The sequence below is a fragment of the Hevea brasiliensis genome, chromosome 5 (assembly GCF_030052815.1).
Source record: "Hevea brasiliensis isolate MT/VB/25A 57/8 chromosome 5, ASM3005281v1, whole genome shotgun sequence".
NCBI lineage: Eukaryota > Viridiplantae > Streptophyta > Magnoliopsida > Malpighiales > Euphorbiaceae > Hevea > Hevea brasiliensis.
The window spans coordinates 106,611,044-106,735,667 of NC_079497.1; the positions used below are offsets into that span (position 1 = coordinate 106,611,044).

Here is a 124,624-nt window from a genome sequence, read left to right on the forward strand (position 1 = left end):
AAATTTACATGGTTGAGTTTTCCAAAAAAAAAAAAAAAACGAAACTTGTGTAAAAATTTCAAAGTTTATTTTCAACAAATTTAGGCATTATAATTATTATGAATAAAAAAAATAATAAATTATTATTTTATGGAATAAGTTTTTTTTTTGAAATTTATAGAATAAATTAAACTATACTCTTTGTACTTTTTTTTTACGATGCCTAAATTATTAACTAATTTAATTTTTTAGTTCCACCTGATCTCTTTTCTTGGATGGTCGCTGATGAGTTTTTCACCAATAACTACTCTTATATTAATTTTTTTATTTTTTTATTTTTTTAATAAACTCTTAGATATGTGTCTTTTAAAATAGATCTGAATTTCTTTTTATAGATTTGTGTCCATTAAGAATAAATATGATATTCTCTTTTCAATATTGCGGTTTTATTTTCTTACTTAGTGAAGTTTTATTTATTTTTTGCAATATTTAGATGGTCTATTTTACAATTCCAAATACAACATGTATCATTGATTTTTTTTAGTTAGCAATTTTGAATCTTCAGATATGGGTAATGATCTTCTATCATTGGAACCTGGTAATGCGATCTATTCTTTCATTGACGTTTAGTGATTTAACATTTTCTATGGGCAACAAGGATAATAAGTTCTTGAAAGGACAATGTTATAAGAAGTTTCTTTGGTTGTCCAAATTAAAAGGATCAGTTATTACTGATAAGATTATTTTGCTCTACCCAAATTATCTCTTAATAGAAGATTTTAATAATATATGTTTGTATTTTTTTTTTCCTTTATAAGAAAATTATGTTGTACGGTCCTTCGGGATCCTACATCGGATATGAAGTGTGCATGTATGGGTTATATAGAAACAAAGACTTTGTTAAAATTATCATGATTTTAATAGTGGTCCATTTTTATCACTAACCTATGTTTGCGTGTATTCTATCTATTGACAAAAAAAAAAAGATGCCTGCGTGAAAATAAGGGAAAGCTGAGAGTTCCAGTGTAACCCTGGTTGAGGTCCACGAGTGAGTTAAGCGTGTCTAGGGAGCTGATATTTCAGGATCCTACATCGGATGCAGAATGCGCGTGTGTATGGGTTATATAAGAATAAAGATTCTGTTAAAATTATCATAGTTTTAATAGCAGTCTATTCATGTCATTAATCTATATGTGCGTATGTTTCATCTATTGACAAAATGAAAAATTTCTGTTATACTTATCTTATGATTTTTATTATATTAATAAATTGTCAAATGTCATCAAAACTAAATCTTTTCATACCGATGGCCTTTCTCCAAAATGATACAATTTGAAAAAGAATAGAATTCCAATAGATTTCTCTCTTACTAAATTTGCCTTGAAAACCTTTACAAATTTTTTTTTTAAAATATAAATTCAAATTTACATTCATTTCACCCCTTGATTTGTGACACCCCTTACCCATCTACAGTATAGCCGAGTAAGATATGTTACACAGTGTACTGAAACACCCTATTTTATTTTAATCCTTTTTATCCTTCCTTATTTATTTTTATCATAGCTATAAAGTACAATTAGTGAAGTATAATTTATTTAAGTCATTTATGGAAAACATTAATTTATTTGAGGTTCCGCAAATTTTCTAGAAAATCCGACAAAGTACCGGCTAAAAATGGAAAAAAACAATTCTTCGGAACCTATGAAAACACTTCTAAAATTTTCAATCAATCAATCCCAAACTCCATTTCATCAATAAAATCTCAATATTTTTCAACAACATTTCCATTTCTCAATCATTCATTTCATATGATATTTATGTAAAAGTCATTAATAAATATTCACTTTTTCATTCAGAAGCACAATTTCCATACCAAAATACATTACATAAGTCTTAATTATACATGAAAAAATAAAAGTTAATTACAAAATACCCAAAATAAAACCTAGTATCCTACCAATGCACTGATGTCGGTGAGGTGACACGGACACTATGCAGAGCTGCAGAAGGTCTCATCCAGTCTGTGGTCTACTGGGCTCTCGGTCTGTTTCTCTAGAACCTACGCGTGGCAAAAGCAACGCGCTAAGCAATAATGCTTAGTGGTGCCAATAATAAAATGAAAAAAGAAATAATAGAAAATAAATATGCAATGCATGTTCTGATGTCTTATGCAGACAATTTTTCAAATATTATTGGTAATCTTATTTATTTTGTACTTGTTATATTCATAATTTCATTAAATTTATCCACTTCCATTTTTAGTTGCCCAAGTAACCTATACTGGATGACTAGACTGGATAAATGGGTAAACTGGCACTGGGTATCAAGTACCTCGGGCCGTCACACCATTGGTCACATATGTATCTCCTGGTGTGCAACTGAACAGCTAATGAGCTGTAATAAATATTAGGTACAAGGCCAAGTATCATCACAATGTCAAAATGGTTAAAAGCCATAAAATCACAGAATGACATAATGCCATGTGCAATACTGCTAACTGAACCCTATTGGCATGCCAACCTATCCAAACCAACCTTGCTACGTGTACTAGGGCATTTTATACTTTTAAATTGTACAATTCTTGAAATTTAAGTTTAGGTGTTACTATTCATTTCATTAGTCAACATTGGTTCTAATACTCCCAACATACCACATTTTACATTCTAAAGTTGTTGGTATTGGTTGCCAATACCATTTCTAAGCTTAGTGCTAGTTGTTCAAAATTTTCAGATTTCAAGTCTTGTGTTTACTGTTCTATTGGTCATTTTTACAGTAGGAATTTGGCAAAGTTGTCAATATGAAAGTTGTTTCTTATTGTGTCTAGTTACATTTCTTTTTTTGAATCACTCTATTTGAAGTTTTGTAGCTCAAGTTATGGCCTAAACACCATAACTGGCCGGATTGTAAACTTGGTCACATCTGAATCTAATATAGAAGTGGTAATTGTTGTTGTGCCAATGACTACAAAACCTTGTAGCACATATAACCTACTAATTCGTTTGCCTTTCATTACAATAAGAGCACCTTTCAAAACCTTCAAAACTCCACCTTCACTAGAAAATTTGCAACTGTTGGCTTCTAGAGTAGATAAAGAGATGAGGTTCTTTTTCATATCTAAAACATGTCGTACCTCAGTCAAAGTTCTAACCACTCCATCATGCATTTTGAGTTTGACAATACTAATACCAGTAACTTTATAAGGATGATCATTACCCATCAATACAACTCCGTTGTCTATAGGTTCATAAGAGGAAAAACAATCTCTGTAGAGACGTATATGATATGAGCAAGCAGAATATAAGATCCACCCTTGTCTAAAACTGATACCATTATCAGTCACGGCATAGACATGACACTCTTCCTCATCATTTGTAACACTGGCTTCAATAAGATTCTCATCTTTCTGATTTGTTTCTTTATTCTTATTTTAAAGCTTGAAGTAATCAGCCTTGATGTTCCCTTTCTTCTTTCGATAATTACAAGTCAGATTATTGTGTCTAGATTTTGATTTCAGTCTAGATCGACCACCACTACTAGAACCTTTTGAAGTGAACCTTCCTTTGACAATTAGGCTCTCAACTAGACTATTTTTATCACCAGAAAGCTCTTTGTCAATCTGGTCTTTCGAAAATAATGATTCTTTAACCTCCTCTACAGATAGAATTTTTCTACTATAGATTAAAGTCTCTTTGAAATTCTTAAAAGATGGAGGTAAAGACCGTAACAACATAAAAGCTTTATTTTCTTCTTCATACTTAATATCCAAAATTTTCAAATCCATAAGAATGGAATTAAATTCATCAAGGTGTGATTTTAGGGATGTACCTTTTGCCATATTAAGCATGTGTAGGCGATGCTTCACAACCAATTTGCTAGTGAGATTTTTTTATCATATACAAAGGCTCGAGTTTCACCCATAAGTCTTTAACAGTTTTCTCATGGATGACTTCACGCAAAACCTCATTCGACAAGCATAACTGAATGGCAGCTAATGACTTTTCTTCTAATTTTTACTTCTGTTCCTCTATCTTTGTGGTAGGTAATTTATCCTTTTCCAATAATGCTTTTTGTAACCCGTTCTATGTCAAAATCACTTTCACCTTGACTTGCCAAAGGGCAAAACCAACATTGCGATCATACTTCTCAATATCAAATTTTGTAGTTGCCATAATTGATCCAAAAATAAATATCAAACCAACTCTGATACTAGTTTATTAGGATAAATCACAGCGAAATAAATATTTATTTGGGCTAATGGGTGCGACAACAAAATTATAAAAGGAAATAAAAATTTAGAAACACAAAATTTATGTAGTTCGGCGCAATGCCTACGTTTATGGGCGAATGAAGCAGAAAATCCATTAATAAACTGAAAGTGGCACAAAACAAGAAAATTAATTACTCAAATCCCTGAACCCAATTACAATCAATAACCTCACAAATACATAAACATTTTCTCTCAAAATTTTCTATTTTTGAAAGTTTAAGCATTAGTCCTATATAGTGCTATTCAAAGTTGGCTTAAATCAAAAGAATAATTTTGCCGACCCATAGTTCACAGCTAGCATTTTGCTAGCTTCTAATCATAGCCAAGAAAATGTTAAATTCTTAATGAAGAAGAAGTAGTAAAGTCTAATGGAGTGTGGGACCAACACTTATTTGCTAAAGATAAGAAATTGACAGCTATTGGGTCAAATTGCCTTGTTTCCAATATTTTGTCAAGCAATTACATTTCTTCAAAATTAAGAATTCTTAACCATTAAGAATTCAAGGCACTGCACCAAACAGACATTGTGATCCTAAGAAAGCAAATGGACTCCCAAAAAGAAGTCTTTTCAGTGCTTTATAGAGTCAAACAACCCACAAGGATTCTCCCATGTTCTAGATAACTAAAGTTAGAAACTCCCGAGACATTTTATAAGAAAAGAAAATTTTAAAAACAAACTATAGGAGTCATGTTACAAAGAAGACAGATTTTTTTAATACTGAAATAATGGTAACCGCATTAGAAAAAAGAGACATATGACAAAAATTATGTGCCTTAAAATTAGCTCTTTTTATTGGCTCTTTGAAAAGAAGTGGAAAAAGTTGTAAACCACACTCTAACTGCTTGAGAAAAAGGACAAGAGCTTTAATGTCCTTCCTTACTTCTGAACAACCAAAGAAATGAATATTTATCTTTAACCTCTAAAAGTTAGAGGTAGATGAAAAGGCATACTTGGCGACTTTTTCATCTAGTTTATCAAAATGAACCTTCGAGATATCTTAGAAAGGTGTTCTGAAGGCACTATTATGAAGGCTCCATAAAAGAAGAAAAAAAGAAGCTTGAATCTTTAACTATATGAAAGAAGAAAGGAGAAAGGAAGTGTACCTTAAAAGGGGAAAAAAATGGCAAAAGAAGAGATCCCACGAAAGTAAAATAATTCATAAAGAAAACAAATGAAAAGAAGAGAACAATAGAGAAAAGAGGAACAAAGAGGCAAACAAAGCCTTTATATAACATCTACCATAACAATAATAAGCTTGAAATGGACGAACGTGCATTCAATACAAAATCTTTTTAGCCATGCACCTCAACAATGAATCAACACCAGAATCTCGTAGTCCTCTTGAGAGGAGAATTGATGGTCCAAAGCAAATCTCCTTTTGATAGAAATCCATTGCTCTAACACTTGTCACACATGACTAAACTCTGATTAAAGAAATATGATTATAATTCTTCTAAAAGTTGACCTCTCAAATTGAACATTAAAAGGGACAAATGATATGTGTCACGACCCAACCTATGGGCCGGACTGGCACTAGGACCTGGGCCAGCCTAAAGCCCCCGAGGCCCGTAGTAAGCCTAACTATTCCTTAACCCAACTCTAAGGCCCATTTGGGCCCAATTTCAAGAAACCAACCGGACAGAGTCCGGCCATAAAGTGGACCTTTCAACGGGGAGTTTTTGACTCACCCGACCTGTAAACAAAATATATCATCAATTGGGGAGCTCAGCTCACTCTCCACATACTCATATCAGCATCAAAAAATAAATGGGAGCTCAGCTCCCTCATCCAATCCATCAAACATGCATATAATAATTTTACAGGTCCACATGACAATTTATATTACAGACCCGAATCATTTAAATATCTCTAACACATGCGAAAATTCTAGGAGTAAATAAAATTACACAAATATTGATAAAACAACCTGCGAAGGAGAAAAGCAGGTTAACCACAATAAAATCCTCCTGTAGCCTGAAAAAAATGTTGAATAGGAGTAAGCGTTCGACTCAGAGAGTAAAATATCAATTTAAACCATAATCTCTATAACTATCTAAAACTAATGCACCCTGTAGAGTGAAATGCAACATCAACAACATTTTCACATCATAACATCAAAATGGTAATTTGAAGCACTCACACACCCTGTAATATCAATCATAATATATGGGAGCTGATCCCCTATACAGCTCTCTTAAATCCAACCTGGTGCCAGCGAAGAACTCAGCTCGGACTTCCACTTAATAACCAAATCGGGTCCCATAAGAACTCAAGCCGTGTCTACCCCGAAGGACCGGGTCCCAGCGAAGATCTCAAGCCGTGTCTACCCGTCCTATCCATAGTCCACACCACATCACACGCACGCCAACGCACGCACACTGCTCCAAATTACCACAATAACATCCATGGCACGTTAACAGTTATGAATGCAACATAAATCGTGCCTAGAGTTTAACTACATAAATATATGCATATAAGTGATGCATGGGCATTCTTGAACATATAATAATATCGAAATTACAATTAAAATTAATATTTTACTCACAGACTTGACAACGGTCACTGTGGCGGCTGGGCGGAGGAAGAAGGTCATCGGCTCACGACAATTACATTACAATTATTTAATATAATTGACTCAATACAAATCAAGAAAAGACCAAATACGTCCTAAGTCGTGCCGAAAATCCGACAGAGTCTCCCCTATACCTAGGACCTACCCAAACTGCAAAAGGGCTCAAAACACACTTCTATATCCACAACTCAATTACATCACACAGCCCCTCCTGGGCCCATCAAATCAATCATCCATCACAATATGTAAAATTTCAATTTAGTCCTTATAATTGATCATTTTTGCAAAAACTTACCAAACAAGCTCTAAAAATTCTAAAAATCTGCCCCGCGGTCCCTAGCAATATTACTAGGCTATTGCAAAAAGAATCATAATTTTCTGAGCTACCACGAATATTTTATGGATTTTTAATCCTATTTAAACACTAAAAAATTACGAAAAAGCAAGGTTCGGGTTTACCTTTGCCGATTCCGACTTCGGGAACACGCTCAGGATGTCTGACAATGGTGGGGTAGCCAAACCTCGATCCAATTCGGAGACTTTTCCGGTAACGGGTCTGTCTGGCCGGAAATTCACAGATCCGGACAACTGTCAAATTTTCGCGAATTGAAGATACCTACACGAAGCCCACAACACGCGAGTTAGTACATAAATTTTTCAGAATTTTCTAAGCTCATTTAATGCTCAGAAAACACTGCGAAGTTCCGTGGGACCCACCGAAAAACGGTGTCGGAAAAATTTGAAATTTATGTCGTCGCGAAGCTCTCGACGAGTGGAACGCTCTGGTACTCTCGGTTTTCTCGTGGGGTTTACGATTTGTGAGAAAATCTAGCCCAAAAGTCAAAATGGGCTAAAAACTTCCCGGGCAAAAATCGGACAAACCGCTCGACAGATTGCGGTGTTCTTGGTGTCTATGGAAAGCTCTCGACGAGTAGATGAGTTTAGACACAAGACCTGGTCCGATTGGTGGCCGGATCGATCGGATTTCGGCCGGGAAGACAAACGGTCGCCCGCGCGCGTCGCTCCACTTCGGGCGCCGTTTTCCGGCGTTCCAGGCGGCGGCCGGTGGACTGTGACGGCTGGGGGTGGGCGCCGGCGAGCTGGGGTGGCAGGGGAGGCGGCGGCGTGGCAAGGGGAGGAGGGAGGAGAGAGAAAAAGGGAGAGAAGGGGAGGAAGGTCAAGACGCGCGGAAGAAAAGAGAAGAAGAAAAAGGAGTCGGTCCGATCCGGTCCAGTTCGATTCGAAATACAAAATTTTGAATTTTTACTCTGCCTTGGGACCGAAAATGAGGTCCAAAAATTTCAAAAAAAATCCAGAAAACTCAGAAAAATTCGTAGACTCTAAATATATTTTTAGTTTTGCCATGTGGTCTTTAAATTAATTTTTAAAAATCATCAAAGTTTATATTTTAGGAAAATCGAATCCGATTTTTAAAATCCGAAAAATCTCAAATAATTTCTTAAAATTTAAATAAAATTAAAATATCAATAATACTCATAAAATAATAAAATTTAAAATTTTGGGGTGTTACATTCTTCCCCCCTTATAAAAAAATTCGTCCTCGAATTTTACACAAGGCAGAATAAAGTACATGATTACACATTGAACAAATAAGGGTACTTGCTACGCATGTCCCGTTCTGACTCCCAGGTGCACTCTTCCACTGACTGGCTCCTCCACAAAACCTTAACCATAGGGATCTGTTTTGATCTTAGCTGTCTCACTTGGTAGTCCACTATGGCTACAGGTTGCTCATCAAATGTCAGATTCTCTTTTAGTTCTATTACATCCGGCTGTAGTACATGAGAAGGATCTGGAATGTATTTCCTGAGCATGGAGATGTGAAACACAGGATGAACGTGAGAAAGGTTGGGTGGTAGTTCCAACCGGTAGGCAACTGCTCCAACTCTATCAGAAACCTCAAAAGGTCCAATATACCGAGGTGCCAACTTGCCCTTCTTTCCAAATCTCGTGACTCCCTTTATTGGAGAAACCTTCAAGAATACATAGTCGCCTACTGCAAACTCCACATCCCTCCGTCTGGTGTCTGCATAACTCTTCTGCCTACTGAAAGCTGTTTTCAATCGTTCCCTGATTAAGGGAACAATTTCTAAAGTGTACTGCACTAGGTCTACATCATGCACCTTCGCTTCCCCCATTTCTGTCCAACACAGAGGAGACCTACACTTTCTTCCATATAGTGCCTCATAGGGTGCCATCCCTATGCTGGAATGGTAACTGTTGTTGTAGGCAAACTCCACCAAAGCTAGCTGATCATCCCATTGACCTCCAAAATCCAAGACACTCATGCGAAGCATGTCTTCCAATATTTCGATTGTCCTTTCGGACTGTCCGTCTGTCTGAGGGTGGAAAGCCGTACTAAAGTTCAACTGTGTGCCAAGTGCCTCCTGCAACTTTCTCCAAAATCGAGAAGTGAACTGGGGCCCTTTGTCAGATATTATGGAAGCAGGAACTCCATGCAATCTGACTATTTCTCGAATGTAGAGTCGGGCATACTGTGCAACAGAATATGTGATCTTCACTGGCAAGAAGTGAGCTGATTTAGTTAAGCGGTCTACAATTACCCATATGGAATCATATCCTCGCGTGGTACGAGGCAACCCAGTCACAAAATCCATAGTAATCATTTCCCACTTCCATTCTGGGATAGGGAGCTCTTGCAGCTTCCCTGACGGTCTCTGGTGTTCAAATTTCACCTTCTGACAAGTCAAGCACTTGGACACAAAATCTGCTATGTCTCTCTTCATGCCATTCTACCAATAGTTATCTTTCACATCATGGTACATCTTGGTGGAACCTGGGTGGACACTGTACAGTGTGTAGTGTGCCTCTCGCATGATTTCATTCCTGAGGTTGTCCACATCGGGCACACATATCCTAGAACCTTGCACTAGGGCGCCATCATTGGCAAATCCAAACTCACCACCTTCACCCTGCTGTACTCTTTCTATGATCTTCATCAATTGTTGGTCTCTGTGCTGGGAAACTCTAACTCTGTCTCTCAAGTCTGGCCTCACTGAAAAATGAGCCAGCAATACCCCCTCATCTGAAAGATCTAGGATTAAACCTTGATCCATCAACTCATGTACCTCCTGAATCAACGTTCTCTTCTCTGCTGACATGTTGCCAAACTGCCAGAAGATTTTCTGCTCAAAGCATCTGCTACTACATTGGCTTTCCTAGGGTGGTACTGGATGGTGCAATCATAGTCTTTCAGAAGCTCCATCCATCTCCTCTGTCTCAAGTTTAAATCCCTCTGTTGGAAGATGTACTTCAAACTCTTATGGTCGGTGTATATCTCGCACACTTCACCATACAGGTAGTGTCTCCAGATTTTTAGTGCAAAGACTACAGCCGCCATTTCCAAATCATGGGTGGGGTAGTTCTGCTCATGCCTCTTCAGTTGTCTTGAAGCATAAGCCACTACATTCCCATTTTGCATCAAAACACACCCTAAGCCAACTTTGGAGGCGTCACAATACACGGTGTATCCTTCATCACTCATAGGTAGTGTCAACACAGGGGCAGTGGTTAGACACTCCTTAAGCTTCTGGAAACTCTCCTCACAGTCATCTGTCCAAATGAATGGAACATTCTTCCGGGTTAACTTAGTTAGGGGAGCTGCTATCCTGGAAAAATCCTGTACAAAACGCCTATAGTAGCTAGACCCGAAAACTTCGCACCTCGATGTTGTTGTAGGCCTAAGCCAATCGATTCTGACTTCAATTTTCTTGGGATCCACTTGAATACCTTCACTAGAAACCACGTGTCCCAAGAATGAGATGCTTTCTAGCCAAAATTCACATTTTGAAAATTTGGCATATAGCTGGTGCTCCCTCAAAGTCTGCAACACCATCCTCAAGTGCCACACATGTTCTTCCTCGGTCCGAGAGTATACCAAAATGTCATCTATGAATACGATGACAAAACGGTCTAAAAATGGCTTGAACACCCTGTTCATCAAGTCCATGAAGGCTGCTGGTGCATTAGTGATTCCAAAAGACATCACCAAGAACTCATAATGACCATATCTTGTCCTGAATGCCGTTTTGGACACGTCCTCATTCCTGATTCTCAACTGATGGTAGCCTGATCGCAGGTCTATCTTGGAAAAGAATCTAGCTCCTTGGAGCTGATCAAACAGATCATCGATCCGAGGAAGTGGATACTTGTTCTTCACAGTCACCTTGTTCAGCTGTCTGTAGTCAATACACAACCTCAATGACCCATCTTTCTTTCTTACAAATAGCACAGGAGCGCCCCAGGGTGAAGTGCTCGGACGTATGCAACCCTTGTCCAAAAGCTCCTATAATTGCTCCTTTAACTCCTTCAATTCTGCTGGTGCCATCTTGTAAGGCGGCATTGATATGGGGTTTGTACCCGGCACAATATCAATGCAAAACTCTATTTCCCTTCCTGGTGGCAACCCTGGAAGCTCCTCTGGGAAGACATCCATAAATTCTCTGACAACAGGAACATTTTCCATGCTGACACCTTCTACAGATGTATCTCTCACCAATGCCAAATACCCTTGACATCCACGCCTCAACATTTTTCTAGCACTAATTGCTGACACCAAATTATATGGAGCCACGCTCCTGTCACCATCAAAGCTAAACTCTTCCACACCAGGTATGTGGAAATACACCTTTTTGTTCCTGCAGTCTAAAGTGGCATAGTGAGTTGACAACCAATCCATCCCCAAGATTACATCAAAATCCATTACTGGTAGAGGAACCAAGTCTGCTGGGAGGATCTTTCCATCCACTACTGCTGGGCTACCCGAAAAAATCATATCTACATCTATGTTGTCACTAAGTGGGGTAGCTACCGACAAAGGGCACTCTAAAGTTGTAGGGTTTCTACCCAACCTCATGGCAAACACAGGGGAGACAAATGAGTGCGTAGCACCTGGATCTATTAAAACACGAGCTTCATAGGAACAGACCAGAAGAATACCTGCCACAATTGCATTCGAAGCCTGAGCATCCTGGTGGGTCGGTGAAAACCCGAGCTTGACCCTACCCCGAGTGGCGTAACCACGACATCGACTTCTACCTCCCGACCGCCTCCAAATCCACTTCCCCTTGTCCTCGGCCATCGAATCGATCGCCGCCATGCTGGAAGCACCAGGATACAACTGTCGAGGAACATTTGCAATAGAACCTTGTGACCCCATCTGTGGCTCGCTGAACACGGGGCATTCCCTAGCAAAGTGACCTGGTTGGCCACACCTGAAGCATACTCCTGAACCCATCAAATAAGGTCCTGAATGTCCCCTTCCACACTGTGCACAAGGTGCCAAGGAGGATCTGAACTGCACCAGAATCATTGCACTCGAATCGTGACCACTGCTGGATCCATACCCTGGTCTGAACCCTCGGGATTTGTGTCTAAAACCACTCCTCTTATTCCTACTTCTTCCTCTGTAATTAGTTTGGCCACCACTATCTGTAGTAGCCATGTGGGGAACACCTGAAGAAACCTCTGCTCTATTTTTCTTTGCCCTTCCGCTGTCATCCACAGCATAGCTGATCTCTATCTGTCTGGCTCGATCAACTACCACGTCAAAAGACTGATCAGACATCATGGCCAGGTTTGCATACCTCCTGTCAAGCCCCTTTAGGAATCTCTTCACCTTCATAGTTTCTGTAGCTACTGCTGTAGGGGCATACCTGCTCAGTTCCAGAAATTCTGTAGCATATTCATCTACAGACCTGCCATTCTGTCTTAAGGCCTCAAAGGCCCACTGTTTTTAATCTCTGAAGCTTTCTGGCACAAACCGATTGATGAAAAGTTTCACAAACTGAGTCCACGACAAACCTTCCATCCGAGGTAACACGTAGTCATTCATCCATTGCCTAGGCATAGGCCCCATGACATGCTATATACACTATATTAGTCTTCTATCACCAATCGCAACTCGCTTCTCGCTGTCAGGAATCCAAAAACCGATATACATCGTCTGACACATCATAAGTACCAGGCACCAACTTCTTAAAATTGATTATCTGTTTGTAAGATTTCCCTCTTGGTGCGGTGGACTGCTGCTGCTGTGGAGGGTGGACCATATACTGCGCCATTATATCGATGGTCCTCTGCAACCCAGCTAGAGTAGCTGCCATGGGGTCCATGGGACCCTGTGCCATAAAAGACTGATCCTGTACTGGTGGCAACTGCTCTTCTACTTGAGCAGCTCTAGGCCTCTTACCCCGCCTCCTCGGGGCAGGCGCCTCATCCTGTGCTGACACCTCGTCAGGCACATCCGTCTCGTGCAAGGCAGCTCTCCTGCTTCTACGCATTTTCCTGAAATTCAGCAGCATTAGCCTATAAAATTCAAAACAGCATGTTACACAGCTCTATAGACTCATATTTATACACAATATATGAGGCAGAGACTAGAAGCAAAGATGACAATGCAAGACGAATGTGGACCCTATTTTCCGCATGTGACTCCTAGTAGACTCTTTCCAACACTTTAAATAAACATTCCCTAAGAATCTGGAGCCTAAGCTCTGATACCACATTTGTCACGACCCAACCTATGGGCCGGACCGGCACTAGGACCTGGGCCAGCCTAAAGCCCCCGAGGCCTGTAATAAGCGTAACTATTCATTAACCCAACTCTAAGGCCCATTTGGGCCCAATTTCAAGAAACCAACCGGACAGAGTCCGGCCATAAAGTGGACCTTTCAACGGAGAGTTTTTGACTCACCCGACCTGTAAACAAAATATATCATCAATTGGGGAGCTCAGCTCACCCTCCACATACTCATATCAGCATCAAAAAATAAATGGGAGCTCAGCTCCCTCATCCAATCCATCAAACATGCAAATAATAATTTTACAGGTCCACATGACAATTTATATTACAGACCCGAATCATTTAAATATCTCTAACACATGTGAAAATTCTAGGAGTAAATAAAATTATACAAATATTGATAAAACAACCTGCGAAGGAGAAAAGCAGGTTAACCACAATAAAATCCTCCTGTAGCCTGAAAAAAATGTTGAACAGGAGTGAGCGTTCGACTCAGAGAGTAAAATATCAATTTTAACCATAATCTCTATAACTATCTAAAACTAATGCACCCTGTAGAGTGAAATGCAACATCAACAACATTTTCACGTCATAACATCAAAAAGGTAATTTGGAGCACTCACACACCCTGTAATATCAATCATAATATATGGGAGCTGATCCCCTATACAGCTCTCTTAAATCCAACCTGGTGCCAAAAAGAACTCACTTTCGGACTTCCACTTAATAACCAAATCGGGTCCCAAATAAGAACTCAAGCCGTGTCTACCCCGGCGACCGGGTCCCAGTGAAGATCTCAAGCCGTGTCTACCCGTCCTATCCATAGTCCACACCACATCACACGCACGCCAACGCACGCACACTGCTCCAAATTACCACAACAACATCCATGGCACGCTAACAGTTATGAATGCAACATAAATCGTGCCTAGAGTTTAACTACATAAATATATGCATATAAGTGATGCATGGGCATGCTTGAACATATAATAATATCGAAATTACAATTAAAATTAATATTTTACTCACAGACTTGACAACGGTCACTGTGGTGGCTGGGAGGAGGAAGAAGGCTGTCCCGACTCACCTGACAATTACATTACAATTATTTAATATAATTGACTCAATACAAATCAAGAAAAGACCAAATACGTCCTAAGTCGTGCCGAAAATCCGGCAGAGTCTCCCCTATACCTAGGACCTACCCAACCTGCAAAAGGGCTCAAAACACACTTCTAAATCCATAACTCAATCACATCACACAGCCCCTCTTGGGCCCATCAAATCAATCATCCATCACAATATGTAAAATTTCAATTTAGTCCTTATAATTGATCATTTTTGCAAAAACTACCCAAACAAGCTCTAAAAATTCTAAAAATCTGCCCCGTGGTCCCTAGCAATATTACTAGGCTATTGCAAAAAGAATCATAATTTTCTGAGCTACCACGAATATTTTATGGATTTTTAATCCTATTTAAACACTAGAAAATTACGAAAAAGTAAGGTTCGGGTTTACCTTTGCCAATTCCGACTTCGAGAACGCGCTCAGGATGTCTGACAATGGTGGGGTAGCCAAAACCTTGATCCAATTCGGAGACTTTTTCGGTAACGGGTTTGTCTGGCCGGAAATTCACAGACCCGGACAACTGTCGAATTTCCGCGAATTGAAGATACCTACACGAAGCCCACAACACGGGGGTTAGTACATAAATTTTTCAGAATTTTCAAAGCTCATTTAATGCTCGAAAAAACACTGCGAAGTTTCGTGGGACCCACCGAAAAACGGTGTCGAAAAATTTCAAAATTTATGTTGCCGCGAAGCTCTCGACGAGTGGAACACTCTGGTACTCTCGGTTTTCTCGTGGGGTTTACGGTTTGTGAGAAAATCTAGCCCAAAAGTCAAAATGGGTTAAAAACTTCCCAGGCAAAAATCGGACAAACCGCTATACGGATTTCGGTGTTCTTGGTGTCTATGGAAAGCTTTCGACGAGTAGATGAGTTTAGACACAAGACCCGATCCGATTGGTGGCCGGATCGGCCGGATTTCGGTCGGGAAGATGAACGGTCGCGCTGCCGCTTCCACTTCGGCGCGCTGCTTTCCAGCGTTCAGTGCGGTGGACTGGGACGGCTGGGGGTGGGCGCCTGCGAGCTGGGGTGGCAGGGGAGGCAGCGGCGCGGCAAGGGGAGAAGGGAGGAGAGAGAAAAAGGGAGAGAAGGGGAGGAAGGTCGGGACACGCGGAAGAAAAGAGAAGAAGAAAAGGAGCCGGTCCGATTCGACCGGTCAGATCCGGTCCCGTTCGATTCGGCAGGTTCGATTGGGAATACAAAATTTTAAATTTTTACTCTGTCTTGGGACCGAAAACGATGTCCAAAAATTCCAAAAAAATTCCAGAAAACTCAGAAAAATTCGTAGACTCCAAATATATTTTTAGTTTTACCACGTGGTCTTTAAATTAATTTTTAAAAATCATCAAAGTTTATATTTTCGGAAAATCGAACCCTATTTTTAAAATCCGAAAAATCTCAAATAATTTCTTAAAATTTAAATAAAATTAAAATATCAATAATACTCATAAAATAATAAAATTTAAAATTTTGGGGTGTTACAATATGGTCCACAATAAGTTAACCATTGAGATATTGACAAGTTTTATCACCCGTCAGTCTAAATGGATGCATAAATAGTCGATTTAGATCTTATTAGGTCACTTCATCATACTAACCATGACCTATGAAAGGTTATAGGGAGTGAGGCCTAACCAACAAAATCCAAACAGCCAAGCATTAATTCAACTACTATTAGGATTTGATTTCGATAAGAAATTAGCCTCTAGTGTAACAAAAAACTAATAAGAAAATTTCTTAAGAATCCTTCTATAGCTTAAGAATCCTTCTATAGATGAAGCATACATGAAAAAGCATCATCATTACTTCTGTTAGATAGCAAATTAACTAACCACTAGAGAGCTATTCAATAGATTGAAATGCCTTCTCAAACAACTTATAGCATAAACCACTTGCAACCTCATAATTATGCCTACTCTGATCATTGTACCCATTTAATCACTATATTGCCTTGTCAACATTAATAGAAGAAACAATAACTCTAACAATGAGGCCATTATAGTTATCAAGAGCATAACTCTCTTCTTCTCATTTTTTTAGTATAAAGACTAACTTAAGTATCGAAGGTTCATCAATAGGAAACCCTCGTCCCTGCCATGACCTTTCTTCATTTTACGAGTTTCTTGAGTCGAATTATTAAGATCCACATATTTCCATCCACATCAAATACAATATAATTTAAGTTCAAAGAAGAAATAGTTTTGATAAATTTTATACGTAGTAATTTAATAGATGCAATTCTCACACACACACACACATATTTATATTTGTTGTTTAAGTGGCAACTAAATAACCAACTATATGTGCAGTAATAAATAAATTTTGTCTTATAATTTTAATTAAAATTTACATAAATTACTAGAAAGGGAAATTCTAAATAGAAATGCACTTATAAATATAATATTTTTAGATATTATTAATGATTATAATTGGTCCCCTCAAAATAAACCTCTTAGCTCTGCCACTACCAAAGATGAAATTAATTTATTTGATTTTGATTCTTTCCAGTAATCAAACCCAACTATATCTGCCCTGGTCATATAAAATCTACAACAATAATTTAGACCACTTTAATTTCATTGGTTATACTAATCAAGAAGATGCCTTTTCTTCTACTCCATAATTTGGTTGATTATATAAACAAGTGAAAAATTATGAAATAAAATAGTGATTTCATATAAGATATTCGTGTAAAAGGCATACCAATAAAATATGGTCAACTGTATCGAAACGTGGATAATTCATCCTTTGAAATTGAAGAATTGGATGCGAGAGGATTGATAGCTACATGCTTTTATTAAATTTAATTTAATGTCCATACACAACTAACGCGACCAATATATAAAATTTCTTGCTAACATTTCTCCATCAGTACGTCAATATAATATATTTCAGGCAAAATACTTAATTTAGCTTCTGTATTTATTGAGAAAATTCAACTTAGTCCATTTTTAATTTTTTTATTCAATTTAACTTAAAAATTTCAATTTAAGATCAATTTAGCTCAAAATTTAAAATTTATGAACTAAATTTTTCGATTTTTTATTTAAATCAAAAATTAAAAAGTTCAGTTTTTTAATTTTGGGACTGAATTTTTTAATTTCCTGATTTAAATTTAAAAATTAAGAAACTCAATTTGTTTATTTTTTTTATTATTGAAATAAATTAAGCTTAAATTGAAATTTCTGAATGAAATGAGACAAAAAAATTAAAAATAAACTAAATTGAACTCTCCCAATAAATATAGGAGTGAAATTAAGCTTTAATCCATATTTCTAAGCTCCCACTATTAAAATGTCATTACCAATTATACATATATGGAATAAAATTATAAATTTATCATAATTTTTTTTTTATTTCTAATCCCTTTCAAATAATAAAAAATAATTTTATTTTTATTTTTATCTCTTTTATTTTTCTTTCATCTAAATAAAAGAAAATAAAATAATAAAAAATATTCTTTTTTTTAATTTTCCTTTCTCTCTAAAATGTTTTCCAAAATAGTGTAAGATTATACCCTTGGGATAGAATTGTAAACGAATACTTCTTGTTCATAATACCAGAAGTGAATTAGGCTAAAATCTCTGCATTTCCCGTTCTTCCACCAATCTTCCTCTTTCCTAGTTAATTGGCAAGCTTCCTCCTCATTTCCTTCATCATTTAGACTTGACTGTTCTTGCAGGTTGTACGGATAGTTAACACAACTCGAATCTGAGATGAAAAGTCCTTCATTAATTAGACCTGACTATTCACTATTCAGCTTAGAAAATTACGGGAATGTTAATCGGACTAGCCAGGGTGACATCCCTCTCCATATTAAGATCGAGGTCCAGGTGAAAACTTTTTTATTGAATAAAGTGAGACAGATTTTTTCATGTTAATTTATCATTATATAATATAAATTTATTTATTAAAAATAAAAATTTTAAACTTAATTTTAATAATATATTTTTTTTATTAAATTTATAATATTTAAATAAATAAAATAAATTACTTTTTAATGAATAATATTATATTATTTTATAAGCAGGTTATGGAATTCGGGTAAGGAGACTTTTTTTTTTTTTTTTTTTTGGTCCTCACTTCTCACAATATAAGAATAGGGATGAAGTCGGGGAAAATTAATTATGTATGAGACAAGTCGGATCAAGTTTAAAAATAATTATTATTTCTAAAAAAGTGAATTTCATGTTATTTCATTAAAATTATTAAAATCATTAACCTAATTAATAATAATAATAGAATCGTGAAATTTATTTATCAATTAAAATTTAATATTCTTATTAATAAAATTAACAGCAAAAATAATAATACTTTCATTTATTTTTATCTGTTACATTTAAATTTTTTTTCTAAATTATCTGTTGCGTTTAACAAATTAGGGAGCATTGATTTTTTTGTTTTTACTAATTTTATCCTGTATTAAATATAATAAAGATTTATATAATTTTTTAAATAAAATAAAAATTATTCAATTATTTCTTTAATTGTGATACAAAATTTAAATATAAATAAAAATGAAAGCTGATAATAATTTTTTTAAGCAATCTAATTTAAATACAAAAAGGAATATTTGACAAATTTCGGATGAAGAACGGTTGAACATATATATATATATATATATATATATATAACAACAGCAAGAACAAGGCCAAATACAAGCTTTCTTATTCCCTGTCACCGTCACTGAAACCCACCAAGAAATGTCCCAATTCACCTTCCAAGCCCCCTTTCTTTTTCAGTTTTTCTAGAGGACTAGACATATATGTGTAATAAATGACCCTTCATAATTATTAAAAAAATATATATACTCTTCATCTCATTATAGTAGATAATTTAAAAAAAAAAATCTCATTTTATTTATTATTTTAAAAAAATAAAAAAATATTAATTATTTTTTTCTCAATTTTACTCTTATTTATTATTAATTTCAATATATTTATCTTTTCTTAACAGTTTTTTATAATCCAATGATACTATAAATATATTTTAATTAATTATTAATATTTTTTTATAAAAATAATATTATCTAATCATTTCCATGATTCTTATGTGAAACCCTTAAAAGGCTATTACAATGAAACTGAGGGAGTATTCATAATAAATAATACAATTAAATCAGGAAGACTTTGATCCTTTCAAATTCATTAGAAAAGGTCTAAAGTTCAAAGATAAGAATTAATTATGTTATTTTAAACTGAGGGAGTATTCATAATAAATAATACAATTAAATCAGGAAGACTTTGATCCTTTCAAATTCATTAGAAAACGTCTAAAGTTCAAAGATAAGAATTAATTATGCTATTTTAGAATAAAATAAATTCTTCACTATTTATAACTACCCTGCTTTTGTCTTTCTAAAATTGTTGATTAGTCAAATGATGACAACGATATCATTTTGTAAATATATATGAAGTTTCCTTGCAGATACTGTCAGGAAGGAAACTACGAACGGATAAAAGGAAAGTGAGAAACATATTAATTATTTCTGATATTCATTTTCATTGACTATGTATAGGTTTATTTGTATTTCAATATTGGAGTCTTTAAAAAACAATAAAATTAATATTGCAAGCTTTCAATTCAAGAAGTCAGGAAGAAAATAAAATAAAAGAATGGGGAAAATGCAAGGAAAATTACTCCCTTGACCTAACTTATTTAAGTTTTGCCCATCAGCAATGCGCTGTACAAACTTTGAAACCTCTCACCTTCTCATTCCTAGTGCCAGAAATAGCACGAGCAAAACCATTGATTTCTGAATTCTGAGTGCTTGACAGATATGGTCTTCTGTGTTGCTGTCAAGATTTTAATAGTAGCAACCCTTCTGGGGGTTGGTCCTCGAGTTGAGTGCTTGAATTTTAACTTCACAGAATTCGACGATTCAACTAGAGATCAACTCATTCTGAGTGGAGATTCTAATATGTTTAGTGGAGCCATCCAAATTACACCAGATGTTAATGGAGAATCTATAAAATACAAATCGGGACGGGTACTGTACAGAAAGCCATACAGGCTCTGGAGCAAAGGCTACAACGCATCTTTTAATTCCACCTTTGTGCTCAATATTCAAGCCCAGACACATCCAGGAGGAGAAGGTTTGGGTTTTATATTAACAGGATCTTCCGTTGTTGATATTAACGCCGAGGGACAATGGCTTGGTATAGTAGAACCGCAGATGAACGGTTCCTCTCAAGCCAACACAGTGGCGATAGAGTTTGACACTAGGAAAAGCTACGTAGAAGATCTTAATGACAACCATGTTGGCTTGGATGTAAACTCTGTCTACTCTCTTGTACAATTTTCATTATCTGAACTTGGTGTTAATCTCTCCAGTGGTTTGAATATCAGCGTACATGTCCAATATGATGGTGAATTAAAAAATTTGACCCTCTTCGTGGAGGACATGAAGATTCCAGTGTTCTCTGAGATTATCGATCTCTCAGCCTATCTTCCAGAAAATGTTTACCTGGGATTTTCAGGCTCAACAAGCGATTTCACCCAGCTAAACTGCTTAAGATCATGGGCATTCAATGGTGCTGAGGAAGATGACGATAACTTATGGATTTGGATTGTGGTTCCAATTCTAGGAGTGGCATTGTTGGTTGGCGTTGCTTTTGCCGTGTACTGGAAAAGGAAATTAGATAGAGAGAAACTGGAGGATGCTTATCCGAGCATTGAAGAGGCGATCCAAGGCTCCTCCACTGCTCCACGGAAGTTCAAACTGAAAGAGCTTGGGAAAGCAACAGGCAACTTCAGCCCCAAGAACAAACTCGGGAAAGGCGGCTTTGGAACTGTCTACAAAGGGGTCATGGAAAACAAGGAGGTCGCTGTCAAGAAGGTTTCCAACAAATCAACTCAAGGAAAGACAGAATTCATAGCAGAAGTCACCACAATCGGCAAGCTCCATCACAGAAATCTCGTCAAGTTAATCGGATGGTGTTATGAAAAGCGTGAATTCCTCCTCGTCTACGAGTACTTGCCTAATGGAAGTCTGGACAAATTCATATTCTGTGAGAAGTCCAGCATGGAGGAATCTACCATAAGCTGGGAAACAAGGCTCAGTGTAGTAACTGGGACAGCGCAGGCGTTGGAATATCTGCACAACGGCTGCGAGGAGACGATACTTCACCGAGACATCAAGTCCAGCAACATACTGTTAGATTCTGAGTTCAACGCCAAGCTGGGAGATTTTGGACTTGCTCGTTCCATTAAACTTGGTGATCAAACTCACCACTCGACAAAAGAACTTGCAGGAACACCTGGGTACATGGCTCCAGAGAGTATTCTCACCGGAAGGTTTACCAGGGAGACGGATGTTTATGCCTTTGGTATACTCATCCTGGAAGTTGCTTGTGGAAGGAAGCCTGGAAGTCAAAGCCAGCAGGATGACTACAACAGTAACATCGTGCATTGGGTATGGGACCTCTATAGCAAGGGAAGGATACTCAGTGCTGCAGATTCCAGATTGAATGGGGACTTCGCAACAGAAGATATGGAGTGTGTGCTTATTCTGGGATTGGCATGTTGCCACCCAAACCCACACAAGAGGCCCTCCATGAAAATAGTTTTGCAGGTTCTGAAAGGGGAAGCAGCACCACCACCAGTGCCCAATGAAAGGCCTGTTTTTATGTGGCCACCATTGCCTCCATCTTTTAAAGAATTGGATATCTCTCATGGCCAAATCACTCCATTTACAGAACTAAGTGGGAGATAGGAAATAGCAATTAGAAGTATAATTAAGTTTTTTTAATTTTTTTTTCCTTTTTGCATTAAAATGCCACTGACAGATTCAGTAGCATTCCTGGAATTCTTTTAAAAAAAAAAAATTATGTTCCTCGACCTTTATTTAACTTCAATTGTTAGAAGACAGTGGTCGGCCAACTACGTACTGCATGGCCTATGAGCGATTTCCCTCAATGTTTGCAAATACCATGATCTTATCATAAGACTATCTACATGTTATAGTTGCATCTGGACAAAGAGAAGCTTTTCCTTTGAATGTCGAAGGCTGTCTGTCCTTAACGCAATTAGTGCAGAAATATTAGTACCCTTTCCACCCTAGCAAATACAAAATTTTTAAATTCTCCACAAATTAAATATAAATTAATTAAATCGTTTGCTTGGAAAAATAAAAGACACGGATGGAATCCAAGACTTTCCAATTTCATGGCACTTGGTCAAGATTGACTGTTTAAATTAAGCAAAAAAAATTATTTATAAAAGAATATAACACACGCAAAAAGAAAAATAAAAATAAGGGGTAGTTCAGCAGATATTGATGATTGTAAACCTGGAATATAGATTCAAAATTTCCCTTATACTCTGATATATAAAAAAAATTCCCCTTATACTAATTTTACTTTTCTAATGAGCGATAAAATAAAAAGGCAAAATATTTAATTTAGCCTTTGTATTTATTAAGGAAATTCAATTTAGCACATTTTTTACTTTTTGTCTAATTTAGCAAAAAAAATTTCAATTTAAGCTCAATTTAGTCTAAAAATTAAAATTAACGCAATAAATTTCTTTATTTTTTGATTTAAATAAAAAAATCAAGAAATTCAATTTATTGATTTTAAAATTAAATTTCTTGATTTAAGCGCAAAAATTAAGAAGTTTAATTTCTTTATTTTCTTTATTTTTTGGTTAAATTAAACTTAAATTAAAATTTCTGATTAAATTAGACAAAACGTTGAAAATTGGTTAAATTAAACTTTTTCAATAAGTATATGGACTAAATTAAACTTTAAGCCAAATAAAAACTATAAATGGCAGACTTCAATCTGAAGCTGTTCTTATTGACTCTCATCCAAAAATGTGGGCCTTAATAATAATCAGTCTGCACTGTAAGATCCTGTATGCCCATATCATGATACAAACCATGCAAAAACTGTAATGTTGGTCGATCATCCATCCCCTTCTTCACCTGTTAGTGTCCATCCACCAAAATAAAGCTGTAAATTACAAGTCTCTCACGGTTTCACCATGTAGATCAAAAGCTAAAAGCAAAAGTTCCTTTTTTATAGTTATAGGAATAAAAAGCATTGCAAGTCCATCAAGAAAAACAATGATGGTGTACCTGAACTGAAGGTGAACCAACAACATGACCGGGCACTAATTCCCAAAATCGAGCTTGAGAAATTTTACTAATATCAATTTGACCTCAATATACTCAATCAATAGGTAATATTTATGAACCCATTCTTCAGAATGTTTGTAGAATTCCCTAGATTACATCATCACAAATCACAAAGTATTAATGTGCCTGGCATTACCATCCACAAACAGTCAACAGTTACCACAACTTCCCAAAAAGGGAAAAGGGAAGAGAGGGAGAGGAGAAAGATATGGTCAGTGGCAATACAAACAAAGTAAATCAGATAGAATGCTTTAAGATCACTGCAATTGAAAATGGTACAAGAGGTGAAAAGATAAAAAAGACAGAAAAAGGATCATTCGATACTAACCGCTATCATATGTGAGATTAGGGTTGTGCACGGTTCTTGGGGGAACCGAACCCAATCGAAGAATCGTACCGAATTGAATTTATTTTGATACTTTGGTTTGATTTTGGTTCTTCACTAAGAACCGAATCGGAATTGCATCGAAACCAAACCGGAACCGTACCGAATCGAAAACCAAATTTATACATATGTTTTTCTATTTTTTTAGATGTATTATATACTTTCAATATATATATATATATATATATACTCAACTCAACTCAACTCAACTCAACTAAACATTTATATATACTCAACTCAACTTAACTAAATCTTTATCCCAAAAATTTGGAGTCGACTATATGGATTCGTTTTCTCCACTCTAAACGATTTTGGGTTAACTCCTCAGAAATTTGTAATGCTTCTAGGTCATGTTGTACTACTCTCCTCCAAGTCAATTTAGGTCTACCCTTTTTTTTCTTTCTATACTCTAATTTAATGTGCTCTATCTGTCTAACTGGAGTCTCCGTATGTGATGCGTCCCAACCGCAAGTGCACGGGTCGTACAAGTAGTATAGAAAAATATCGATCCCACGAGGAGTTGTGTTAATGATTGAATTTTTGATATAAAAGTTGACTAAATTGAAGTATTTATGAAATTAAAATAATGAATTAATGGGTAATGGAGTATGAAATCTAAATGTGCAAATTTAATATTCTATTCAACAATGTATTAATTAAACTAAGATTTGCATCAAATTGAAATAAGCAAGTTCAAATATGGCAATATTTAAAATGGCAAATGATTAAATTCGATTAGAAATTAACAATGGTAAAAAGGCGATTCCGGAGTTCGGGATTTCATATTCAAGCTATTTTGGGATTTTCCCTAGCTAGCCCAATCCATGAAATTTATGGGTTTAAAGGAGATTAATTCTAAAATCCTTTGAAAACTCTTTCGAGTGAGACAAAGAGTGCCTTAATTAACTTAATCCTACTTTCGTGGAGTTAAAATTAACCAAGACCCATTAGGTTCTTTAATCAATCTATTAAAACCCTCTTAACCCTTAGTCTATTTCTAGATCTAAGTTAATTAAGTCCAATTTCTTGATTAACTATCACTTGGTTTTCTCCTTTCGGTGCTTCAACCAAGGATTAAGAACATAACTTAATGGGGCCCTTCATTAAGCATGTGAATAAGCACACAAGAAATGGATTAAACCTCATAAATTCATTAAATTGGGACTAACCTATTCAAATCCACAAAAATAACTAAAATATTACATCCCTTACTCCAGAATCAAAAGTAAACTACTCACTATCCATAATGCTTACAAGATATGATGAGTTTAAATGGAAATAAAGCTTTAATCTAAGCTAAGAAGTAAGAAATTAAACACTAGAAATGTAGAAAAATGTAAAGGAAGGAAGAAATCTGCAAATCTTGGTTAAAAATGGTGTGGAAGGTGAAAATGACTCCTCAAATTCTGCCTCTCTTCTCCTCTTCTTCTTTTCTCCTTTTCTCCCTCTAAAATGAGAAAATGGGACTATTTATAGCATTTTTCTGACATGGAGCCCTAAAATGGTATGTTCTAGGAGGAATTATTTGAGGGAATCTCTGCACTCATTAATGAACTCTTCATGGGATCGCATAAGTGGATGCATAAGTTATGCGGTCCCTTATGCGATTTACTGGTTCTGGGCCACTTATGCAAAACTGCATGACTTGGTGCATAGGTTATGCACAATTCTGTGAAGGTGCATAAGGGAGGCGGGAATGTGCATAAGCTATGCTGTCTCCTTATGCACACTTCGGCTGGTTCTGGAACAGTGATCTTTCTCCTTATGCAAATCTGCATAGCTTATGCGGCAAGTTATGCACAATTTGGTCAATGCATATTTCAGCTTGAAAACTTGTTTTTGACATCTTTGGCTGTAGAAGACACTCCTCAATGGCAAAATTCTCTTCAGTCCTTCAAAAACACCATTTTTCCTACAAAACAAAGTAAAAATTACAAATTAATCCAAAATCGACAATTATGAAAAACTAACTAATTAACTAATGAAATTAGCTAAAAATGACTAATAATCAAATAAAATGGCTATGAAATTAAACCTCAATGATTATGCAAAATGTATGCATCAAATACCCCCAAACTCAAGCTTTTGCTTGTCCTCAAGCAAACTTTAAAATGTAATGCAAAATTTTTAGGGGTGCCTTATCCAAAGAGCTATGAAAATTACCTATTAAAGTAACTAAACACACCTTTAGCCATACTAACAATCCATATACCCATCCTTCAAAATGCAAAGAATCTAATGCTTATCCAAGCTTTCACCGCTTAGCCATCAAGTCAATTATCATTCAAAATCCCCAAACCAACCAATCAAAAGAGATAGTCATGCTCAAAAAGAATTCTAGGACAATTGATAACCAAAGTATCTCAACATGGAATGATAGAATTGAATGAATAGATGAATAGTTTTCCAATCCCATAGGCAAATTCCCTACTCCTATCTCCACTAATGTAGCAAGTACTATCAAGAGATCAAAGGTCTTTTTAGGGATGTAATGAGGCCATGGGGTTTAAAATGAGGCTAAGAAGAAAGATGGGTAAAAAGTATTCAAAGCATGAGAATATTTTCAATTTTTAAACATAAGGTACACTTCTTATTTTATTATAATTTTTTTCTTTTTCTTCTTTTTTTCTTTTTTTTTTTTGTATATATGGAGGAGAGAAGTACACAATGAGAATTGTCAAGTGCTAGCATAGTTTACAAAACACATAAAAATGGAGGGACATTTTGATACTTTAGACTTGTATTTTGCATTTTCTTTTGATGATTGTCCCTAAAAATGCCACCCCCAAACTCATTTCTTTTAATACTTTGGGTGGATTTCTTTCATTTTGAATGGCAATAGTGAAAAGCACATATACTAGCACTTTTACAAGATGACAAGCACTTCTTCTCCTTTTTTTTTTTGTATATTTTTTCTTTTTTTTTTTATTTTTATTTTTTAGAAAGTGTACCTAATATTCAATATTATTCTCATGAAAAGGGTTGGAGTGTTTGGTTCATTGGCTAGGTAGCAATAAGGATTTCAAGAAAAATTAGGGATAAAAAGGCTCAAAGGGGTTTTCAAAGGTCAATTTTAATTAGGAAAAAGGGCCAAAGGTTTAAAATGAGAAGGTTTAAATCAAAGAATGCCTAATCATCTCTCTTTTCAAGTATAAGCTGATATTTCGCCTTGAAAGGTTTAGAAAATTTGTTCTAGGATTGGTGAGACATCATTTGACTACCTTATATCCAATAACTCCCTCTAAACACTCCAATCTCTAAAGGACTAGTTGGGTGGCTTTTTGGCTAAGAAGATATAGGCAAGGGATAACACTTCAAAACTTTGCACCTCTTAGGAAACTTTCAATCCACAAACCCAACTAAAGGTAAGTCAAATCACTCTCATAGGCAACTTTTCAATACTCAAGGGATTTGGCAAAAGAATTTAATGCATGATGCATGATTCCTAAAAATGAGCAATGCATTAACTAAATGGAAGAAGTCTATTTGTGTGCAAAGTGTATAATTTCTAAGTGATGTATAATGTGTGTGTAAATGTGTTATGTATATGTATGTATGGATGTATATGTAAAATATTTACAATATATGTAAATGAAATGGGATGAGATGTTCCTATACTCAAAATGTAAAAAAAATGAAGCAAAAATCAAAATGAATGTGCACCCCCAAACTCAAAATTAGACATTGTCCTCAATGTCTCAAGTAGTGCATTATCAAAATTCAAAGTAAAGAGAAATTACCAGAATTGTGAAATTTAAGAGCAAAAGGAAAGAGTTACAGTGTAGAGCAGATGAGAATTCAAGGAATAATGGTGATGCATAAGAGGCTGTACAGGTTATGCAGAGTAAAGTGCTGTCCAAAACATGTGCATAAGTAGGGTGCATAAGCCGTGCGGTTCTGCATGAGTGGCAATAAGGGTTGCATAGGCTATGTAAAATATTTGCAAAAATTTTTTTTTTTTTTTTTTTTTTGGTCATGCGGAAGTGCATAAGTTATGCACTCTCCTTATGCAAGTCTCAGCAGGTTTTAACTTTTCCAGAACATGTGCATAAGTAGGGTGCATAAGCCGTGCGGTTCTGCATGAGTGGCAATAAGGGTTGCATAGGCTATGTAAAATATTTGCAAAAATTTTTTTTTTTTTTTTTTTTGTTATGCGGAAGTGCATAAGTTATGCACTCTCCTTATGCAAGTCTCAGCAGGTTTTAACTTTTCCAGAACATGTGCATAAGTAGGGTGCATAAGCTGTGCAGTTCTGCATGAGTGGCAATAAGGGTTGCATTTTTTTTTTTTTTTTTTTTTTTTTTTGGTCATGCGGAAGTGCATAAGTTATGCACTCTCCTTATGCACTCTTCGGTGGGTTTTGAAATTTAGAGTCTTTGGTTATGCAGAAGTGCATAACTTATGCACCTTCCTTATGCACCCCTCGGCAGAATTGGAAATTCAGAGTTTTTGGTTATGCAGAAGTGCATAACTTATGCACCTTCCTTATGCACCCCTCGGCAGGTTTGAATTTTTGGAGTTCTTGGTTATGCGGAAGTGCATAACTTATGCACCTTCCTTATGCACCCCTCGGCAAGTTTGATTTTTCCGGTTTCGGTCATGCGTAGTGCATAAGTTATGCACTCTGCTTATGCACCCCTCGGCAGAATTGGAAATTCAGAGTTTTTGGTTATGCGTATGCATAGGTTATGCACTCGCTTATGCATTTTCAGAGAGAGAAAATGAAGAATTTGATGTTATGCAAATTTGCATAAGTCATGCACTTACCTTATGCAAGTTTTGACAGATATGAAATTTGACAAAATGAGGTTATGCGTATGCATAAGCTATGCACTCTCCTTATGCACTTGCAATAAAGGTGGAAAATGGCAAGAATTGTGGTTATGCAGGATTGCATAAGCTATGCAGTTGCTTATGCACAAGTTAGCAAGATCAAGAATGCAATAGAACATGGATTGCAAGTGTGAAAAATACCCTAGAATGAGGAAATATAATTCCATGAAGCATAAACCATGAGAAGTTTCACCAAAAACACATCAATATATACAAAGTATATCAAAAAGGCATCACACAAGCATGTAAAAATGGATCCTACATAAAAGACCTTTGAGAACTATGCCATTTTAAGACAAATTCTACAAATCAACATTTAGCACATAAAACTCCATAAAATTTGCATGAAGTTGCATCTAACCACAAATGATGAAATGAAGTCTCCAAGTTTTGCCAAGAAAATGCAGCATTTTTACCTTGAATCCTACAACCCAAAGAAGCTCAAACTGCAAAAATGACTCACTTACCACCATATTAAGATTAAAATCACACATACTTAAAAGTCTCACACCCAACCTCACTAAAAACACAAGCCATCTCACTGCAAACACCCTCTTTGCTGCAGAATTTCTTCTTCCTCTCGCATAAACCAGATTGCGGCTCAAGGATGAATCTATCTGCTGCAGACTTTTCCTTTTCTGCAGATTGCATTTTTCCTCTGCAATAACCAGATTGCAGCTCCCAATAGTTCACCAGCCTTTCTTCATTGATATACATCTACAAGGGACAAGATTTAATAATGTCAAAAATTGAATTTGAGGAAATTTAAGATAAAAACAAAATTAATGAAAATGAAAGTAAATCAACAAAAGCAAAATAAAAGGACTTGGGATGCCTCCCAAGAGCGCTAATTTATAGTCCTTAGCTAGACTCTTTTCATGTTTCATGGTGGCTGAAATTGGAATTTGTTGCCTCTGTTTCCAATAGGTGCTTCAATGAATCTATACTTCATTTTCTTTCCATCACATGAGAAGATCCTTGTTGCTTTGTCTAAAAATCCGACCATTTCTTTCTTGACAACCTTTGGTGCATCTTTTCTTTGAGAGATGGTTGCTTTACTTCACTTTTCTCCATTTGCTCAACTTGAAAGATTGGTGCCATAGGACAAGGTGGATTACTATTCAAATCTTGTGCAAATGCAGCCTCTTTTGGATTTTCATCATTGATACTCCCTTCATGGATAAGACAACTTTCAAGAGAAGCCTTCGGATAGCTCTTTCTAAAGTGCTCTTTTACTAACTCATCAACTATATCAATTCTCAAACAAGAGTCTACATCTTCATGTTGCTTCTTCTTATCATTGCCAATATTGAAGACTAACTGATCCTCTCCGATTCTAAGAGTAAGCTTTTCACCTTTCACGTCAATCAAAGCACCACCGTAGCCGTGAAAGGCCTCCCAAAATGATTGGCATATGAGAATCCTCTTCCATGTCCAAAATGACAAAGTCAATGGGATGTAAAATTTTCCAACCTTCAGTGGTATATTTTCCAAGATCCCTTCTGGATATTTAATTGATCTGTCTGCCAACTGAAGAGAAATGTGGGTTGGCTTAAGATCTCCCATGTTAAGCTTCTCATAGATGGAGAGGGGCATAAGGCTTACACTAGCCCCTAAATCACATAAAGCTTTTATAGAACATGATTCCCCAATATGGCATGGAATTGAAAAACTCCCTGGATCCTTGAGCTTTGGAGGAAGTTTCCTTTGGAGGATAGCACTGCATTCCTCGATTAAGGCTCTGATCTCATAATCTTCAAGTCTTCTTTTGTTTGAGAGAATTTCTTTCAAAACTTAGCATAAGAAGGCATTTGGGAAAGAGCATCGATAAAAGGCACATTTATATATAGCTTCTTCAAAACCTCTAAGAACTTCCCAAATTGCTTATCAAGCTTGGCTTTTTGAAATCTCTGTGGAAAGGGAAGCTGTGGCTTGTAAGGCTCTGGAGGTATATATTTCTCTTCTTTCTCCAACCTCCTCTTTACCTTTTCTTGCACTCCCTTTTTCATCTCCCTTGACATCTTTCTCATTTTCTCTCTTCTCAGCTTTTTCACTCTTCTCAAGATGCACTATTTTACCACTCCTCGGGTGATGGCATGACATTGCTCCCTTGGATTTTCTGTTTGACTAGGAAGTTTCCCCATAGAATTGGTACTTGATGAGCATGCTTGTTGTGCAATCTGATTTTCCAAAGATCCTATTGTGTGTTTGCATTTGTTTCACCTTGCTTTCATCTCTCTCAACTCTTCATCACGCTTAATTTGATTAGCAAGAATTTGTTGTAATAAAGCCTCTGTGGTGGAACTTTGTTCTTGCTGTCTTGGTAAAGGTGCAGTATTTGCATTCTTTTGCTGAAAACTAGGTGGTGGTTGCCTAGGTTGTTGGTATTGATGCTCTTGTTGTTGTGATGGAAAGTTCTGAGTTGAAGCTTGATTTTGCTGATTCTCCCATGAAAAATTGGGATGATTCCTCCAAGCATATGAAGGATAATCTACTCCACAGCTCATTGTTCCTTCTGCATAAGTAACTTGTTGAGAACTTCCAGAGCATGATGATGAACTGACTAGCATACTTAAATCCTCCATTTTCTTAGCAAGGACATTAGTGAGTGCATCAAATTTGGCATTGATCATGTTGAATGGATCAAGCTCATACATTCCAAAAACTTGCCTTTTTGAGTTGGAGTTGACCCTCTTGGACTACTCCATAGATGACTTCTTTGCTATTTTCTCTAATAACTCATAAGCTTCATCTTCATGCTTAATGATGAATTCCCCTCCAGTTTGAGCATCAATGATTCCTCTGATAGCAGGAGTGACATTTGTGTAAAAATTCTGGTTTATCATCCATTTAGGAATGGCATGATGTGGACATTGTCTCTCCAACTCCTTCCATCTCATCCATGACTCATAAAGAGTCTCATCTTCTCTTGGTCTAAAAGCAATCATTTGATTCCTCAACTCTTGAGTTTTTCCAGGTGGAAAGTATTGGGCAAGAAATACATCAGTGAGCTGCTCCCAATTTGTAATTGAGTTGTGAGGTAAAGAATCAAGCCAATCCAATGCTCTATCTTTCAAAGAGAATGGAAACAATTTTAGCCTTGCTGCATCATCAGATACTCCAGGTTGTTTTTGCATGTCACAAATCATAGCAAACTTCTTCAGATGTGTGTGTGGATTTTCAGAAGGATGACCCCCAAATTGAGAATTCTGAATCATTTGAAGGACTCCAAAATCCATCTTGTAACTATTTACATCAATTCTTGGTCTTGCTATGCTCTCTCTCAAGTCATCAAAACGAGGAAAAGCATGATCCATCATACTTCCCCTAGGCAGATTAGCATTTACTACCTCTTCACCATGGGCTGCATTTTCATTATTTTGACCATTTCCAGCATTACCAACACCAATTCTAATTCTTTCATCAGCCATGTCTGCTTCTAATTCAGTTTCTATCAAGGCTTCTTTTCTTTTTCTGGTTTCTTTCTTGTTGGCCTTACAAAATTTCTCAATTTGTGGTTGAATAATAAGGATGTATCACTTGTGCTTCTAGCTCTTCTCATAAAAGATTAAGAGTACCTGAAAAAGAACAAACAAACACAAAATGAAAAGATAACAGAGATAAAACTAAAAAACAACTAAAATAATCAAGAATTCAATCTTAAACAAACAACTCCCCGGCAACGGCGCCAAAAACTTGATGCGTCCCAACCGCAAGTGCACGGGTCGTACAAGTAGTATAGAAAAATATCGATCCCACGAGGAGTTGTGTTAATGATTGAATTTTTAATATAAAAGTTGACTAAATTGAAGTATTTATGAAATTAAAATAATGAATTAATGGGTAATGGAGTATGAAATCTAAATGTGCAAATTTAATATTCTATTCAACAATGTATTAATTAAACTAAGATTTGCATCAAATTGAAATAAGCAAGTTCAAATATGGCAATATTTAAAATGGCAAATGATTAAATTCGATTAGAAATTAACAATGGTAAAAAGGCGATTCCGGAGTTCGGGATTTCATATTCAAGCTATTTTGGGATTTTCCCTAGCTAGCCCAATCCATGAAATTTATGGGTTTAAAGGAGATTAATTCTAAAATCCTTTGAAAACTCTTTCGAGTGAGACAAAGAGTGCCTTAATTAACTTAATCCTACTTTCGTGGAGTTAAAATTAACCAAGACCCATTAGGTTCTTTAATCAATCTATTAAAACCCTATTAACCCTTAGTCTATTTCTAGATCTAAGTTAATTAAGTCCAATTTCTTGATTAACTATCACTTGGTTTTCTCCTTTCGGTGCTTCAACCAAGGATTAAGAACATAACTTAATGGGGCCCTTCATTAAGCATGTGAATAAGCACACAAGAAATGGATTAAACCTCATAAATTCATTAAATTGGGACTAACCTTCAAATCCACAAAAATAACTAAAATATTACATCCCTTACTCCAGAATCAAAAGTAAACTACTCACTATCCATAATGCTTACAAGATATGATGAGTTTAAATGGAAATAAAGCTTTAATCTAAGCTAAGAAGTAAGAAATTAAACACTAGAAATGTAGAAAAATGTAAAGGAAGGAAGAAATCTGCAAATCTTGGTTAAAAATGGTGTGGAAGGTGAAAATGACTCCTCAAATTCTGCCTCTCTTCTCCTCTTCTTCTTTTCTCCTTTTCTCCCTCTAAAATGAGAAAATGGGACTATTTATAGCATTTTTCGACATGGAGCCCTAAAATGGTATGTTCTAGGAGGAATTATTTGAGGAATCTCCTGCCACTCATTAATGAACTCTTCATGGGATGCATAAGTGGATCGCATAAGTTATGCATCCCTTATGCGCTTTCAGCTGGTTATGGGCCACTTATGCAAAACTGCATGACTTGGTGCATAGGTTATGCACAATTCTGTGAAGGTGCATAAGGGAGGCGGGAATGTGCATAAGCTATGCTGTCTCCTTATGCACACTTCGGCTGGTTCTGGAACAATGATCTTTCTCCTTATGCAAATCTGCATAGCTTATGCGGCAAGTTATGCACAATTTGGTCAATGCATATTTCAGCTTGAAAACTTGTTTTTGACATCTTTGGCTGTAGAAGACACTCCTCAATGGCAAAATTCTCTTCAGTCCTTCAAAAACACCATTTTTCCTACAAAACAAAGTAAAAATTATAAATTAATCCAAAATCGACAATTATGAAAAACTAACTAATTAACTAATGAAATTAGCTAAAAATGACTAATAATCAAATAAAATGGCTATGAAATTAAACCTCAATGATTATGCAAAATGTATGCATCAGTATGTCTACGATTCAAATGACCAAACCACCTCAATCTCCCTTCTCTCAACTTATCCTCAATTGGCACCACTTCTACATTTTCTCTAATACTCTCATTACGGAATTTATCTAGTCTAGTATGGCCACTCATCCACCTTAACATTTTCATCCATGTAACTCTTATCTTAGAAGCATACGACTCCTTTAGTGCCCAACACTCACTACCATATAACATAGCCAGTCGTATGGCTGTACGGTAAAATTTTCCTTTCAACTTATTGGGAATCTTGCGATCACATAAAACTCTCGTGGCACGTCTTCACTTCAACCATCCGGCTTTAATCCTATGACTAACATCCTCCTCAAATCCCCCATCTTCTTGAAGGATTGAGCCGAGATATCTAAAGTGATTACTTTGGGACAGTACCACTCCATCCAAACTAACTCCTTCCCTATCACCAGTTTGGCCTTCACTGAACTTGCAATGCATGTATTCTGTCTTCATTCTACTTAATTTAAAACCCTTTGACTCTAGAGTACTTCTCCAAAGCTCTAGCTTTCTATTGACTCCTTCTCGCGTCTCATCTATCAAAACAATATCATCCGCAAACATCATGCACCAAGGAATACTCTCTTGTATATGTTTCATCAATTCATCTAAACTAATGTAAAAAAGTAAGTGCTTATAGCTGATCCTTGGTGTAATCCAATTGAGATCAGAAAATCTCTTGTGTCCCCTCCCACTGTGCTCACAATAGTAGTTGCTCCTTCATACATATCTTTCAACACTTGTATGTACCTAATAGATACCCTCTTTTGTTCTAACACACTCCATAAGACATCTCTTGGAACACTATCATAAGTCTTCTCCAAATCAATAAAACCATGTGTAGATCTTTCTTCACATCTCTATATTTCTCCATCAAGCTTCTAATGAGAAAGATCACTTTCATAGTTGAACGACCGGGCATGAAGCCAAATTAATTGAGAGAGATAGAAGTATCATGACGTAGTCAATGCTCCACAACTCTCTACCATAACTTCATAATATGGCTCATGAGTTTAATTCTCCTATAGTTCGAGCAACTCTGTATATCTCCCTTATTTTTAAAAATAGGTACTAAAATACTCATCCTCCATTCATCAGGTATTTTCTTTGAGTTTAGAATCTTATTAAATAATTTAGTTAACTATGTCACTCCCATATCTCCCAAACACTTCCACATTTTAATTGGTATTTCATCGGGTCCACAGAATTTACCCACTTTCATTCTCTTAAGTGCTTCCTTTACTTCTAAAGATCTAATCCTTCTAGTATAATTCACATTCTTTTCTATCATTCTATAGTTTATATTCACGCTATTACCATTTTGACTATTATTAAAGAGATCATTAAAATAATTTCTCCATCTTTCTTTAATGTCCTCATCTTTCACCAACACTTTTCCTTCTGTATCCTTAATGCACCTAACTTGATTGAGATCTTGATATTTCCTTTCTCTCCTCCATGCTAATCTATAAATATCTTTCTCCCCTTCTTTAGTTCCAAGTTTCTCATATAACTTTTCAAAGGCCTATGCTCTTGCTTGACTAACTGCCTTTTTTGCCTCTTTCTTTGCTATCTTGTATTGTTCATATGCCTCATTATTATCACATTTAGGTAATTTCTTATACCATTCCCTTTTTCTCTTTACTGCCTTTTGTATTTCCTCATTCCACCACCATCTCTCTTTTGAGGGTGGTCCATGTCCTTTAGACTCTCCAAGTACTTTTCTAACTACTTCTCTAATCTTTGATGCCATCTGTATCCACATATCATTGGCCTCCATATTCGACTTCCATGGTTCGGACTCAAGAAGCTCATTTTTGAACTTTACTTGCTTTACTCCTTTGAACTCCCACCTTTTTGTTCGAGCTACACTATTTTTTCTGACCTTACTTGAATTGTTCCTAAACTTGACATCCAAGACTACTAATCGATGTTGACTTGTTAAAGCCTCTCCTGGAATGACCTTGCAATCCTTGCATAGAGCTCTATCTGTCTTCCTGGTTAAGAGGAAGTCGATTTGGCTTCTATATTGCTCACTTTTGAAAGTCACTAAATGTGACTCTCTTTTTATAAAGTAGGTATTTGCTAATATTAGGTCGTATGCCATAGCAAAATCCATGATGCTTTTTTCCTCCTCATTTTGACGGCCCAAAACCAAAACCTCCATGAACATTCTCATAACGTTGCCTATCACTTCTTACATATCCATTCAAAACTCCACCAATGAAAATATTATCTTCATTCGGTATGCTTTGCATTAAATCATCCATACCTTCTCAAAACCTTTGTTTACTCTCACTATCTAGTCCTATTTATGGGGCATAGCACTAACTATGTTTATTGTTTTTCCTTCTAGTACTAGCTTTACTAGTATAATTCTATCTCCTACTCTTTTCACAGCTATTACAGAGTTTTTTAATTTCCTGTCTATGATTATGCCCACTCCATTCTTATTTCTCTCCTTTCCGGTAAATCACAGTTTGTACCATAAATTACCCACTTCCTTGCTTTTCTCTCCTACCCATTTAGTCTCCTGAATGCAAGCAAAATTCACCATTCTCCTTTCCAAGGTATCCACAAGCTCCATTAATTTTTCTGTAAGTGATCCAATATTTCAAGTACCAACTCTGATCCTCCTCCTATCATGTTCCTTTCGAATTAGTCTCCTTTTATGATATCTTCTATTGTTTTCTATGACTATCTTGTGTTATGTTCTATATCATAAGGTGTGATGAAATTTTTACGCTGGTTGTCACCTACCGCAATCCTCTTCCTCTATCTGGGCTTGGGACAGGCTAAATGTAAACTACTTAGGCGGAGTTACACACACACACACACACACACACACACACACACACATATATATAAGTAAAAGATAATAGTATATTTATAATTAAGAATTATAAAGTAATTTAATATATTTATAACTAAAATTATTAAAAATATATAGAAAAATGAAATATAATATTAGGTTGCATTTAGTTCATATATATATATATATATATATATATTAATTCTTAATTATATTTATATATCATAGTTAAATATTATATAATTAATAAATAATTAAAATGTATATTATATGATATACTTATACTATTATATTATATAATATATTTAACTTAAATTATATATACACTTTGTAGTTAAAGATTATGCAATTCAGGTATAGCTAAAAGATATATTATATGATATATTATGTATTAATAATCCAATTTAAAACTTAAATGTTAATTCATGAATAATTTTTTAAGGAAATAATTACATAAAATTGTTTTAAGAACATGAACCATACCAAACCCAACCGGAACCGTACCGAACCCAGCCGGAACCGAACCGAAATCGAAACAATAAAAAATCGAACCGAAACCATACCGAAATTTCAGTTCGATTCTGGTTCCTAGCCAAACCCCGAACCAAACTGAAACCAAACACCCCTATGTGAGATTACTAAGGTTATCTTTTCGTTTGGCACTTACTAGCAACAATGTCACAACCATGAGACAGTAGAACAAGAAATGGAAGAGTGATAAAGCTGTGGTGAGAAAAGAGAGATTCAGTTGAGGAAGAGAATCCCAATAAAATATAGAAGTGTAGGGAAACAAGTTTGAATTACCAGAACACCCTTGATTTTTAAATTGAAAATTTAAATTTTCTTAAATTAGATGATGTTAAATTGCTAATGCACTCAAAGAGCAGTTGTGTTAGTAGAAACCTTTCTGGACCTTACCTGTCTTAGGCATTTGCTTAATGCTGAAGAAGGAATACTTGGTGGTGCCATTTGAAGCAAGATGCTAGCAGTAGATTTAAACAGTGGCATAACAAGCATAAAACCTGCAACTGAAACTAGCCCCAAACATAAGACTTCAGCATTGTCAACCCTGCAATTAAAGGGTCAAAAAAAAAAAAAGAAACAATCAGAAAAGATTAGGGAGAATGAAAAAGGCCCAGAGGTGTTGCAGAACTGAGGTAGAAAATGAAAGATAAAGCAACATACCCGAGGGACAAAAACCAGGATGCCAATATCAAACCTGCACTGAGAAATAAAGAGTATACCAGTTTAATATTAATACATAAAGAAGAAAACAAATACTTGGAAAATAAAATTCAAAATTGCAAGGTTCATTCACCAAATTTCAATTTATATCAATAAAATCATTCATCATTAAGGTTTTTTTTTTTTTTCAATAAGGTCAATATTTAAAGTGATTACTTTGGGACAGTACCACTCCATCCAAACTAACTCCTTCCCTATCACCAGTTTGGCCTTCAGTGAACTTGCAATGCATGTATTCTGTCTTCGTTCTACTTAACTTAAAACCCTTTGACTCTAGAGTACTTCTCCAAAGCTCTAGCTTTCTATTGACTCATTCTCGCGTCTCATCTATCAGAACAATATCATCCACAAACATCATGTACCAAGGAATACTCTCTTGCATATGTTTCGTCAATTTTATCGTACAGCCATACGACCGGCTATGTTATATGGTAGTGAGTGTTGGGCACTGAAGGAGTCGTATGCGTCTAAGATAAGAGTTGCAGAGATGAGAATGTTAAGGTGGATGAGTGGCCATACTAGACTAGATAAAGTCCGTAATGAGAATATTAGAGAAAATGTAGGAGTAGTGCTAATTGAGGATAAGTTGAGAGAAGGGAGATTGAGGTGGTTTGGTCATGTGAAGCGTAAACATAAGGAGGCTCTAACTAGACAAGTAGAGCACATTAGGTTAGAGGATAGAAAGAAAAAAAGAGGTAGACATAAATTAACTTGGAGGAAAGTAGTACAACATGACCTAGAAACATTATACATTTATGAGGATTTAACCCAAAATCGTTTAGAGTGGAGAAAGCGAATCCATATAGGCGACTTCAAATTTTTGGGATAAAGGTTTAGTTGAGTTGAGTTGAGTTGAGTTAAGGTCAATATTACTAAATTTTTCTAGGAATTTAGCCTTTTTTATGACTACCTATAGCCTAAAGAATATATTTAAAAAACTTTGACTTGGTTATCATATAAACATTCTGCTGAAATTTTATCAAAATCAGCAATATTAACTTTGTTGAAATAAAACAAAAATCGAGTATTTTAATGATACAAATATAGTGACCATGTTGAAATTTATTATAAGTTCAATTACCACAAATGAAATTAATCCAAAAAATGAATGTGCAAAGGGAAATCTGTATGCCATTTTGTTCATAGTGATAGAGTGATAGAGAGCAAACCTACGAATGGAATCAGCAAGAACATGCAAGCAAACTGAGTGGTAATTCATGTCTTCTGCTTTTCTGTAGACTGCAACAAAACATGCTTATCTAGATTAAGTACAAATGGAAGGAGAACTAAGACTAACACAAATGGTGAAAACAATATTACACCAGCTTGCACAAGCAACATATACATCCTACTCAAAATCAAGTGCGTAAATCACCATCTTTTAGAGTTTGTCACTCCATATAATCAACAATGCATGAATATTTACACAAGCATTTGCAGACATTAGCCTTTTTATATTGCTTAAACTTAATCTAGGAAGATTTCTGGAGACACCAAAAGCTGCAGTAGAATACTTACCAAGACTAATGCGAGCATAGTTCCTAAAGAACCAAACACCAATAAGATTAATCAGTAAATTTGTCACCGCTGAAACAATCAAATAATGCCTACAAGCAGCGGCAAAGTTACCAAGAAATTATCTTCATATAAAAGAACCATAAATTTCTTGACAATAATAATGTATCCATTACATAATTGTCATTTCAAATGCAGGGATTGAGTTTACCTATAAAGAATGTATACTGGTAATAAAGTCTGCATAAGATTGATTTTTTTAGACATTTTCTACATGCAGAAGAAAAAAACTTACATTTAAAAAAAAATCAACACAAGGTTACCTTACCCCTTTTTAGTTTTCATAATAGATTGACTAAATTAAGAAAAAATGAAATTTTACTTGTGCTCGGACTCTTCTTGTATGAATGCATGAAGTGCCTCCACTGCTATGGAAAATGACATGAACAAAAGAAACAGCTGTCTACACATGCAGCAAAAGACAGAATATCCAGATGTTAGCCCAAAAAATATGACACTGAATATGGACCTGGAATGGAAACGTTAAATAAGCGAAGGCCACTCCCCCCGCCAAAAAAAAGGTAGAGAAATGTTTGTCCCAGGTAAATGTTTCATTACCATAAATCAGCATCTTAGGGTACGCTAGGAACATTGTGGTTTCTGGTTTTTAGTTTTCTTTTAAAATAAAAAAATATATGTGTTTGGCTGGCACACTTGGTTTTTGTTTTCGTAACTCATCTGGAATCATTTGCAAAACCAAAAACAAGGAACAAGGAAACAATAAAAAGTGGATTCTTATTATTTTTTTAAAGTTGCTCACTCGTGCTTCCCTCTCCCTCACTTTATTCTCATTATTTGCATGCCCTCTATCTGTCCTCATACAATTGAATTAATTATTAAAATAATATGAAAAAAAAACTATTTACAAATCTAACGTGAATCTGAAATTATTTACAAAAATAATATTTTCCAAAAAAAATGCCCATCAGAAAAGAAGTTTTTTAAGATGACATTTAAACAAGAAAACGCCATTTGGGAAAAACAGTTTCAATTAACCATGCGCGTTAGAGCATCTGTAGCAAGAGGAATATTGCTCTGAAAAATAATATTCAAGATGGCATTTTCTATGACATGTCACATCACGAAGATGTTGCTGCAAAACCAATAAAAAACACCAGCTTTGTTGGTGCTTTTAGTGGAACCCATATAATCAATGTAACCCTCTCACCATCTAATAATGTGTTCACTTATTTTAAACTTTTGTTTTAATTTGTCATCTTTAAGTGTATCTACGTAACATTTGTGATGAGATTGAAAGACTCTACTCAATAGTGAAAATATCCAAAATATGATAAAAAAATGTCTGAAATACAGCTCAAAATTTCTTTTTACAAATTGTCATATAATTATTATACATGTATCATATTTATAATAATTTTTTATATTATTAAATTTTAATATAAAAAAATATATTAGATTTGGATTTAAATAAAAAAAAATCTAACCAATACAAATTTAACGCATTTAAATATATTTTGAATTAAATATCAAAACAAATTTTTTTAACTTCAATATAACAAATTATTTTTCAAATATGGTCCGCAACTTTTTTTTTTACAATTTGTGATATAATTATAATGCATATATTACATTTATAAATAAATTTTTATATTATTAAATAGAAAAATAATAGAATTTATATTTAAAAAGAAAATCAATCTAACCAATCAAATTAGAAATCTTAAATAATGATAAAATTTCTATTTTTTTTTTTATCCAATCAAAAGATAATGCAATTTTTCATTATCAAATTCATCTATATTCTTTTTTGTTCATTCTAGTATCTCTTCCTTACCACTTTTATAGATATTATAGATTTATTATTAAAAACTTAAGATTTATCTATTTCCAAATAAAAGATGGAACTTTTCAATTAACCCCCTTACTAGTCACCATTATATCACCAACTACATTAGCATTTGATAATTTTTTTTTTTTACTTTTTTTAATTATAATTGGTGATATCATGTGAAAATTTATTGAATAGCCAATGAACTTATTTATTAATTGAAAAGTTCCATAAACTTGTTTTTATAAAGATAAATCTTTAATTTTTTATAATAAATCTATAATATATATAAAAGTGGAAAGAAGAGAATAATGAGATGAACAAAAAAGGACATGATTAAATTTGATAATGATAAATTGCATTCTGTTTGATTGGATAAAAGACAATATATAAATTTATTATTATTTAAAATTTTTAATTTGATTGGTTAGATTGATTTTCTATTTAAATATAAATTCTATTATATTTTCAACTGAAATTTAATAATATAAAAATTTATTTATAAATGTAATACATTATTATAATTATATTACAAATTGTAAGAACATAAAAAATAAAATAAGTTTCAGACCATAAAATAATTTATTATACTAGAGTTCAATAAATTTATTTTGGTATTTTATTCAAAATAAATATAATAAAATTTAAAATGTGTTAAATTTGTATTGGTTAGATTGTTTTCTGTTTTTTTTAATCCAAACCTATTATATTTTTCTGCATTAAAATTTAATAATATAAAATTTTACTTATAAATATAATAAACGTATAATAATTATAAGAAAAATTGTAAAAAAAAAAATGAACTATATTTCAGAAATTTTTAGCTATATTATTGAAATTTTCACTATTCCGTAGAGTCTACTAACCTAACTATAAACACTACTTAGACACACTTAAATATGACAAATTGAAACAAAAGTATAAAGTGGATATGTTACTGGATAATGGAAGGTTTATATTGGTTATATGAGTTCCACTAAAAATGCCATTAAGGCTAGTGTTTTTTATTGGTTTGGCAGCAGCAAATGTATGATTTGGTTCAAAGCTCCCTCTTTTTTGTCTTCATTTTTTTATCTTTCTCCATCAGAGTTTCTTCGATTGATCTTGTTTCAAAGCTCCCTCTTCTCTTTTTGACTGGAAATGCTTTCTCTCCCTCACACCATCTCCATCTCCCATCTGTGCCACATAGTAATGCAACCAAACAAACAGCAAAGAGTAACAACAAACTTTCATGGCAGCTATAGATATTGAATGGTTTTCTTGAAATAATTAATATTTACCTTGATGAGAAGAAGTTGATTTTTGAAAAGCCATAGTTGATGTTTTTGCACCCAAGAAACTTGCTTTCCTAAAAACAAAACCAGACCCAGAAGAAGATCGATCCACAACAAAAATTTATAGCGATTGAAAAATAGATATAGAGGCAAGTAAATAAAACGAGCACACAAAAAATAGAGCAAGATGTGTATGGTGGATGGGGACCAGAGCTCCATGCTAACGTGTACCGCATGGGCATATTAGTTAGCCAAAATAGAGAAAAACAGACGAATAGATTAGACTAGATGCGAAGGCATGGTGGGTAACCAAAGTTCATATAAAAACACCTGAACAGTATTTTCCACTAACAGTAGTTATCCTTTTGTTGGTAAAATTAATTTATGGGTCTCTCTCTTTTCACCCTTTTCACTACAAGATTTCATGAAAGAAGAGAAGAAACATGGATTTAACTTTATGCCTTCTTTCTTACCTGGTATCATTACTCTTCTCTCCTTCTCCCCCTTTAACCTCCTCATCTTGCATCAAAACCTGTAACAAAAATCGCAACAAATACAGGATCCACCCAATCATAACGCAACCTTAGTGGGTGCAAAATTAATCGCAAAACTAGATCCATGAAAATTGCCTCTTTAAGTCGCATTGAACCCAAGTGCACCCACAAAAATTTGTTAAAAAACTAGAAATGATAAAAGGGTATCAGTTGGTTTATCCTACATCAACACCAACATTCACTGCTCACCTTCTTATCCTCTTGATTCCAAGAACCATCAGAACAATCTTGGGCGTTGGGCGGACCTCCGATCGGGTAATTGGGTTGATCAGACGACTAGGAAGTAAAGTAAGAAGCTTTTGCATCTTGTGACGAGAAATTCTGATGTGGGTTGCTGCGAAGTAGTTGAAGTTGGTCGGAGGAAGAGCGGCTCAAGTGGGGATCTGAAAGAGGGACTGGAGAAAGAGACGAGAGAGGAAACGGAACCTTTCTTTTCCTGATCCTCATCGGTGCAAGAAAAAATTGCTCTCTCTTCCTCAAAAAATACAAAGAACACAAGATTAGACTGAAAATCCCAGAGCAACACAAGTAGTTTGTGAAGGTGAGATTTGCCAAAGGAGAAGGGTAGACAGAGAAAGAGAGAGAGTGCAAGAACACAAAATACTACTACGAAGAACAAGAGCTACCAAAGAAAATTTAAAAGCCTTCTCTCTCTCTCTCTCTCTCTCTCTCTCTAATTTTTATTCGTTGCACCACAGAAGGTTGGGATAGGAATAGTAAAATTGTAATTTGTATTGGAGCTGCGATGTGTATGAGCAGTGAAGGTGGGTGTCACGTGCGGGGAGACAGATGCAGGGGAGCACGTGTGGGGAACCGGTTGAAGTGGTAGACGGTAAGAGAGGAATATTAGAGAGGATAAGTAGAAAAGGTAGTGACGAGGATTGCCAGAGTGGATAGAAAGAGAGAGAAGAAGAAAAGAGGGGCACAAAATGATGGGAGTGGACATTTAGGGGGTGTTTGGTTTATTTGTTGGGTGCAGTTGATAGTTGATGGATACTTAAATAGGTAAATTATAGTATTTGACAAGTTTAAAAAAATAGAGCTGATAGCTGATGGGCAACTGATATGATACTCATCAGCTGCAGTTTGTATCAATTCTATTTTTAGAGCTATTTCTCATCAGCTGATAACTGATTTGATTTTATTTTTTATTTTGATCATATTATTTTTTTTTATTTAACTTGAAAATTAATATTATTAATATTTTTATTTTTTATTTATAATTTTAATATTTTAATTAACATATTTTAACTTTGTTAAAATATTTTTTATTAATAACATAAAATATAAAATATTTATTTATATCTAAAAACTTAAAATTAATTATAAATTTTTCTATTAACAATAATAATTATTTTATTATTTTATCTATATTTTTAAAATTATTTAATTATCTTAAAAAATAATTATTTTCTTATTTCAATAATAAAATAAATAATATAATATAATAGATTAATAATTATATATTTATTTAAATAATAAAATAAATAATATAATGTAATAAATTTATAATTTTATATTTATTTAAAAATTAAATAAATTATATGATATATAACATTATCGGTCATTTCACATATCAACAGCAATAGCTAAATATAATTTTATCAAACACTTAATATAAAACAGCTATCATCAGCTATCAGTTATCAGTTATCAGCTAACAGTAACAGCTATCAGCTAACAGCTATCAGTTGTATTCAACAGTTAAACCAAACATGCCCTTAATATAAAACAGCTATCAATTATCAGCTATCAGCTAACAATAACAGCTATCAACTAATAATTATCAGTTGTATTCAACAGTTAATCCAAACAGGCCCTTAGTTTTTATCCGTCTCTCTACACCTTTTTAAGAAGCTGAGGTAGGGGCCTCTCTCTCTCCTCTATGACTAGGTCTCTCCACAGCCCTTTTGACATGGAAAAAATAGACTCAGCCCAATAATAATCGAAAGTTTCATGTAAATTATTTTATATAAAATAATTGATATAATATATAATTTTGAAGTAGCTTTCGCTAGTACAACAGTACACGTAAGCCAATCTGTGGAGGCAATTTTGCACCATTATACCCTACAAATAAAGGAGAACCAACCCAGATTCGGATCTTTGCTTAAGGGCGAAGACTATTTGATTTAAATTAAATAAATTATGTTTATAATTTAATTTGATTTTTAAGATAATTTAGTTTGATTTAATTTTATATTTAAAAATTTTAATTATTTTAGTTCAGTTCAATTTTAAAGAAAAAAAATAATTGAACTAATTCAAATCGAATTAGTTTATTGATTTTTAAATTGATTTATTTTTATAGGAAATTTATGAATTATATATAATTTTATATATATAAATTATTTAATTTCATTGATTAATAATTATTAAGTTCAAATTAAGATCAAAATCAGATTAAATAACTTGAAAATCAAGTCTAAATTAAAAAATTTATCCAAACTCAAAAATCAATAGGTTCAAACCAAACCGAACAGAAATATGATGGATTGATTTGGCTCGATTTATCATTCATTTAGTTCGATTCAATTTTTAAAATACAATAATTTAATTAATTTAATTTTAATAATTTAATTTAATTTAGTTTAATTTAAACCAAATACTCAGCCCTATGCTATGCCTCTCCACCTATAACAGAGGTACCCTGCTTATTTCCAAAACGACATCACAATGTTATTCAATTCGCAATAATATGAAATGAAAATGGGAAGATATTTAGAGACATATTTTTCTTAACTCGATTTAATTTTGTAGTTAAAAATATATTATTCATTCATTATCAGATTCGAGTTTCGTTCCATCATCCCTTATAAAGAAGAAAAAAAAATTAGGAGCGCTGATAATTAAAAAGAGTTAGTGTGTTTTAATAAAATTCAGTTATTAGTAAACCCAAGAAAAGGAGGAAAGCCCATGGGTCGTCCCTGGCAACCCATGACCCAGTGCACATTTCAAGGCTACATTCTTTGCTGGTCATATGATCTGGTGGATGGAGTTAAAATTTATTTATTTGTTTGTTTGTTTATTTATTTATTCAAGTTTCCACATTTTTCAATGGTTATACGGAACGGTTTGGTTAGGAGACGAAGTGGAAAGTCGTTGTTCATGGGGTGAAGTGAAGGTGCTTGGAAGGAAAACTGGACAGTGAACAGTGCTTATGGTTATGTACTTTCTGATTATTAATTAATTATTGTTGGAGAATCTTGCATCTGATGGCTTATATTCACTGGACAATCTTCATTCATTCATAGTCCTACTTTTGGAGAATCTTTGCATCTGTAACTCTTGTACAGCCCACATTCTGAGACTGGACTTGACTACGGTGGGTTACCTACAGGAAGAGTAGTTTTCAATTTAAATCGAAAAATCAAATTGAATCGATTGAATTTGATTTAATCGATTTGATTTTAAAATTTAATCAATTCGATTTGATTTATAATTTTAATAATTTTAATTAATCGATTTGGTTTGATTATTTTCATAAAAAAAATCAAAAAAATCGAACCGAATCGAAATTATTAATATATATAGGAAATCAAAAAAATCGAATCGAACCGAACTGAAATCAAAGAACACCGAACCGAACCTTAAGATTTTTTAATTTTGATTTCTAATTTTTTTTGTTTTTATGTTTTTATTATTTAGATTTAATGTTAAAAATATGAAATTTTATAAATTTCGGTTTGATCGGTTTAAAACCGAACCGATATTTATCGGTTTGATTCGGTTTGATTTTCTCTTATTAATCGATTTAGTTCGGTTTTTAAAATTTTTTATTTTTTATTTTCAATTTTATAGATTCGGTTCGATTCGAAACAGAACCGACCATTTGCACACCCCTAATTACGCATTGCTACTAAAAGGAAATACTTTTTTTTTAATTACATTGGTTAAACACGAAGAAAAATTAATCAGATAATAAATAATTTCACTTGAAGGAATATTTTATAATTTAATTTATAAGATTTAATGAAGTAAAAAAAAACCTGTATTTTTAACATCTTATAATCGCATTTACAAAGTTTAATGAAACATGTTCTTGGGCTCCGGCTTGGACCCAACTCGCTTGGCTAGATCCTTTCGAAAGGTTTTATAACTGCAAAAATTAATTTTCCTATACCTTTTTTTTTAATAAACTATACGTATCTCCTAATTTACAAAGTTAGGTCTAATATTACTCATATCGGGAAGACTCATTATAGGGGGTAAAGCACTCTCAGTGAAAATTTCCTCCATTTATAAGAATCAAACACTCAACTTTACTTAAAAATATAAAGTCTTTTATTACTTATATCAAGCTACTGGTACTACTTTTTCATTTTTAATAATAAATAGGAAAATATGACATTTTCGTAATTTATAAATAAAAGACAATTAACCCTTTTCATATATAATTCCCAACTGTTTTTCAATATTTTAGGCAAACAACCGAAATTAAATTATTTTCTAATAAAATAATTTTTATAATCAAACTATATTTCATGAAATAAATAAAGTCTAAATTTATTGTAAGTTTTTACTTATTTGAAGTGCATATAATTATGAATAATTCCAAAGAAAGCATTTATAAATTTTAATTAAATTATCATAGAAATCTATAAGAATTTTAAAAATTTTAAGTGGTTACTTCATAATTTTTATAGGATTATCATTTAAAATTCATAAAGATTTAATTATTAAAAGGATTTGAAAATTTTTAATGGGTCACTTTGTAAAAATACAAAAGTTTAGGTTGTTTTTCTAAAATTTGAATGGGGTCGCACAAAGTGTCGTATGTCTTCCTCTGCTTGCTCATCAATTGAAACATTCCCAAGGGTTATTGGCCCTTTTCTTGAGTATCTATATTTTGTACTATTTTCTGATCCTTTTAGTATTTTATTTGTAAATAAATCCATACTTTTTTATTTATTTATAATTCTAAAGAATCAAATTAAATAATATTTTAACACAAATAACTTAGTAATTTATTACCCATCAGGCATAGTAACCTAGTAGTTAATTTGATGGGATGATTTTATCTTACTCCAATTCGACTCTACTTAAAAATGTAAAGACAATTCATCTTATTAAGTTTTTTAAGAAAGATTTTAGAAGAAAGATAAGGTTTTTTTAAAGCTTTTCAATACCTCAAAAAATCGAGTGACCCTCATTGCATTAGTATAATTAGGTTGTTGAAATTATGCGTCTTTTTTTAATTTAATGATTAAAATAATTAATATATATATATATAAATATATTGCAATAAATTATATAATATATATATTTTTAATTATTTTCAAATTTGCATGCAATAATGTAAATTTAAAAATAATTAATTACATATAAACACTATCATAAAAAATAATATTTATATATTTTGCAAAAAATAATTTTAAAAATTTTAAATAGTATTTATTTACCAGGCGATTATATAAGATCAAGTAATATGAAAAAATATATTTGGTAACATGTAAAAATATTAATTTACCAATAATAGTTTTTGCTTGCATGTATGTAACTATTTATTGCAACACCATCACATATATTAAAAACAAATAAGATTATTTTTATAATTTTAATACTTATCTTACATTTTCATATATTTATTCAAATATCATAAATTTAGTAAATCATCTACCTATCTCTCTAATAATATGATATTAAAAAAATGACTTTACTTTTTATTACTTAACTTTATCTTATTTTAAAAAATTTTATCTTACTAATTCCTTACATGTAAAATATTTATTTTATTTTATAAATTTAGATGGTGATAATTTGCTATCAATATTATTGATTGTAAATATTTTATGCTATTTCTTTAATTGAAAGACAGTATACTATAAAAACAAAAAGAAAAAACTTAAATTTTATTATGTTTTATTCATAAAAAAAAACTTAAATTTCATAAAATAATATATATAATACAATTATTTGATTGATAAGGATGAGATCCTTCTTTTTTATCAAGTAAATTTAAAAGTTCTATTTTATTGAGAATACTCTAAAAATAGCAATCATAAATACACTAAACAAAATGAAATATTCCTTTAATTAATTAGATCACTCAAAGAAAAATTAAATTTCAAATTAAATATGTATAGTTGATTTGAAAATATTAATTTTTAATTGTATATAAAAAAATAAATATAATATATTTACCCAATGCCTTGCATTTAGATTTCTTGTAGGATTAAGCCTTCCTCAAATTTATAAATACCCACATCAGATTTTAGTAGGTAGGTGTTATGATCCATGGAAATTCTTGTGGGTATGGATTTCACCGGATTTAGGATTTAATTGAGAGATATTCAATTACAGTGCTTTGGTTGAGGAAAATTCAATTAAAGTGAGATTCGAAATCCCAGATAAAATATATACTTATTTTTAATAAATAAAATTAATTAAGATATTTATCATTTGGTTAAACTACAAATTCAATTGATCGAATTGTACATTCGAGTTTGTTGGATGATATTGAATCAATAAGACTTAATATTTACTTGATTCGGCAATTGAGGCCAAGTAGTTTTTGAAACCTCAACCTCAGCCCATAAATTAAAGAAAAAAAAAATGTTTATTTCAACTGCCAAATCAATGAATAATATATTGCATTGGAATTTCACTTTGTTAATGATTAGTCAAGACTTGAATATTTTAGCTTAATACAACAATTATGAAGTCAAGTCGTGCTGGGCTGTGCATGGCTTTCTATCATTTCATTCGCTTTCATCCACTGCTGAAGGGCCATGAATCGTCACTTCGCATCGATTAGTTAAGTTGTGGCTTGGCCTTCTTTATTTTTTCCACCACAAAACAATATTACAATCAAAATATATCTATCAATAATCAATGACGGATGAATTTATAAATTGATAAATAAAAATGTTATAATATTAAAAATATTAATTATATAATAAAATTATATATACAAATCCTAATGTAAATGAAATTTTATTTATATAAATAATTAATTTAAATTATTTAAAAAGTTATTAGCATACTTTATTAAATACCTCAATTACCTAAACTCTACTTCTATTTGTCTACTAGATAACTTATAAATTGGAAAAAAAATTAATTGCTATTTTAAATTTTATTTTTCAATCTTGTATTAGACACATTCTCTCAAACATAATTTTTATTACTCAATAAGGGTTGTTTAAGTTTTTTTTTTTTTAATTAAGTTCATTACTTTTAATTTGTAAATTAATTTTTAATATATATTTTAAATTATTTTTTATTTGATTTTTATGTATTATAAATTATTAATAAAAAACCATTAAAAATTTAAATGACAATAATCCTATTCAATAACATTATCAATAATAAATATATAAAAATATAAGAGATACGTTTTATAGGAAACACATCCCATAAAGAAATAAATTAAAAAGGTAAAAGAAAAACCGTAGAGGTGTGTTTGATGAAAATTCTTTTTGAGTGCAGTTACTATATATGGTAGAATTTTCAAATTTTGTTAATCTATTCTTAGATTTAGACTATGACTTCATCCACCCTATTAATTGTAGTCGAATGATTAGTTGGACTAAAAATGTAACTATCTATATTATAAGGCAAGTTAGATTTTTTCTAAAAATTATTATGTGATACTTTTTTAAAAAAATTTAGCTTACTAATTAATGTTTTAATTTTTTTTCTTTATTTAATTAATAATGTTAATTTTATAATTTTAAAAAATAAAATAATAAATTGAACTAAATGACCATTGATTTGTAATTTATGACTATTATTTTTAAAAGTGATAAAAAAAATAATTTTATCAAAAAATTAAATTGAATATGTAAATATTAAAAGTAAATTATTAAATGAGAGTATTATAATTATATGTTATAAATTATGATAAATTCAAAAATATTAAAATTAATTTAATAAAAAATATTATAATTTAAATTAAATATAAAAAATTAATTTTTATTAAATTTGTGTATAGTACAAGCATTTATCTAGTTTCTAATATATTAAAAGCCATAAAAAGTGATAAACAATTAGCGATAATTAATCCATAATTGTAAAATTATTATTTAAGATTGTTACACTCATTTCATTTAAACATTTTAGAATAGTTTTACATCCATTTTGCCTTTATAATTGAGTACTTTTTATATTTTTAGCTTTATTTTAGCTAAATTGTTAATTTTAATTACTTTATATTTGATTTTTAGAATTTTAATTTTTTAATAGGTTTTGTGGTGAATCGAAAGTCAATGATACATTAGGAGATGATTTGAGGAGGTTTGAAAGCTTAAAGAATAGAAAAAGATGAAGAAATCAAATTTTGAAATCCAAACCTGCCGAAATTTGCATGAGAAGTTACTTAATATCTTGCTAAGGGTATGTTGTGGTACTTAAGATTGGCTCGGGTTAAGCTGAAATCAAGCGCAGCGAAAAATTCATTACAGCATAAGAACCTGACGAGATTTGCTAAAGAACCTGCTTGTCCTATGTTGATGGGTAGTGCAGTGCCTAAAACTTTACTTAAGATGTTACTTAAGGTTAAGCAACTCTATTAGCAGACACTCTAGAAACGTGAAAAACATGCTGACCTGACAATTTGTACACCTCATCTCCTATTCATTCCCTTGTCCTTATCCATTTTTAAACTTACTTTAGAGTAACTTTTGGGACTATATAAAAGCATATTTTTTTAATTTTTGCCCTAAGAAGAAGTAGTAAGGAAAAAGAGAGAACAACGGAAGAAAAGGAAAAATAAAAAAAGAATAAGAAAGAGAAGGGAGAACGCAATTTCTACTGGAGAGCTGCTACTAAGTGACGTTCACTTGCAGTTTTTCAGAGTTTTGGGCTCTCTTTCATTTGGATTTTTCTATTTTTAGTCTATTTTATGTTTCCTTTATTAGTTTTATTATTTTCTCTTGTAAATTTTACCATGATAGAATAGTTTTTTTAAGATTTCAGAGTTAAGTTGTAATATTTTGAATTTATTTTGTGGATTTGAATTGAGTGTTATCTAGATTTATATAAATATGAGTTTTGATTCTTTTTCTTGTGTGCTTTATGACTTACCTAATTTTGGATTCTATTAGATCTAAAATCTTTGATTGACGGACTGAAAGATAAAAATCATTAATAGATAATCAATGATTTAAACTTAAAAATACCTAGATTTAGAAATAAACTAAAGATTTAAGATGATTCATTAATTGATTACAAAACATAATGGGTTTTTAAGTGAATCAAATAACATACGAAAATAGGTTTGGTTTTCTCAAAATACTCTTTGATTTTTGAAAAATATATCAAAGGATTTCATAATCAATCACCTTTAAACTATATTTTCTCTTAAAATTGGATGAACTAAGATAAATCCCAATAGATTTAATTTATAAATCTCAATTCTAAAATTATTTTTACTATCAATTAGTCTTTGTTCTTGCTTATCAATTATTAATTTAGTTAATTTTTACTCAGATTAAGACTTTATTTACATTACTCATTGCTTATTTTCTTTATTTTCTATTTAAATTACTGCATTTAATTAATTTAATTCTTCTATAAATTGTCATTAGTATAAATAATCAAAACAACTATAGTCTAATACTTAAATATAATTTTTCTTGAGAACAATACTTTACTTATCATTTTATTATTTAATACAACTCGTATACTTGTGGATTACACGTAAAAGATTAAAAAATTCTATACTTATTAATAAATTACGATATCAGTATTCTATCTATTAATAAATGGAGGGATAATGTGATAGTAGAAAATTGATATTACCAATTTAATGGAAATGAAACTAATCCCATAAAGATAATGAGCTAAATCACATGATATATATTTTTTTAATTATACTAAATCTTTTATTCTATAAAATCATCTTTTATGTTAATCTAACCAATAAAAATTCATTATAAAAAAATCAATATTTACTTTAACTTATTGAAAAAAATAAATAAAATACAGGCAAACTAATTTTTTTTTTAAACAAAATAACAAAATGAACGTAATACAAAGAATCAATTTATTTTAACTTTTAAATAATGGTTTTACCCATTTGCATTTATAAAAACTCATTATTATTATATCCTATCTTTTATTTTATTGCATTTGACTTAAGAATTAAATTAATATTATGCATTAATAATTAGATCAACTATACATATAACTTTTCATAAAAACATAATTTAACTAAAAATATAATAATTTTTATATAAATAAATATTATTATCTATAAAATTAATTAAATTAATATTTTAATATAAATATTATATATAAATTATAAATTATAAACAAATAAATATATCAATAAAGTTTCTAAAAATAATAAGAAGAGTATTATAAATATTATAATTAATCTTGAAATTTCAATTTTACTAAATAAATTAAAAGTTGCAGTTTTAGTTTTATGAAAAATATGAACAATAGAATCTATAATTTATGAATATCAAAAATAACATTGCAAGAAAATTTTTCTTGCATAAATCACTTAGTCTACCATAAACTTTAGATACAAGATATATGATAAGATCTATCTATGAAATAAATGAATTCTACGACTGAGTTTAGACAAGAGTTTCTCCATAATCAATTTATCTTAAAACTTTCTTGTAGGACCTCTTGTTTATGATGCTAATAAGTCTTCTTTCCAAATCCATCACTACTCAAGCTGTATCTTTCACTCTAGCTTAAGATTTCAACTATTAATTAATAGCTTTAGTGGTTACCACAAACGTTCTCATCAAACAAGCATGTTACATCTTTGATTTTATTTCAAAAACAAAAATTCAAAATCAATTTTATTAATTCCTAAAATTTTAAATTTTAAATTTTAATTTTTCATTCTTAAATTTTAAAGTTTACAAAACACTTGCTTTGCTCTCTAAATTAAAAATCTTGCACTTATAATTTAGGACCATTGTATACATAATAATTTTGTTAATGAGAATTGATTTCGTTAAGAAGACTTAATTAATATTTTATTAAATTTGAGAGTTTCAACCTTATATATTATCTTTTTTATAAGTAATTTATAAATTTTACTATAATCTCTCAATGATCTTAAATTGAAAGCTTCTTTTCACCTAAATTTTTCGTTATATATATATATATATATATATTTTTTTTTTTTTTTGAAATAAAAATATTTATATTAAATTAAAATTTTAAAGATTAAGCCTTTTTAAGTCAACAATAGAAAAGGCCCGAAGAGGTTGCTATTGTAATTGGATAAGGCAGCCAAAGGGATTCTCTCTCTCTCTCTCTCTCTCTCTCTCTCTCTCTCTCTCTCTCTCTCTCTCTCTCTCTCTCTCTCTCTCTCTCTCTCTCTCTAGAGCAGCAGCCAAAAGGGACTTTACTTTTGATCTCACATGGGCCGATGGGCAACGTTAGATGAATGTGAAGGCATCATCTGTTCTTAATTAATGAGAAAATGATTCTTCAAGACAGAGTAATAATATTGTAAGGGATATACCGCAGTATGCGCTATTTGCGCTATTGTGATCATCATTTATTAATTTATAATTTTTTTAAAAATAATATAATTATTAAGAGATAAACTTACAATTTTCTAGTTAAAAATTATTTTTAATTTGTATTTATAATTTTATAAAATTTAACATTTTAAAATACTATAATTTTAGGAATTTTCTTATTTAATGAATTCTTTATTTATTAGTTAAATACTAATCTGATATGACAAATTAAAGATTAAATAATAGCTACTTGTCAATATATATATATATATATATATATATATATATATATATATATATATATATATATATATATATATATCCTAATTAAACTAAATAAATAGTATTGAAAAAAAATATAGTATAATATTGTTTAATATTAATAAATTAAATATATAAAAAAATAAAAAAAAATCAATTTTAATTAAAAAAAAAATAATAATTTAGTATTATAATAATAAAAGATTAAATTTAATTAGTTATTAAAATTTAATATATTAATATAATATTCTATTATATAAAAAATAATAAAAAACTGTATTAAAAAATATTAAACCATGACTACGTATAACAAATGTAGATAATAGGCAAGCATATTAAAAAATAACTAATATTTGTAAAATAATAATTTCCCTATCCAGAAAAATTATAACCTATTGATCTACTCGTTAAAAAATTACAAAAATTTTGGACAAATTTACATGGTTGAGTTTTCCAAAAAAAAAAAAACGAAACTTGTGTAAAAATTTCAAAGTTTATTTTCAACAAATTTAGGCATTATAATTATTATGAATAAAAAAAATAATAAATTATTATTTTATGGAATAAGTTTTTTTTTTGAAATTTATAGAATAAATTAAACTATACTCTTTGTACCTTTTTTACGATGCCTAAATTATTAACTAATTTAATTTTTTAGTTCCACCTGATCTCTTTTCTTGGATGATCGCTGATGAGTTTTTCACCAATAACTACTCTTATATTAATTTTTTTATTTTTTTTTAATAAACTCTTAGATATGTGTCTTTTAAGATAGATATGAATTTCTTTTTATAGATTTGTATCCATTAAGAATAAATATGATATTCTCTTTTCAATATTGCAGTTTTATTTTCTTACTTAGTGAAGTTTTATTTATTTTTTGCAATATTTAGATGGTCTATTTTACAATTCCAAATACAACATATATCATTGATTTTTTTTAGTTAGCAATTTTGAATCTTCAGATATGGATAATGATCTTCTATCATTGGAACCTGGTAATACAATCTATTCTTTCATTGAAGTTTAGTGATTTAACATTTTCTATGGGCAACAAGGATAATAAGTTCTTGAAAGGACAATGTTGTAAGAAGTTTCTTTGGTTGTCCAAATTAAAAGGATCAGTTATTACTGATAAGATTATTTTGCTCTACCCAAATTATCTCTTAATAGAAGATTTTAATAATATATGTTTGTATTTTTTTTTCCTTTATAAGAAAATTATGTTGTACGGTCCTTCGGGATACTACATCGGATATGAAGTGTGCATGTATGGGTTATATAGAAACAAAGACTTTGTTAAAATTATCATGATTTTAATAGTGGTCCATTTTTATCACTAACCTATGTTTGCATGTATTCTATCTATTGACAAAAAAAAAAAAAGATGCCTAAGTCCACGAGTGAGTTCAGCGTGTCTAGGGAGCTGATCTCTCAGGATCCTACATCGGATGCAGAATGTGCGTGTGTATAAGTTATATAAGAAGAAAGATTCTGTTAAAATTATCATAGTTTTAATAGCAGTCTATTCATGTCATTAATCTATATGTGCGTATGTTTCATCTATTGACAAAATGAAAAATTTCTGTTATACTTATCTTATGATTTTTATTATATTAATAAATTGTCAGATGTTATCAAAACTAAATCTTTTCATTCCGATGGCCTTTCTCCAAAATGATACAATTTGAAAAAGAATAGGATTCCAATAGATTTCTCTCTTACTAAATCTGTCTTGAAAACCTTTACAAATTTTTTTTTTAAAATATAAATTCAAATTTACATTCATTTCACCTCTTGATTTGTGACACCCCTTACCCATCTACAGTATAGCCGAGTAAGATATGTTACACAGTGTACCGAAACACCCTATTTTATTTTAATCCTTTTTATCCTTCCTTCTTTATTTTTATCATAGCTATAAAGTACAATTAGTGAAGTATAATTTGTTTAAGTCATTTATGGAAAACATCAATTTATTTGAGGTTTCGCAAATTTTCTAGAAAATCCGGCAAAGTACCGGCTAAAAATGAAAAAAACAATTCTTCGGAACCTGTGAAAACACTTCCAAAATTTTCAATCAATCAATCCCAAACTCCATTTCATCAATAAAATCTCAATATTTTTCAACAACATTTCCATTTCTCAATTATTTATTTCATATGATATTTATGTAAAAGTCATTAATAAATATTCACTTTTTCATTCAGAAGCACAATTTCCACTATTTATATCAATACCAAAATACATTACATAAGTCTTAATTACACATGAAAAAATAAAAATTAATTACAAAATACCCAAAATAAAACCTAGTATCCTACCAATGCACTGATGTCGGTGAGGTGACACGGATACTATGCAGAGCTGCAGAAGGTCTCATCCAGTCTGTGGTCTACTGGGCTCTCGGTCGGTTTCTCCAGAACCTACGCGTAGCAAAAGCAACGCGCTAAGCAATACTGCTTAGTGGTGCCAATAATAAAATAAAAAAAGAAATAATAGAAAATAAATATGCAATGCATGTTCTGATGTCTTATGCAGACAATTTTTCAAACATTATTGGTAATCTTATTTATTTTGTACTTGTTATATTCATAATTTCATTAAATTTATCCACTTCCATTTTTAGTTGCCCAAATAACCTATACTGGATGACTGGACTGGATAAATGAGTAAACTGGCACTGGGTATCAAGTACCTCGGGCCGTCACACCATCGGTCACATATGTATCTCCCGGTGTGCAACTGAACAGCTAATGAGCTGTAATAAATATTAGGTACAAGGCCAAGTATCATCACAATGTCAAAATGGTTAAAAGCCATAAAATCACAGAATGACATAATGTCATGTGCAATACTGCTAACTGAACCCTATTGGCATGCCAACCTATCCAAACCAACCTTGCTACGTTTACTAGGGCATGTTATATTTTTAAATTGTACAATTCTTGAAATTTAAGTTTAGGTGTTACTATTCATTTCATTAGTCAACATTGATTCTAATACTCCCAACATACCACATTTTACATTCTAAAGTTGTTGATATTGGTTGCCAATACCATTTCTAAGCTTAGTGCTAGTTGTTCAAAATTTCAGATTTCAAGCCTTGTGTTTAATTTAATGTCCATCCACAACTACCGCGACCAATATATAAAATTTCTTGCTAACATTTCTCCATCAATACATCAATATAATATATTTCAGGCAAAATATTTAATTTAGCTTCTATATTTATTGAGAAAATTCAATTTAGTCCATTTTTAATTTTTTTTATTCAATTTAACTTAAAAATTTCAATTTAAGATCAATTTAGCTCAAAATTTAAAATTTATGAACTAAATTTTTCAATTTTTTATTTAAATCAAAAATTAAAAAGTTCAATTTTTTAATTTTGGAACTGAATTTTTTAATTTCCTGATTTAAATCTAAAAATTAAGAAACTCAATTTGTTTATTTTTTTTATTTTTGAAATAAATTAAGCTTAAATTAAAATTTCTGAATGAAATGAGACAAAAAATTAAAAATAAACTAAATTGAACTCTCCCAATAAATACAGGAGTGAAATTAAGCTTTAATCCATATTTCTAAGCTCCCACTATCAAAATGTCATTACCAATTATACATATATGGAATAAAATTATGAATTTATCATAATTTTTTTTATTTCTAACCCCTTTCAAATAATAAAAAATAATTTTATTTTTATTTTTATTTTTATCTCTTTTATTTTTCTTTCATCTAAATAAAAGAAAATAAAATAATAAAAAATATTCTTTTTTTTAATTTTCCTTTCTCTCTAAAATGTTTTCCAAAATAGTGTAGGATTATACCCTTGGGATAGAATTGTAAACGAATACTTCTAGTTCATAATACCAGAAGTGAATTAGGCTAAAATCTCTGCATTTCTCGTTCTTCCACCAATCTTCCTCTTTCCTAGTTAATTGGCAAGCTTCCTCCTCATTTCCTTCATCATTTAGACTTGACTGTTCTTGTAGGTTGTACGGATAGTTAACACAACTCAAATCTGAGATGAAAAGTCCTTCATTAATTAGACCTGACTATTCACCATCCAGCTTAGAAAATTACAGGAATGTTAATCTGACTAGCCAGGGTGACATCCCTCTCCATATTAAGATCGAGGTCCAGGTGAAAACTTTTTTATTGAATAAAGTGAGACAGATTTTTTCATGAAGATTTTTTCATGTTAATTTATCATTATATAATATAAATTTATTTATTAAAAATAAAAAATTTAAACTTAATTTTAATAATATATATTTTTTTATTAAATTTATAATATTTAAATAAATAAAATAAATTACCTTTTAATGAATAATATTATATTATTTTATAAGCAGGTTATGGAATTCGGGTAAGGAGACTTTTTTTTTTTGGTCCTCACTCTCTCACAATATAAGAATAGGGATGAAGTCGGGGAAAATTAATTATGTATGAGACAAGTCGGATTAAGTTTAAAAATAATTATTGTTTCTAAAAAAGTGAATTTCATGTAATTTCATTAAAATTATAAAAATCATTAACCTAATTAATAATAATAATAGAATCGTGAAATTTATTTGTCAATTAAAATTTAATATTCTTATTAATAAAATTAACCATAAAAATAATAATACTTTCATTTATTTTTATCTGTTGCATTTAATTTTTTTTCTAAATTATTTGTTGCGTTTAAAAAAATTAGAGAGCATTGATTTTTTTGTTTTTACTGATTTTATCCTTTATTAAATATAATAAAGATTTATATAATTTTTTAAATAAAATAAAAAATTATTCAATTATTTCTTTAATTGTGATACAAAATTTAAATATAAATAAAAATGAAAGCTGATAATAATTTTTTTAAGCAATCTAATTTAAATACAAAAAGGAATATTTGACAAATTTCGGATGAAGAACGCTTGAATATATATATAAATAAACCAACAGCAAGAACAAGGCCAAATGCAAGCTTTCTTATTCCCTGTCACCGTCACTGAAACCCACCAAGAAATGTCCCAATTCACTTTCCAAGCCCCCTTTCTTTTTCAGTTTTTCTAGAGGACTAGACATATATGTGTAATAAATGACCCTTCATAATTATTAAAAAAAAAAATTCTCTTCATCTCATTATAGTACATAATTTTTAAAAAAAATTCTCATTTTATTTATTATTTTAAAAAAATAAAAAAAATACTAATTATTTTTTCTCAATTTTACTCTTATTTATTTTTAATTTCAATACATTTATCTATTCTTAACCGTTTTTTATATTCCAATGATACTATAAATATATTTTAGTTAATTATTAGTATTTTTTATAAAAATAATATTAAATTTTTTTGTAAAAATAATATTATCTAACCATTTCCATAATTCTTATGTGAAACCCTTAGAAAGCTATTACAATGAAACTGAGGGAGTATTCATAATAAATAATACAATTAAATCAGGAAGACTTTGATCCTTTCAAATTCATTAGAAATGGTCTAAAGTTCAAAGATAAGAATTAATTATGTTATTTTAGAATAAAATAAATTCTTCACTATTTATGACTACCCTGCTTTTGTCTTCCTAAAATTGTTGATTAGTCAAATGATGACAATGATATCATTTTGTAAATATATATGAAGTTTCCTTGCAGATACTGTCAGGAAGGAAACTACAAACAGATAAAATGAAAGTGAGAAACATATTAATTATTTCTGATATTCATTTTCATTGACTATGTATAGGTTTATTTGTATTTCAATATTGGAGTCTTTAAAAAACAATAAAATTAATATTGCAATCTTTCAATTCAAGAAGTCAGGAAGAAAATAAAATAAAAGAATGGGGAAAATGCAAGGAAAATTACTCCCTTGACCTAACTTATTTATGTTTTGCCCATCAGCAATGCGCTCTGCAAACTTTGAAACCTCTCAACTTCTCATTCCTGGTGCCAGAAATAGCACGAGCAAAACCATTGATTTCTGAATTCTGAGTGCTTGACAGATATGGCCTTCTGTGTTGCTGTCAAGATTTTAATAGTAGCAACCCTTCTGGGGGTTGGTCCTCGAGTTGAGTGCTTGAATTTTAACTTCACAGAATTCGACGATTCAACTAGAGACCAACTGATTCTGAGTGGAGATTCTAATATGTTTAGTGGAGCCATCCAAATTACACCAGATGTTAATGGAGAACCTATAACAAACAAATCGGGACGGGTACTGTACAGAAAGCCATTCAGGCTCCGGAGCAAAGGCTACAACGCATCTTTTAATTCCACCTTTGTGCTCAATATTCAAGCCCAGACACGTCCAGGAGGAGAAGGTTTGGCTTTTATATTAACAGGATCTTCCGTTGTTGATATTAACGCCGATGGACAATGGCTTGGTATAGTAGAACCGCAGATGAACGGTTCCTCTCAAGCCAACACAGTGGCGATAGAGTTTGACACTAGGAAAAGCTACGAAGAAGATCTTAATGACAACCACGTTGGCTTGGATGTAAACTCTGTCTACTCTCTTGTACAATTTTCATTATCTGACCTTGGTGTTAATCTCTCCAGTGGTTTGAATTTCAGCGTACATGTCCAATATGATGGTGAATTAAAAAATTTGACCCTCTTCCTGGAGGACATGAAGATTCCAGTGTTCTCTGAGATTATCGATCTCTCAGCCTATCTACCAGAAAATGTTTACCTGGGATTTTCAGGCTCAACAAGCGATTTCACCCAGCTAAACTGCTTGAGATCATGGGCATTCAACGGTACTGAGGACGATGACGATAACTTCTGGATTTGGATTGTGGTTCCAATTCTAGGAGTGGCATTGTTGGTTGGCGTTGCTTTTGCCGTGTACTGGAAAAGGAAATTAGATAGAGAGAAACTGGAGGATGCTTATCCAAGCATTGAAGAGGCGATCCAAGGCTCCTCCACTGCTCCACGGAAGTTCAAACTGAAAGAGCTTGGGAAAGCAACAGGCAACTTCAGCCCCAAGAACAAACTCGGGAAAGGCGGCTTTGGAACTGTCTACAAAGGGGTCATGGGAAACAAGGAGGTCGCTGTCAAGAAAGTTTCCAAGACATCAACTCAAGGAAAGACAGAATTCATAGCAGAAGTCACCACAATCGGCAAGCTCCATCACAGAAATCTCGTCAAGTTAATCGGATGGTGTTACGAAAAGCGTGAATTCCTCCTCGTCTACGAGTACTTGCCTAATGGAAGCCTGGACAAATTCATATTCTGTGAGAAGTCCAGCATGGAGGAATCTACCATAAGCTGGGAAACAAGGCTCAGTGTGGTAACTGGGACAGCGCAGGCTTTGGAATATCTGCACAACGGCTGCGAGGAGACGATACTTCACCGAGACATCAAGTCCAGCAACATAATGTTAGATTCTGAGTTCAACGCCAAGCTGGGAGATTTTGGACTTGCTCGTTCCATTAAACTCGGTGATCAAACTCACCACTCGACAAAAGAGCTTGCAGGAACACCTGGGTACATGGCTCCAGAGAGTATTCTCACCGGAAGGTTTACAAGGGAGACGGATGTTTATGCCTTTGGTATACTCATCCTGGAAGTTGCTTGTGGAAGGAAGCCTGGAAGTCAAAGCCAGCAGGATGACTACAACAGTAACATCGTGCATTGGGTATGGGACCTCTATAGCAAGGGAAGGATACTCAGTGCTGCAGATTCCAGATTGAATGGGGACTTCGCAACAGAAGATATGGAGTGTGCGTTTATTCTGGGATTGGCATGTTGCCACCCAAACCCACACAAGAGGCCCTCAATGAAAATAGTTTTGCAGGTTCTGAAAGGGGAAGCAGCACCACCACCAGTGCCCAATGAAAGGCCTGTTTTTATGTGGCCACCATTGCCTCCATCTTTTAAAGAATTGGATATCTCTCATGGCCAAATCACTCCATTTACAGAACTAAGTGGGAGATAGGAAATAGCAATTAGAAGTATAATTAAGTTTTTTTTATTTTTTTTTCCTTTTTGCATTACAATGCCACTGACAGATTCAGTAGCACTCCTGGAATTCTTTAAAAAAAAAATTATATTCCTCGACCTTTATTTAACTTCAATTGTTAGAAGACAGTGGTCGGCCAACTACGTACTGCATGGCCTATGAGCGATTTCCCTCAACGTTTGCAAATACCATGATCTTTTCATAAGACTATATACATGTTATAGCTGCATCTGGACAAAGAGAAGCTTTTCCTTTGAATGTCATAGGCTGTCTGTACTTAACGCAATTAGTGCAGAAATATTAGTACCCTTTCCACCCTAGCAAATACAAAATTTTTAAATTCTCCACAAATTATGTATAAATTAATTAAATCGTTTGCTTGGAAAAATAAAAGACACGGATGGAATCCAAGAATTTCCAATTTCGTGGCACTTGGTCAAGATTGACTGTTTAAATTAAGCAAAAAAAATTATTTATAAAAGAATAAAACACACAGAAAGAAAAATAAAAATAAGGGGTAGTTCAACAGATATTGATAATTGTACAGCTGGAATATAGATTCAAAATTCCCCTTATACTCTGATATTAAAAAAAAAAAAAATCCCCTTATACTATTTTACTGTTTCTAATGAGTGATATACTAATTGTACTGTTTGTAATGAGTGATAAAAAAAAGGCAAAATTTTCAATTTAGGCTTTACACTTATTAGAGAAATTCAATTTAATTCATTTTTATCTTTTTGTTCAATTTAGTCAAAAAGTTTCGATTTGTGCTCAATTTAGTCTAAAAATTAAAATTAATGCAATAAATTTCTTTGTTTTTTTTATTTAAATAAAAAATTAAGAAGTTTAATTTATTGATTTTAAAACTAAATTTCTTAATTCTTGATTTAAGCGCAAAAATTAAGAAGTTAAATTTCTTGATTTTCTTTATTTTTATGTTAAATTGAGCTTAAATTGAAACTTCTAGGCTAAATTGGATAAAAAGTTGAAAATTGGCTAAATTAAACTTCTCAATAAGTATATGGGCTAAATTAAACTTTAAGCCAAATAAAAACTATAAATGGCAGATTTCAATCTGAAGCTGTTCTTACTGTCTCTCATCCAGAAATGTGGGCCTTAATCATACTCTGTCTGCACTGTAAGAACTTTTATGCCCATATCATGATACAAACCATGCAAAAACTGTAATGTTGGTCGATCATCCATCCCCTTCTTCACCTGTAAGTGTCCATCCACCAAAATAAAGCTGTAAATTACAAGTCTCTCACGGTTTCAGCATGTCGATCAAAAGCTAAAAGCAAAAGTTCCTTTTTACAGTTATAGGAATAAAAAACACATTGCAAGTCCATCAAGAAAAATAATGATGGCGTACCTGAACTGAAAGTGAACCAACAACATGACCAGGCACTAATTCCCAAAATCGAGCTTGAGAAATTTCACTAACATCTTCACGAGCAGTAACCTAACCAAAGATTTCAGGGAGGAAAAGATCAATTTGACCTCAATATGCTCAATCAATAGGTAATATTTATGAACCCATTCTTCAGAATGTTTGGAGAATTCCCTAGATTACATCATCACAAATCACAAAGCATTACTGTGCCTGGCATTACCATCCACAACTTCCCAAAAAGGAAAAATGGAGGAAAGGGAGGGGAGAAAGATCTGGTCAGTGGCAATACAAACAAAGGTAAATCAGATAGAATGCTTTAAGATCACTGCAATTGAAAATGGTACAGGTGGTGAAAAGATTAAAAAAAGATAGAAAAAGGATCATTCAATACTAACCACTATCATATGTGAGATTACTAAGGATATCTTTTTGTTTGGCACTTATTGGCAACAATGTCACAACCATGAGATCACAGTTGTTAAAGGCGCACCCTAGGCGTGCCTGAGGCGCAAGGCGACCTAGGCTCCTGGCTCAACGCCTTGAAACTCTCCAGGCAGGCGATCTTCCTAAGGCGACCCTAGGCGGCCAAGGCGCAAGCACGCCCCAACCACACCAGGCTCAGAAATTCCATTTTCTTTAAACCATCAGGCAAAAAAATAAAAAAAGGAGGAAGAGGAGGAGGAGAAGGCTTCTCTACAACTCCAGGCTCCAGCTCCAACTCCAGGCTCCAGAATCTGCAGGTTAGTTCTTCTTCTTCTTCTTTCTTTCTTTCTTTCTGTAACACCCCTATTGGTATAGCCTGGTATATTTCACTGTTCCGGTGACCGGTGTCGGTCTGGACAATTAATGGGATTAGGGCCACACTTAAGACAATTTGAGAAATCATAAACACAAATAATTAGTAATGTTTAATTAGTTAACTATAAATAAGAAAAACAGAACATAAGAGGTTAAACGAGCCGAGAGTCACAGCGATGAGTGACCTCCTCGGGAACGACTGCGAAGTCATTTTAAACTCAAATTTCGAACCGTAAAAAGTGACGCTGCGGTCCTTAGGACCCTTATGAACACAGTGGAAAAGAGAAAATCACGAAAAAGAGCTGTTAAGTCAGTCAAATAATTAGGTCAGGGAGCCGGAAGAAATATTGGATTATTTGCAAACCGGGATGAACCGGCGAGGGGCGATTTGGTCAATTGACCCCGAGAGCTGACTCCTGACCTAACTGTCAAATAAAATCGGAGAAAAGAAAATTTCGGAATCGAGAATTAAATTAAAGAACTAATAAAAAAAATAAATAGAAAAAAAAAAAAGAAGTTAGAAAAGTCAAAGGTGATGTCATAAAAGAATTAATTAAATGAATTATTAAATTTGGACTTTGTGGTCTTCCATAAGCAAAATAAAAAGAAAAGAAATTGATTTTTTTTTCTTCTTCATTTCCGTCAACCTTCATCTCCTCTCTCATCTCTCTCTTTTTCTTAACTCTCCATCTCCACAAACTCCATTAAAGCTCAATTTTGAGCTTGTATATCATAAAATTTCACCATAGAAAAATTAGCCACCATAGTTAAAGCTTATTTAGGCAACTTGAGAAGAGGATTGAGCAAGAAAGAAAGAAAGAAAGAAGAACAAAAGTTAGGGTTTTGAAGATTTAAGAAAGGTTAGTGTGTTAACTCATTATATTACTTCTTTAAATGCATATGCAATGGTTGACATGAGCTTAGAAGTTATGAAATGAAATAAAAACATGGGAGAAGGACCAAACTGAAATTTGGGCAGCTTGAGAGGAGAGTGATTTACATGAATTTGATGCATTAGAATAAGTTTAAAAGCTTTGATTAGTGAATGGTTAAGGTTAAGTGCACTAGTTGTGATTTAATGCATGAGATGGAAGAGTTAGGGTTTGAATGTTAGGGTTTTGAGGCAAAATTTTGGAGAAATGCATAAATGATATCTTTGACCAATTGTGGACTGAAAAATGGTCAATAATGACCAAATAAGTTGTGTGGGAATGGTAGGAAATTAAACCAAATTCGTAGGTCAATGGTCATGCTGCTGGCAGCATGACCAAACCCACTTTGAAGGACCAAAACTCAAATTTTACAAGTCCAATTGATATGCCACCAATTGGAGATGAAAATAGACATAAAAGAGCACAATTTTCATTAAGGAACCATGGCCAAAAACTGACCAAAACTTGGTGAAACAATTGACCAAAGTGAGTTGATAGCAGGCTGCCACTGCACTAAACTGACCAAATGAACAGTAACTGTTCATTTGGTCATAACTCGAGTTAGACAGGTCAAATTGACCTGAAATTTGGCCAGGGGTTAGAGGGCATATAGATCTAAAACTTTCATGAAGAACATCACCCCAAATTATGCCATTAACCCATTCAGATTATTGAGCAAAGTTAGGCTACCAAACCTGCGACTCTGCAGAATTTTCATTGAGCAGCAATGTTTGGATGGCTATAACTCCCTCTAGAAAACTCGGATTTAGGCGATTCTTGAACCGATGGAAACCTAAGACATAGTAAAACATTTCATATGAAGAAAGTGAGACCAAATTATGAACTTAACTTGATCAAATTATTGACCAAAGTTGGACCAAAAATCTGTCAGCACCAAAATCTCAGTATGAACAGTACACGTGAACAGTAAACTTATTTTGGCCATAACTTGAGCTACAAAACTCCGATTGAGGTGATCCAAAAATGAGAATACACTTAAGACAATAAGGAACATTTTCTATGAAGAAAGTTTTGTCAAATTCCAACAGTAGATCGACCAATGGAACAGTGCAACTTCGGAGAACCAAAACCGAAAATTGGCAATTTTGCCAAAATGACCTGAGCTTTAAACAAATGACCAAAACCAACAAGTTTGGTGACCAAAATGTGGTATGTGGGTGAAGTTGGAGTTCCCATACCCATTAAGCCTTAGAAAGTCAATAATTTGACTTGAATAGTGCAGTGAATAGTAATCCGAAACACAAAATTTCGAGAACATCGAATTTAACACGTTAGAGCTAGGTAAATGTGAAGTTAAGTTTATTTTGGATTTATTTTAAGTTTTAGTACTGAAACATTGGAAAATTTCTTGTTTCAGTGGAAAAGAATACCGGGACAGAACCCGAGGAGTCGAGTCAAGGCCAACAGGCGACTCGTTTGAGGTTTGTGCACAACATATACTTTTATAATCATCTTTTGCATATCGTTTTAAATAATATGAAATATTGGATTATGGCATTTTATGATGTTTGATCTAAATTGTTGAAAGTTATTATGTATATTTGAAAAGACAATGTTTAGCAAATTGTTAAGATAAGTTTTGAAACCACAGTGTCATGACCACATATTTGAACACCTCACTAGCACGACTAGTGGGGGTAATTAGTTTTGAATTTTGATTCCTTCTCTGGAGAAGTGTTGAGGTGTGCCAGTAGAAGAGGATGTGAATGGATATCCATATATTTGAGCTAGCTAGCCTTGTGATATGATTTCTCTTTAGCCTCTGGCTATTGAGATTCATGTGATTTCTCTTTAGCCTCTGGCTATTGAGATTCTATTTGTTTCGAATGGCATGATCTAGCTGTGGGTTTTATGAAATGTGTTTTGATACTTTGAAATAAACTTGGTTTACATGTAAAATCTTACAATGCATGATTGTATTTTATTTTCATGTTTAGCCAAATTTTTGAATGAATGTGCTTTAAGTTTTGCATAAAGATTATTTTAGTATATTGTGCACCACTGAGTCCTAGTACTCAGCGATAGCTTTATTCTTTGTCGCAGAATCTGAGAGACTAGAGGAGCAGCAGACTAAGCTGCTGAGGTGTGTGAAGTCATCAGCTTGAAGCCTTCGGGTATAATTTATACCCTAAATGTAAATATTTCTTTTGATGTATATATTGCACATAAATGTATGGTTATGTAAAAATGGGTCTTGAGCAGCTTGTACACAAATTTGTATGAAGTTTGTAATAAGGTTTAGTTTGTGTTTCTTTTGATATAAATTTGTAAGGTTGTGTATAAATTATTTTGTTTTTAATGAAATATGAATGATATTGATTGACAGTATTTTGAGAACTATTGAACTTGTGAATTTTGAGAAATTGATTGAGTTTAATTGTGAAACCGAAGTATTAGTTGAGAAAAACTTTTAGAAGTGCTTTTTATAGGTATTCGAAGAACGGTTTTCTCAAAATACAGAGGAAACTCTGTCAAAATTTTTATAAGATTTGCGGAAAACTAAAATGGCCAAAAATATTAATTAGTTTTAATTTCAACTAAATGTTTTAAATACTTATTAGAAATGCTCACCACTTGTCAAAGATAAGAAAATTGTTTTAAAATCCCTTGTAGGGTACTTAATGAGTTATCGGTAGGTGAAGTTCGTTAGTTCATTAGGTATTCTACGGGATCATGTTATGCCTTACAGAGGGGTAACGTGTGACACTTTCTTTCTTTCTTCTTCTTCTTCTTCTCTCTTTCTTCTTGCTTTTCTATTGCTTCTTGAAGACATGAGCTGACCGGTCTTCTTCTTATTATTTCTTTCTTTCTTTCTTTCTTTCTTCTTCTTCTTCTCTCTTTCTTCTTGCTTTTCTGCTGCTTCTTGAAGACATGAGTTAGCTGATCTTCTTCTTTCTTTCTTCTGATCTTCTTCTTTCTTTCTTTCGTTCTTCTTCTTGTTTTTCTGCTGCTTCTTTAAGGCATGACCTGGCTGGGTTCATTTCTGCTTCTTGAAGACGCGATCTTCCTCCTTTATCACAATTTGCTCTTTTTTCTTCTTTTTTTATCTATTAAGTAGCCATCATTTTTCTTTCTTTTTCTGCAATCCAAGTGGTAATATGCAAAAGTAACGGGATTTGAAGATGTTATTCAGCTGATAAATGAGCTATAGTTATTAATTTTTTATGTATTTAATTCTATTTTGCATAAATTAAATATTAAATGAATTACTTTTATATTAAATACATAATTATTCATAATACCAACTCAACTCAACTTAACTCAACTAAGCCTTTATCCCAAAAATTTGGGGTTGGCTATATGGATTCTTTTTCTCCATTCTGAACGATTTTGGGTTAAATCCTCAGAAATGTGTAATGCTTCTAGGTCATGTTGTACTACTCTCCTCCAAGTCAATTTAGGTCTACCCCTTTTTTTCTTTCTATCCTCTAACCTAATGTGCTCTACTTGTCTAACTGGAGCCTCCGTATGTCTACACTTCACATGACCAAACCAACTCAATCTCTCCTCTCAACTTATCTTCAATTGGCACCACTCCTACCTTTTCTCTAATACTCTCATTACGGACTTTATCTAGTCTAGTATGGCCACTCATCCACCTTAACATTATCATCTCTGCAACTCTTATCTTAGATGCATACGACTCTTTCAGTGCTCAACACTCACTACCATATAACATAGCCGATCGTATGGCTGTACGGTAAAATTTTCCTTTCAATTTATTGGGAATCTTACGATCACATAAAACTCCCGTGGCACGTCTCCACTTCAACCATCCGGCTTTAATCCTATGACTAACATCCTCCTCACATCCCCCATTGTTACACTCATTTCATATAGACATTTTAAGGTAGTTTTGCATTCATTTTGCCCTTATATTTTAGTATATTTTATGTTTTTAGCTTTATTTTAGTTTATTTGTTAATTTTAGATACTTTATATTTGATTTTTGTAATTTTGTTGTTTTTGATAGGATTTTGTGGCAAATCGAGGATCAATGAGTGCATTAGGAAGTGATTTGAAGAAATTTGGGATTCTTTAAGCATGGAGGAAAGTTGAAGAAATCAAGCCTTGAAAGAGCAAACCAGCCGAAATTTGCTTGAGACCTTGCTTAAGGTCATGCTCAGGGTAAAGCGGCAATGCTTAAGGTGCAACACAAGTCAAGCATGAGCAGAAAAGTCTATTTTACTCTAAATCTGCCGAGATTTGCTGAAGGTCTGCTTAACCTTAAGCAGACAGTGCGACCAGAGGCTAAATTTGCTAAGAAGCTGCTTAGGGTTAAGCCGAACCCTAAGCGCCTAACGTGAATAGTGCTGCTGACTTGGATAATTTTACACCTCATTTCCTATCCACTCCTTGGCTCTTATTTACTTTTAGGGCAACTTTTTGGGACCATATAAATTCATCATTTCCTTATTTTTGCCACAAGGGGAAGGAGGAAGAGGGAGAAAAACAAAAAGGAAAGAAAATTATATAGAAAGAGGTAGAGAAGACGCCATTCTCTGGAGGAGGAGCTGCTGCACGAGTTTTTGAGCTCAGAAACCAGAGACCTTGGTTCTTCCACCTGGGTTTTCCCATTTCAGTCCTTTTATCATGTTTTTCTTTATTCTTCCATCTATATTTCTTGTAAATACCATCATGAGTGAGTAATTTCTTTAGATTTCAGAGTTGGGAAATATGTTTTAGATTAATTTGTGGATTTGGATTGGGTATTTCCTTATTTTATATGAATATGAGTTTTGATTCCTTCCTTGTGTGCTTGATTTACTTGCCTAATGTTGGTACCCATTGGGTATTGTGTTAATCTTTGATTGAAGGACCGAAAGGTGAAGGTCATTGATAGTTAATCAAGGATTGGAACTTAAAATCACCTAGATTTAGAAATAAACTAGGACTTTAAGAGGAATTAATTATTGGTTACAAAACTTAATGGGTTTTAAAGTAATCAAATACATACGAAAGTAGGTTTGGTTATTTTAGAATACACTTTGATTTGCTTGAAAAAGATATCAAAGGAATTTAGAATCAATTTCCTTCAAACTCTATTTTTCCCTAAAAATTGGAATGCCCAAGACAAATCCCAATTAATTTATGCATAAACCCCCAACTCTGGAATCACTTTTACCATAATTAGACTTTCGTTTAAATTACCCATTGTTAATTTTAGTTTAATTGCGAGCTAGAATTAGAATTTATTTTTTTGCTCTTTACCCATTTCAATTAGATTAATCAATTTACCTTGCTCATTTACATTTACCATTTATTCATTAATCATTAGCCCAAATAATCGCTTCATTCATAGTTTAGTAATCAAACAGCAAATCCTCGTGGGAACGATACTTGATTCATCACTTTATTACTTGAGATGACCCGTATACTTGCGGATAAGTCCACATCAAGTTTTTGGCGCCGTTGCCGGGGAATTGTTGTTTGATATTAGATGATTTGGTTATTTGGTTAATTTAGACATTTTCTTTTTAATTTTCTTTTATTATTACTTTGTGTTTTTCTTTTTGAATTTTTCTTTCTAATTTTGTTTCCATTTGCTTATCTTGTGAGGTATTTCAAAATGTTTCACGTACAAGTCTTCACAAGTTTTGCTCAACTGCACTTGGAGCCCTTTTATGCTGCTTGGGGAAGATTTAATGATATGGTAGAGAGATTTTCCAACCACAACCTTTCAAATCAGTCTCTAATTCTTTGTTTCTATGATGGTTTGGATGAAGCGACAAGAAATTGGGTAGATTATGGAGCTTGGGCAACTGGTGATCATGTTCTTCAAAGAGGTCATGAGGATGTCATTCACTTGTTGAATGACATGGCGGATTTTGATTACCATTGGCATTGGGACCCTTCACTGCAGGGTTGGAGTCACCAATATCCCCCATACCACAAACAACCCAATATTTCAGACCAATCATTTGAGTTTGAAGAAGAGAAAGGAGTGGGACATGAAGAGACAGAAGATAAATTTGAAAATCTCTTTAACCAATTATTGAATATTCAAGAAGACCAAGGAATGAAACTTAAAGAGATGGTAGCTAAATTGGATGATCTTGAAACATCAATGAAAAAAAATGAGCTATCAATTAAGATGATGAATGGAGTTTATGAGGAGGAACAAAATACTCAAGCTGGAGACAATGGGTTAAACTATGATAATGCTTCATGGGAATTTGAATCTGCAGAAGAAGTGGAGCCTCAATCAGAAAAAGAAAAATCCTTTGAAGATGAGTTACCAATAGAGTTTCCACAAGAAAATGAGTTACTTGAAGAAGAAATAGAACTTAAAGTTGAAGGAAACAACTCTTTTATCCTTAGAGAGTCATTAGAAGAGGGCTTCTATGGAAATGAGTTAGAAAAGAAGTTGGTGGTTGAGGAAATTGATAAAACCATTAACTTGAGGTCATTGATGGATCTTTCACATACACCACCAGAAGACCCTTTTCTCTCATGGATACCTCCTTCATCATTTTATATCCTACATGAGCTTAAGCTTTCTTCAACCCAAGCATGTGATTCAACTCCAAGTGTTGTTCATGCTACATGCAAATTTGCTTCAAATCTGGCCAATCTTGAGGGCACTTTACATCAAGACCCATATGTCATATTATATGATAATTATTATGGAAGGAAGCCGCTTTTTGATTAGCATATTTGAAGGGGTCAAGCTAATGACCTTAAATAAGCGCTTCTTGGGAGGCAACCCAAGCGTATCCTTTTATAGTTTATTAATTTCCATTTCATTTCATTTTAGTTTTTACCCTCATAAAACTCAAAAGTGATATTTGTTTATCTTTTGTAGATCATTCATGAAGATTGGGCAAACTGAGACTTGCAGCAAAGAAATGAAGAATTGAGAAGGAACAAGTATAAAGCAAAATTCTGCACTTTATGCAGTACCTGTGAACAGTAACACCTTTAAACTTGTGCTAAATTGCTGATATTGCAATCTACTTGATAGCACATGTTTAATTTTATATCTTGTGTAAATTCTGTGAAATACAACCTGGATGAGGATCAATTTTGATATTTAGGACTGATGTGAGCTTTATTGAAGTGCAAAAATAGTGTTTGTTAAGTTTTACCTTTTAGTGTATACATAATTTTGTAGTTTGTTAGGAATTTACATGTTTTTGTTTGAATTGCTGCTAGTTTTTACAGTCTGCAGATTTTTGTTACTGTTCATGCTGCTTAAAAAGTCAATTTCTATGTCTTTTCTGCAATTCTTGAATGTTTGGAACTTGTCTCAAATGCTGCTGAAATGTACCTTTGGTATAAGTAGAGAAAGGAGACCATTTCATTAAGTGTGCACAAAGGTAGTCAAAATTGATGCCTAAATTGAAAAATGCTTGCATAAGCTAAATGAAAATATATAGTGTTTGATGAGTTCTAAGAGATGATGAGCTTAAATTCCTCAAATTTATGGTGTTTGTGTGTATTTGGTAATTGCTAAGGGTCATGACAGCATTCCATAGCATTTGGACTGTTTTTGGTAAGCAAAACCACAATTTTTCTCAAAACCTGCCGAAACTTGCTGATGATGTTGCTTGTCAAGCAGAGTCTTAAGCAAATTCTGCTGAACCTTATGCTTAACCCCAAGCATGGCCCAAATTACCAGATTTCTGTCCCACATTTTAAAAAGCCCAAAACTTCCGCCATTTTTATAAAACCCTCGCCCACAACAAATTGGCCCAATCTTATAACAATTTATATCATTGGGGCCAAGACATGCTTCAAGAAATGAAAGACCTCACAGAAAATTTGGAAACTGCTTCTGAAGCTTCAGATCACAATGAAACTACTGCAGAACCTGAAGCAGACCCTGATGCAGCAACAAAGTCTTGACAGCAGAGCTTGAACAGTAGCAGTAGTTTCGTACTAGTTTTAGTTCTTTAATTCAGTTTTAATTTCTGTTTTAGGTTCACTTTGTAATCTGTTTATTTTAATCTTCAAACCTTAGTAATAGTTGTAATACTTTGGTAATTAGTTTTTATGATTATCTTTGCACTTCTTTCCTTTAGTTTACTTTATTTTATTTTATCTTTTGATATGCATATAGTTATTCTATGAATGCTTTTTAGTTTAATTTTTGATTTAACTGTTAGATCTTATTTCTTTACACTTTTTCATCTTCTTGCACGTTATTTTTGCACTTTATCTTTTCTTCAATCCTAATTTTGTTAACATTGATGAGTTGCACAATTTTCTTTGAGCCGCATCTGTTTCACATCATTTGGAGGTAACAGCTTACCCTTTTACTATTTATGCCTATGGTATGTTGCCAATGCTTATGCTTTCGCTTTACCCTACGCAACAGGTTAAGCAACATCTTAAGCAGTGTAAATTCATACATTTGGGATACCTTTTCACATTTTTCTCTCTAAAGCTTCATTGTTAATATCATTTTGAGCTAATTTTGAAATACTTGAGCTTATATTGATTTAATCCCCAATTGTATATATTTCATTAATTGATTAGTTCACACAATTTTGCCCATCTTTGCATTCATTTTAAACATTGAGGACAATGTTTCATTTGAGTTTGGGGGTGAGGGCAAAATTTTTGCAAAATTTTCTTTAAAATTTTCTTTCATTCATTTATTGCATTTCATTCATCCATATATAGATAATCCACACACATATACATATACCACACACATATCTATACTTATATACATACATTTGCATATAGTTTTCATATAGATTACACTTAGTTTTAATTCGATTTATGCATTCATTTTAGGATCATGCATATCATAAAAATAAATTTTTACCTTGTCCTTAGAGGATTGAGAATTGCTTTGAAGAGCAATTGAGCTTACTTTTAGAAGGGTTTGATGGATTAAAAGTTCTAGATAGGTGCAAAGTTATTAGATTCTTGCTTTAGTTTATATCTTCTTAGCCAAGGGCCACCCAATCAATTGCATTGACTTTGAGTGCTTAGAGAAAACTCTAAGGTGAGAAGTAGCTAATTGATGTCTCACCAATCCTAGAACAATCTTCCTAAACCTTTCAAGGCGAAATCATAGCATACACTTGAAAAAGAAATGATCTAGGCATTCTTTGAATTTTAAACCCATATTTTAGCCTTAGCCAACCTCACTTAAAAATTTCCCTTTGGAACCAATTTGAGCCTACATTTATCCCTCTTATTCCTTTAGAACCCACATTAATGCCTAGCCATAAACCCAAACACTTACCTACCCTCTATGAGATAATCCTTTAAGTGATAGATACACATAAAAAAAAAAAAGAAGAAAAAAAAAATATATGTATAACAATTAGTTGGGAGAAGTGGCTAAAGTAAAAAGGCTAGCAAAATTCAATTATGGTATGTAAAGTAATTCACCACCCAAGTACACAAAGAAATAAGTTTGGGGGTGAATTGAAAAGGGACAATTGTAATTCAAAGTCAATATCATTTATATAGTCCCTCTAAAAGCTTCAAAATTATATGCTAGCATTGGTGAAAAGTTGTAAAGTTCCTTCTCCCAATTGATTTAAAAAAAAAAAAAAAAAAAAAAAAAAGAATTTGTGTTTCTTGATCTTTTAATAATTTGATTATTCTCATATTTTGTTACCTTTATCCTTTCCTTGTTAGCCACATTATCACCCCCTTAGCCCCATTACAACCCTTGAAAGTCCTTTTGATCTTTTGATGTTGATTTGCTACATTAGTGGAGATTGGAATAAGAGAATTGCCTATGGGATTGTGATATCATTAATCCATTCATTTACTTCCATCATTATTTGAGACACTTTAGCTTATGGATTACCCTATAGTCTATTTAGGCATGATTATTCTTTGTGATTGATTGGTTTGGGTTTAATGATATGGATAATTGACCCAAGGCTAAGCGGTGATAACTTTGGTAAGGATTGAATTCTTTGCATCTTGAAAGTGGGTATATGGTTTGTTGGTGGCCAAAGGTAAGCTTGAGAGTTTGGATAAGTAATTTGCATAAATTTAAGGTAAGGTACCCCAAATAGTTTTAATTGTTTTTAATTTGCTTGAGGACAAGCAAAGGTTTAAGTTTGGGGGAATTTGTTACACTCATTTCATATAGACATTTTAGGGTAGTTTTGCATTCATTTTGCCCTTATATTTTAGTATATTTTATGTTTTTAGCTTTATTTTAGTTTATTTGTTAATTTTAGATACTTTATATTTGATTTTTGTAATTTTGTTGTTTTTGATAGAATTTTGTGGCAAATCGAGGATCAATGAGTGCATTAGGAAGTGATTTGAAGAAATTTGGGATTCTTTAAGCATGGAGGAAAGTTGAAGAAATCAAGCCTTGAAAGAGCAAACCAGCCGAAATTTGCTTGAGACCTTGCTTAAGGTCATGCTCAGGGTAAAGCGGCAATGCTTAAGGTGCAACACAAGTCAAGCATGAGCAGAAAAGTCTATTTTACTCTAAATCTGCCGAGATTTGCTGAAGGTCTGCTTAACCTTAAGCAGACAGTGCGACCAGAGGCTAAATTTGCTAAGAAGTCGCTTAGGTTAAGCGAACCCTAAGCGGCCTAACGTGAATAGTCTTTGACTTGGATAATTTTACACCTCATTTTCTATCCACTCCTTTTCTTTTATTTACTTTTAGGGTAACTTTTAGGGACCATATAAATTCATCATTTCCTTATTTTTGCCATAAGAGGAAGAGGGAGAAAAACAAAAAGGAAAGAAAATTATATAGAAAGAGGTAGAGAAGACGCCATTCTCTGGAGAGGAGGAGCTGCTGCACGAGTTTTTGAGCTCAGAAACCAGAGACCTTGGTTCTTCCACCTGGGTTTTCCCATTTCAGTCCTTTTATCATGTTTTTCTTTATTCTTCCATCTATATTTCTTGTAAATACCATCATGAGTGAGTAATTTCTTTAGATTTCAGAGTTGGGAAATATGTTTTAGATTAATTTGTGGATTTGGATTGGGTATTTCCTTATTTTATATGAATATGAGTTTTGATTCCTTCCTTGTGTGCTTGATTTACTTGCCTAATGTTGGTACCCATTGGGTATTGTGTTAATCTTTGATTGAAGGACCGAAAGGTGAAGGTCATTGATAGTTAATCAAGGATTGGAACTTAAAATCACCTAGATTTAGAAATAAACTAGGACTTTAAGAGGAATTAATTATTGGTTACAAAACTTAATGGGTTTTAAAGTAATCAAATACATACGAAAGTAGGTTTGGTTATTTTAGAATACACTTTGATTTGCTTGAAAAAGATATCAAAGGAATTTAGAATCAATTTCCTTCAAACTCTATTTTTCCCTAAAAATTGGAATGCCCAAGACAAATCCCAATTAATTTATGCATAAACCCCCAACTCTGGAATCACTTTTACCATAATTAGACTTTCGTTTAAATTACTCATTGTTAATTTTAGTTTAATTGCGAGCTAGAATTAGAATTTATTTTTTTGCTCTTTACCCATTTCAATTAGATTAATCAATTTACCTTGCTCATTTACATTTACCATTTATTCATTAATCATTAGCCCAAATAATCGCTTCATTCATAGTTTAGTAATCAAACAGCAAATCCTAGTGGGAACGATACTTGATTCATCACTTTATTACTTGAGACGACCCGTATACTTGCGGATAAGTCCACATCACCCATCTACTTGAAGGATTGAGCCTAGATATTTAAACTGATTACTTTGGGGCATTATCACTCCATTCAAACTAACTCCTTCCTTATCACCAGTTTGGCCTTCACTGAACTTGCAATGTATGTATTCTGTCTTCGTTCTACTTAACTTAAAACCTTTTGACTCTAGAGTACTTCTCCAAAGTTCTAGCTTTCTATTGACTCCTTCTCGTGTCTCATCTATCAGAACAATATCATCCGCAAACATCATGCACCAAGGAATACTCTCTAGTATATGTTTCGTCAGTTCATCTAAAACTAATGTAAAAAGGTAAGGGCTTATGGCTGATCCTTGATGTAATCCAATTGAGATCGGAAAATCTCGTGTCCCCTCCCACTGTGCGCACAATAGTAGTTGCTCCTTCATACATATCTTTCAATACTTGTATGTACCTAATAGATACCCTCTTTTGTTCTAACGCATTCCATAAGACCTCTCTTGGAACACTATCATAAGCCTTCTCCAAATCAATAAAAACCATGTGTAGATCTTTCTTCCCATCTCTATATTTCTCCATCAAGCTTCTAATGAGAAAGATCGCTTCCATAGTTGAACGACCAGGCATGAAACCAAATTGATTGAGAGAGATGGAAGTATCATGACGTAGTCGATGCTCCACAACTCTCTCCCACAACTTCATAGTATGGCTCATGAGTTTAATTCCCCTATAGTTTGAGCAACTCTATATGTCTCCCTTATTTTTAAAAATAGGTACTAAAATACTCTTCCTCCATTCATCAGGCATTTTCTTTGAGTTTAGAATCTTATTAAATAATTTAGTTAACCATGCCACTCCCATATCTCCCAAATACTTCCACACTTCAATTGGTATTTCATCGGGTCCACAGGCTTTACCTAATTTCATTCTCTTAAGTGCTTCCTTTACTTCTAAAGATCTAATCCTTCTAGTATAATTTACATTCTTTTCTATTGTTCTATAATCTATATTCACGCTATTTCCATTTTGACTATTATTAAAGAGATCATTAAAATAATTTCTCTATCTTTCTTTAATGTCCTCATCTTTCACCAACACTTTTCCTTCTTTATCCTTAATGCACCTAACTTGATTGAGATCTTGACATTTCCTTTCTCTCCTCCTTGCTAATCTATAAATATCTTTCTCCCCTTCTTTAGTTCCAAGTTTCTCATATAACTTTTCAAATGCCTGTGCTCTTGCTTGACTAACTGCCTTTTTTGCCTCTTTCTTTGCTATCTTGTACTGTTCATATGCCTAATTATTATCACATTTAGGTAATTTCTTATACCATTCCCTTTTTCTCTTCACTACCTTTTGTACTTCCTCATTCCACCACCATCTCTCTTTTGAGGGTGTTCCATGTACTTTTCTAGCTACTTCTCTAATCTTTGATGCCATCTGTATCCACATATCATTGGCCTCCATATCCAGCTTCCATACTTTAGACTCAAGAAGCGCATTTTTTAACTTCACTTGCTTTACTCCTTTGAACTCCAACCACTTTGTTCGAGCTACACTATTTCTTCTGACCTTACTTGAATTGTTCCTAAACTTGACATCCAAGACCACCAACCGATGTTGACTTGTTAAAGCTTCTCCTAGGATGACCTTGCAATCCTTGCATAGAGCTCTATTTGTCTTCCTAGTTAAAAGGAAGTCGATTTGGCTTCTATGTTGCCCACTTTTGAAAGTCACTAAATGTGACTCTCTTTTTATAAAGTAGGTATTTGTTAGTATTAGGTCGTATGCCATAGCAAAATCCAAGATATTTTTTCCCTCTTTATTTCGACTGTCAAAACCAAAACCTCCATAAACATTCTCATAACCTTGTCTATCACTTCCTACATGCCCATTCAAATCTCCACCAATGAAAACATTCTCTTCATTCGGTATGCTTTGCATTAAATCATCCATATCTTCCCAAAACCTTTGTTTACTCTCACTGTCTAGTCCTATTTGTGGGGCATAAGCACTAACTATATTTATTGTTTCTCCTCCTAGTACTAGCTTTACTAGTATAATTCTATCTCCTACTCTTTTCACAGCTATTACTGCGTCTTTCAATGTCCTATCTATGATTATGCCCACTCCGTTCTTGTTTCTCTCATTTCCTGTAAACCACAGTTTGTACCCTGAATTACCCACTTCCTTACTTTTCTCTCCTACCCATTTAGTCTCCTGAATGCAAGCAATATTCACGCTTCTCCTTTCCAAGGTATCCACAAGTTCCATTAATTTTCCCGTAAGTGATCCAACATTCCAAGTACCAACCCTGATCCTCCTCCTATCTTACTCCTTCCTAATTGGTCTCCTTCTATGATATCTTCTATTGTTTTTTATGTCTATCTTGTGTTCTGTTCCACTATTTATTCTAGTATCTGTCCTATGGACTAACTTCTTTACCCACACCCGTCCATGATGACTAACTTCTTAGCCGGTCCCAAGACCGGATAAAGGAGGAGGGTTGCGGTAGGTGACAACCAGCGTAAAAATTTCGTCACACCCTATGATATGGATTCAAATGATAATTATTCATAATAAGTTTATAAAATTCATTTCAAATAATTTTAATTTATATTTAATAACATATTATTAAATTAAATATATAGTAAAAATACTAAAAATTAAAAATTTTATTAGAATAGAAAATTAAAATTATCATTTTAACATTATATTTGATTAAAAATAAAATTAATATAATGTATTTTAATAACAATTTTTACTCGTATATATAATTTAATTGATAATGGTAGAGCAATAAGTAATAAAATAAACAATAAATTACATATATTATCATATGTAATTAATATTACATTAATTAAACCTATTGTGCTTATATAATTTATTTTTTTTTTTTTTTTTTTTTGAGCCTCACTTCGCTCAAGCATGCGCCTTGCTCCTAGGCTCCAAGACCCTTAGCGCCTCGATGCGCATTGAGCCTTTAACAACTATGCATGAGACAGTAGAACAAGAAATAGAAGAGTTGATAAAGCTGTGGTGAGAAAAAGAGAGATTCAGTTGAGGAAGAGAATCCCAATAAAATACAGAAGTGTAGGGAAACAAGTTTGAATTACCAAAACACCCTTGATTTTTAAATTGAAAATTTAAATTTTCTTAAATTAGATGATGTTAAATTGCTAATGCACTCAAAGTGCAGTTGTGTTAGTAGAAACCTTTCTGGGAGCTTACCTGTCTTAGGCATTTGCTCAATGCTGAAGAAGGAATACTCGGTGGCGCCATTTGAAGCAAGATGCCAGCAGTAGATTTAAACAGTAGCATGACAAGCATAAAAACTGCAACTGAAACTAGCCCCAAACATAAGACTTTAGCATTGTCAACCCTGCAATTAAAGGGTCAAAAAAAAAAAAAGAACAATCTGAAAAGATTAGGGAGAATGAGAAAGGCCCAGTGGTTTTGCAGAACTAAGGTAGAAAATGAAAGATGAAGCAACGTACCCGAGGGACAAAAACCAGGATGCCAATATAAATCCTGCACTGAGAAACAAACAGTATACCAGTTTAATATTAATACATAAAAAAGAAAACAAATATTTGGACAAGAAAATTCAAAATTGCAAGGTTCATTCACCAAATTTCAATTTATAATTTATATCAATAAAATCATTCATCATTAAGGTTTTTTTTTTTCAATAAAGTCAATATTACTAAATTTTTCTAGGAATTTAGCCTTTTTTATGACTATCTCTCTATAGCCTAAGGAATATATTTAAAAAACTTTTACTTGGTTATCATGAAAACATATGGCTGAAATTTTATCAAAATCAGCAATATTAACTTTGATGAAATAAAACTAAAATCGTGTATTTTTAATGATACAAATATAGTGACCATGTTGAAATTTATGATAAGTTCAATTAGCATAAATAAAATTAATCCAAAAAATGAATGTGCAAAGGGAAATCTGTATGCCATTTTGATCATAGGGATAGAGTGATAGAGAGCAAACCTACGAATGGAATCAGCAAGGACATGCAAGCAAACTGATTGGTAATTCATGTCTTCTGCTTTTCTGTAGACTGCAACAAAACATGCATATTTAGAATAAGTACAAATGGAAGGAGAACTATGAAGACTAACACAAATGGTGAAAATAATATTACACCAGCTTGCACAAGCAACATATACATCCTACTCATAATCAAGTAGGTAAATCATCATCTTTTAGAGTTTTTCACTCCATATAATAACAATACACAAATATTTACACAAGCATTTGCAGAAATTAGCCCTTTTATATTGCTTAATCTTAATCTAAGAAGATTTCTGGAGACACCTACAGCTGCAATAGAAGACTTACCAAGACTAATGCGAGCATAGTTCCTAAAGAACCAAACACCAATAAGATTAATCAGTAAATTTGTCACCGCCGAAACAATCAAATAATGCCTACAAGCAGCAGCAAAGTTACCAACAAAGTATCTTCATATAAAAGAACCATAAATTTCTTGATAATAATAATGTATCCATTACATAATTGTCATGTCAAATGCAGGGATTGAGTTGACCTATAAAGAATGTATTCTGGCAATAAAGTCTGCATGAGATTTATTTTTTTTAGACAATTTCTACATGCAGAAGAAGAAAACTTACATTTAAAAAAAAAATCAACACAAGGTTACTTTACCCCTTTTTACTTGTCATAATACAACTCAACTCAACTCAACTAAGCCTTTATCCCAAAAATTTGGGGTCGGCTATATGGATTCGCTTTTTCCACTCTGAACGATTTTGGGTTAAATCCTCAGAAATGTGTAATGCTTCTAAGTCATGCTGTACTACTCTCCTCCAAGTCAATTTAGGTCTACCCCTTTTTTTCTTTCTATCCTCTAGCCTAATGTGCTCTACTTGTCTAACTGGGGCCTCCGTATGTCTACGCTTCATATGACCAAACCACCTCAATCTCCCTTCTCTCAACTTATCTTCAATTGGCACCACTCCTACCTTTTCTCTAATACTTTCATTACGGACTTTATCTAGTCTAGTATGACCACTCATCCACCTTAACATTCTCATCTCTGCAACTCTTATCTTAGATGCATACGACTCTTTCAGTGCCCAACACTCACTACCATATAACATAGCCGGTCGTATGGCTGTACGGTAAAATTTTCCTTTTAATTTATTGGGAATCTTACGATCACATAAAACTCCCGTGGCACGTCTCCACTTCAACCATCCGGCTTTAATCCTATGATTAACATCCTCCTCACATCCCCCATCTACTTGAAGGACTGAGCCTAGATATTTAAAGTGATTACTTTGGGACAGTACCACTCCATTCAAACTAACTCCTTCCCTATCACCAGTTTGGCCTTCACTGAACTTGCAATGCATGTATTCTGTCTTCGTTCTACTTAACTTAAAACCCTTTGACTCTAGAGTACTTCTCCAAAGTTCTAACTTCCTATTGACTCCTTCTCGTGTCTCATCTATCAGAACAATATCATCCGCAAACATCATGCACCAAGGAATACTCTCTTGTATATGTTTCGTCAGTTCATCTAAAACTAATGTAAAAAGGTAAGGGCTTATGGCTGATCCTTGGTGTAATCCAACTGAGATCGGAAAATCTCTTGTGTCCCCTCCCACTGTGCGCACAATAGTAGTTGCTCCTTCATACATATCTTTCAATACTTGTATGTACCTAATAGATACCCTCTTTTGTTCTAACGCATTCCATAAGACCTCTCTTGGAACACTATCATAAGCCTTCTCCAAATCAATAAAAACCATGTGTAGATCTTTCTTCCCATCTCTATATTTCTCCATCAAGCTTCTAATGAGAAAGATCGCTTCCATAGTTGAACGACCAGGCATGAAACCAAATTGATTGAGAGAGATGGAAGTATCATGACGTAGTCGATGCTCCACAACTCTCTCCCACAACTTCATAGTATGGCTCATGAGTTTAATTCCCCTATAGTTTGAGCAACTCTATATACCTCTCTTATTTTTAAAAATAAGTACTAAAATATTCCTCCATTCATCAGCATTTTCTTTGAGTTTAGAATCTTATTAAACAATTTAGTTAACCATGCCACTCCCACATCTCTCAAACACTTCCACACTTCAATTGGTATTTCATCTGTCCACAGCTTTACCTAATTTCATTCTCTTAAGTGCTTCCTTTACTTCTAAAGATCTAATCCTTCTAGTATAATTTACATTCTTTTCTATTGTTCTATAATCTATATTCACGCTATTTCCATTTTGACTATTATTAAAGAGATCATTAAAATAATTTCTCCATCTTTCTTTAATGTCCTCATCTTTCACCAACACTTTTCCTTCTTTATCCTTAATGCACCTAACTTGATTGAGATCTTGACATTTCCTTTCTCTACTCCTTGCTAATCTATAAATATCTTTCTCCTTCTTTAGTTCCAAGTTTCTCATATAACTTTTCAAAGGCTGTGCTCTTGCTTGGCTAATCGCCTTTTGCCTCTTTCTTTGCTATCTTGTCTGTTCATATGCCTCATTATTATCACATTTAGGTAATTTCTTATACCATTCCCTTTTTCTCTTCACTGCCTTTTGTACTTCCTCATTCCACCACCATCTCTCTTTTGAAGGTGGTCCATGTCCTTTAGACTCCCCAAGTACTTTTCTAGCTACTTCTCTAATCTTTGATGCCATCTGTATCCACATATCATTGGCCTCCATATCTAGCTTCCATACTTGCACTCAAGAAGCTCATTTTTGAACTTCACTTGCTTTACTCCTTTGAACTCCCACCACTTTGTTCGAGCTACACTATTTCTTCTGACCTTACTTGAATTGTTCCTAAACTTGACATCCAAGACCACTAACCTATGTTGACTTGTTAAAGCCTCTCCTGGAATGACCTTGCAATCCTTGCATAGAGCTCTATTTGTCTTTCTGGTTAAGAGGAAGTCGATTTGGCTTCTATGTTGCCCACTTTTGAAAGTCACTAAATGTGACTCTCTTTTTATAAAGTAGGTATTTGCTAGTATTAGGTCGTATGCCATAGCAAAATCCAGGATGCTTTTTCCCTCCTCATTTCGACTGCCAAAACCAAAACCTCCATGAACATTCTCATAACCTTGCCTATCACTTCCTACATGTCCATTCAAATCTCCACCAATGAAAACATTCTCTTCATTCGGTATGCTTTGCATTAAATCATCCATATCTTCCCAAAACCTTTGTTTACTCTCACTGTCTAGTCCTATTTGTGGGGCATAAGCACTAACTATATTTATTGTTTCTCCGTCTAGTACTAGCTTTACTAGTATAATTCTATCTCCTACTCTTTTCACATTTACTCTGCGTCTTTCAATGTCCTGTCTATGATTATACCCACTCCGTTCTTATTTCTCTCCTTTCCGGTAAACCACAATTTGTAACCTGAATTACTCACTTCCTTACTTTTCTCTCCTACCCATTTAGTCTCCTGAATGCAAGCAATATTCACCCTTCTCCTTTCCAAGGTATCCACAAGCTCCATTAATTTTCCTGTAAGTGATCCAACATTCCAAGTACCAACCCTGATCCTCCTCCTATCCTGCTCCTTCCTAATTGGTCTCCTTCTATGATATCTTCTATTATTTTCTATGTCTATCTTGTGTTCTGTTCCACTATTTGTTCTATTATCTGTCCTATGGACTAACTTCTTTACCCACACCCGTCCATGATGTGGGAACCCTTGCTCACTTAACACCACACCCGGGCGGCGGCATGGCGCGTTGCTTTCGGTGAACGCCCTACACCCTTGCATATTTATCACTACACCCGGGCTCCGATGTAGCGCGTCGTTAGTAGAGGACGCCCCAACGTTTATATCATTTGAATCCATATCATAGGGTGTGACGAAATTTTTACGCTGGTTGTCACCTACCGCAACCCTCCTCCTTTATCCGGGCTTGGGACCGGCTAAGCGCAAACTACTTAGGCGGAGTTTTACTTGTCATAATAGATTGACTAAATTAAGAAAAAATGAAAATTTACTTGTGCTCAGATACTTCTTGAATGAATGCATGAAGTGCCTCCACTGCTGTGGAAAATGACATGAACAAAAGAAACAGCTGTCTACACATATAGGCAAAGACCGAATGTCCAGATGTTAGTCCAAAAAAATATGACATTAAATATGTTCATGGAATGGAAATGTTAAATAAGCAAACACCACTCCCCCCGCCAAAAAAAAGGGTAGAGAAATGTTTGTCCCAGGTAAATGTTTCACTACCATAAATCAGCATCTTAGTGGTTTCCGATTTTTAGTTTTCTTTTAAAAGAAAAAAAAAATGTGTTTGGCTAGAACACTTGGTTTTCGTTTTTCTTAACTCATCTGGAATCATTTGCAAAACCAAAAACAAGGAACAAGGAAACAATAAAAAGTTGCTCACCCGTGTTCCTCTCCCTCACTTTATTCTCATTATTTGCATGCCCTCTATCTATCCTCATACAATTGGATTAATTATTAAAATAGTATGTTAAAAAAAACTATTTACCAATTTAATGTGAATCTGGAACTATTTATAAAAATAGTATTTGTCAAAAAAAAATGCCAATTAAAAAAGAAGTTTTTGAGATGGCATTTAAATAAGAAAAGGCAATTTGAAAAAAACAGTTCAATTACCCATTCACGTTAGAGCATCTGCAGCAAGAGGACATGTATTGCTCTGAAAAAATGCCAATCAAGATAACATTTTCTATGACATGTCACATCATGCAGATGTTGCTGCAGAACCAATAAAAAACACCAGCTTTATTTTATTGGTGCTTTTAGTGAAACCCGTATAACCAATGCAACCCTCCCACTATCCAGTAATGCGTACACTTATTTTAAACTTTTATTTCAATTTGTCATATTTAAGTGTGTCTACATAGTATTTGTAATGAGGTTGGTAGACTCTACTTAATAGTGAATTTCCAAAATATAGTTAAAAATTTCTGAAATACAGTTCAAAATTTCTTTTTACAGATTGTCATATAATTATTATACATATATCATATTTATAATAGTTTTTTATATTATTAAATTTTAAAATAGAAAAATATAGTGGATTTGGATTTAAATAAAAAAAAATCTAACCAATATAAATTTAACACATTTAAATTTATTTTGAATTAAATATCGAAACAAAATTATTAAACTTCAATATAACAAATTATTTTTCAAAAATATGGTCCGCAACTTTTTTTTTACAATTTGTAATATAATTATAATGCATATATTACATTTATAAATAAATTTTTATATCATTAAATTTTAATAGAAAAATAATAGAATTTATATTTAAAAAGAAAATCAATCTAACCAATCAAATTAGAAATATTAAATAATAATAAAATTTCTATATTTTTTTATCCAATCAAAAGATAATGCAATTTGTCATTATGAAATTCAAATATATTCTTTTTTGTTCATTCAAGTATCTCTTCCTTCCCACTTTTATATATATTATAGATTTATTAATAAAAACTTAAGATTTATCTATTTCAAAATAAATGGATGGAACTTTTAAATTAACCCCTTTATTAGTCACCAATTATATCACTAACTACATTAGCATCTGATAATTTGTTTTACTTTTTTTAATTATAATTGGTGATATCATGTGAAAATTTATTGAATAGCCAATGAACTTATTTATTAATTGAAAAGTTCCATAAACTTGTTTTTAAAAAGATAAATCTTAATTTTTTATAATAAATCTATAACATATATAAAAGTGTAAATGAGGGAATAATGAGATGAACAAAAAAGGACATGATTAAATTTGATAATGATCAATTGCATTCTATTTGATTGGATAAAAAACAATATATAAATTTATTATTATTTAAAATTTTTAATTTGATTGGTTAAATTGATTTTCTATTTAAATATAAATTGTATTATATTTTCAACTGAAATTTAATAATATAAAAATTTATTTATAAATGTAATACATTATTATAATTATATTACAAATTGTAAAAAAATAAAAAATAAAATAAGTTTCGGACCATAAAATAATTTATTATACTAAAGTTCAATAAATTTATTTTGGTATTTTATTCAAAATAAATTTAATAAAATTTAAAATGTGTTAAATTTGTATTGGTTAGATCGTTTTCTTTATTTTAATCCAAATCTATTATATTTTTCTGCATTAAAATTTAATAATATAAAATTTTATTATAAATATAATACATGTATAATAATTATATGAAAAATTATAAGAAAAATTGAACTATATTTCAGAAATTTTTAGCTATATTATTGAAATTTTCACTATTCAATAAAGTCTACTAACCTAACTACAAACACTACTTAAACACACTAAAATATGACAAATTGAAACAAAAGTATAAAGTGGATATATTACTGGATAGTGGGAGATTTATATTGGTTATATGAGTTCCACTAAAAATGCCATTAAGGCTAGTGTTTTTTATTGCTTCGGCAACAGCATATGTATGATGGGACATGTAATGGAAAACGCCATTTTGACTTGTGTTTTCCAGAGCATTGCATGTCTTCTTGTGACATATGCTTTGACGCACGCGAATAATTTAAACTGCTTTATCAAATGGTGTTTTCTTATTTAAATGCCATCTCATAAAACTTCTTTTTTAATTGGCTTTTTCTTTAGCTAACAATACTTTTGTAAATAGTTTTATATTTACATTAGATTGGTAAATAGTGCTTTTTTTTTTACATTATTTCAATAATAAATCGCATGCTATTCCTTTTATTTCAACTTTTAGTGTGAGATTTCAGTTTGATTTTATAATTTTGAAATTAGTTTTGTTATAATCATTAACATTGCTTACATTAGTAATATTATTTTTTTAGCTAATTGTTTGATTCGCACAATTTTTTTTCTTTGAAATTGTTTTATAGCATGAGCCGTGGACTGATCTATAAAAGAAGAATATTATCTCATCATCTAATGCTTATAAGATTTATTTGTGATTGTTCTAATTGATTACTCTCATATTATCTTAGACTTTAGGCTCACCAAGCCCCAACCCTAGCACCTCCACAAGCAAAAAGGCGGACAACCAAGTCCTCACCTTATGTGCTCGCCTTATTCCAGGCGTAAGGCTCTAGAAAGGCACACCTTCTTTATTTTCACATTCGGCAAGCACTTTCATTAATAAAAAGTACTACCATTCAACTCAAAATTTGTCAATCTACCAAAACCCAATATTGACGCATGAAAAAGTTTTCGAAATTAATATCACTAGTAATAAATAGTTACCAAAATCTTATCAATCCACTACACCCAAGATCACAAACCTATCATATTTCCATTTTCAATACTACCACTCTCTTATTATCTTTTTTTTTTTTTTTAAAAAAGGTTGCATCTATCCCTATTTCAAGATCTATGCCAAAAGAAAAAGGAAAACATCATTCACTAACTTGAGAACTAAATAACACTCCTTTAGTTCTTAAAGATGAGGAACATAATAAAGATATTGATTTTGAAAGTGAGCATCAAGAGAATGAAGGTATAGAAGAAGGAGGAGAAGAAGAAGAAGAAAAAGAAGAAGATTATGATACTATTCTTGATGAAAATTGAAGAGTAATTATTTTATAATTGCTTAATTTTAGTTTTGAGACATTAAAAGGCTATTCAAATTTTAATATATTAGTACTTGAATGCTTATTAATTATCATTATTTTTAGTTTTATGTTATTTAAAGTTTGATAGAATATTCACATTTATTTGACTTTTTCTTTTTCGCCTCATCTTGCTCCGACACGTGCCTACGCCTTGTGCTTAGATCTAGGAAACTTTGGCGCTTTAGAGTGCCATGAGCCTTTAATAACTATAATTACTCTATTATGGAATGTTATAATTCTTTTTAATTTAATATATATATATATATATATATGTTTGTTTTTTTGTTCATATTTCCATATATAACCATTTTAAAAAATATATGTGAAAATGAAAACGAAAACTTACAGTGATACCAATCACCCCATTAATAATAACACACCTTAGGGATCAATTAACGTAATTTCCAAAATAAATGGACCAACTCGTGAATAATTTCCCTCTCTCCCCATCTCTGTCTCTGTGCTATCTCTCCTCGAAACCTAATTATCAATTTTGACCTCTACACAATTGATCAAAAAGCAAAAATTGAATGTCTAATCCTTCTCAATTTGAAACCTTAAATTTCGCTCATGGCAGCCATGATTTTGCTTACACCAAGGACGCAAGTTGTCCACCTTGCAGGAAAAGGTGTTGTCTAATCTTTGCACCTTTAAACGATTTAGAGAAGAAAATCTCCTATCCTATTAAAACAATGATGCTAACACTGAAATACAAACCCTCTTGTAAGAAAATAAATAAATAAATAAATAAAAATAAAAAAAATTAACCATCATTACTTCTTGATTTTTTTTCTTTTTTATCAATTTTATTGTCATTTTTCTCTTTCAATAAATCCACAATCACCAACTTCTATTCTTTGAAATTTAAATTCTTCACAAAATTATCAAAGGGAAGTCTAACACAATTATCTCACCATTTTTTTCATCAATTTAAAATTTAGTGGTTTTCTTCTCATAATTTAATTGCTATTATTGGCATCTCTCTCTTGCTGAAATTTTTTCAAACTCAAGTTAGAAAATAGTTTTTTCTTTCATAGTATTAGAAGTTAGAACCACATGTCATTATTTTATTTAATCTATAATTTTAATTGAATTTGCTTTTCATTATTATTTTGGAATAATTATATTTGAAATAAATTAAACAAACTTTTTAATTTTAGGCTATCAAAATATTTTAAATTCAATAATTCATAATAAACATTAATTTTATTTTTTAATTAATAGCAATTCCATCTAATTTTTTGCAAATTTTATTTTAAAAAATTAAGTATTTATTGTTATCACTATATTCATTGAATGTTTCATTTTCATAGTTATATAATGATTTCACCAATCAATCAGTGCAAAATTATCATTTCGCCAATAAATCTGTTCAATCATTACCTAAGGGGGCAAAAAATCAAATATTTTAATTGGGCCCTCTAACTTAAATTTCTGCATCCGTATATTACACTACCAGCACAAAAAGAGAACCGAAACATCAAGAGAATATTAAAGTAGAGCCTTTGATGTCAATCATAGTCTGTGTATATTCATGCACAAAGAGAAACAAGATATATTTAGAGTTGGAAATGTCAAATACTTACAGCATTAGTGAAAGCAGCCAAAACTTCCAGCCTTTTGTACCTGGTAAGGAGAGTTTAACGATTAAAAAAAAAAAGAAAAAGAAAAAGAGATAAAAAAAATTTTTTTTTAAAAAAAGGAGAAAACTTGTAACAAAATTATGGATTAATATCATGACAGCGAATAATGATATAGAAATAAATACAAGACTGCAAAACAACAGATTCAAGACTCACCCATAAGTGTATACGCGATCAGGCTTTTTCCGAGAAGCAGCCATGGCCAAAAAAGAAAACGTTAATAGACCACAACCAAATGTCAGATGAAATGCATCAGATATCAAACCTGAAAAAACACCAACACAACGGAAAAATCATTACTCTTTCTAATAAACAAACCAACAGATTTCCCCACCAAAGAAACAAAAAAAAAAAAAAAAAAAGAATTTCAGGATACTAACAAAAGGCAAACAGTGATCTAACTTCTTACCAACACGCCCCGTAAAGAGCCCAATTCCCAATTCCGCAGTAGAATACACAACATTAAGCCAAATCATAATCAAAAGCCTCTTCATTTGCCTCTTCCCGGACCTAACAACCCCAAATATCGAAATAACAGAATGCAGAACTGATAATGCCTTCTTATCCTTGTTAGAGCCTTTGGCCGTCTCGAAAATGCTTTCACTTTCGTAGTCATCAGAGTAAATCTCTGGTGGCACGTCTATGCTCGAAACAGTACGGGAAAGCAGAGGATTTAACTTCTCATTCGATATAACAGAAATCGTAGAGTGTGGCTTTCCGGATTGATGGTTAAATGAAGACTGGCGACCATAAGTGTACCTACGATCGCTTGCAGCGAATCCGAAATCTCCAGTCCATGGATGCTGCCAATTGGCTTCTCGAGTCTGATACTTAAATGAATTGCTCTTCTCCATTAGTGAAAAGCCAGGAAATCTGAACAGAAGTCATAGACCCTGATTAAGATTTAAAACCCTAAATTTGGAGGCGAATTTGAAATGAAGAGAGAATTGCGATGATCAGACATGGGACTCATAGTTTGATTCAAATTCCAAACTTGGAGAATGGGACTTGGTTACAATGGTGTTAATCGAATCGAACGGTAAAGATCTCATTATCCTAGAAATTGTCAAACTTCAGTGGGACCAATCAACTGACGTGGATAATTCAAGGATTTTGTAATTCAAATTTGGCAAATTGCCAAATTAGCAAATAAAAGGGTTAAGTAATTAATTTTATTAAAATATAAAATAATTTTCTCTTTAAATTAATATTTAGAAATTTTTTTTTTAGAGAAATCAAAGTATTAAATATTTAGAGATGTTATTACAAAGCCTAAGTTGAGGTTTGTTTGGGGAAAAGGTAGAGGTGGAAATGAGAATGGAGAAAACAGTGAAAGAAGAAAAACAAAAAGGAAGAAAATAAAAAGAAATAAAATTAACTTAAAGAGAATAAAATTTTATTTTGAAAAAAAAAATCATTAAATAGGTTTTTATATATTTTCTCTTTATTTTCTATCTATATGTGGAATGAAATATTTTATGAAATTCACATAATTTTTTTCATCCAAAAGTTTCATTCCTTCCATTTCCTTCATCTTCCAAATAAAGAAGATATTAAATATTACAGTATTTTCTTTCCTCCAACTTTCATCCTTTCCAAATATAGTTAGGGATTACAGATAAAATTAAAGGATTGGTTTAGCATATATATATATATAGAGGCAAAAGGGACATTTCATAATTTATTTTATTTATATAAAATTAGGAAATATGACAATTGAGATATAGCGATGTCTCCTCCTGTCAATGGTGACTTTGTCTCTAATGCTCTTCAGAGTAGAGTGACTAGTTGGCCTTAGGTGGGCAACTGGCCTAGTTAGTCACTTTGCTTGCCAAGTCCCATATTGTTCTCCTCGTAGGCTTTTCCTCTGCTTACAATGGATTCATTGTAATTGTGCTATATGAATGAGAGAAAAAGCATTTTCATGAAATGCTTATACCTTTCTATTTGTTGTGTTTCATGCTTACAATGCTTGCTTGTGTGCTGCCTTGTTTATATGAAGTGCTTATGATATCCCTTTTATTGGCTTTGCTTAGCTCGATGCTAGCCATGTCCCTGATTTGTCACAGATTATTGTAAGTTTTTTGTTGGTTGACTTATCTTGAAGAGTTCAAGTCAAGTACTCTACGGTCCCAATAGAGTAACGAAGTGCTAAAGCTGGGCCGTGATAGTTGGTATCATATTTTATATATATATATATATATATATATATATAAAAGCTGGGATTAAAAGAATGTTTTGTAAAATTAAGCCACCAAATTTAATGAGATATTTATAAAAGAGCCATGTGACAGAAATGGATTAGAAAATTATGCCATTTAAGTGCTTAATAGAATGGCAAGTGCTACATAATTAAAAATATGTTAATTAAATTTTTTAAAATTTAAAATGAATAGTATATATATATATATATATATATATATATATATATATATATATATATATATATATATATATTTTCAAAAACTATATTTAACTCCTAGAAATATATAAGAGATGATAGAGGATTTTGTTTTATTTTTGTAATAATAAACTTTAAAAAAAATAATAATTAATTATTTTTATAAAAATTGAGCAATTATTCATTGCAAACTATAATTATAAATTAATGCGTTTCTAGCATCTACAATTATTTTTTTGTTGTCGGTAGACTGTACAATTGGAAATAGAGCAACTATGCATTTGTAATTTACAAACTGATAGCTACTCCTTTCTAATATTCTAAATAGAAATATGACTAATTGGATAAGAGTTCATTTACAAATTGGAAACGGCCTACTTTTTCTTTTTAATTTTAATAATAAATAATATAAAATAAAAATAAATACTCTGTGAATTTATAAATAAACTATTTTTTTATTTAAAAATTATAAATGAATTGCATGTTCTAAACATGCAATCAAATTAATAATATTAATTATATACTGATTTAGAAATTGAAAGCTTATTCATTTCTAAACCTGCTTTGAATATTATTAAAAAAAAAACTAATTAATTTTTACATTTATAAATAGATTTTAAATGCGTTTTCAAATATTTGATGATAATTTGTTTAATCTGATGCAAACTTTAGCATCATCATTTAGTGCATAATTTATAAATTGAAATTTATATATTTATAATTTATATTTCTCAATTGTATTATTAAATTGTGTTAGCAAAATTTAAAATAATAAAAAAAAAAGAGTGGTAATGCATGGGCAATAATACAACCGATTATTATTGAGAAAAACACTTTATTAAATATGTTAAAGGGTATTAAAAATTAATTTAAAATTAAATTAAATATATTATAATCATAAGTAGTTTAATACAATTTAATAATTTTTCTAAATTATTAAGAATTTATTTGGCATTGTTATTTTATAGATGTACAATACGAATCAAAATTTTGACTAATCAAAGTTTTTAATCAACTCTAAAATAATAATGAAACTAAAATTGAGAGAAAACAAAGCCTAGTAAAAATAAAAATATTTGATCAATTATTAATTATAATCGAATTAATTAAAAAGAATTATGATATGTATTTATATCACTAATTAATCAAATATTAATTAAAAATATATTTATAAAAACAATAAATCTGATTTATTTTTAATAAAAGAATAATTATAAGTTAAATATTATTAAATATATTAATAAAATTATAAAAATAATTAGAATAATATATTATTAATAAAATTATAATTAATATACTAACTAATAAAATTGGATTTTTTTCGATTACCAAACCAAGGGTAATTGAACTAATAACCAAAAATTGAAAATGTTAGAAACTTAATCAAACGGTCTCATAAATCAAATTTTATTGATTGAGTTAAATTATTCTTTTATAACTGATTTTGAGTTTGCTTCTACCTAAGAACTGAAACTATAAGCAAATTTTAATTTTTTTTTTTAATTAGAATTGGAATCAAACTTCAGCTCTGATTCTAATTCATCTCTAAGCTATTTTGATACAATTTCGATTTTAGTTCTGATTCATTTTGATTTTAGTTTCAATTTGAATATCAATTGTTACACATAAAATTACAATATTCTATTCTTATATTAATTTTTAAAAAGCAAAAATAATCTTAAATTTTTTAACATTAGAACAATAATAAAAATAATAATACTAATATTAAAATAATAATATTAATATTAAAAATATATTATATATAATTCATAACAAGTATATATATTATCTTCTAATTATTTTTTAATTATATAATTTTTAATTAAAAAGATACATGTATATTTAAGAACTAAAAATTATATTATATGACAAAAGTATAAATTAATTATATAATTAAGGACTATAAAGTGATTTAATACATTCACTACTAAAATTATTAAAAAATAGGTAGAAAAATGAAAGATAATATAAATTATATAAATTATAATTAAAGGTAAATTAAGTTATATAACAATCTTAATTACAAAGAAACATATATAATTTTATTAAAATTATATAATATATTTAAAAAAAGCATATATATAAAATTAATTTTTCGATTTGATTGTCCTTCAGTTGTTAATAAAGAAATAGAACCAAACTAAAATAGAAAATATAATATTAGTTACGTGTGATTCGATTCTTACAATATCAATTCCTCTTTAGTTCTAGTATAGTTTCTTCAATTTGGTTCGAAATCCTTAGAAACAATGCGCAACCCTAGTTGTTGTAGGGTGTACATTCTATTAATCCGACTAAGCCAAAATTTTGATTAACCAAAATTTTTAACGGACTTTAAAATAACTAAAAAAATTAAAATGAAGAAAAAAAATAGAACTAATCGAAACCTAAAATATTCAGTCAATTATTTATTATAACCAAAATAACTAAAAAAATTAATATATATTTTATATTATTAATTAATCAAATATTAATAAAATTTACCTTTTCAAAAAGATAAATTTCAAGAGTTTTCAGTAAATTTTAAGGATTGTAACAAAGATGTCGTTAAACTTAAAAATGTAATATAAAGCACTAAACTTTAAAATTTCGTGCAGTAAAATCTTTCTTACCCCAATAGCCGATTTATGTAACACCCCTATATGTATGGTTCTGTGCATTTCACTATTCCGGTGACCGGTGTCAGTTCGGACAATTAAGAGAACTAGAACTATGTTTAAGTCACTGAGAAAAGCCCTGAATGAAAATAAATAGTGATTACTAGAAGGACAAACATAAATAAGAAAAATGAAGCATAAAAGGTTAAATGAGCCAAGAGTCACAACGATAGGTGACATTCCCTGGAAGTGATTGCGAAGTCAGTCTTAACCGGAATTCTAAATCGAAAAATATGACGCCGCAGTCCTAAGGACTATTGCGAACATAGTGGAAAAGAGAAAATCACAGAAAATAATTATTAAGCAGGTTAAATAATTAAGTCAGGGATCCGGAAGAAATATCGAATTACTTGCAAACCGGATCGAACTGGCGAGGGACAAATTGGTCAATTCACCCCTAGAGGTGAGTCATGACTTAACTGTCCAATAAAATCTAAGAAATGAAAATTTTGAAATATATAATTAAATTGAAGAAGTGAGAAAAAAGAAAGGAAAAGAAAAGAAAAGAAAATAGGATTAATGACATCATCATGATGATGTCAAAAATGTGGTCATAATTAAATTACCCTTTAATTAATTAATTTGACTTAGTCAATTTTTGGATAAATAACAAAATAAAAGAAATTATTTTTGGGTCTTCTCCCTCCTCTTGTGCCGCCCCAATTCTCTCTCATCTCTCCCTCTCATTTTTCTTTTCTTCTTCCTCCATGGAAGCTTGTTACCAAGCTTTCTAAACCCAAATTCAGCCATAAATTCTTGGTGAAAAACAATAGAAACTTCAAATTGAACCTCAAAAGGAAGATTAGAAGATGGAAATTGAAGAAAATTGAAGGGAAATCAAAGCTTTGGGAAACTTCACAAGAGGTTAGTGATGAATCCCTTATTTATCTACTTAAATTTATGTTTAGGTAATTGAATTAAGTTGGAAATTGTTATAAATGAAACAAAAACACCATGTTAGGGACATAGAAGAAATTCGGTCAACATAAGATTAATTCGGGTTTGAGGGAGTTAGATGAAATTAAAAGTATATTTAAACTTATACTAGTGTATAGAAGATAATTAGGTACTTTGATTAAATCCATTGAACAACTTCAAAAATTAGGTTCTTGAGATTTGGAAATTGAGGGGAAAATTGGAGAAATGGTCAATTGGTACAATTGACTCTAATTGAAGTGAGTAATGGTCAATTGGGACCATTTGTGGTATGTTTGAATTGGTAGAAACCAAGTGCAATTTGGATTGGTTAGGGTCACTATTATGGCAGCTTGACCTAGGTCCTTTTTAGGGACCAAAACTGAAATTTTACTAACCCAATTGGTGTGAGCCAATTGCGAATGAAATTAGACACATAAAGACACAATTTTCATTGAGGAACCATGCCTAGAAGATGACATTAAGATAGTGAACAATTATGTCAAACCCGAAATTAGTGCACTACTATTGTACCAAAATGACCAAATGAACAGTATGGCCATAACTTGAGCTAGACAGGTCTAAATGACCAGATTTTTGTGGCATTGGAAAGGTATGACATAGCATTACAACTTTTATGAAGAATACCAACCCAAATTCTGCCCATAACTAAGTAAAATTGCCACCCCAAATTAATGGTCCAAAACTGCCAGAACTAATTAGGTGCCAAAAAAATCTGGGTAACACCAATCCGGACAGTCATGTTCAAATGACTATATTTTGGGCTACAAAACTCTAAATGGAGTAATTCAAAAAGAGAATTAAAGCTAAGACAATAAGGAACAACTTTTATGAAGAACACTTAGTCAAATTCCCACAGCAACTTGACCAATGGAACAGTGCAAAATATGACACCAAAACTGAAAATTTGAAAATGCACTTAGGAAACCTAGAAATTAAAGGGGTAACCAAACTAACAAATTAGGGAATCAAAATGTGGTATGTGGGTGTAATTGAAATTTCCATACCTATTAAGCATAAGAAAGTCAATATTTTGACTTGAATAGTATCATGAATAGTAACCCCGAAATACAAAAATTCAAGAACGTTATTTTAAGCATACTAAGGCTAGAATTGAGTAAATATAAATTTAATTATTGGATTTAATATGAGATAAGATACTGAAACACTATAAATTTCATGTTTCAGTTGAAAAAGACTTGGGAAGGCATAAGGAACATTGAGTTAAGGCCTAGAGGCGACTTAAACCTGGTTTGTGCACAACTAGTTTTTAATTGAATTTGTTTTGAATATTTTACGTAATTAAATGATTTTATTTTTCCTTATGCAATATGTTTATCAATTATGAGATTTATTTCAATGATTATTGAAATTGGTATAGCAAGTATGAGTTTAGTTTCGTGAAATATTATTTCAACAATTATTGAATATTGTTTTGGACTGGATAAATTATGTTTGGAAAATTGCGTTGGAATTATGTTTTGAATTGTGACGGGCAATTTGCATGAATAAAATATAAAATTTTGTTTTGGATTGTGATGAGCATAAAAAAATTATAGAATATTGAAATTGATCTTGAATTAATATTGTGTTGTGATTTATGCTCACAAAAAGGACAAAGAAATGCATAATATGGTTTTATATCTCACTATAGATGCTTGACTAGGTTATTACCCGTCTCTATATCATTTGCTAATGAGACAATGGAGTTAGCTTTATTTTGATTACCATGGTACGTGCACAAGCTTAGATCCTCCTCTTATTAAAGGTTAGATCTAAGTTTTTCTTAATGGCCCATCGGAAGTTTCATTAGTGTGTTGAGTACTGTGCACGGTGATTCGACCTCCCCAACTATAGGGAGTTAGAATCGCGGTTCGATCTCCCTGACCATGGCCCTTTCGGATTAGTCTTGCATAGTTAGTGAGATAAAGAATGGGTTTTGATTGATAAGAAATTGTGATTTTAAATGAGATTGTGCACAAATGATTTTGTTAAAATAATTATTTATTTCCATAATTGCAGGAATTATTTTTATTGTTCAGTTGTGATTTGACAAATTGAAATTTTGATCAAGGTTATTTTAACAAGTGACTATTATTATTGGCAATGAAAATTTTGACATTTGAAAATTGGTTAAATTTCGAGATTTCAAAATTTTTGGTATAATTATTGTCAATGTATATTGTATTGCATTTTAAATTATAGTTGTGTACCATTGAGTTCAACACTCTGCCATAGCTTTGTATGCTGTCGCAGGTGAGAGTAGAGATAGAGCAGTTGAGTGAGATTCCTGCAGCTGCACCTTGAAGACTGCTGGTGACTAGCCTTGGGTATATTATTGGTATACCCTTATATATTAGATTTTGATTATGCATGTAAATATATGTCTGTAAATTATGTGAGCAGATGTATAAAACTTTTAAAATGTTATTTTGAGTGTGTAATGGAAATGTAAATTTAGTTGTAACAATAATTTTAGTACCTTAATGAATGTATTATTTACTTTCTTCTGGAAATTGAAAATTATGGAAGGTTTCTTTTATGATGAGTTTGGCTTGATAAGTGAATTGAATTGATTGTGATGAATGAGGATATGAAAATTAGTGTATTGGAGTTGTGGTTGTTTTGAAAACATTGGGAGTGTATTTCTTTGCAGGTTTTAAGTTTGGTTTTCTCAAAATACAGTCAGCACTCTGCCGAAAATTTTATAAAAATTGCAAAAAAATTTTAATGACTTGAAAATTTGATTTATGACTTAGTGTCAAATAAAGGTTTTAATATTAGAAGAAAAAAAATGTGCTCACCACTTTAAAAATGAACGAAAATTATTTTAAAATCCCTTGTAGTATATTTAATGAGTTATCAGTAGGTGAAGTACGGTAATTATTAGATGTACTACGGATCATGTTACATCTTCTTGAGGGTAGGGTGTGACATGTTTAGTGGTATCGAGCAATGGTTTTAAAGTAAATTTTGAATCGTGAATTTGAAATATTTTTTCGGTACATACAACTGCTCAAATATTTGATACATATAGTACAATTGCATCATAAATATGAATTAATGGAGAGAAATCTCCTTGTGTAGGTTGTCCCGAGAGAAGAAAATTTTCTTAATAGAAATGAAAAAGGGGAATAAACCAATAGAACAATCAGATACGATTGAGGCACAAGGGGAGGCCTTAGCTCCTCGGAGTGTCGATGGCTCGACTGTACCAATTCCACTAGTACAAATCACCGCACAAGTGGCCCAGCAAATGACCACCTTCTTCCAACAAATGGCTGATAGTTTGTCAGCCCAAGCTCAAACCCAAGCTCAAGCCCAAGTACATACTCAACCCCCACAAGGATAGTATGAAATAAAAAAGAGTGAGATATCATGGGTTAGAGCTCGAATAGTCAATTGAGGAATAGAAAAGAATTTGAGGAACCCCGAACTTGTGGATATGACAGAGGCGGATCTTCAGGGTGGAAGCAATCGAGAACTCGTCGGCAAAGAATTCGAAGTTCCTACCCTATCCGTGTCTGTGAGGTATGTGGCAAGTTACACGGGGGTATGTGTCGTAGGGCCATTGGGGCCTACTACAATTGTGGCGAGCTCAGACATTTCGCTAGAGATTGCACCAGAGCACCTCGGTCTGCTCTCCGAAGTTCTCAGACAGTTGGTCAGGGCCAAGCTAGAAATAGAATTGGTACCTTTGGCAATCCAAGCACAACAAATCTACCCGATCATAGTAGCGCGTCAGCCAGAGCGTCTACTATGCGTCGAGGAGGAAGAGCAGAAACTTCAGACGTAGCTGCTGGTAAGTTCTCAATCTATAGAAGGAACAATTAATTTTTAATTTATCCCATCACTACTTAATTGTATGTTAGTGTTAGAATTATATGTTTTGCTGCTATTTCTTTACATAGAAATAAATTTTGATTCTTTAATGACTATTCCTTGAGGATAAGGACTACGACAACAAGTATGATTGAAATTAGTTTTGGAAGAGTTTGTCAGCGAAATGTAATTGTTAGTATATAATAATTTATAAGTTAAATAGTGAGCCTATTTAATATAAGGCAAGAGGATCTAAAAGTAAGTTACAGTAATATAATTACTCTAGATGAGGATAAAGATGTTACTATTAGTAATTGTCAATGGATGAGGTAATCAGAATAAGTTTTGGATATTAGTGAAATTAAAAAGAATAAAGTGTAGGAAAGTTTGATTTATTGGAATGTATCGTAGTAACTATGCAATGTTCTTAATATTTGTACTGTAAGCTGCAGATTATAGTATGACTTAGGATTATTGTGTAGAGCTACGTACTACCCGATAGTGCACTAAGATAAAGATACTTTCAAATGGCATATGTTTTGGTAGAGTCCTGCCAGGATAGAATTTTATTATTGGAAATGAGTTTAGAAAAATATCGAAGGGTTATAGCTATAAGATAGCTAGAGTCACCAACTTAGTTATCTTGTGCGAGCTAAGATATATTTGGAATTACTATAAGATTTCTAATTGTAGTATTGTCATAAATTAAAGTTAAGTTGTGAAATGGAAAAAGAAATAAGTAGAAAAGTAAGGATAACAATGGTAAAAAGGAATGATATCAGGAAGAATATTTATTATGGTATAACAGTGTAAACTTTAAAGTAAATTAACATAGGACAGTGTTAAGAGCCAGTCATGGAGCTCATAATTGTGGGATAAGGGTCAATCCCTGTTATCCCTAAATTAAGATAAAATAAGTAGTATGGGGATAACATCCAATTAAATTATAACAAGGTAGAGACATTAGTTGAGGATTGCCACCAAAGCAAACAACCTATTTAAAACGCGTAACAATACCCCAAATTATTCTATTTAAATAAGATAGTGCAAAATAGCACATAGGCCTAGGTCATAAATGGAGATGATAAGGTTATGGTTATGGATCTATGGCCAATAAGGGGATAAGCATTTCATATATGACCAATAAGGTCATCTTAAAAGGAATTATAAAGAAAAATAATTGCTAAAGTAACAGTAAGAAAAGATTATGATTGTACAAACAAATTAAATGTTACATGAGATTGTTAAAAGTCTTACACAGACTCAAAGGAATGAAGATTATAAGATTATGTAAAAAGGAGAAAGATTAAGTTCTCATTATCTAGGATCACAAGAGGTCCTAAAAAGAGTGGATCCATTAGCACACAGATTTGCTTACCTCTAGAATTGAAATGAATGCAAAATTAACTTATGACAGAAGCTCATAAGGAACTTGGCACACGAGGTGAGCAATCGATATGTAAATATTATTGGTTAAAGTGCTACGGACCATCATTCCGATGATGAAGCTATATGGAAATGTGAGAAAAATATAAGAAAATAACACATATGACTATTTGAGGACAGATAGTGGGCAGAATTTCAAGGACGAAATTTCTTTTAAGGGGGGGAGAATTGTAACACCCCTATATGCGTGGTCCTGTGCATTTCACTGTTCCGGTGACTGGTGTCGGTTCAGACAATTAAGAGGACTAGAACCATGTTTAAGTCACTAAGAAAAGCCCTAAATAAAAATAAATAGTGATTACTAGAAGGACAAACATAAATAAGAAAAATGAAGTATAAAAGGTTAAATGAGCCGGGAGTCACAGCGATGGGTGACCTTCCCAGGAAGTGACTGCGAGGTCAGTCTTAACCCAAATTCTGAACCAAAAAATGTGATGTCACGGTCCTAAGAACTATTGCGAACATAGTGGAAAAGAGAAAATCACAGAAAAGGATTGTTAAGCAGGTCAAATAATTAAGTCAGGCATCCTGAAGAAATATCAGATTACTTGCAAACCAGATCGAATTGGTGACGGGCAAATTGGTCAATTCACCCCTAGAGGTGACTCATGACCTAAATGTCCAATAAAATCTAAGAAATAAAAATTTTGAAATATATAATTAAATTGAAAAAGTGAGAAAAAAGAAAGGAAAAGAAAAGAAAAGAAAATAGGACTAATAACATCATCATGATGATGTCAAAAATGTGGTCATAATTAAATTACCCTTTAATTAATTAATTTGACTTAGTCAATTTTGGGATAAATAACAAAATAAAAGAAATTATTTTTAGGTCTTCTTCCTCCTCATGTGCCGCCCCAATTCTCTCTCATCTCTCTCTCATTTTTCTTTTCTTCTTCCTCCATGGAAGCTTGTTACCAAGCTTTCTAAACCCAAATTAAGCCATAAATTCTTAGTGAAAAACAATAGAAACTTCAAATTGAACCTCAAGAGGAAGATTAAAAGATGGAAATTGCAGGAAATTGAAGGGAAATCAAAGCTTTGGGAAACTTCACAAGAGGTTAGTGATGAATCCCTTATCTACTTAAATTTATGTTTATGTAATTGACTTAAGTTGGAAATTGTTATAAATGAAACAAAAACACCATGTTAGGGACATAGAAGAAATTCGATAAACATAAGATTGATTAGGGTTTGAGGGAGTTAGATGAAATTAGAATTATATTTAAACTTAGATTAGTGTATAGAAGATAATTAGGTACTTTGATTAAATCCATTGAACAACTTCAAAAAATAGGGTTCTTGAGCTTTGGAAATTGAGGGAAAAATTGGAGAAATGGTCAATTGGTACAATTGACCCTAATTGTAGTGGGAAATGGTCAGTTAGGACCATTTGTGGTATGTTTGAATTGATAGAAACTAAGTACAATTAGGATTGGTTAGGGTCACTATTTTGGCAGCTTGACCTAGGTCCTTTTTAGGGATCAAAACTGAAATTTTGCTAACCAAATTGATGTGAGGCCAATTGGGAATGAAATTAGATACATAAAGACACAATTTTCATTCAGGAACCATGCCCAGAAGATGACATTTAGATAGTGAACAATTAGGTCAAACCCGAAATTGGTGCACTATCATTATACCAAAATGACCAAATGAATAGTATTTGTTTAGTTGGCCCTAACTTGAGCTAGACAGGTCCAAATGACCTGATTTTTGTGGCATTGGAAATGTATGACATAGAACTACAACTTTCATGAAGAACGCCAACCCAAATTCTGCCCATAACCAACTGAAATTGCCACCCAAAGTTAATGGTCCAAAACTACCAGAACCAATTAGGTGCCCAAAAAATCTGGGTAACACCAATCGGGACAGCCATGTTCAAATGACTATATTTTGGGCTACAAAACTCTAAATGGAGTAATTCAAAAAGGGAATTAAAGCTAAGACAATAAAGAACAACTTTTATGAAGACCACTTAGCCAAATTCCCACAGCAACTTGACCAATGGAACAGTGCAAAATATGACACAAAAACTGAAAATTTGAAAATGCACTTAGGAAACCTAGAAATTGAAGGGGTAACCAAAACTAACAAATTAGGGAATCAAAATGTGGTATGTGGGTGTAATTGAAATTTCCATACCTATTAAGCATAAGAAAGTCAATATTTTGACTTGAATAGTATCATAAATAGTAACCCCGAAATACAAAAATTCAAGAATGTTATTTTAAGCATACTAAGGCTAGAATTGAGTAAATATAAATTTAATTATTAGATTTAGTATGAGATAAGATACTGAAACACTATAAATTTCATGTTTCAATTGAAAAAGACTTGGGAAGGCATAAGGAACATTGAGTTAAGGCCTAGAGGCGACTTAAACCAGGTTTGTGCACAACTAGTTTTTAATTGAATTTGTTTTGAATATTTTACATAATTAAATGATTTTATTTTTCCTTATGCACTATGTTTATCAATTATGAGATTTATTTCAATGATTATTGAAATTGGTATAGCAAGCATGAGTTTAGTTTCGTGAAATATTATTTCAACAATTATTGAATATTGTTTTGGACTGGATAAATTATGTTTGGAAAATTGCGTTGGAATTATGTTTTGAATTATAACGGGCAATTTGCATGAATAAAATATAAAATTTTGTTTTGGATTGTGATGAGCATAAAAAAATTATGGAATATTGGAATTGATCTTGAATTAATATTGTGTTGTGATTTATGCTCACAAAAAGGACAAAGAAATGCATAATATGGTTTTATATCTCACTATAGATGCTTGACTAGGTTATTACCCGTCTCTATATCATTTGCTAATGAGACAATGGAGTTAGCTTTATTTTGATTACCATGGTACGTGCACGAGCTTAGATCCTCCTCTTATTAAAGGTTAGATCTAAGTTTTTCTTAATGGCCCATCGGAAGTTTCATTAGTGTGTTGAGTACTGTGCACGGTGATTCGACCTCCCCAACTATAGGGAGTTAGAATCGCGGTTCGATCTCCCTGACCATGGCCCTTTCGGATTAGTCTTGCATAGTTAGTGAGATAAAGAATGGGTTTTGATTGATAAGAAATTGTGATTTTAAATGAGATTGTGCACAAATGATTTTGTTAAAATAATTATTTATTTCCATAATTGCAGGAATTATTTTTATTGTTCAGTTGTGATTTGACAAATTGAAATTTTGATCAAGGTTATTTTAACAAGTGACTATTATTATTGGCAATGAAAATTTTGACATTTGAAAATTGGTTAAATTTCGAGATTTCAAAATTTTTGGTATAATTATTGTCAATGTATATTGTATTGCATTTTAAGTTATAGTTGTACACCACTGAGTTCAACACTCTGCGATAGCTTTGTATGCTGTCGCAGGTGAGAGTAGAGATAGAGCAGTTGAGTGAGATTCCTGCAGCTGCACCTTGAAGACTGCTTGTGACTAGCTTTGGGTATATTATAGGTATACCCTTGTATATTAGATTTTGATTATGCATATAAATATATGTCTGTAAATTATGTGAGCAGATGTATAAAACTTTTGAAATATTATTTTGAGTGTGCAATGGAAATGTAAATTTAGTTGTAACAATAATTTTAGTACCTTAATGAATGTATTATTTACTTTCTTCTGGAAATTGAAAATTATGGAAGGTTTCTTTTATGATGAGTTTGGCTTGATAAGTGAATTGAATTGATTGTGATGAATGAGGATATGAAAATTAGTGTATTGGAGTTGTGGTTGTTTTGAAAACATTGGGAGTGTATTTCTTTGCAGGTTTTAAGTTTGGTTTTCTCAAAATACAGTCAGCACTCTGCCGAAAATTTTATAAAAATTGCAAAAAAATTTTAATGACTTGAAAATTTGATTTATGACTTAGTGTCAAATAAAGGTTTTAATATTAGAAGAAAAAAAATGTGCTCACCACTTTAAAAATGAACGAAAATTATTTTAAAATCCTTTGTAGTGTATTTAATGGGTTATCAGTAGGTGAAGTACGGTAATTCATTAGATGTACTACGGGATCATGTTACATCTTACTGAGGGGTAGGGTGTGACATGTTTAGTGGTATCAGAGCAATGGTTTTAAAGTAAATTTTGAACTGTGAATTTGAAATATTTTTTCGGTACATACAACTGCTCAAATATTTGATACATAGAGTACAATTGCATCATAAATATGAATTAATGGAGAGAAATCTCCTTGTGTAGGTTGTCCCGAGAGAAGAAAATTTTCTTAATAGAAATGAAAAAGGGGAATAAACCAATAGAACAATCAGATACGATTGAGGCACAAGGGGAGGCCTTAGCTCCTCGGAGTGTCGATGGCTCGACTGTACCAATTCCACTAGTACAAATCACCGCACAAGTGGCCCAGCAAATGACCACCTTCTTCCAACAAATGGCTGATAGTTTGTCAGCCCAAGCTCAAACCCAAGCTCAAGCCCAAGTACATACTCAACCCCCACAAGGATAGTATGAAATAAAAAAGAGTGAGATATCATGGGTTAGAGCTCGAATAGTCAATTGAGGAATAGAAAAGAATTTGAGGAACCCCGAACTTGTGGATATGACAGAGGCGGATCTTCAGGGTGGAAGCAATCGAGAACTCGTCGGCAAAGAATTCGAAGTTCCTACCCTATCCGTGTCTGTGAGGTATGTGGCAAGTTACACGGGGGTATGTGTCGTAGGGCCATTGGGGCCTACTACAATTGTGGCGAGCTCAGACAATTCGCTAGAGATTGCACCAGAGCACCTCGATGCGCTCTCGAAGTTCTCGACGGTTAGTGAGGCCAAGCTAGAAATAGAATTGGTACCTTTGGCAATCCAAGCACAACAAATCTACCCGATCATAGTAGCGCGTCGGCGGGCGTCTACTATGCGTCGAGGAGGAAGAGCGAAACTTGACGTAGGCTGGTAAGTTTTTAATCTATAGAAGGAACAATTAATTTTTAATTGATCCCAACACTACTTAATTGTATGTTAGTATAAGAATTATATGTTATGTTGTTTTTTCTTTGCATGGAAATAAATTTTGATTCTTTAATGACTATTCCTTGAGGATAAGGACTACGGCAACAAGTATGATTGAAATTAGTTTTGGAAGAGTTTGTCAGCGAAATGTAATTGTTAGTATATAATAATTTATAAGTTAAATAGTGAGCCTATTTAATATAAGGCAAGAGGATCTAAAAGTAAGTTACAGTAATATAATTACTCTAGATGAGGATAAAGATGTTACTATTAGTAATTGTCAATGGATGAGGTAATCAGAATAAGTTTTGGATATTAGTGAAATTAAAAAGAATAAAGTGTAGGAAAGTTTGATTTATTGGAATGTATCGTAGTAACTATGCAATGTTCTTAATATTTGTACTGTAAGCTGCAGATTATAGTATGACTTAGGATTATTGTGTAGAGCTACGTACTACCCGATAGTGCACTAAGATAAAGATACTTTCAAATGGCATATGTTTTGGTAGAGTCCTGCCAGGATAGAATTTTATTATTGGAAATGAGTTTAGAAAAATATCGAAGGGTTATAGCTATAAGATAGCTAGAGTCACCAACTTAGTTATCTTGTGCGAGCTAAGATATATTTGGAATTACTATAAGATTTCTAATTGTAGTATTGTCATAAATTAAAGTTAAGTTGTGAAATGGAAAAAGAAATAAGTAGAAAAGTAAGGATAACAATGGTAAAAAGGAATGATATCAGGAAGAATATTTATTATGGTATAACAGTGTAAACTTTAAAGTAAATTAACATAGGACAGTGTTAAGAGCCAGTCATGGAGCTCATAATTGTGGGATAAGGGTCAATCCCTGTTATCCCTAAATTAAGATAAAATAAGTAGTATGGGGATAACATCCAATTAAATTATAACAAGGTAGAGACATTAGTTGAGGATTGCCACCAAAGCAAACAACCTATTTAAAACGCGTAACAATACCCCAAATTATTCTATTTAAATAAGATAGTGCAAAATAGCACATAGGCCTAGGTCATAAATGGAGATGATAAGGTTATGGTTATGGATCTATGGCCAATAAGGGGATAAGCATTTCATATATGACCAATAAGGTCATCTTAAAAGGAATTATAAAGAAAAATAATTGCTAAAGTAACAGTAAGAAAAGATTATGATTGTACAAACAAATTAAATGTTACATGAGATTGTTAAAAGTCTTACACAGACTCAAAGGAATGAAGATTATAAGATTATGTAAAAAGGAGAAAGATTAAGTTCTCATTATCTAGGATCACAAGAGGTCCTAAAAAGAGTGGATCCATTAGCAACCATATTTGCTTACCTCTAGAATTGAAATGAATGCAAAATTAACTTATGACAGAAGCTCATAAGGAACTTGGCACACGAGGTGAGCAATCGATATGTAAATATTATTGGTTAAAGTGCTACGGACCATCATTCCGATGATGAAGCTACATGGAAATGTGAGAAAAATATAAGAAAATAACACATATGACTATTTGAGGACAGATAGTGGGCAGAATTTCGAGGACGAAATTTTTTTAAGGGGGGAGAATTGTAACACCCCTATATGCACGATCCTGTGCATTTCACTGTTCCGGTGACCGGTGTCGGTTCAGACAATTAAGAGGACTAGAACCATGTTTAAGTCACTAAGAAAAGCCCTAAATAAAAATAAATAGTGATTACTAGAAGGACAAACATAAATAAGAAAAATGAAGTATAAAAGGTTAAATGAGTAAAGTCACAATGATGGGTGACCTTCCCAGAAGTGATTTGCGAGTCGGTCTTAACCCAAATTCTGAACCAAAAAATGTGATGTCACGGTCCTAAGAACTATTGCGAACATAGTGGAAAAGAGAAAATCACAGAAAAGGATTGTTAAGCAGGTCAAATAATTAAGTCAGGCATCCTGAAGAAATATCAGATTACTTGCAAACCAGATCGAATTGGTGACGGGCAAATTGGTCAATTCACCCCTAGAGGTGACTCATGACCTAAATGTCCAATAAAATCTAAGAAATAAAAATTTTGAAATATATAATTAAATTGAAAAAGTGAGAAAAAAGAAAGGAAAAGAAAAGAAAAGAAAATAGGACTAATAACATCATCATGATGATGTCAAAAATGTGGTCATAATTAAATTACCCTTTAATTAATTAATTTGACTTAGTCAATTTTGGGATAAATAACAAAATAAAAGAAATTATTTTTAGGTCTTCTTCCTCCTCATGTGCCGCCCCAATTCTCTCTCATCTCTCTCTCATTTTTCTTTTCTTCTTCCTCCATGGAAGCTTGTTACCAAGCTTTCTAAACCCAAATTAAGCCATAAATTCTTAGTGAAAAACAATAGAAACTTCAAATTGAACCTCAGAGGAAGATTAAAAGATGGAAATTGAAGGAAATTGAAGGGAAATCAAAGCTTTGGGAAACTTCACAAGAGGTTAGTGATGAATCACTTATCTACTTAAATTTATGTTTAGGTAATTGACTTAAGTTGGAAATTGTTATAAATGAAACAAAAACACCATGTTAGGGACATAGAAGAAATTTGGTAAACATAAGATTGATTAGGGTTTGAGGGATTTAGATGAAATTAGAAGTATATTTAAACTTAGATTAGTGTATAGAAGATAATTAGGTATTTTGATTAAATCCATTGAACAACTTCAAAAAATAGGGTTCTTGAGCTTAGGAAATTGAGGAAAAAATTGGATAAATGGTCAATTGGTATAATTGACTCTAATTGAAGTGAGAAATGGTCAATTAGGACCATTTGTGGTATATTTGAATTGGTAGAAACCAAGTGCAATTCAGATTGGTTAGGGTCACTATTCTGGAAGCTTGACCTAGGTCCATTTTAGGGACCAAAACTAAAATTTTGCTAACCCAATTGGTGTAAGGCCAATTGGGAATGAAACTAGACACATAAAGACACAATTTTCATTTAGAAACATGCTTAGAAGATGACATTAAGATAGTGAACAATTAGGTCAAACCCAGAATGGGTGCACTGCCACTGTACCAAAATGATCAAATGAATAGTGTTTGTTCATTTGGCCATAAATTGAGCTAGACAGGTCTAAATGACCTGATTTTTGTGGCATTGGAAAGGTATGACATAGCACTACAACTTTCATGAAGTATATCAACCCAAATTCTGCCCATAACTAAGTAAAATTACCACTCAAAATTAATGGTCCAAAACTGCCAGAACCAATTAGGTGCCCAGAAAATCTGGGTAACACCGATCCGGAAAGCCATTTTCAAATGGCCATATCTTGGGCTACAAAACTCCAAATGGAGTGATTCAAAAAGGAGAATTAAAGCTAAGACAATAAGGAACAACTTTTATGAAGAACACTTAGCCAAATTCCCATAGAAACTTGACCAATAGAACAGTGCAAAATAGGACACCAAAATTAAAAATTTGAAAATGCACTAAGGAAACCTAGAAATTGAAGGGGTAACTAAAACCAACAAATTAAAAACCCAAAATGTGATATGTGGGTGTAATTGAAATTCTCATACCTATTAAGCATAAGAAAGTCAATAATTTGACTTGAATCGTATCATGAATAGTAACCCCAAAATATAAAAATTCAAAAATGTTATTTCAAGCATACTATGGCTAGAATTGAGTAAATATAAATTTAATTATTGGATTTAGTATGAGATAAGACACTGGAATACTATAAATTTTGTGTTTCAGTTGAAAAAGTCCTAGGAAGGCATAAGGAACATTGAGTCAAGGCCTAGAGGCGACTCAAACCAGGTTTGTGCACAACTAGTTTTTAATTGAATTTGTTTTGAATATTTTACGTAATTAAATGATTTTATTTTTCCTTATGCACTATGTTTATCAATTATGAGATTTATTTCAATGATTATTGAAGTTGGTGTAGCAAGCATGAGTTTAGTTTTGTGAAATATTATTTCAACAATTATTGAATATTATTTTGGACTGGATAAATTATGTTTGGAAAATTGCGTTGAAATTATATTTTGAATTGTGACGGGCAATTTGCATGAATAAAATACAAAATTTTGTTTTGGATTGTAATTATCGCAAGGTGTTTTGCAGTCGCCTGGACGAACACTCACCGAAGTGGGAAAGAGTGAGGAGTCGCCACTTTAATTTTGAGGGAAATTAAAGAAAACCATTTGCACAAACAAGGGTAAATTAAAAGAAACCACTTCGAAACAGAGATTCTAGGTTCGGGGTCCATATACGGGTGGGGAAGGTGTTAGGCACCCCGCCTCGTCTCTCTATGAGGGTAAACAGATTTAACATTATGCTCTTTACAAATTAAAATCGGAAGTTAGGGGGGTTAGAATGATGGTGTTAATCCCTTATGATAAAAGGGAATATTTGATTTTTCACTATTTCGGGTTACCCATTTACATAAGTACATGAGACGACCTTTAGTGAATTGATGTTGCGTAGCGGTTTTCGTTTAGGGGATCACTTTGCGTATCGTGTTATTTTAGTTTGAATTTGAGGTAACCCGGGTAAAAGCCTCTCCCGATCTCTAGGAATAATCTGCTTAAAGTTTGAGTGGGGAATCTCGGATAAGAACTCTCCTCCGATCTTCGCATGTTTATTAAAATTTGATTTGAGAATCGGATAAGAACTCTCCTCCGATCTCTTTTATTTATTAAAATTTTGATTGAGAATCAGATAAGAACTCTCCTCCGATCTCTTTAAGTATTTATGAAAATTTTGATTGAGAACCGGATAAGAACTCTCCTCCGATCTCTTTAAGTATTTATGAAAATTTTTTATTGAGAATCGAATAAGAACTCTCCTCCGATTTCTTTAAATATTTATGAAAATTTTGATTAAGAACCGGATAAGAACTCTCCTCCGATCTCTTTTATGTTTAAATGAGGATCGGGTAAGAACTCTCCCCCGACCTTCTGAGATTTAATTGCGATCGTAGGTCGTAAAGACCTTAGACTAAGGGTTCTGACATCTGAAGACGCTGAAAGCCCGAACAAGGCTTCTCTTAATCCGTTGGTACCTTATAACTAGGAAGGGGATACAAATTAATTTTTTTTTTAACGATCTCCTATGTGATTGCCTTACCAATACCTTTTGACAGGCAATATCCAATCTCTTCCGTTTACTAGTCGAGGATCCGATCTTACCTTGATCCCCCACTATACCAAGCTATCTCCTGAGCTAGTCTAGTGGTTCGACTTCATAATTTTCTTCTGATTTATTATCCAAACTTTTATTATTTTGAAGAAACTCTCGTGTTAAGATACAGCTACCAACATTTAACCAAAATACCTATACGTTACTTGGGACCAAAACACCTACATTTGAAGGTAATAAATGCTAAAAAAAAGAGTAAATAACATGAACGGATGAACAAAAGGTAAACTCAAGAGAATAACCACCTTCGTGGGGTCTTTAACATAACATAAACTTGACAAAAATTACGAGCATAAATATATATATATAAAAAAAAGAGCACTTGGTAAAGCAACGGTCTAAACACTCACCTGTGGGGAGTTGAATCTATTGAACTAACTATAGAGTCACAAATATAGTAGAGCTACGTGCTAATAGTCTGGGGACTAATGCTTTCCTTGAAATGAAGAGTACCAAGTTAAAATGCAGTCGAGCCGAAATGACAATAACCGGGTTTGAATGAGATTGAGCATGGAAAATAAGAGTGGATATAAAGATGATGAAAACAGAACTGAAACTAAGAGAGGGTATCGCGGAGTAATAAACAAGCTAAAAATAAAGAGTTTCAGTGTCCAACACTCCTTTAAAGAAAATACTTTATAAAACTGGTTTCTGAAGTTTTTTCTATTTTGAAAGTTTAAAAATAGCAGAGTAGCAAAACTGAATCAATTTTCAGACCCTTTCCACTATAATCACCACCCTTTTTGTTCTTTTTCCCCCTTTAATAGTTTTTATGCAGGTATTTATAGGGACCGGGGGCTCCCGATGAAGGGTCAGGATTTCCTTTGAGGGAGATGGAAGGTTTGGATTTTAAAGGACACGATCTGATGCCTGAAAATTGAAGAGAATCAAAATGGACGGTCGAGATCTTATTTAGAATATTTGTCCTTTCTCTTTTCTAATCCAACAACTCAAAATCTTCTTGTCAAGGGAGATCCGAGGGCTGGGAAAAAAAAGCGCCGGTCTTGTCGTCTTCTCTTTGATCCAATGGCTCCGGACTTGTCCTTGCAAGTAAGATCAACGATGGAGATCGAGATGTACAGGACTATCATGACACATTCTGGCAACCTGTCAGTAATGTGGGTGATTCTGCAAATGAGGCGTACGGTGGAGATTTGATCTCGTCTGCAACACTTTAACTACCTCGGCTCTGATTATGATGACAGTTATTAGAAGTTGTCTTATTCTCTCTTTGCTTTCCGATCTCCCATCCCTTCCAATCTTTCTAATACGATCCTTTTCCGATCTCTCATGCCAGGCCCCTCTCCCGATCTCTCCCATTCTAGAATCTTCTCTTCTATCCAGACTGGTTCAGTCAAAGCATTTATTCTTTCGGTTACTGAGGCATCCGCTTCGTTTTCCGCTAGCAATAAATGCTCAGACCTTCTCTATATATATACCTTCAATGGGACATCCTTTTTGCATTTCATTTTCTCCTCTTTCTGCTTCTCACTTTTCCTGTTCTAGCCGCTCCGGCAACAATCCCAGCCGGTAGCTGCTTTTGATCTTTTACTGACTGTTCACTTTATTTATCGACTGAAAATTTATGACCCCGGTAATCAGAAAATCATGATGGCTACCTCTGATGACAGTGAGAGAATCGGACTAATTTACCGATCCAGATCGAGAATATTGATCGTGTCCATCTCGAGTCGGTTGACCGATATAATCGACGAACTGATTTCGGGCGAGAAGACTGCTAATTTCCCTCTTATCATTGGTGATTGCCCTTTGAAGTTCACTTGGCTCCTCACCACATCGGGTGTCCCGACAGCGGCTCAGTTCCGAGCGATAACATTGATGATGACCTCTCCCATCCTCATGAGAGTCATAGTTACCCCATCTGAGCTGTACATCTATCCGATGTCGATGGCTGGTTTCCTGATCAAACATATCTTTTGATTCAGCCACGAGACTAGGTTTTGACATAGGTCTTTATTAGGTAGGATGTACCACCATTCTCTAGAGATCGCCCAAATGATGTAATATGAACTTTAATGTAATCCGATCTCTAGAGATCGTCCACATGATGTAATCTGACCTTTAATATAATCCGATCTTTAGAGATCGCCCACATGATGTAATCTGACCTTTTGGAAATGAAATTTTATTTTGACAATTATCATTTTACTATTATTGCATTGATTATTTTTCGATCTATAATGTGTTTATCCGATTCGATTCCTAACTGAATAGCCCTTAGCCGATCTGTAATTTTGAACATCTACCTTAATTCACCGATCTTTAACTAGCCGATCTCCCCTTATTTATTTATGGAGTTTCTGGAATGTTCTTGCGACGTGTCAGAAAAACTAGCGAATCCCGCTAACCGATGCGCCGCTTGGGATACTGTGAGCATTAAATGCTCAGACGGGTATAAATAGGGGATGGGTCAGCCAGTTGCTCCCTTATGTCATTTTCAGCATCTCGCGAGCGATTCCAAAATTCTCTCATTTTTTCAAGTTCTTCTGACACCGATCACACTCCGGTAAGGGTTTTGATCTTTCTTTTTGTTAAATTTTCTCTTTTCTTTGAAAATGAGCTGCGCCGAGGGTCAGTGAGCGGCGAGCCCCCCTTCCGTTCATGTCTCATGGTCGTCAGATGAGGTTGAAGTGGTCGGACCAAGCGGGCGATCTAAACCTTCTACAACTTCCGTTTCAGCTCGTGGTCAAGCGGCACCCTCAAGACGAACGTATTCCTCAGGGAGAGAGGGCCTTCCCGTGGATGAGTTGCCGTCCATCCTTCAAGAAACAGATCTACAGACGATTAGCCAAGAATACAATCTTCGGACCGACTCATACGAGCTTATCAGATACCATGGCGATCTCTAAGCCGATCATTTCTTCAAAGAAAATGATATGATCATGATATACGAAGAGCAATTAAAAGCCGGCTGCGGTTTTCTCTTGATGACTTCTTCAATGACGTTTTGAAATTCCATCAAGTATGTATAGCCCAAGTACATCCGAACTCATGGCGGATCCTGGTAGCCTTCAAAGGCCTCTGCCGAGCTAAGGGACTCAGTCCTACAGCGAAGGTGTTCGTCGAGCTACATAGATTAACTTGTCAAAAGGACGACGAGTACTGGTTCTTTCAGGCAAAACCGCATTGTGGGCTCTTTACCGATCTGCCCTCCTCGCTGAAGAATTGAAAGAATCGCTTCTTTATTCTAAAGAGCAAGATCCCGAACGGTTTTGAGGGTTTCCCATGTAGCTGGCTGCATCTGGGCCCATCACTCCCGAAGCACATCGCCCTGAGTAGAGAAGAGGGTGCAATGGTAATGGAGTTAAAGGATCAGGTAGCCAATTAGAAGTTTTCCTGTTTAGATGCTATGATGGTCGTACTGCATCATTGGATGATGCAGCTGGTTACTGGTGAAGAACGCGGGCTTTAGCTCTCTGACCTTGGCCTCGGTACTTTATATATCTCTGATCTCTGGGCCTTAGCGAACTCACTAACTTTTTCTTTGTGCAGGTATGGCCAGCGGCGAGGCTTCCAAAGAGAGCCGAAAGCGGAAGAGAGAGGTTTTTAGGAAGGTGCGAGAGATGAAGCGTGCCGAGGCCTCACAGACGCCAAGGCACGATCTAGGGGAGATGCAAGGAGGCTCGTCCCGACCCTCGGGATCGCCGATCCCTGAAATAGAAGTGGTTCGATCTCCGCCTCGATAAGAAGAGCCACCACCTCCTCCACTGGTTGCTTCGAGTGCGGAAGGGGGTCCTTCCCAACCTACTTTGCGGACCCTTTCCCACGGCGCTCAAGTCCTGATTTACTCCCTTGAGAAGAACCGATTTGTACAGGAGAATCCGGGCTTGGCAAAGGTTCTGGAAGCTTCCATCTGCTTCCAGGAGGATCGGAACAAGCTGACCCAAGGCAACATCGACGATCTCCTGACCCAGACAATGAGCTTGAGCGTGGAGAGCTTAGTGAACCAGCATATTATCAGGGAAAAGGCTCATTATTTGAAGCAGGAGATCCAGAAGGTGGGTCAGGAAGCGGCTTCCGCCCGAGCTCAACTTTCATCCGCCTGGGAATATATAGCTGAAATTGAGGGGCAGATGAAATTCTATGAGGATAAATTGGCCAAGTAGGCTCATGCTCTTGAAGAAGCTCGGGTGCTCCGAGCTGCTGATGTCGCTCACCTCACTGAAGAACTTAGAGCGAAAGAAGAAGAGGCAGTGACGAGGGAGGCCGGTGCTTATGTGAACGCCCACGGGGACCTTTTGGCCGAGCTCAAGAAGCGTTATCCCGAGGAGGATTTTTCTTGGATGGTGGACCTAGCTCCCCAAGACGAATAGGAGAGCGAGGAGGAAGCTGAGGGAGATAGAGAGGGTGAGCGAAATGTAGAACAGGCTGGGGGTGATCCTCCAGCCGAATGACTTGTATTTTATTTTGAAATGAAATGAAATTCTCTCTTTTGTTCAATAACTGGATGTGATCGAAAAGTATCTAAATTGTACAAGCGCCTGACTGTCTGAACCAATTAGAACATCAAACTTAAAAGTGATTATTAATCTAAGTATAAGAGGTCGAAAAAACATTATAAGCATGAGATCGGCTGAGAACAAATACCGAACGTGACTCAAGATTATTAAAATTGGAAACTTGATTTGAACACTTAAGATCGGAAGTAACATTAAGCCGGATTAAAACCTTAATTTTATTAAACAATTATCCATAACAGAGATCGGACTAGATTGAAACCTTAACTTTATTTAACGATTATCCACCATATTTATAAAATGGAGGTCGAAAATAAGACTGGATGGCACGAAGACTTAATGTCGGTTGGATTTCATTTAATGGGAGATCGGAAATGTGATCGGCTGGCGAGGTGACTCGATAATTGGTTTGAGAGATCGATAATGAATTAAGCGACCTGGAGACTTGGTGTTGGTTTGGTCTCTTTGAAGAGAGATCAGTAATAAAGTGAGTGACCTGGAGACTTAGTGCTGGGGATCGATTTCAAAGTCTGTTGATTTCGGGGATCGGCCAAAATATGGTGTCGACAGCTGCCCCTCTTTACATAATTTCTATTGAAGGGAAAAATTTTCCCGTGTAGGAATTATGTAAAGATTCAGACCCATATTTTGGGCGATTGGGTATTAAAACTTTGGAACTCAAAATTAAGGTTAGGAAACTAAAACCAACTTAGGTCAAAGACCCAGGGGTTGGTAACAGGAATTTAAATACTGAAAAATTAAAATCAACTTAGATCAAGGAACCAGAGGTTGATGACAGGAATTTAAATGCGAAAAATCAACTTAGATCGAGGAACCAGAGGTTGATGACAGGAATTTAAATGCGAAAAATTAAAAATCAACTTAGATCAAGAAACCAGAGGTTGATGACATAAATTTAAATGCTAAAAATTAAAAATCAACTTAGATCAAGGAACCAGAGGTTGATGACAGGAATTTAAATGCGAAAAATTAAAAATCAACTTAGATCAAGGAACCAGAGGTTGATGACAGGAATTTAAATGCGAAAAATTAAAAATCAACTTAGATCAAGGAACCAGAGGTTGATGACAGGAATTTAAATGCGAAAAATTAAAAATCAACTTAGATCAAGGCACCAGAGGTTGATGACAGGAATTTAAATGCAAAAAATTAAAAATCAACTTAGATCAAGGAACCAGAGGTTGATGACAGAAATTTAAATGCCGAAAAATTAAAATCAACTTAGATCAAGGAACCAGAGGTTGATGACAGGAATTTAAATGCAAAAAATTAAAAATTAACTTAGATCAAGGAACCAGAGGTTGATAACAGAAATTTAAATGCCGGAAAATTAAAATCAACTTAGATCAAGGAACCAGAGGTTGATAACAGAAATTTAAATGCGGGAAATTAAAAATCAACTTACAAAGCAAGCCTAACCTGACACGAGAAGTTCTTTCGTGACAAAGTGTACTTAACAGGATCCTGAAGATGAACGATTAATGGGAGAAGAGTTGCAAAACTTAACCCATCATTTTCCATTCCTTACTCACTTTCCAAGACTTCTCTTTCTGTTCTTGACTTTCTTATTTTCGAAAAGCGCTCTTGCGGGTTTTCACTTTCCCTTTCGCCCATCTGACTAGAAGCGCCCTTCTAGGTTTTCACCTCTAGTATTTTTTTTTTTAGGCCGTTCCCTGCAAATCTCACAGCAAAGTACGTAAGGTTATCAATATCCAAATCCTAAACTTATGACAAAATTCTAATAGATTAATAGCACATAAAATAAAGAGGTAGAAAAAGACAATATTAGAGTGTGAGTATATGGGAAAGATAAAGTAAAAAGATAAATTAATACGCAAATGTGCGAAGAAGATAGATCAAAGTGAAAGGATGACTTTATTATGGCTTCGGGGATAAAGGTACAGTTTCAAAGAAAAAGGGTACAAGGATAGATCTCACATATTCCTTGTAGTTGACTCTGAAGTCTCTTAACTGCCATTATTTCGAGTATTCTATTGACGAAGATTCATGCCGTGATGGTTTATTTCCGTTCCTAGTCCCATGTTGCCTTCCTTATTTCTCCATTTTCTGGTCCTAAGGACGCCCTTTTGGGTTTTCGCCCTCAGATTTTATTTTTTTTCTTTTTCTTTCCTTTTCTTTTTCAGGGTGCCTTTTTAGGTTTTCAGCCTTCACTCATTTTACAGAAAGCGCCCTTCCGGGTTTTTGCCTTCTTTCTCACATTTTGTTAGGGCGTCCTTTCGGATTTTCACCCTTTTTTTTTTTAGGCATAATACCTTTTGACAGTGTCGGCATTCACGGGTCTTGGAAATTCTTCACCATCCATATGGGTCAAGATTAGGGCCCCACCAGAAAACGCCTTTTTAACCACATAGGGTCCCTCATAGGTTGGCAACCATTTACCCCGAACATCGTTTTGATTTGGAAGCACTTTTTTCAGGACGAGATCTCCTGGTTGAAATTCACGTGGGCGAACGCCTTTATTAAATGCCCTAGCCATTCTTCTCTAGTACAACTGCCCATGACATGCCGCCGCTAGCCTTTTCTCATCTAGCAAATTCAATTGGTCCAACCTTGACTGGATCCATTCCGACTCATCAATCCCTGATTCCTTCAGAATCTTTAGGGAAGGGATTTCTACTTCGATAAGCAGAACAACTTCCATCCCATATACCAGTGAGAATGGAGTTGCCCCAGTTGATGTTCTCACAGAGGTCCGGTATACATGAAGGGCGTAGGGAAGCATATCATGCCAGTCTCTATAGGTGACTGTCATTTTCCGGATTATTCTCTTGAGATTTTTGTTTGCGGCTTCTGCTGCTCCATTCATCTGGGGATGGTATGGTGAGGAATTGAGATGTTGAATCTTGTATTGATCACATAATCTCTGGATCTTCGGACCATTCAAATTCTTGGCGTTATCAGTGATGATTTCGCTGGGGAGGTCGTGTCGGTAGATAATATTATTTTTGAGAAATTTGAGAAATGTGTTCTGTGTGATGTGAGCATATGATGTCGCTTCGACCCATTTAGAAAAATAGTCAATAGCTACTAGGATAAATCTATGCCCATTGGATGCCTTGGGATTGATGGGACCAATCACGTCGATTCCCCACATTGCGAAAGGCCATGGCGAGACGAGGTTGAACAGTTGATGAGGAGGGACATTTATCGGATCTGCATAGATTTGACATTTATGACACTTTCGAAAGTACTCAATGCAATCCTTCTCCATAGTGGTCTAGAAATATCCCCGTCTTATGATTTGCTTAGCCATCATATGCACATTAGCATGGGTTGCACAATTCCCCTCATGAGTCTCGAAAAGGATCCTCCTTGCTTCTTTTGCGTCTACGCATCTCAACAATTCACCGTTGGAGCTCCTTTTGTATAGAATTTCGCCACTGGGGAAGTATCCCAAAGCTAATCTCCGCATCATTCTCCTTTCATTTCTACTTGCCCCAGGGGGCAATTCTCTGGTCTTGATGTAGACCTGGATGTCATGATATCAAGGTTTACCATCTGTTTCTTCTTCGATCATGAAGTAGTATGCCGGCTCACTCCTTGCTTTGATCTGCAATACCTAAGTCGTCTGCCCTTCTTCCATTTGAGCCATTACAGCCAGGGTGGCTAAGGCATCTGCAAATTGATTCTTGTCTCGACTGAGGTGAGTGAAAGAGATTTCTTCAAATTTCTTAATCAACACCAATAGGTACTTCTGATATGAGATTAATTTCGGATCCTTAGTTTGCCATTCTCCCTTGACTTGATAGATGATCAAGGCTGAATCACCATATACCTCTAACTTCCTGACTTTCATTTCGATGGCAGTTTGTAAACCCATTACACAGGTTTCGTATTCCACGACATTGTTGGTGCATTCAAACCTTAATTTGATAGCTATCGGGAAGTGTTTCCCGTCAGGGGATATCAGCACTGCTCCAATTCCATTATCAGACAAATTAACAGCTCCGTCAAAATACATTCCCCATACATCAGCTGGCTCTTTTTCCTTACTGTCGACTTCATTAACATGCTTATCAGGGAACTTGAAATCCAAGGCTTCATAATCTTGGATAGGGTTCTCTGCTAGAAGATCGGCGATTACGCTACCTTTCACTGCTTTTTGAGTCATATAGACAATGTCATATTGAGACAGTATGACCTGCCATTTCGCTATCCTTCCCGGCACAAATGGGCTTTCGAATATGTACTTGATAGGATCCATCCTGGAGATGAGCCATGTCTTATGATTTAACATATAGTGTTTAAGCCAATTTGCCGCCCAAGCTAACGCGCAACAAGTTTTTTCTAGGAAAGAGTACCTTGACTCACAATCATTGAACTTTTTGCTCTGGTAATAAATAGCCCTCTCTCTTCGACCGGTATCATCATGTTGCTCCAAAACACATCCCATTGAATTCTGTTGGACAGCCATGTATAGAATCAACGGTCTTCCTGCCATCGGAGGAACCAGTATCGGCGGATTTGACAGGTACTGCTTAATTTTCTCGAAAGCCTCTTGACAAACTGAATCCCATTAAGTGGCGTTGTTCTTTCGGAGTAGTCTAAAGATAGGCTCAGCTTTAGCAGTGAGGTTGGAAATAAATCTCGAGATGTAGTTCAGCTTTCCCAGGAAACTGCGCACCTCCTTTTCTGTTTTTGGAGATGGCATCTCTTGAATGGCTCGAACTTTGTCTGGATCTACTTCTATTCCCTTCTCACTCACTATGAATCCCAACAACTTCCCAAATCTAGTTTCGAACACGCATTTGGTGGGGTTCAACTTCAGCTTATACTTTATGAGCCTTTCGAACACTTTCCTTAGCACTTATACATGGCTTTCTCCTTCTCTAGATTTGATTATCATATCATCCACGTACACCTCCACTTCTTTGTGCATCATATCGTGGAATAATGTGACCATAGCGCGTTGGTAGATAGCACCTGCATTCTTTAAGCCAAATGGCATGACCCGATAATAGAATACCCCCCACTGAGTGATAAAAGCAGTTTTCTCCTTATCTTGTTCATCCATGGGGATTTGATTGTACCCGGATGTCCCATCGATACAAGAACATCTGCCCAATCCTGTAGCATTGTCTACTAGCACGTTTATGTGTGGGAGAGGGAAATCATCTTTCAAGCTTACTTTATTGAGATCCTTGTAATCAACGCACACCCTGACTCTCTCGTCCTTCTTCATTACCGGGACAACATTAGCCATCCATTGAGCATATTTGACTACTTCCAGAAACCCAGCATCATACTGCTTTTTGACTTCATCCCTAACTTTGAGTAACATGTCAGGGTTCATTCTTCTTAGTTTCTGCTTTACTGGGATCGTCCCGGGAATTAAGGGAATTTTGTGCGTCACAATCTGGGGGTCTAAGCTGGTTATATCATCATAGCTCTATGAAAATACATCTAAGAATTCTTTAAGCAAACTGACCATATCTTCTAATTCTCCACTCCCCACAACCTTAAGTTGCCTTTTTATTTCTTTCGTGCCTAGATTTATGGTGTACCTTTCGTCCCCACAAGGCACTAGGGAAGGTTCATCTCTCTCATCTCTTTCTTCTGCGAGTTCCTCCTCAGAATCACTAGAAGTAATGGCAGTTATGGGGATTTCAAAATTAACCAGAGGAATTTTTGAGTCTATTGAATTATTAGATGTTAATTGATAAATGGTCCTGAAGAAAAAAAAATGGAATATATTATGAAAATGGCAAAAGAAACAAGGAAAAGAGAATTGAATGTAAAATGCGCTATTAATCCATTAATAATTGCATCATAAGAAAAAGGTGCATTTACAATATTACACTTGTCACCATGGACGAAATGATTAAGTGTAGATAACCAAAAGTACTTTACTCGAAATTGAGTATAGAAATGTCTTCGGCTATCAAGTTGTCCAGTTCTTGCCCTTCAGCTATTGGGGATATCAGGGCTTCATATAAGGAATCGAGATGGATGACATCAATGGATGGTTCATCGGGTGATTCTTCAGCTTCCACTGGATTTTCAATGACCAGCTTGGTGAAGACCTCTGTGATTTTCGGGACTACCTTCATTTTCCCGATTTTCTGATCAAATCTCTGATCTTGAAACATACTTCTCATCCAGAATCGTCCATCCATGAGGCGTCTTCCTCATAACCCAAGCCGCGATGGCCAACCTTTTGGATGGCTGGTATAGGTTAAACAATCCCCTGTAATGTAGCGCCTAACCGCTTGTCCATCTCATATCCGTTCTTCAGCATCACCTTCGCTACCATAGCCGCAGCCCCTTCATTTTTTGAGGTGATTTCTTGTAATTCAAGAGCTTGGATAGAGCTTTCCAACGATTCCTCGGCTGCTTCCACATAAGGAAGTGATTGCGGCTTGGTGACTAGTATGGCCTCCTCCCCCTTCACAGTGATGATCCTACCGTCCATGATGTACTTAATTTTCTGAAGCAGGGTTGAAGGCATGGCATTTGCTGAATGGATCCAAGGCCTCCCCAGCAACATAGTGTATGCAGGTTCAATGTTCATCACTTGGAATGTGATGTTGAAAGTGCATGTGCCGATTTGGAGTGGCAAGTCAATGTCTCCCAGCACCTCCCTCCTTGTGCCGTCAAAAGCTCTTACCACCATAGCACTTTGACGTATGTTTGACCGGTCGACTGGTAGCCTAGCCAAGGTGGCATTAGGCAAGACGTTGAGTGCAGATCCATTGTCAATGAGGACCTTGGCAACTATGCAACATTTACATTTTACTGTCACATGCAGAGCTTTAGTGTGCTTTAAGCCTGTAGGGTCTATCTCTTCTTCTGAAAAAGTGACAAAACTAGATGCCTGAATTTGTCCTACTATCTTCTTGAATTGCCCCAGTGTGATATCGGGGTTAACGAAAGCCTGACCCAGAATCTTTTGCAAAGCTTGGCGATGCACTTCTGAGCTCAAAATCAGTGACAGCAGTGAAATTCTAGTAGGTGTCTTCCTTAACTGCTTAACCACGTCGTACTCACTTTGCTTCATTATTTGAAGCAAAAGCTCCTCCTCTTCTTTTGGTTCCATAGGTTCTTTTCTCTCCACTTCTTCAACCTCCTCTTCCGTATTCTCTCGTGGCTCTCCCATTTTTACTTTCCCTCTCTTCTTTTCCTTCTCTTCACTCCCGTAACATCTCCCACTTCGAGTTATAAACTCAACCTCTTACTCAAGTGGAGAGGATTTTGTGGTGGTGACGGGCTGGGGATTTGATTGGGGAGTACCATTACCAGAAGGTCCGACGTAAGTCATTTTGAAGTGTTCATGAGGAGCGAAGCATGGTTTAGGAGGTGCTGAGTGTGAGGCAAGGCTAGGAGCTGGTGTACTGCTCGATGCTCCTTGGGTGAAGACTTGAAAATCATAGTTCCAGGGCACAGCACGAGTGTTTATGACTGGGAGCTAGGGTGGGGTTCGGATGATTGTTACTGGTGGTAATGATGCTGGTGCAGAGAATGTGATTTTGTGATTAAAGGTGGAGGCATTTTGGCCGAACCGGGCTGTATTTACTCCGCTCTCCATTTTCGACCTT

General features: G+C 33.3%; 4 protein-coding genes, 1 non-coding gene and 1 pseudogene across 5 annotated transcripts; 3 read left to right on the plus strand and 3 right to left on the minus strand.

The window, feature by feature from the left end:
- Positions 1–8,429: 8,429 nt before the first annotated feature.
- Positions 8,430–11,839, minus strand: LOC131180261 (uncharacterized; annotated as a pseudogene).
- An 8,281-nt stretch (positions 11,840–20,120) lies between these two features.
- Positions 20,121–22,492, plus strand: LOC131179958 (probable L-type lectin-domain containing receptor kinase S.5). The gene has a single exon (XM_058147317.1). It carries the CDS (start codon positions 20,292–20,294, stop codon positions 22,224–22,226), a length of 1,935 nt encoding a protein of 644 aa, XP_058003300.1. The 5' UTR covers positions 20,121–20,291; the 3' UTR covers positions 22,227–22,492.
- An 844-nt stretch (positions 22,493–23,336) lies between these two features.
- Positions 23,337–40,810, minus strand: LOC110651927 (metal tolerance protein C2-like). The gene is made up of 8 exons (XM_058147762.1): positions 40,806–40,810; positions 40,161–40,241; positions 39,782–39,870; positions 39,433–39,502; positions 38,204–38,242; positions 37,922–38,087; positions 23,592–23,666; positions 23,337–23,438 (listed from the first exon to the last, which is right to left on the minus strand). The coding sequence occupies exons 1-8, from the start codon at positions 40,808–40,810 to the stop codon at positions 23,337–23,339; spliced, it is 627 nt and encodes a 208-aa protein (XP_058003745.1).
- LOC131180448 (small nucleolar RNA R71) lies at positions 31,726–31,833 on the plus strand. The gene has a single exon (XR_009149220.1). It is a non-coding gene; the product is annotated as a small nucleolar RNA R71 (small nucleolar RNA).
- A 20,233-nt stretch (positions 40,811–61,043) lies between the features above and the next one.
- LOC110668398 (probable L-type lectin-domain containing receptor kinase S.5) lies at positions 61,044–63,421 on the plus strand. Its single transcript, XM_021829602.2, has one exon. It carries the CDS (start codon positions 61,148–61,150, stop codon positions 63,080–63,082), a length of 1,935 nt encoding a protein of 644 aa, XP_021685294.2. The 5' UTR covers positions 61,044–61,147; the 3' UTR covers positions 63,083–63,421.
- A 657-nt stretch (positions 63,422–64,078) lies between these two features.
- On the minus strand, positions 64,079–92,126 carry LOC110653202 (metal tolerance protein C2). The gene is made up of 10 exons (XM_058147318.1): positions 91,542–92,126; positions 91,289–91,397; positions 91,076–91,115; positions 85,877–85,953; positions 82,206–82,294; positions 81,855–81,924; positions 81,344–81,382; positions 81,078–81,228; positions 64,482–64,571; positions 64,079–64,327 (listed from the first exon to the last, which is right to left on the minus strand). The coding sequence occupies exons 1-10, from the start codon at positions 91,984–91,986 to the stop codon at positions 64,226–64,228; spliced, it is 1,212 nt and encodes a 403-aa protein (XP_058003301.1). The 5' UTR covers positions 91,987–92,126; the 3' UTR covers positions 64,079–64,225.
- Between the last annotated feature and the right edge of the window lie 32,498 nt (positions 92,127–124,624).

Excerpts from the sequence above, each read along its gene's own strand:
- LOC110651927 (XM_058147762.1), bottom strand. Across the intron at positions 39,871-40,160 it reads CAAGAAGAGTCCGAGCACAA|GCATTATTTGATTGTTTCAG; the intron begins GTAAAATTTCAT and ends CGCTGCTTGTAG. Across the intron at positions 39,503-39,781 it reads CTATGCTCGCATTAGTCTTG|TCTACAGAAAAGCAGAAGAC; the intron begins GTAAGTATTCTA and ends GTTTTGTTGCAG.
- LOC131179958 (XM_058147317.1), top strand. The coding sequence starts at position 20,292 with ATGGTCTTCTGTGTTGCTGTCAAGATTTTAATAGTAGCAACCCTTCTG.
- LOC110653202 (XM_058147318.1), bottom strand. The coding sequence starts at position 91,986 with ATGGAGAAGAGCAATTCATTTAAGTATCAGACTCGAGAAGCCAATTGG. Across the intron at positions 81,229-81,343 it reads TCCTGGTTTTTGTCCCTCGG|GGTTGACAATGCTAAAGTCT; the intron begins GTACGTTGCTTC and ends CTTTAATTGCAG. Across the intron at positions 64,572-81,077 it reads TGAGCAAATGCCTAAGACAG|GTTACTGCTCGTGAAGATGT; the intron begins GTAAGCTCCCAG and ends ATCTTTGGTTAG.
- LOC110668398 (XM_021829602.2), top strand. The coding sequence starts at position 61,148 with ATGGCCTTCTGTGTTGCTGTCAAGATTTTAATAGTAGCAACCCTTCTG.